Genomic DNA, 144,179 nt, shown 5'->3' with positions numbered 1-144,179 from the left:
TTACCCTGTCTACAATCTTTCATCATGTAACCCCATTCCATTACATTTTTAGGAAAATAATGCAATACGCTGTTCTTCTCAGTCCAGTAATCCTGGCATTCCTCCAAAGACAACTGGATATATGCCTCTCTGGCAGCACTGGTCAGTCATAACTGTACCAATTGGGCTAACTCCTCTTGTGGCCACTGTTTGATGCTGATTACTTTCTCAAAGTACTCAAAGAAGCTCTCGGACTCCTCTAGCACAAACAGTTGAATGTCTTTTTCCCTAACTCTATTATCCAGTGGGTGTGACACGTGTGAGGTGCTCTCTGGCAACCCACGCTCAATACTATGCTCTGCCACAGCTCTATTCGTTTCTATCTCCATTCGTTTTGTTTTCTCTTTTTCTTGCTCCACTTTGATTTTATCTTTTTCTACCTCTAGTTTAGTTTTCTCTTTTACTTTCTCTACCTCAAGTTTACTTTTCTCTTTTTCTCCTTCATTTTTCATCTGCAGTTCTAGTCTCAACATCTCTAGTTGGAACTGCCTCCCTTTGTCCTCACGTTGCATCTGGAGTTCTAGCTGAATCCTTTCAAAGTTCCTTTTCTGGCTACTCCTGCCACTGAAGCCACTCCTACTACTCCTATTTGATTCTTGGGATCCTATTTCATCCTATCCATCATCATCCTTTTCATCTTCAGCTCCTTTCTGAGCTCACTACTCTACGCTTTACTCCTAGCTCTCAACTGTCTAAGGATCTGATACTTCATTCCTGCCACTGTAGATGACATCACCTTAATGCCACATTTCTCTACAATCTGCCTTAACTGCTCTTTGGTGCAACCTTCCAAATCTTCAGGATTGCCTGACTCTACAAATGTTTGCACCTTCTCCATCTTGTCCTGTAGGTTTATCCAAAAGAGAAAGAGATATTCTTTCTGTGGTCACATGGGCTACCTATTGCTGCAAAGGTGTATCAGTTTACTCTCCTGGACTCAAACTATGGGTGCGACAATTTGCTCCCAGACAGGCCCCCAATTCTGTCGATGGGGATGCTGAGGAATTCTACCATAAAGAGCTGGTTGTTGCATCAGACTGTTACTTGCATTCAGGCGAACAGAGACCCCCATCCACTCCCTGATAGAAATAGAGCTGAACTCGGTAACTACACTTACGCTACTGTCATTCAACCAGCAATGGACACTGAAGTGCTTGCAATTACCTAGAAGTTCACTCTGTACACTCCTTGATCCTGGCAAGGGGTTCAGCATTACTTTTATTTTGGGGTTAGGCTCCAAAACTGACCTCGTTGTCTTGAGTTCACACACCATACCCTCTCTCCCTCTCTCTCTCTCTCTCTCACGTTCCGGGAAACCTCTCCAGGACAAGAACAAAGACCAAATGTTAACAAACATTTAATACATAAATACATACACAACAATCTATATAAATAAAAATATAATTGTTCAAAATCGCTAATTTCCAATAGTTCTTCACCGATTGCTTTGAAATTTACACACAACGTTCCGTTCGCATCTGAGCGGGTATTTTATATACATACTATATAGATGTAAGGTCTGTGACGAGAAAAAACATGTTTTTCTAAAAACTATGTTTTTCATGTGAGGGAACTCTTCGAAACCTCTTTACCAATTGCTTTTAAATTTTGACACAACGTTGCATTCGAATAGGCGCGTATTTTCATATATCTATTATGCACATGCCTCACCTGTGACAGGAAAATCATGCTATTTTTGAAAAACAGCGTCATCTGTTGGATTCTTCCATCTTTACCACCACCTTCAACTGCATCTTCACCACCACCTTCAACTGCATCTTCACCACCATCTGCACCACCACCTTCACCACCACCTTTAACTGCATCTTCACCACCATCTGCACAACCACCTTCAACTGCATCTTCACCACCACCTTCACCACCATCTTTAACTGCATCTTCACCACCACCTTCACCACCATCTTCACCTCCACCTTCAACTGCATCTTCACCACCATCTTCACCACCAACTTCACCACCATCTTCACCACCATCTTCACCACCAACTTCACCACCAACTTCACCACCATCTTCACCACCATCTTCACCACCACCTTCACCACCATCTTCCACTGCATCTTCACCACCATCTTCACCACCAACTTCACCACCATCTTCACCACCACCTTCACCACCACCTTCAACTGCATCTTCACCACCATCTTCACCACCATCTGCACCACCACCCATCACCACCATCTTCACCACCATCTTCACCACCATCTGCACCACCATCTTCACCACCATCTTCACCACCATCTGCACCACCATCTTCACCACCACCTTCAACTGCATCTTCACCACCACCTTCACCACCACCTTCACCACCACCTTCACCACCATCTTCACCACCACCCATCACCACCATCTTCACCACCGTCTTCACCACCATCTTCACCACCACCTTCACCACAATCTTCACCACCACCTTCACCACCATCTTCACCACCACCTTCACCACCAACTTCACCACCAACTTCACCACCAATTTCACCACCATCTTCACCACCATCTTCACCACCACCTTCACCACCATCTTCACCACCGCCTTCACCACCACCTTCACTTCCAACTTCACCACCATCTTCACCACCACCTTCACCACCATCTTCACCACCATCTTCACCACCATCTTCACCACCACCTTCACCACCATCTTCACCACCACCTTCACCACCATCTTCACCACCATCTTCACCACCATCTTCACCACCAACTTCACCACATACTTCACCACCAACTTCACCACCATCTTCACCACCATCTTCACCACCACCTTCACCACCACCTTCACCACCACCTTCACCACCACCTTCACCACCACCTTCACCACCACCTTCACCACCATCTTCACCACCACCTTCACCACCACCTTCACCACCATCTTCACCACCATCTTCACCACCATCTTCACCACCATCTTCATAACCACCTTCACCATCATCTTCACCGCCACCTTCACCACCATCTTCACCACCACCTTCACCACCACCTACACCAACACCTTCACCACCATCTTCACCACCACCTTCACCACCACCTTCACCACCATCTTCACCACCATCTTCACCACCACCTTCAACAGCATCTTCACCATCATCTTCACCACCACCTTCACCACCACCTTCACCACCATCTTCACCACCATCTTCACCACCATCTTCACCGCCACCTTCAACAGCATCTTCACCACTATCTTCACCACCACCTTCACCACCACCTTCACCACCACCACCTTCACAACCCTACTTCCAATATTCCTAAATTTTAAAACCATTTCCCTTCCCCCTGTCACTGATGGCTCTTAAGTCTTCTGGACAGAGCTCTCCTCCTCGCACTATATAATATATATATATATATATATATATATATATATATATATATATATATATATATATATATATATATATATATATATAATATATATATATATATAATATATATATATATATATATATATATATATATATATATATATATATATATATATATATATATATATATATATATATATATATGTCGTACCTAGTAGCCAGAACTCACTTCTCAGCCTACTATTCAAGGCCCGATTTGCCTAATAAGCCAAGTTTTCCTGAATTAATATATTTACTATAATTTTTTTCTTATGAAATGATAAAGCAACCCTTTTCTCTATGTATGAGGTCAATTATTTTTTATTGGAGTTAAAATTAACGTAGATATATGACCGAACCTAACCAACCCTACCTAACCTAACCTAACCTATATTTATAGGTAAGGTTAGGTTAGGTAGCCAAAAAAAACTAGGTTAGGTTAGGTTAGGTAGGTTAGGTAGACGAAAAAACATTAATTCATGAAAACTTGGCTTATTAGACAAATCGGGCCTTGAATAGTAGGCTGAGAAGTGCGTTCTGGCTATTAGGTACGACATAAATAAATATATATATATATATATATATATATATATATATATGTCGTACCTAGTAGCCAGAACGCACTTCTCCGCCTACTATGCAAGGCCCGATTTGCCTAATAAGCCAAGTTTTCACGAATAATTTGTTTTTCGACTACCTAACCTACCTAACCTAACCTAACTTTTTCGGCTACCTAACCTAACCTAACCTATAAAGATAGGTTTGGTTAGGTTAGGTAGGGTTGGTTAGGTTCGGTCATATATCTACGTTAATTTTAACTCCAATAAAAGAAAATTGACCTCATACATAATGAAATGGGTAGCTTTATCATTTCATAAGAAAAAAATTAGAGAAAATATATTAATTCAGGAAAACTTGGCTTATTAGGCAAATCGGGCCTTGCATAGTAGGCCGAGAAGTGCGTTCTGGCTACTAGGTACGACATTATATTATATATATATATATGTCGTACCTAGTAGCCAGAACTCACTTCTCAGCCTACTATGCAAGGCCCGATTTGCCTAGTAAGCCAAGTTTTCCTGAAATAATATATTTTCTCTATTTTTTTCTTATGAAATGATAAAGCTACCCATTTTATTATGTATGAGGTCAAATTTTTTTTATTGGAGTTAAAATTAACGTAGATACATGACCAAACCTAACCAACCCTACCTAACCTAACCTAACCTATCTTAATATGTTAGGTTAGGTTAGGTAGCCGAAAAAGTTAGGTTAGGTTAGGTTAGGTAGGTAAGGTAGTCGAAAAACAATTAATTCATGAAAACTTGGCTTATTAGCCAAATCGGGCCTTGCATAGTAGGCTCAGAAGTGCGTTCTGGCTACTAGGTACGACATATATATATATATATATATATATATATATATATATATATATATATATATATATATATATATATATATATATATATATATATATATATGAAACAGGAATTTCCTTAAGTACTCTCGTATATTAATACATCTTCAGAAGGAGTAGAAATTCCTGTTTAGAAATTAAGGAAATTCCTGTTTCATTTTTCCTCCGTGGTCTGACATTGTCACATTTTTAATCACGTGTTTATTTTCGTGATATACACACACACACACACACATATATATATATATATATATATATATATATATATATATATATATATATATATATATATATATATATATATATATATATATATATATATACATACATACATACATACATACATACATACATACATACATACATACATACATACATACATACATATATATATATATATATATATATATATATATATATATATATATATATATATATATATATATATATATATACATACATACATACATACATACATACATACATACATACATACATACATACATATATATATATATATATATATATATATATATATATATATATATATATATATATATATATATATATATATATATATATATATATAAAATGGAAATGTTAATTTGTCCAAAATCGCTAATCTCCGAAAGTTCTTTCACCTAAATTCTGTGAAATTTTCACACATTCCATTTGCATCCGAGCACGTTTTATATACATGCTTTTTTTTTTTTTTTTTTTTTTAGCAGGGATAATCCTGCGCGGGCCCTAAGCCTCTGGCTGGCCCACGAAGTGATGGTTGTTTCTGTTTTACTTGGGCGGAGGATGAGTATTTATGACTCGTATGGTCGCTTCAGTAAGATTTTGCCATATGTGTTTAACAACTTCCTCTGCTCTGTTGAATCTAAGTTGAAATCTTAACGGGTTTGTAACTGTGCACTGTGTCAGACAATGTTCCAGTGGTCTGTCAGCATTTCTCCACAGTGTTGACATTTCCTCTCATCTTCCGGAACCTGTAAGCCTATTTCCCATGCACATGGGTATCCAAGCCTGATGCGATGTAAGTGCACTTCTGTTGTTCTACTGCCCCCTTTCATCAAACTAAGTGGTTCGTAGTTGGTTGAATTCTTGTACCAACCTGCAGATCCTGATGTTGCAACTGCTGTGTTGTGGTCACTGTACATCTTTCGCATTGCTCTATTTCGAATTACTTTCTTCATCTGGGATAGACTCTGTGGTATGTAAATGTCTACATTTCTCCTCTTAGTAGCAAGTTTTGCAGCTTCGTCTGCAATGTCATTTCCTATTAGTCCCACATGACTTGGCACCCAGTTGATAAGTACCCGTCGGCCATGTCGTTTGAGTGTGTGCATGAATGATAAGACATTTGTGATCAGATGGATGTTATCACATATGTGTTCTTGTTGCAAGGTTTCAATGGCGGTTCTCGAATCTGTATGGATGATAACATGTTGTCGGTGTTCAGCAAGAGCATGTTCCAAAGCCTTTTGAATGGCTAGCATCTCTGTTTGTAAAGTCGAACACCCATTTGAGAGCCTCCAACTATATACAGAGTTTCCTGCTTTAACTGCAGCTCCGGTTTCTTGTCCCTGCTGGTCTACTGACCCATCCGTGAAGTAAGTGAAGCTGTCGGATGCCATGTTTGCTTCTATATGCATCTGTGCAAAGTGACGGAGCAGATGAGGATGTGTCTGGTTCTTCTTTCCGTCAAGAGCCATAATCTGAAAGTCTGCTGGCAGAGATTCCCAAGGGGCTTGTATAACAAAGTCTGCATGTATGTCGTCGACACTCCTCTCAGTGACTGTGTTTGCCATATCGAATGTATCGATGGCGTTTATCGCACAATGGGTCCACCTGTTGCCATTGGAGGCTTTTCTGTCCAGAGTTAGTGCTATATATACATGCTATATAGGTATCACGTCTGTGAAGGGAAAACACATGCTTTTTTGGAAAAACTGTATTTTTCATGTGAGGGGAAATCTTCGAAACCTCTTTACCGACGGCTTTGAAATTTTGACTCAACGTTGCATTTGAATAGGCGATTGTTTTTATATACCTACTACGTTGCTCATGCCTCACCTGTGACAGCTAAAAACATGTTTTTTTTAAACAGCGCCATCTGTTGCACGTAGGAGTAACATTCGCAATACTAAATATGTTACAATTCCATTTCAATGTTTCCGATTGCATTGATAAATTTTATTTTTATAGATTTCGATTTATTTTATTTTTTATTGAATTATTTTGTGTGACATTGTGTTGGAATTCAGCTGTGTTGTTTACCATACCGTTTATTTTGTAAGTATAAGTATAGATGCCACACCTGTAACAGGTAAAACTTTGCTTTTCATGAAAAGAATCACCATCTGGTGCATGTAGGAGCAACACACATGCTATACTAAATAAGTTTCAATTTAAGTTCAATGTTTTCGATTGCACTGATAAATTTAATTTTCATAGAAATGAAATGTATGGTAAACAACACAGCTCAATTCCAATGCAATTCACACAAAATTTTGAAATAAAGATGAAAATAAATCAAAATCTATGAAAATTCAATTTATCAATGCAATCAGAAACATTGAAATGGAATTAAAGATATTTAGTATAATCTGTGTGTTGCTCCTACATGCAACAGATGGCGCTGTTTTTCGAGAAAAGCATAGTTTTACCTGTCACAGGTGTGGTATCCATACTTATATTTACGAAATGAACGGTATGATAAACAACACAGCTCAATTCCAAATCAATATCACACAAAATAATTCAATACAAAATATAATAAATCGAAATCTATGAAAATAAAATTTATCAATGCAATCGGAAACATTGAAGTGGAATTCGTGACATATTCAGTATAGCGTGCATGTTGCTATTATGTGCCATAGATGGCGCTGTTTTTCAAAAACGCATGTGTTTACCTGTCACAGAGGTGGCATCTATATAGTAGGTATATAAAACCACGCTCCTATTCGAACGCAACGTTGTGTCAAAATTTCAAAGCAATCGGCGATGAACTTTCAAAGATTACAGCGTGTGTTGCTCCTACATCCAACAGATGGCGCTGTTTAAAATAAAGAACATGTTTTTTCCTGTCACAGGTGAGGCATGTATATAGTAGATATATAAAAAGAAGTGCCTATTCGAATGCAACGTTGTGTAAAAATTTCAAAGCAATCGGTAAAGAGGTTTCGAAGATTTTCCTCATATGAAAAACACAGTTTTAAAAAAAAAAAGCATGTTATTTACCGTCACAGACGTGACATCTATAAAGTATGTATATAATAACCTGCTCGGATGCGAATGGAACGTCGTGTGAAAATTTCAAAGCAATCGGTGAAGAACTTTCGGAGATTAGCGATTTTGAACAAACTAACATTTCCATTTTTATTTATATAGATTACACATATTAGCAGCCAGGGGAGTTGCTCCTGAGCTACCGTGCAGTGAGGACGTGTCGCCTGCTGCTCCGGTGGTTTGAGTCGGTTCTCACTACGTGAAGAGAGCCATGGGGAAGGCTCAGCGCAAGAGGGAATGGAAGCAGCTTTCGGACGAGGAAGGACGGGGGACCGATGTGCCGCAGGCCCCAAAGAAAACTGCTATCGAGGCTTTACCACTTGCTTCTCCCAGCAAGTCAGCGGACGTAATGGACCTAGAGAGGACAGCGTCAGTCACACACCAGCCAGTGTCAGTCAATGCTTCTCTGTCCGCAACGCTGCCGCGGGACGGCAGTATGAGTCAGGAGAGGACACCGCCGGTTTCACGCCAACCAGTGTCAGCCATTGTTCCTCTCTCCACAGCCCAGCCGCAGGACAGCAGTATGGGAAAGGGGAGGACACCACCAGTCTCACACCAGACATCGCCAGCCTCTGCACTTCTTCCAAAATTCAGGATCATGCAGACCGACCACTTTCCTACAGCATATGGAGTAGTAACGGCGATGGAAACAGAACAACCAGAGCTCAAACTTTCCATTACAGTCAACCTGAAGGGAGAAATAATACTGACACCTCAAGACCAACAGACTGCACATTACTTAGAGAAGGTAAGAGTCCTGTAGGGGAAACCTGTGTGCTTGGTAAAGCTGGACCCTTCAGAAAGACGCACACGAGTCGTGCTTTTGGGATACCCAATCGACTTTCCCCTGGATCCAGTGCTAGAACACAAGCAAGTCCTGAATGCGGAACGTTGCCACACAAAAGTAGACAAGGCAGCGACGCGTCAGGTTCTGGTGACCGTCATGGGACATGTGCCAGAAACTTTCGGTCTTGGACATTGGGGGACATACCGACAGAGGCCATACGTCCCGGAACCCCTACGCTGCTTCAGGTGTCAGAAATACGGCCACCATCAGTCACGCTGCACAGGACAGGAGAGGTGCGGAGTGTGCAGCCTGAGACATCCCACCAAAGACTGTATTGCCAAGCACAAGGCAAACCAGACCACTACAGCCAAATGTCCAAATTGTGGAGGCAAACATCATGCCTGGAGCACAACCTGCTCTGCACGGAAACAAAAAGTGCAGACAGCTCAGGCCAGGATCAACACACTGCCCAGCAATACATCCACCAACACCAACGTCTGGAACACTCGTGCACAGCCACAACAGCCACCCGCTCTCACGGAGCAAAATTTCCCGAATCTCTCAATTCCGAATCAGACATTACACGAAAGTGTTGCAGAAGTCCAGCAATTGCAAAAGGGCAGAAAACACTTACTTTCGGAATCTACTCACCAGCTATACAGTTTTACCGAGGTCCAGCTGAAAACCATCGTGAAGATCATGGCAGAGACCATTATCAATTGCCTACAGATGACGCAGAACGCCTCACAATAACAGACTCAAGACGTTACTTGTGTGATAATGGACAAGATCGTGCAGCAGACCACAGTTACACGAGACATAGACAGTCTCCGACAGGATGGAGCACGAGAGGACAAACGACGCAACTTGGACATACTGACTACCAACAACAGTCGGCTAGTCAAGACACCGGAACATCAACATTCACAAACGACACTGCAAGACGCAGTGACCACCCACGATCAACAGAATCTTCCAACACAGGAGACAGACAACAACAGCCAATGCAGTCTGATCTGCAGCAACGCCAACAAAGACGTATTGAACAGCAGGGATGCGCAGGTTCCGCCAATACACGAAACGGCCGCGAGCAATCAATGCAGTCCGACTTGCAGCAATACCAACAACAAAGTGATGGACCACAGTTCTGCACAGATTCCGACAATGCCGGGGTTGACCACGGGCAATCAATGCAGTCCGACCTGCAGCACTTCCAGCAACATAGCGATGGACCACAGTTATGCACAGATTCCAACAACGTCGGGGATGACCACGAACTGTCAATGCAGTCCGATTTGCAGCGACACGACTTGCGAGGCGGAGAATATAGAGGTCGATTCCGAGGAGGAGTTCTAGTAGAACAAGCAACACCAACCGAACCCGTCGTCTGGCCATTACGAATTCTGCAGTGGAACATACAAGGTCTTGGAAATAAAAAACACACACTTCAGGAGGCTGCAATCAGCACGAAAGCAGATATAATCGTTTTGGAAGAAACTCTTTTCCCGGCCACGAAATCCTTCAGATTAGCTGGATATCAGCACTATGTTCTACCGTATGTGCAGGGGAGACTAAGAGGATTAATGACCCTAGTCAGAAACACCATACCCAGCAAGAAAATAGACTCAGTTTCATGTGGGGATGGAGTAGAGGTATTAGCAGTTACAGTGAATATGGCTAATTTTGAGCTCCTCATATACAACGTCTACAAGCCCCCTAGACGTAAACTAGAAGCAGAGGCAGTGCTTGCCTTGGCCACGCAGGAAAATTTAATTATTGCTGGAGATTTTAATGCTCATCATCCAGAGTTAGGTGCAACTGGGCCAGCCAATGCAGATGGGCGACATTTAGCTGCAGCTCTGCGAGAAGTACCTGAAATTACACTTCTCAACACTGGGGAACCCACTCACATTCTAGGAGGTTCCCTTGATCTTACATTCATCTCAACAGCACTCCAGCAACAGGCGAAGTGGGAAGTAGACCCGATGATCACCAGTGACCACTATGCTACTGTCACGACACTCAACCTGGCACGACCTCCTACACCACCTGCGCAGCCTCGGTGGAATTTAGGAAAGGCCAATTGGAATGTATACCAAGAAGAACTTGAAAAATGGTATGCAACGTACACGCCACCTGAGGATTTGAACATTCACGAGACCAATCTGCAGGAAGCCGTTGCAGCTGCTGCGAACAAAGCTATTCCGATCATTATCACAGGTAACACGAAACGAAAGAACTATTGGTTCTATAGTAATGACGTTAAAGAACAGAACCACAGAGTCAATATCTTCAGAAAACATCTAAAGAGAAACCCCACACCAGAAGGTAGAACTCTGCTACGAGCGGTGATATCTGAAGCAAGGCGAGTTTCTAGAGAAGTAAAGGAGGCAAGATGGTTTGAGTGGTGTCAAACTCTAAATGAACATAGTAGTCTTGGCAAGATATGGGGTCAGATTAAAACTATATCAGGTCGACCAGCCTGGCCACAGGCATGTATTCAACCATTGCAGGAGGCTGAGAGACTTGCTCTCCAATTTGCAGAAAGAACAGCTTTATATCAGCTTCCTGCAATGGTCCGAAGGCAGCAAGAACACTTAAAACAAGAGAGGATGACAGTCATTCATGAGGGCATAGCTATAAATGACGATTGTGACTGTCCCTTCACCGAACAGGAACTAAGCAGAGCCAAAAAAGGTGGTAAGGACACTGCACCAGGTGCTGATAACATTACATACTCAATGATCGCACATGCAGGTCCTGCTGGAGACCGAGGGATATTGGACGTCATCTATGCGTCTTGGCAGCAAGGCAAACTACCGCCCTCTTGGAAGAAGGCAGACATCATCCCGATTCCTAAGCCGAATGAACCTGGCAATTACAGACCCATTTCATTAACATCATGCGTTAGTAAAACTGCAGAACGGATGGTCTTAAATAGGCTACTGTGGAAGACTGGAGACTTTCATAAACACATATTTGGCTTCACTAGAGGAGTAGGTACTGCAAACTGCATAGCAACATTACTAGGAACAGTTAACTCAGGTCCAGCTATGGTGGTCTTCCTTGATCTGGAAAAAGCGTTTGAACTTGCAAGCCCGCCAGCAATACTACACACCTTAGTTAAAAAAGGTGTGAGGGGGAAAATGCTAGCATGGATTCAAGATTACCTAAGTCACAGGTATGCCAGAGTAAAGTTGCAAGGACAAGTGTCGGACTACCACTTGCACGAGAATGGGACTCCACAAGGAGGGGTCCTCAGTCCTAGTCTTTTTAACTTCCTTATGGAAAACCTTGTTACCATGTCCTTTACAGAAGGGGTTACATTGCTAAGCTATGCTGATGATCTAGCATTAGTCATTACGGGTCCTTCACTTCTCAATAAAGCTCAAGGTGCTTTAGATCAAGTGGCATCTGAATGCAGTGTTTTAGGGCTAAAAATATCTGCACAGAAGTCTAAGGCGATGAGTCTAGGTGGCAAGGCTCCAGACAGGCACCTACGCATTCAGGACATTAACCTTCAGTGGGTTACACAATATCGATATCTCGGAGTGTGGATTGATTTTAAAATGACATTCCATAAGCAAATTCAATATCTAAAGGAGACAGCAAAGTCACGAATAAATATAATGAGAGCAATCACAGGGCCCCGTCTAGGAGCGGGACACCGAGTGTTGAGAATGTTTTGCATACACGCCGTTCGTTCCCTGGTTGATTATGCAGCGCCTGCCTTACTCACTCTTTCTCCTGGTCAGTGGGCAAACGTTGAGGTTCTTCAAAATGATGCATTGCGGGTCATAACAGGTGCTCCCAGATGGACTAAAATCCTGAACCTCAGACTAGAGACAAAGCTAACGTCGATTGAAATAAGGGTAAAGGGGATTGCTGCGTGCATGCTGACCAAGATATTGACTAGACCTAGAATCAGTTCACTTAAAGATATGATCACTGGAGCACTAACTCTGGACAGAAGAGCCTCCAATGGCAACAGGTGGACCCATTGTGCGATAAACGCCATCGATACATTCGATATGGCAAACACAGTCACTGAGAGGGGTGTCGAGGACATACATGCAGACTTTGTTATGCAAGCCCCTTGGGAATCTCTGCCAGCAGACTTTCAGATTATGGCTCTTGACGGGAAGAAGAACCAGACACATATCTGCTCCGTCACTTTGCACAGATGCATATAGAAGCACACATGGCATCCGACAGCTTCACTTACTTCACGGATGGGTCAGTAGACCAGCAGGGACAAGAAACCGGAGCTGCAGTTAAAGCAGGAAACTCTGTATATAGTTGGAGGCTCTCAAATGGGTGTTCAACTTTACAGACTGAGATGCTAGCCATTCACAAGGCTTTGGAACATGCTCTTGCTGAACACCGTCAACATGTTATCATCCATACAGATTCGAGAACCGCCATTGAAACCTTGCAACAGGAACACATATGTGATAACATCCATCTGATCACCAATGTCTTATCATTCATGCACACACTCAAACGACAAGGCCGACGGGTACTTATCAACTGGGTGCCAAGTCATGTGGGACTATTAGGTAATGACATTGCAGACGAAGCTGCAAAACTTGCTACTAAGAGGAGGAATGTCGACATTTACATACCACAGAGTCTCTCCCAGATGAAGAAAGTGATTCGAAACAGAGCAATGCGAAAGATGTACAGTGACCACAACACAGCAGTTGCAACATCAGGATCTGCGGGTTGGTACAAGAATTCAACCAACTACGAACCACTTAGTTTGATGAACGGGAGCAGTAGAACAACAGAAGTGCACTTACATCGCTTCAGGCTTGGATACCCATGTGCATGGGAAATAGGCTTACGGGTTCCGGAAGGTGAGAGGAAATGTCAACACTGTGGAGAAATGCCCGACAGACCACTGGAACATTATCTAACACAGTGCACAGTTACAAACCCGTTAAGATTTCACCTTCGATTCAACAGAGGAAGTTGTTAAGCACATATGGCAACATCTTACTGAAGCGACCATTCGAGTCATACATACTCATCCTCCGCCCAAGTAAAACAGAACCAAGCATCACTTCGTGGGCCAGCCAGAGGCTTAGGGCCCGCGCAGGATTATCCCTGCTAAAAAGAAAAAAAAAAAAAAGCAGCCAGGGCACCCAATACTACTTCTTAATATAACTTATATTTTAAATTCTTATCTTTAGCAATGAGCAAAATCATATAGAAATGTAAGGGTATTGTTCCAAGAGATATTCACCAAAGTGTTGGGTAACAAAAAGATTGGTAATTTTCATATGGTAATCTGTAAATCATTGATAACATGCATTTTGATTTGCAATTATTTTTAACATATAATATTACATATGATATTATAAATTTTGAAACTTGAATTTTACAATTTTGGTAATATTATTCAGTATGTGTAGTGAGACAGAATTTTCTTGCCAGATAAAACAGCAATTGATCTCCTCCTTCCTGTCAATGGGTCCTCAACAAACACCACATCGCAGCCAAATGACACGACCTCACAGCCAAGTGACGACCCCTTCTGTGAGACACAAGAACCAGTAAAGGAACTGATGTTGCAACTATTTGCCGGTAAGTAGATAGCAAAGAGCAACATTTACAAGTTGCTATATTTGTAAACAATAACGTTAAGGAACACCGGCTGGTCGCTCAGCTAATAGTAACAAGCATCAATTAGTCGGCATGAAATAAAAATGTAAAATATAAAATTGGTTGGTTGCATGTATATTTCTGTAACTTTATGGTTAAATTAGCTTATAATAGACTTGTTTCTAATTTTTTTAGCATCATCTTCATTAAATGAGACATGTTTTGCCAGCGTCAGTCTCACCTCTCTAATGGTAAATGTTACGTTTAGTCCGGAAGAGAAATAAACGTGCTCCCTTCATGCTTTATTGTAATAACAACAAGCAATGACGTCACAGGTATACGTTACATAACTTACTATTTGCAAAGCTTATAAACAAAAGAGTATCATCTCAAAACATGCTATGCCTAACCTCTGTAGTACTTAATCCTACAAAATACATAATCCTAACATTCCTCCCCTTTTAATTATACTCTACCTCTACAGGTTAAGTCTATCAGGCGGTCGTATGACTTTTCCTGATTTTGTCAACTGGGGCTTCAGACCTGTTGCTTCTGGGGAACCTTCTTCTGAATTACTAACTGTAGAGTCCATAGGGTTAACTGTATCCCCATACCCTCTGCTGCCCCTTGATCTGCTTCCCTGTCTCCAACAGGTGCTGCCCCTTCGTTATTAGGATGGGTATCACTAGTTGCCCCACCCTCACCTGAAAAGTTTATAAAATTCCCTGTGAACCTTGGCATGAGTTGATTTGCATGTCTTTTCCAATTAATGTCCCCAAAACTCTGCACTTGTACTGTGAAATTCCTGTGGCCCAAGACTTCCCTAATTTTCCCTTCTACCCAAGGCTTACCAATTCCAAAATTCCTTGCATATACTGCATCCCCCTCGTTAAACAACAATCCTCTCCCTGAGCCAACTGATTGGCCAAGTTATTTACCAATTTCTCTTTATCAGGAAAGTCTTTACTACTTCTATGTGAACTTTAAAGTGTCAATTAAACTGTAATTCAGAAGGAGATTTACCAGTGGCAGAATGAACAGTTTTTCTTTGATTATACAAAAATCTACAAAGCTTTGTATTAATAGTACCTTCTGTAAACCGCTTTAACCCTTCTTTCAAGCATCTCACAGCTCTCCCAACCAGACCATTTCAAAAAGAATTATACTGGGCATGTGTTACATGTTTAATACAATTATTTAAAAAAAAATCTCCATTTCCCCAGAAACAAAATAAAGAGTAGTATCTGACACCACCAAATCTGGCAATCTAAAATTACAAAATGTTTTCCTTAGCAGTTCACAAGTTACAGATGATGTGGTGGAATTACACACATGAACATCTAGAAATTTTGTGTATGAATCCACCACCACCAGGTAATATTTATTATCCATAGTTCCAGCATAATATATATAAAGTCTAGACCAGGGGTTTCCCAGTGCATGGCCAGGAAAGTACTAGGGCTTGGGATTTCTGATATTTCTTAAAGCAAATGTGTAAATAATTAGTTACTTCAGCAATATTCTGGTCCATTTTTAGACACCAAACCCAACTTCTAGCTTCTGCTTTCAAAGCATTCATGCCATTATGGCCTACATGCAGCTGTTCTAAAATCTTACATATTAGTTCCCCAGGAAAAACCACTCTATCCGTATTGGAGTTTAGCTCAGTCAACATACAAGGAGACTGACTAATACCAATCGCATTCTACACATCTTGCCCCACGTTGGGTACTGAGATGGAGGATCGGACAACACAGGAACTGGCTACTCCCCACGGCAATATTGACATGGCCACAGACTCGGAAAGCAGCCAGTCAGTAGAGGAGAGTTATTTTCAGGAAGTGTTGACTAGGTGACAGAGGAAACGGAGAAGACAGGATGTAAGGCGTAGTGTTGACAGTGATAGTGTACCTACCGGAAACGACAAGAGAATGAAAAACAACCCCAGAGACTGATCAAACTGGTGTCAATAAAAGGACTGAACAATGTAAAGAAGGTGACGGTAAGCGGAGGTGGAGGCTTTTCTTCCCTACTTTATGCACGCTTGCCTACCACCAGAAGCTGCTGTGGGCAGTCAACCTGGGAAGAGAGCACCGCAAATTCGAGCCACTGCAGAAGGAAGGTGTGAACAGACCTTACATAACGGTAAGTTTTATGGAGGCAGATATGTTTCTGACTTAGCAAAGATATAGTGGAATTGTCATGAAAATACCAGAGGAGAACGAGAAATGGACGAAAGGGATTATCTACAAATACCCTCATATACTATACTCCGAATTAATCCTCGACGACCAACGATTTGTGTGGGCCAAGCGTCACCTTATTAAGGATGAAGCTAGGAATCAGGTTGTGGCTCTAGTGGGAGGTGAAGTTCCCGAGAGAGTGTTCATCGCCAGAGCTGGCTACAGGCATGTAGCAAAGTATGTGGAACAGCACATAATATGTCTGAAATGCTGCAGATGGGGACATAAATCCTGGAGCTGTTAACATGATCCACGATGTCGTTTCTGCGGAAAGTCTCACCTTTCTAATGTGTGTAGAAACAAACTTAAGCTGGGTGAGAAAATAGTTACCAGATGCTGCAAATGTGGAGGTGTTCACAACGCCAGCTCGGCTGTGTGTAGCAAGAGGTCGAGTATGGATGTTCCCCGGCTGGTGAATGTTACAGAGCAAGCAAGAGCTCTTACCCAGACACCGGGAGCACAGTAGAAAAGCCAGCACCAAACAGCGCCAGTGAGTCGGTCGAATGCGTGGGTAAAGAAGTCACCTTTACTTCGTCAGGCTCAAGCAACAAGCAGTCACACCAACACTCAGGACTCCGGCAGTGACAGTGTAACGGTGAGAGAAGTGGTTACTGTGGCTCAGGAAGATGGCCATAATGGTATGGTCAAGGAGGTGTGGGCTGAAATGAGGAAAGTTTGTGAGTTCCTCCGAAATCTTGGGCAGAAAATCGAGTCTAATGAGGCAAAATTAAACATTCAGGTGAAGGTAAAGGAAAGTCACAAAACAGGGAAGGAAATAGTGGTTGAGGACAATAATGAAACAATGAGTGATAAAATGAAGGAAAGTGAAGTGTGTGTAAATGATGGTAGTCGTAGTGAAAGGAAGAATCTATAATTAAACATACAATGAAGGAATCAGTTGTGCCAATAATGGACATAAGGGACTGAAAAAATCTCTCGAGAAAAGCAATGTTGCTTTTGCGAGTGAAATTGGGAGGAGGTTGGAAATATTATACAAAATATTGCTATCATTTAATGAACTTTTTAATGAACAGGAGACAGGGGATAGGAATGAAGTCTTATTGAAATTAAATTGCTATGAAGGGTTTCACCTTTTCGCCGCAAGTAACATAAGAGGAACATCGATTTATGTTAAGAACACCATACCAACCGAATTAGTAGAACCACCGTCAAAAACGCAAGGTATAGAGAGTGTCTGTGTTAATTAAACTATCATTAAGGGAATGGGAATTTATTGTAATTAATTTGTATGTATCCAGGAACTGCTTCGACGCTCACTATCTACCTGACTGCATATATACTAAGCCTTCAATGGTCGTTGGGGACCTTAATGCTCGGCACACAAGCCTTGGGACAGTGGGTAGTGTTAATGCTAATGGGGTCAATGGATTACAGTTTCCATAAGATCATCCAGATACCTGTCTCTTGGGAAACAATGAACCAACTCACATCAGGAGAGAACGGCTTGACTATGCCTGCATTTTAAACTCAGGGGATTATAATGATACTCGGATTATTCGGGATCTACTTCGTGACCTCTTTGCTTTGAACGTTGAATTGCCACTGGAGAAAAAACAAGTCCACTTTCACAGGAAAAGACTAAATAATAATAAAGAAAAAAAATATTTTACTCAGAATATGGGAGATTGGTATCAACAATACACGCCGCTCTGCGTTGATAGCTTTTACGATGACATGGCCGAGAACATAGAGAAATTAGTACAGAGGTAAAATAACGGGGGCAGGGGAAGCAAGATTCATGACCTAAGAAATTTAAATATTCCAATGATCAGTAAGTTAAGGAATGGGAGAGAATGCTACGGAGTGCACACAAAAAATGGTTACAAAATGGAATGAGGGATGAAGAGAAAAATACACTGTTGGAAATGCCTAGGGAATGCAGTCAGGTGGGGAAGGAGGCGCGGGACAGATACTGGCAAAATCTGGCTCAGTTCATTAGTAATACTAAGAACCCTAAAATCGGGGGTTGTAAGACCAAATTCATAGCTCACTCATATCCAAGAAAGGTTGCTAATGAGTTAGTAGATACATGGGCTAGTGCTGCTGGTATTGTCACCGTTCACCCCTTTCACCAGCAACGCCCCTGACAACACACAACAGCCTGATACAACAGTTAATGGACAGTTGGCAACCTTGCAAGCACAGGTAGCAGAACTGACTGAAATTATACATGCGCTACGTCAGGCTCCTCCACAAGAGATACAGCAGTCTCCATGCTGCTGTGTCACAGCCGTGGCCCGCGCTGGTAAAGGTTCCTGTGGTGGTGGTGACGGCGGCAGCGGCGACAACAGAGATGAGAGCGACAACGGAGGCGGTGGCAGCGACGTCGTCAGTCAATTCAGGGATGACAGCAGTAATAGTGACACAGAAACATCAACTGGAAAAGGAAGTCGACCTGCATCAGCATATTTTAAAATGATTCATGACCTTATCGAACGCGCTCAAGCCAAGTACGAGAATGAAAAAGATAATATTCTGAGTGACAGTAATTATGCCATACGACTTACAGAGAACATTCACTCGCGGACCATCCCGAGTTGCTCAGTGATCAAGAAACTGATGATGTCACCAGATGTTCCTGACGACACCAAACGCCAGGTTGGTGCGGCTCTTTACGTCGTAGAGTCACTTATTGACACATTGTGTAAGTGGGACAAGGACAACAATGGGACCAGCAGTCCCAGGGAGGAACAACACCAAGACGATGGCCGCTGTTGACACAAGAACCATTAGGTTTCTCAGTTGGAACATTCGTAGCATCAACAAAAGACTGAATGACCTAATTGCATATGTTACCAGTAACAACATAGATATAATTGCTTTACAGGAGCCCTACACGTCCAATATGATAAACAAAACCCCACCAAAGATCAGAGGGTATGCATCCTATAATAACAGTAACGCCACAGGCCTATTAATATACGTCAGAAGTGATTTACCGCACATTCTTGTGAGCACGTCACACATTGTACACACACAGTACCATCACTTTCATGTACAAACTACAGCAAGCCACTTTTCATCCCTAAACGTATATGCCAGAAACCAGAAACTCAATGTAACATTGTTCCCAGATCTAGACAATCATGGGACAATATACATGGGAGATTTTAATGCTAGACATATTACGCTGGGAGACAGTACTAACAACGATAATGGATGCAAATTTATCAAATATGTTTATGACAACAGATTAACCGTGTATACTACGGATACCCAAACTCATTTATTGGGAGGCAGACTTGATTATGTAATGGGTAGAAACCTTGTGCAAGATAGGATAGTATGTTCGTTGGTAAATCACTTAGTTAGTGATCACTATGCAGTTTCTGCTTCCTATGAGGTACAGTGTGATGTACCTAATAGACATCAGAGACGGAAAATGAATATTCCATATGGCTTGCATGACCACTTTATTAATTGTATATCAAAATGGTATCAAGATTACACAATAACGAATGTACAAGCCTTCTCCAGAGATCTCGTTGATACGATTACTACCTACTATGACACATGGGTGTGTTGGGGAACAGGTCGTAAGCCTAGCAGAAGTAGGCAACACCTACCACCACCCAAGTGGGTCCTTGACCCCGTATTTGTTAAAGAACATGAACGAGTAAAGCAACTTGGAGATACGTACAAACGAACCAAAGCACAAGGTGACTTGCATGCATTTCTAGTTGCAAATAGAGAGAGGTGAGAGACATGAGCAACGTTATACGTAATAAACATTGGGAAGAGTTCCTACAAAGTATAAATGAGCAAACAACACTTGTTGAAGTTTGGGAAAAGATACGAAAAATCTCTAGAAGCAGTCCAACCAAACCGCTGCACCACAGCCCACTAGAACAAGCAAACATCCTCCCTGATCAATGGGCACTAACATCGAGCTACGACTCACTCCCAATTAACATACAGCACAAACTTGATGACACACGCCCCAACAGAAAACGAACCATCAATCTTGCCTGTACAGCTATCGACGTGTCGGACCTTAATGATGTAACTGAATGGGAATTAAATCATGCACTAAAGATGGGAAAATCAACTGCTCCTGGAGAGGATGGTATTACTTACAGGCTACTGAGATTAGTCTCACACGTACCAGGTAATCCACTATTAGTGTTGTACAGAATGAGTTTACGTGAAGGAGTATTACCTGATGCTTGGACAAAGAGTGTCATTGTTCCTATCCCCAAACAACAATCAGATAATTATAGACCCATATCTCTAACATCGTGTGTTTGTAAAGTGCTTGAACGTATTGTTCTTAACCGACTCATGTATCGTATACAGGGGCACCTGTCACCTCAACTGTTTGGATTTATGCCTGGGCTCAGTACACAACACTGTTTTGCTGAGTACTTCGCACATATTGAAGCTTCCCCTCAAACAGTCTTCATCGACCTAGCAGCAGCTTTTGATACAGCAAACAGAGAAATCATACTGGAACAGCTTACCGAGCTGGGAATACAAGGAAAATTACTGAAATGGATAAAGGGCTATTTGTCTAATCGAACAGCATATGTTTTGTTTAATGGTGCTAAAGGCACAGAGAGCAAACACTTTGAACTGGGAACTCCACAAGGAGGGGTCCTCAGCCCCTTGTTGTTCAACGTTCTGATGCATAAACTTATTAAAGATCTTCCAACTAATAATGAAGACACTGTCATTTGTTATGCTGATGATATATGTTTACAGGCTGCCACCGAGCCTAGAATGCAAGTTCTGCTCGATGCTTTTTGTTACTAGAGCTGAGGAATGTGGCCTCCTTATCTCTGTACAGAAAACCCGTGCTCTCATTCCATGTGGTATTCCACCAGCCAATTATCATATAGATGGGCGAGCACTTGAGAACTGCGAGTCTTACAGATACCTTGGTGTCCCCATTAACGACCCTAGGTACCTTTCTTCTCTCAAGAGGAGACTTTGAGAGAGATTAAAGCCCTTGCGGGTCCTTGTTGGTGTCAATCATGGACTTAACGTGAGACTTCCTAGAATGTTTTATGTATCATTTATACGCTCTGTGATTGCCACATGAAAGACTGATTAAAAAGATAGAGGCTCATGGTATTGGGGGTGCTATATTAAGCTGGATTAGGGCATGACTATACCAAAGGAAACAGAGAGTTAGTATAAATGGAGTCAAGTCAGAGTGGGAAAATGTTGTAAGTGGAGTGCCTCAAGGCTCTGTCCTGGGACCTCTGTTGTTTATAATATATATAAATGATTTAGATTCAGGTTTGAGTAGCAACATTTGCAAATTTGCCGATGATACGAAAATCGGTAGGGAAATTAATTCGGAGGAGGACTCACTATCACTTCAAGTTGATCTAGATAGGGTTTTGAAATGGTCAAAGGATTGGCAGATGCAGTTTAATACTGATAAATGTAAAGTTCTGAGGTTAGGTAATGATGATAGAGTTACAAGATACGAGCTAGATACTTTTTGCTCGATGGTACCCATGTAGAAGTTTGCAAACAGGACACCTAGGGGAGAACCCATGGCGACCCAATCTACTTGCTTATACATGTGTCCATCCAGGCTCAAGAAGGGTGCCTCTTTAGTACAAGCTTGGAGTAGTTTAGTGTGTACATATATATATATATATATATATAACTGAAAACTCACACCCCAGAAGTGACTCGAACCCATACTCCCACAACTGGTATGTACAGGGACGCCTTAATCCGCTTGACCATCACGACCGGACTAAGGAAGTGATAGCCGAGGCTATATGAACCACTTCCCCGCCGGCACTCGGATGGTAATCTTGGGCATAGCATTTTATCAAATCACCTCATTCTTTGGGGCACACGTGAGGAACACAAATGCAAACAAGCCTGAATGGTCCCCAGGACTATATACAACTGAAAACTCACACCCCAGAAGTGACTCGAACCCATACTCCCACAACTGGTATGTACAGGGACGCCTTAATCCGCTTGACCATCACGACCGGACTAAGGAAGTGATAGCCGAGGCTATATGAACCACTTCCCCGCCGGCACTCGGATGGTAATCTTGGGCATAGCATTTTATCAAATCACCTCATTCTTTGGGGCACACGTGAGGAACACAAATGCAAACAAGCCTGAATGGTCCCCAGGACTATATACAACTGAAAACTCACACCCCAGAAGTGACTCGAACCCATACTCCCACAACTGGTATGTACAGGGACGCCTGGTTCATATAGCCTCGGCTATCACTTCCTTAGTCCGGTCGTGATGGTCAAGCGGATTAAGGCGTCCCTGTACATACCAGTTGTGGGAGTATGGGTTCGAGTCACTTCTGGGGTGTGAGTTTTCAGTTGTATATAGTCCTGGGGACCATTCAGGCTTGTTTGCATTTGTGTTCCTCACGTGTGCCCCAAAGAATGAGGTGATTTGATAAAATGCTATGCCCAAGATTACCATCCGAGTGCCGGCGGGGAAGTGGTTCATATAGCCTCGGCTATCACTTCCTTAGTCCGGTCGTGATGGTCAAGCGGATTAAGGCGTCCCTGTACATACCAGTTGTGGGAGTATGGGTTCGAGTCACTTCTGGGGTGTGAGTTTTCAGTTGTATATAGTCCTGGGGACCATTCAGGCTTGTTTGCATATATATATATATATATATATATATATATATATATATATATATATATATATATATATCTTTAGTACACTTGGAGTGTACTAAAGAGGCACCCTTCTTGAGCCCAGATGGACACATGTATAAGCAAGTAGATGGGGTCGCCATGGGTTCTCCCCTAGGTGTCCTGTTTGCAAACTTCTACATGGGTACCATCGAGCAAAAAGTCTTAGTCGACATGAACTTGAAACCGGCCATATACTGCAGGTATGTTGACGACATTTTTACACAGGTACCTGATGTCAGACATCTGCAGGAGCTGAAGGAGGCATTTGAGCAGAATTCTGTGTTGCGTTTCACTTACGAGATGGAGAAGGATGGGAAGCTGCCCTTTCTAGATGTAACAGTCATGGAAAGGAGCGGAGATTTCCACACTGCAGTCTACACTAAGGAAACAAACATAGGAATGTGCCTGAATGCCAACAGTGACTGCCCAGACAGGTACAAGAGGAGTGTTGTTAACGCTTATGTCGACCGTGCTCTCAGCCACAGCTCAGAATGGAAGCAAGTCGACGAAGAACTCTGTAGGGTAAGGCAGGTCCTAGTCAACAACGGCTTCTCCAATGGTTTCGTGGAAGACATCATAAGGAGGAAAGTGAAATGCCATGCAGCCTCTGAAGAGACAACTAACACAACACCTATACCCCCTATTAGACTATTTTACAGGAACTTCTTTTCCACAGCCCATAAAACGGAAGAAAGGGTCCTGAAAGATATTGTTAGTAGAAACGTTATCCCTACAAACAAAAATCAGAAGATACAACTGACAATTTACTATAAAAACAAAAAAAACGGCCAGCCTACTCATGAGAAACTCTCCTGACACAAAGCAGAACGCTTTAAAGGAGACCAACGTCGTCTATGCCTTCAAATGCTCTCTTGGGGACTGTAAGCCTCAAAACACTCAGTATATAGGCAATACAACAACATCTCTTTCCAGGCGTTTAATGATGCATAAGCAACAAAGCTCCATTAAGGAACATATAGTCTCTTCCCACAACCAAACCATCGCCAGAGAAATCTTAGCAAACAACACAGAAATCATCGATAGATACAGCGATAGCAGGCGGCTTGACATCTGCGAGGCACTACACATCAAGAAGTCAACACCAGCAATCAACAGCCAATTAATGCACAACTATATTCTACCCACTTCAAGACTCCGCTGCAATATAGAAGCATCAAGAAATATGGGCCAATAAAAATAGGCCTTCTGCAGTTACCTACCTTTAATACTCATTGTTTCGTGTCCTGTCTTGATGTCACGTCTGTGACGGGAAAACACATGCTTTTTTGGAAAAACTGTGTTTTTCATGTGAGGGAAAATCTTCGAAACCTCTTTACCGACTACTTTGAAATTTTGACATAACGTTGCATTCAAATAGGCGAATGTTTTTATATACCTACTATATACATGTCTCACATTTAACAAGAAAAAATATACTTTTCTTGAAAACAGCATCATCTGTTGTTTGTAAGAGCAACACACACTGTAATCTCCAAAAGTTCTTCACCGATTGCTTTAAAACTTTGACACAATGATCCATTCGAATACACGTGTGTTTTTATACACCTATACATATAGATGCCACACCTGTGACAGGTAAAAACATGTTTTTTTGAACAGCGCCATCTGTTGCATGTAGGAGCAACATTCGCAATACTAAATATCTTACAATTCGATTTCAATGTTTCCAATTCCATTGATAAATTTTATTTTCATAGATTTCGATTTTTTTTTATTAATATTTTGTGTGACATTGTGTTGGAATTCAGCTGTGTTGTTTAACATACCGTTCATTTTGTATGTATAAGTATAGATGCCACACCTGTAATAGGTAAAACTATGTTTTTCTTGAAAAGCAGCACCATCTGTTGCATGTAAGAGCAACAGACATGCTATACTAAATATGTTTCAATTCCATTTCAATGTTTCTGATTTCAGTGATAAATTGAATTTTTATAGGTTTTTATTTATTTTCATTTTGATTAATTTATTTTATTTGAATTGGGTTGGAATTGAGCTGTGTTGTTTACCATACCGTTTATTTTGTGAGTATAGTTAATTTTAGGTTGCTAGCCACTCCACCATCCCCTCTTCCTTCCCACCATGCCCCACACCCCCAGTCCCTTTGTCCTCCCCACCATTCTCCCTTCCCCCCATCCCCTCGTCCCCACCATCCCAAACTCCCCCTTCCCCACCATTACCCCCTCGTCCTCCCCACCATCTCTCACTTCCGTCCCCTCATCATCCCCACCATTCCCCACTCCCTCGTCCGATGCCTTCCTAAATGGTCTGATGTTCCCATCAGAGAATTGGGAACATCAAGTGATCTGATGTTCCCATCACTGAAATATAAGAAAAACAGTTAAAAAAATGAAATGAAAATATGAAAAAAATATAAAAATAAACTATACTCACGAAGTGAACTGTATGGTAAACAACACAGCTCAATTTCAATTCAATTCACACAAAATAATTAAATCAAGATGCAAATAAATCAAAATCTATGAAAATTCAGTTTATCAATGCAATCAGAAACATTGGAAAGGAATTAAAGATATTTAGTATAGTATGTGTGTTTCTCTTACATGCAACAGATGGCGCTGTTTTTCAAGAAAAAGCATAGTTTTACCTGATACAGATGTGGCATCTATACTTATATATACGAAATGAACGGTATGGTAAACAACACAGCTCAGTTCCATATCAATATCACACAAAATAATTCAAGAAAAAATGTAATAAATCGAAATCTATGCAAATAAAATTTATCAGTGCACTCGGAAACATTGAAGTGGAATTCGTGACAGATTCAGTATAGCGTGCATGTTGCTATTATGTGCAACAGATGGCGCTGCTTTTCAAAAACGCATGTTTTTACTTGTCACAGGGGGTGACATCTATATAGTAGGTAAATAAAACCACGCTCCTATTCGAACGCAACGTTATGTCAAAATTTCAAAGCAATCGGTGAAGAACTTTCGGAGATTAACGATTTTGAACAAACGAACATTTCCATTTTTATTTATATAGATTAGTGTTAAGTTTCAGTCTAAGTGTTCCCCCCCCCCCCGTAACCTTGCCCGAAACGTTATACGTACTAATGGCTTTAGGTATTGTATGTACTAGCTCTTTCTTTAAATCAAACATTATTTTTGTAACTCATCTGCAATGTATGTACCTTTACCTAAATAAAGAATCTGAATCTGAATCTTAAACTGGTTGAGAGAGGTACAGCCTTTGACATGATTGGGGAGGTCATTCAACATTCTGGGTCCCTTAATTTGTAGAACATTTCTAGTTTTCAATATTTTCCTAACAGCCACAACTTGGCGCATGGGTTTTTACATTACAAATAGGTACAGCCCCAACTTGGGGCCTATCTTTTTCGTTACCCCCGGCAAGTGATTGCTTCTACTCCTCGAAATTTTCGCTCAAGGGGATTAAAAGGCGCCAACTTGGGGCTGTAGCTATTTGTAATGTAAAAACCCATGCGCCAAGTTGGGGCCATTAGGAAAATATGGTAAAAACCCATGCCCCAAGTTGGGGCCGTAGCCATTTGCAACGTAAAACCAATGCGCCAAATTGGCGCCATCAGGAAAAAATGGAAAAAAACCTGCGACAAGTTGGCTCCGTCGGAAAAAGCAAAACGGCGCAGATTTGGGCCCATTTCCACTACTCACTACCACCCACAGGATAAGTATTGTGTCCACTACCAACTACAAGATGGGTATGGGGTCCCTACCACCCACAAGATGGGTATGGGGTCCACTAACACCAACAAGATGGGTATGGGGTCAACTACAGCTCAAGGATTGATATAAATTCCACTACTTCCCACGGGGAGTTGATGTTGGGAGTGGGTGTGGTGTTGGGAGTGGGGGTGGTGTTGGGAGTGGTTGTGGTGATGGGAATGGTTGGGAGTGACAAGTAGAATGTTGGATTTCAAAATAGAACTAGTATATACTATGCCTAAAGCACTAATATGCACACCGTTTTGGGCAAGATCTGGGGAAACCTTAAAAACTAAGACTTAAGACTAATTGAGATCAACAGCATGAACTGAACTGACATATGTTGACATTTAGGAGATAAGGTAAGATACAAGGAGTTGATTATGTAGTACTTAGTTGCTATTCTCTTAAATTGGATGAAAGAGAGGGAATCTTTAACGGGACTGGGAATACATACTCACATACATACATACATACATACATACATACATACATACATACATACATACATACATACATACATACATACATACATACATACATACATACATACACACATACAAACATACATACATCCATACATACATACATACATACATACATACATACATACATACATACATACATACATGCATACATACATACATACATACATACATACATACATACATACATACATACATACATACATACATAAATACATACATACATACATACATACATACATACATACATACATACATACATACATACATACATACATACATACATACATACATACATACATACATAAATACATACATACATACATACATACATACATACATACATACATACATACATACATACATACATACATACATACATACATACATAAATACATACATACATATGGGGTATATATGGTATGTATGTATATATGTATACATACATACATATGTATGTATACATATATACATACATATGGGACAATACGAAAAGGACATCGCAAGCAAGGCAAAGATTCAGCCTAAATTGCTTCATAGTCACATCAGGAGAAAAACAACAATAAAGGAAAAGGTTATGAAATTAAGGATAGGGGCAGCAGGATTCACTACAAACGACAAGGAAGTGTGTGAGGAATTGAATATGAAATTCCAGGAGGTCTTCACTGTAGAGCAAGGAGAAATTCCAGAGATAAGAGAGGGAATAGCTAGCCAGGAACCACTGGAAGAGTTTGAGATTACCAGCGGGGAAGTAAGGAAGTGTTTACTAGAGTTGGATGTGACAAAGGCTATAGGCCCAGATAGAATCTCCCCTTGGATACTAAACGAAGGAGCAGAAGAACTGTGCCTACCACTCTCCTTAGTGTAAAACAAATCATTGGCAACAGGGGAACTGCAAGAAATTTGGAAAGCAGCTAAAGTAGTCCCGATAAACAAGAAAGGGGATAGACAGGAGGCACTGAATTACAGGCCAGTGTCCCTAACCTGCATACCATGCAAGCTGATGGAGAAGATTGTGCAAAGAAAGCTATTGGAGCACCTGGAGCGAAAGTACTTTGTAACAGCATCAACATGGGTTCAGGGATGGCAGGTTCTGCCTCACAGGGTTACTTGAATTCTACAACCAGGCAACAAAAATAAGGCAAGAAAGAGAAGGATGGGCAGACTGCATATTTTGGGATTGTCAGAAAGCCTTTGATACAGTGCCACACAAGAGGCTAGCGAAAAAGCTGGAGTGAAAGGGAAGGTACTCCATTGGATAAAGGAGTACCTAAGCAACAGGAGACAAAGAGTCAGTGAAAGGGGTGAGGTCTCGGATTGGCGAGACGTTACGAGTGGAGTCCCGCAGGGGGTCAGTCCTTGGACCTATACTGTTTCTGATATATGTAAATGATCTCCCAGAGGGTATAGAATCGTTTGTCTCAATGTTTGCCGATAAATGCAAAAATTATGAGGAGGATTGAAACTGAGGACGATAGTAGGAGGCTACAAGATGACTTAGACAGACTGAGTGAATGGTCCAACAAATGGCTGTTGAAGTTCAACCCGAGTAAATGCAAAGTAATGAAACTAGACAGTGGAAACAGGAGGCCAGACACAGGATACAGAATAGGAGATGAAGTACTTAATGAAACCGACAGAGAGAAAGATCTAGGCGTTGATATTACACCAAACCCTGAGATGCCCTGAGCGCCATTGAGTGTCTGCCTGTGTTAATGGAGCTCGACAGTGAACCGACCCTGGAAGAACTCAGCGATGCCCTAGACTCCCTTGCTTCTGGTAAAGCTCCTGGCAAAGATGGCATTCCTGCTGAGACCTTGAAGTGCTGCAGAGGTAGCCTGCTCATGGAGCTGCATGAAATTCTCTGCCTCTGCTGGGAAGGAGAGGTGCCACAGGACATGAGGGATGCCAACATCGTCATGCTGTATAAGAATAAAGGTGACAGGGGCGACTGCAACAACTACCGTGGAATCTCCCTCCTCAGTATTGTCGGAAAGCTGTTTGCTCGAGTCGCATTGAAGAGGCTCCAAGTACTTGCAGAGAGAGTCTATCCAGAATCACAATGCGGATTCAGAGCTGGCAGGTCCACCATCGACATGGTCTTTTCCCTCAGACAACTGCAGGAGAAATGCAGGGAACAGAAGAAGCCACTCTTCGTAGCCTTCATAGATCTGACGAAGGCCTTTGACCTCGTCAGCAGGGATGGCCTGTTCAAGATCCTCCCCAAGATCGGATGCCCACCCAGGCTCCTCAGCATCATCAGATCTTTCCATGAGAACATGAGGAGCACCGTGGTCTTTGATGGCCTAACATCAAACGCCTTTGACATCCGAAGTGGAGTAAAGCAGGGCTGCGTACAGGCTCCAACCCTATTCGAGATTTTCTTCGCAGTTATGCTGCGGCACGCCTTCGGATCTGTCACGGAAGGAATTTACCTCCGGACCAGGTCGGATGGAAAGCTCTTTAACCTCGCCAGGCTGAGAGCCAAGACGAAGGTTCGGCTGAGGTGTCTGCGCGACTTCCTGTTTGCCGACGACGCAGCAGTCACTGCCCACTCAGCTGAAGACCTCCAACGGCTCATAACCCGCTTCAGCGAGGCCTCTCAGGCTTTTGGACTCACCATCAGTCTGAAGAAAACGCAAGTCATGGGACAAGGAGTGGACTCCCCACCTGATATCGGCATCTCTGATTCCAAACTGGAAGTCGTTCACGACTTCGTGTACCTGGGCTCCACAATCTCTGACTCCCTCTCTCTTGATACGGAGCTAAACAAACGCATCGGTAAGGCATCTACTACCATGTCCAGACTGACAAAGAGAGTGTGGGCTAACAATAGGCTGAGTATACTAAGATTCAGGTTTACAGAGCCTGTGTCCTGAGCACTCTTCTTTATGGCAGTGAGTCTTGGACACTCTGCGCCCGTCAGGAAAGACAGCTGAATGCCTACCACATGCGCTGCCTTAGACACATCTTGGACATCACCTGGCAGGACAAGGTGACAAACAACAACGTTTTGGGGAGAGCAAGAATCACCAGCATGTACACAATGCTGAAACAGAGACGAATGCGCTAGCTCGGGCACGTTGTGCGAATGGGCGATGGCAGGATCCCCAAGGATCTCCTGTACGGAGAGCTGAGGCAGGGAAAGCGTCCAATAGGCAAGCCCCAGCTACGGTACAAAGACGTATGCAAAAGGGACCTGAAAGCCATGGACGTCGATCTTGCTATATGGGAGACACTGGCTGCAGACCGTTCAGCCTGGAGGCAGTCTGTTCAAAGAGGTCTCTCCAAGTTCGAGGAGTCACTTGCCAAGGAATCGGAGGCAAAGAGACAGAGAAGGAAAGCCGGTAGCCGGGAAGACAGACCAGAATCGGACTTCGTTTGTGCTCGGTGTGGGATGGACTGCCACTCTCGGATTGGCCTCATCAGTCACACCAGACGCTGCACCAGGATTGACAACTAGGGCGCAACTATATAGTCTCCCGAGACTGAAGGATGCCTACTACTATGTATATGTATGGGTATAAAGCATATATGGAAGCTGATCAGAATTACATTTCACCTTTGTGAATGTACATTAATGACACTATGTAAAAGACACATCAAACACTTTATGTAGGGCATACGTAAATCTGTGTATCTATGTATTTACGTATGTAGGTTAGCTTAGCTTTTTAAAGCACCGAATCACCTTCTGTGGTTGAGTGTTTAATAAACCCTTGAACTATACCTGGTTGATACCTGATTGATGGGGTTCTGGGAGTTCTTCTACTCCCCAAGCCCGGCCCGAGGCATGGCTTGACTTGTGAGAGTTTGGTCTACTAGGCTGTTGCTTGGAGCAGCCTGCAGGCCCACATACCCACCACAGCCCGGTTGGTCCGGCACTCCTTGGAGGAATAAATCTAGTTTCCTCTTGAAGATGTCCACGGTTGTTCCGGCAATATTTCTTATGCTTGCAGGGAGGACGTTGAACAACCGTGGACCTCTGATGTTTATACAGTGTTCTCTGATTGTGCCTATGGCACCTCTGCTCTTCACTGGTTCTATTCTGCATTTTCTTCCATATCGTTCTCTCCAGTACGTTGTTATTTTACTGTGTAGATTTGGTACTTGGCCCTCCAGTATCTTCCAGGTGTATATTATTTGATATCTCTCTCGTCTTCTTTCTAGTGAGTACATTTGGAGAGCTTTGAGACGATTCCAATATTTTCGGTGCTTTATTGCGTCTATGCGTGCCGTATATGTTCTCTGTATTCCCTCTATTTCAGCAATCTCTCCTGCTCTGAAGGGGGAAGTGAGTACTGAGTAGTACTCAAGACGGGACAACACAAGTGACTTGTAGAGTACAATCATTGTGATTGGATCCCTGGATTTGAAAGTTCTCGTAATCCATCCTATCATTTTTCTGGCTGTCACAATATTTGCTTGGTTGTGCTCCTTAAACGTTAGGTCGTCAGACATTATTATTCCCAAATCCTTTAAATGCTGTTTTCCTACTATGGGTACATTTGATTGTGTTTTGTACTCTGCATTATGTTTAAGGTCCTCATTTTTACCGTACCTGAGTACCTGGAATTTATCACTGTTAAACATCATGTTATTTTCTGATGCCCAGTCGAAAACTTTGTTAATATCAGCTTGAAGTTTTTCAGTGTCTTCAGCCGAGATAATTTTCATATTGATTTTTGTGTCATCTGCAAAGGATGATACGAAGCTGTGACTTGTATTTTTGTCTATATCTGATATGAGAATAAGGAAAAGCAGCGGTGCAAGGACTGTACCCTGAGGCACAGAGCTTTTAACTGCACTTGGACTAGATTTTATATGGTTGGCCGTTACTCGCAGAGTCCTGTTTGACAGAAAACTGAGTATCCAGCGTCCTACTTTACCAGTTATTCCCATTGACTTCATTTTGTGTGCTATCACGCCATGGTCACATTTATCGAAAGCCTTTGCGAAGTCCGTGTATATCACATCAGCATTCTGTTTTTCTTCTAATGCCTCAGTGACTTTGTCGTAGTGCTCAAGTAGCTGTGAGAGGCACGATCTTCACGCTGGAAATCCATGTTGGCCTGGGTTGTGAAGGTCATTTGTCTCCATGAAATTGGTGACCTGACTCCTAATCACTCTCTCAAATACTTTTATGATGTGCGATGTTAGTGCAACTGGTCTATAATTCTTTGCCAATGCTTTGCTCCCTCCCTTGTGTAGAGGGGCTATGTCTGCTACTTTAAGTGCATCTGGTATCTCCCCCGTGTCCAAGCTCTTCCTCCACACTGCCTGTGCCTGTGCTACCGGCACTTTGCATTTGTCTATAAATATTGAATTCCATGAGTCTGGACCTGGGGCCGAGTGCATGGGCATGTTTTCAATTTCTCTTTCAAAATATAGTGCGGTCGTGTTGATATCAGTTATATTTACAGGAGTTTGAATATTCCGCATAAAGAAATTGTCTGGATCTTCCACCTTCATGTTGTTTATTGGAGTGCTAAACATGTCCTCATACTGCTTTTTTAGGATTTCACTAATTTCTTTGTCATCCTCCGTGTATGAACCTTCACTTGTACGAATAGGTCCAATACAGGCAGTGGTTTTTGCTTTTGATTTCGCATATGTGAAGAAATATTTTTTATTTTTCTTTATTTCCTGAATTGCTTTCTGTTCTAACTGCCTTGCTTCAGTTTCATATGAGTGTTTCAATTTCCGCTCGATTTCTTCAATCTCCCTATTTAAATTATTCCTTCTTTCACGGGAAATTCGTGTCTGCATAAGCAGTTCCGTTATTTTTTTCCTGCGTTTATAGTGTCGTCTGCGTTCTCTTCCTTCGTTGGATCTCTTTCTGGCTTTCCTCAAAGGAACATGTTTCAGATTGACTTGATACGCTTCCGAAGTCAGTTTTTCTATTCCTTCTGTAGGACTTGTATTACTTAGAACAGTTTCCCATGGAATGTTTGTAAGTTCGCTGTTCATTATCTCCCAGTCTATCCTTTTATTATTAAAATTGAATTTACTGAATAGCCCCTCTCGCTTTATCAACGTTTTAGGTCTATTCTGAGTATTGATGGTCGTTTGCACTTCAATGAGCTTGTGATCTGAGTATGTGGTATCTGATATCGTAATGTCTCTGATAATTAAATTTAAATTTTTTAAATTTTGCCCCGAGGGGCGAGTTTATTGGGCAGCGTCACTCATCTTGTGAGTGAACATACCGCCACAGCAGAATGTACAACACTCCCCAATAGGAAGAAAACCCGCTGGGTTGTTCATCCTGTCACTTGTACCCAGACACAGCTGGGACTTGCTTAACTGTCTCAAGTGAACAGCTCCTCAAACAAGAAGATTAACATTTATCAACCCTTAAAAGCTTACGTTATCTTGCGGGTGCAAAATGGGGAAATCTTTTAAGAATAGTATCAATATTTGACAAATAGTGTTTTTCTAACTCAAACAATGTGGGGTTTATTATTCTACAGTTATTCCTAATGTCTCTCAGGTGTTCACATTCACGTAGATAGTGGTCAAGGCGGTGTCCATCACTCTCACCACAGATTCTGCAACTTCGCTGATCAACTGTTGTTTCCATTCCAAATCTCCATGGATATTTGTATCCAAGACGGATTCTCGCTATTACAGATTCTCTCCCTCGTCGTCCTCCTCTTCGGCCATACTGATTGGGATTGCCAGCTGCAAACCATGTTGTACCATCGTACAGATTCACTGGTTTGTGCTTCTATCCTCCTTTCCTCAGTTACCTTGTCACGGTGATGTTGCCTGATAATACCTCTAATTTGTAGTTGAGTCTTGGGTATGAAGTATTCAATATGGTCTCCTTCAGCGCCTTCAGCAGCCAGCACATCTGCTCGTTCATTCCCACATATTCCAACATGGGAGGGGATCCACAGAAACTTGATGACTCTTCCCTGATTGGTAAGTACTCTCACAGCTCTCTTGATTTCAGCGACTATTGCAAGATTTTCTGCCTGATTTTTACTTAGGCTTTGCAGTGCTGCTTTTGAATCGGTGCAAATCACTGCACCATTAGTGTTCCGTTCAAGAAACCTTAACGCCATAACAATGGCAGTTAGCTCTGCTTGCGTTGACGAGGCATAGTTCTCAATACGTGCTTTTTCTTCATTTCTGCGTTGGAAGGTATTATCCTTGATTACCGTGTATGCTGCACCAGCCCTGCCATTGATAGGATTAGATGACCCGTCAGTGTAGATTTGATCTAGTTCATCTCCGGCTTCTTTATAAATGTCCTCGAGATACTTGTGCCTCATTTCTTGTGGTATCATGTTGGATTTTTTCATTGCCATTTCATTGATGATGATCTTTCATGAGTCATCCTCCCAGGGAGGTAACCTCTCTACAGGCAGGAGCTCACGGGCTTGCTCAAGCAGGTGAAGCTCTTCAAGGTAGCAGACTGCTCTGTGATGCCATTTTTTGCTTCTCCTGTTTCCCCCTGAAAGTAGCACAGAGCTCAGTTTTTTCTTGGCAATATCATTGTAATGGGGATCTCTGGCTATCCTAATTGCAAGCTTAGCATTCAGCTCCTGAATTCTGCTTTTAATACTGGGAAGGGACAACTCCTCTCGTAGATTAGACGTTTTGGCAGTTCTTGGGACTCCAAGAATGATTGTCATGGCTTTATTTTGAATGCTTTCAAGCCTTTTTCATATCGCTTTGGGAGTAGGTGCACAGTACTGGTGCGGCATAGTCTATGACGGAGCGCACATAGGCTGTGTACATCATTTTGAGCACGGCAATAGAGGCTCCATGTCCATTCCAGGTCATAGCTTTCAGTGCCCTGAGTCGATTTTTGCAAGTTCCTATGAGTTGATTGAGCTCCTCTTTCTTTCCCTTGTTAGAGCCGACAGTGACGCCAAGGTACCGATAGTGGTCAACCCATTCAAGTGTTACACCATTAATTTGCAGTTCTTCATTTGCTCTCCGCTTGTGATGGGAGTATGCCTTCGTCTTGTTTGTGGAGAGAGTGAAACCGAGCTCAATACATTTCCTTCCGAGGAGTTCAATGGACTGTTCAATTTTTCCCAAGGTGGGAGCTTGTATTAGGACATCATCTGCATATCCCACTTGTTGTGTTCCTTCCGGAAAATCAATATTTGCAATGGCGTTCATAAGTACATTGAATAGTGTAGGGCTTAAGACTCCGCCTTGGGGGGTCCCGAGTTCCATATTCATTGTTCTGGAGACTGCTCATTGAAGCAAACCTTGGCTTTCCTTCCTGTGAGGTAGTCTTCAACCCATTTCATGAGTCTCCCCTTGACACCCATGCATGCAAGGCTCGTCCAGGCTCTCAATCCCCCTGTGCTTTGTCGAAGGCTCCTTTGATGTCAACAAATACAGAGTACCTAGCCGTGTCATTAACCAAGTAATTAACTATACAATTTGCTGTGCTCCGTCCTTTAACAAATCCATTGACCCCCTCCCCTAACCTGCCTATTTTGTGCAACAGTCGGTTTAGATGATCCTTTCAAGCATCTTGCAAGTGCATGACACGAAGCTGATAGGTCTGTAATTACCAAGGTTCATTAGGCTTCGGTATGGGAATAATTATTAGTCTCTGATAATGTCTTCATTGTTCGTAAAGACCAGATCTAAGATATTTTCATTTCTCGTTGGCTCCGATATCTGCTGATTGAGTGAAAATTTGTCACAGAATCTAAGTAGTTCTCTAATCTATGGTTGATTAGGTCCCGATAGATTTCCTGGTATAATATTATAGTTTGCTATTTTCCACCTGAGACTAGGCAAGTTGAAGTCACCTAGGAAGATAATATCAGGTATCGGGTTCTCCAAATTATCAAGGCTATTCTCTATTTTGTTTATCCGTTCTGTGAATTCCTCAGCCGTTGCATCTGGCGGTTTGTATATTAGAATAATCACTAAATTTATTTTCTCTATTTTTAATCCCAGTACCTCTACCACCTCATTCGTAACGTTTAGGAACTCCGAGCATACAAGGTCTTCCCTAATATACAGACCCACTCCTCCATGTGACCTAATTTTCCTATCACACCTGTATTGTTATATCCTGGAATCCAGATCTCACTGTCCAACAATTCCCCTGCATGGGTTTCTGTGAAAGCTCCAAATACTGCATTTGACTCCGTGAGGAGGCCATTTATGAACTGTACTTTGTTGTTTGTTCTTGTTTTCAGTCCTTGTATGTTGGCAAAGATGAATGAGGTTACTCTATTAGTGATAGTTTGAATGGGAGACATTTTCGGCAAGCCCATTATGCGTGGACATAATGAGTTTGTTCTGACTAGTACTTGATTGTTGTAGGACAGTTGCCTGTCGTAGTTGTAGTTCCCTTTCGGTGTGTAATTGTATCTGTAATTCTGGAATGCAAGTGGATCTGGCATCCAGTTCCATACACTCTCCATGCTCCTCCTTTTGAAATCTCTTTCGGTCTGGTATAAAAATTTTATAGAGTTTCCTCCAAATTCATTATCCTGCTTGCCACTCTTTATGTAGCGTTCCGTGCCTTTCACGTGAAAATGTGGGCAGCTGTGGTCATAGCATTTTCTGTCCTCCAGTGAGGTTTGGCACATGTCAGGATGGAAAAACCTACATATTGATCGAAATCGACACTCACCTTTCCTAAGCATATTTAAACATTTTTGGAGATGTTGGTAACTGCATTCTAATCCTTTCTTATTACCAGCATATCTATGTCTGCATATGCCCTTTGCATAAAATTTGCATAAGTCAGTCCTTCTGTTCTGAATTGCTCTATCGGGAACCGTCGTAGTGTCTGTACCTATCGAGCTGTCAGTGCTGTCTGTTACACTTTCTAGTTTACTGTCATCTACATCCTGGCCTACTGAGTCAGAGTTTACAACTTCCTGAGTTTCAGCCTCAGTTTCATCCCTGACTATAGCCTCCGCCCCTGGTATATTAGAATTGTTTGTTCCTTTCCCACTCCTTCTGGATGGCTGGTAGGCTTCCAATGAATGATGTTTTCTGATCATGCGTCATGTTATCTAGAAGGTTTTTTAGGATATTCCAAGCTGGCAGGTCATTTTTACACACCCAGAGCAAGTGGCCAGCTCTCAGTGCCGTAGTGTTACTCACATCCTGTGCAAGCCTGAATGAAATCTATTCTTCAGATATAACATTCAATTCCGTTGCCTTCGACTTTAAGGAGTTGTTACAGTGGCCACAAATTTGTTTATTTGCTCCCATTTTGCCTTGTTTTGTTGTATATATCTATATATTTATAATATTATATGTATATGTATATTTGTAACAATATATATGTTTATTTGTTCTACTGTATGGTCAGTACTTATCACACGGTCGAGGGTGAGGGTCCCAGAGGCTGTACAGTTGACACGTTGTTGTCCCAGGCCGCGGCTGGAGGCCTCAGTTGCCAGTTACTTGGGTTATAACACTGATATATTAATTCGCTTGTATTACAATAAGGGATTTTCTGCTTTATTTCCGACTTGTCAATAGTATTCACTTTCTCTATTATTATTTCTCGAATCCACATTCTCCTATTGCACTTGTTGGAAACAATTTGCTAGTAAGCACACACAACACACACACACACACGGTGGGCACACGGGATGTGCGCCAATGGGGTGGGTTCTGGCACCACGAGGTGGACTCCACAAAATTCACTTGTCTATATGATTAACACTTCTCTAACCCTAACCCATAGAGGACAGAAGGAAATGTGTATATGCTGATTAGCATTGTAAATGTGTGGACCACGTCTGTGGTAGAAAATAATAATAATAATAATAATAAAAAAAATCGCTTACCAAGGGTAATCCCCCACCACCCGCCCCCACCCCCAACACACACACACACACACACACACGCACACACACACACACACACACACACACACACACACACACACCACACATCACACCCACACACACACACACACACACACACACACACACACACACACACACACACACACACACACCTACTGTCAACAGTACTTGACGGTTTTGAGGACCCAGTAGGAATGAGAGACCACAGTGTACTGGTGTTTGAGTACTTGATTGAAGAAGGGTTATTGAACTCGAGGAGGGATACCGAAACCAAAAGGTTAGCATACCGAAAGGGAAACTATGAGGGGATAAGAAAATTCCTAACAGATATAGCATGGGAAACAGAGCTCAGGGGAAAGACGGACCCAAGATATGATGGACTACATCACGCAGAAATGTAAGTACGCAGCAAACAAGTTTGTCCCAATCCAAAAGGAAAACAGAGAAATGAAGATGAGAAACCCATGGTTTAATCAGAGATGTAGGCTAGCTAAGCAGCAAAGTAAAAGGGCATGGAGAAACATAGGAATAACAGGACACTGGAGAGCAGAGAAATATACCAGATATGCCAGGAATTAATATGTCAGGATGAGAAGAGAGGCAGAAAGACAATACGAAAATGACATCGCAAGCAAGGCAAAAGACTCAGCCTAAATTGCTGCAATAGCCACATCAGGAGAAAAAACAACAGTAAAGGAACAGGTTATGAAATTAAGGATAGGGGCAGAAGGATTCACTACAAACGACAAGGAAGTGTGTGAGGAACAGAATAAGAAGATTCCAAAAGGTCTTCACCTTAGAGCAAGGAGAAATTCCAGAGATAAGAGAGGGAATAGCTAACCAGGAACCACTGGAAGAGTTTGAGATTACCAGCGTGGATAGTAAGGAAGTGTTTACTAGAGTTGGATGTGACAAAGGCTATAGGCCCAGATGGAATCTCCCCTTGGATACCAAAGGAAGGAGCAGAAGAAACTGTGCCTACCACTCTCCATAGTGTATAACAAATCACTGGCAACAGGGGAAACTGCCAGAAATTTGGAAAGCAGCTAACGTAGTCCCGATATACAAGAAAGGGGATAGACAGGAGGCACTGAATTACAGACCAGTGTCCTAACCTGCATATCATGCAAGCTGATAGGAGAAGATTGTGCGAAGAAAAGCTAGTGGAGCACCCTGGAGCGAAAGAACTTTGGTAACACAGCATCAACATGGATTCAGGGATGGCAGGTCCTTCCTCACAAAGGGTTACTTGAATTCTACGACCAGGCAACAAAAATAAGGCAAGAAAGAGAAGGATAGGCAGACTGCATATTTTTGGTTGTCAGAAAGCCTTTGATACAGTGCCACACAAGAGGCTAGCGAAAAAGCTGGAGATGCAGGCTGGAGTGAAAGGTAGGGTACTCCATTGGATACAGGAGTACCTAAGTAACAGGAGACAACGAGTCAGTGTGAGGGGTGAGGTCTCAGATTGGCAAGACGTTACGAGTGGAGTCCCGCAGGGGGTCAGTCCTTGGACCTATACTGTTTCTGATATATGTAAATGATCTCCCAGAGGGTATAGATCGTTTCTCTCAATGTTTGCCGATGATGCAAAAATTATGAGGAGGATTGAAACTGAGGACGATAGTAGGAGGCTACAAGATGACCTAGGTACAGACTGAGTGAATGGTCCAACAATGGCTGTTGAAGTTCAACCCGAGTAAATGCAAAGTAATGAAACTAGGCAGTGGAAATAGGAGGCCAGACACAGGATACAGAATAGGAAGGTGAAGTACTTAATGAAACGAACAGAGAGAATGAATCTAGGAGTTGATATCACACCAAACCTGTCTCCTGAAAGCCCACATAAAAAGAATAAGTCTGCGGCATATGCGAGGCTGGCTAACATCAGAACAGCGTTCAGGAACCTGTGTAAGGAATCATTCAGAATCTTGTACACCACATATGTAAAACCAATCCTGGAGTATGCGGCCCCAGCATGGAGCCCGTACCTTGTCAAGCACAAGACGAAGCTGGAAAAAGTCCAAAGGTATGCCACTAGACTTAGTCCCAGAACTAAGAGGCATGAGTTACGAGGAAAAGGCTGCGGGAAAATGCACCTTACAACACTGGAAGACAGAAGAGTAAGGGGAGACATGATACAACCTACAAAATCCTCAGAGGAATCGACCGAGGTAAACAAGGATGAACTATTCAACACTGGTGGGACGCGAACAAGGGGACACAGGTGGAAAACGGAGTACCCACATGAGCCACAGAGACGTTAGAAGGAACTTTTTCAGTGTCAGAGTAGTTAACGGATGGAATGTATTAGGCAGTGATGTGGTGGAGGCTGACTCCATACACAGTTTTAAAATGTAGATATGATAGAGCCCAGTAGGCTCATAGAATCTGTACACCAGTTTTATTGACAAGTTGAGAGGCGGGGACCAAAGAGCCAAAGCTCAACCCCCGGAAGCACAATAGGTGACGTACAAATAGGGTGAGTACACACACACACACACACACACACACACACACACAATGAGGTATGAATCAGTTGACCAACACTGGATGAAACTAAAGCGGTTGGACCAGACAAAGTATCACCGTGGATACTAAGAGAGAGCAGCGCAGGCTCTTAGCATGCCTCTGGCAATGATCTTTAATGAATCACTTATGTCGGGAGAATTGCCCAAGTTGCTGGAAGGAGGCAAATGTCGTACCGATTTTCAAGAAAGGTGATAGGGAGGAAGCACTTAACTACAGACCCGTATCACTGACAAGCATCTCCTGCAAAATACTTGAAAGAATATTAGGCTAAGACTTGTTGAGCACCTGGAGAGCATTGGGTTTGTAAACAAGCACCAACATGGATTCTGGACAGGGAAATCATGCCTGAAGCTAGGTCTGCAGTTAAGGAAGTTGCCATGGAAGTGGCTTCCTCTCAGGAAGCAGCTAGATGTACTAGCTGGATGATAGAGAGAAAAAGAGCAATAGTAGTAGCAGGCATTAAAGAGCAAACAGCCCTCTTTTGGGCTGGCCCAAAGGAGCGAAGAGACAAGGACAAAAACGCAGTTACCGAGATCCTTAAAGAAGTAAGGATGGAGGGAACTGACCAAAATGTTGAAAAGGTTTTCAGGCTTGGGAAGTTCAACAAGATAGGGACCGAATGATAAAGGTGGTATTCATGAGCGAAATCACGATAGAGGAACTGTTAGCAAGGAAGAGTGGTCTAGCAAATGTTCCGAAGTTCAAAAAAGTATTCCTGCAGAGGGATATGACAAGGGAAGAGAGAATACAGGCAGCAGACGCGAGGAAGGAGCGCAGGGAGAGAGAAAGGATTACCACAACCCGGAACCCTACAATCCCAGAGGAAGTGGAGAACCCTCCTCAAACAGTGCAACAACCACAGGGATTGGGGCACCACCCCCACATTCTACCCAACAGACACCCAACCTGCCCCATCCCTTGTTAGCCCCCCACTAAGTACCCACCTAGGGCACCCTCCCCCCACCCACCCCCCTCCTCCCATTCACCCCCCTCCTCCCACTCACCCCTCTCCCCAGGACCTTCCTTCTCCTCCATCCCCCAAGCCCTCCCTTCTCCCACATGCCTTCCCGTCTCTCCCACCCCCAAGCCCTACCTTCTCCCCCGCCCCCCACTCTCCCCCACCCCACGTAAATCTTCCCCTCTACCCCACTCCCCTAAACCCTCCCCTCTTCCTCACCCACCTTTTTCCCTCACGCCCCCCAAGCCCTCCACCCTTTTCTCCCCCCCCCTATCTCCCCTATCCCCCAAAGCCTCTCCTCCCCCATGCTCCCCCAACCCTCCCTCTCTCACCCCTCCCCCTCTCACTCTCCCCCCCAACCCTCCCCCTCTCACTCTCCTCCCCTACCCTCCCCCTCTCCCCCACCACCCCCCCTCTCCCCCACTCCCCCAAGCCCTCCCTCCTCCACCAGTCTCCCTGTGCCAGTTCCCCCCAGCTCCCACTCACCCCACATCCCACAGGTCCCCCCCAGAGGAGAAGCAAAAGAGAGTCGGTTTCAGGGCAATGTACTTGAACATAGATGGGATCACAAACAAGACAAGTGAACTAAGGGAAAGAGCACAAGAAGTGAACCCAGATGTAATCGGACTCACTGAAACAAAACTCTCTGGAATCATAATGAGTGCCGTGTTTCCCCAGGAGTACATTGTAATAAGGAAAGAGAGGGAAGGTAGGGGAGGAGGCGGAGTGGCCCTGCTCATGAGAAAGGAATGGAGTTTTAAGGAGATGGCCATCCCGAGCTATGAGGAGTTCAGAGACTACGTAGCAGGCACCATGACAATGGGAGGCCCAAGAATAGTAGTAGCAGTAATATACAACCCTCCACCAAATGACAGAAGACCCAGTCAAGAGTATGAAAACAACAACATGGCAGTTAACACTATAATTGAGAGGGCAGCCTCTGCTGCCTATAGAAATAGATCCCACCTGCTCATCATGAGCGACTTCAATCACAGAAGGATTGACTGGGAGAACAAGGAACCGCATGGAGGCTAGGATACGTGGAGAGCCAAACTATTGGAGGTGGTGACAAGAAACTTTTTAACCCAGCATGTCAGAGAACCCACAAGGATGAGAGGCAATGACGAACCAGTGAGACTCGACCTAGTCTTCACTCTGAACGACTCCGGCAAAAGAGAAATCGGTTTTGAGGACCCAGTAGGAATGAGCGACCACAGTGTACTGGTGTTTGAGTACTTGATTGAAGAAGGGTTACTGAACTCGAGGAGGGATACCGAAACCAAAAGGTTAGCATACCGAAAGGGAAACTATGAAGGGATAAGAAAATTCCTAACCACATATGTAAGACCAATCCTTTAGTATGCGGCCCCAGCATGGAGCCCGCACCTTGTCAAGCACAAGACAAAGCTGGAAAAAGTCCAAAGGTATGCTACTAGACTATTCCCAGAACTAAGAGGCACGAGTTATGAGGAAAGGCTGCGGGAAATGCACCTTACGACACTGGAAGACAGAAGAGTTAGGGGGGACATAATCACTACCTACAAAATCCTCAGGGAATTCGACCGGGTAAACAAAGATGAACTATTCAACACTGGAGGGAAGCAAACAAGGGGACACAGGTGGGAGCTGAATACCCAAATGAGCCACAGAGACATTAGAAAGAACTTTTTCAGTGTCAGAGTAGTTAGTAAATGGACTGCACTAGGAAGTGATGTGGTGGAGGCTGACTCCATACACAGTTTCAAATGTAGATATGACAGAACCCAGTAGGCTCAGGAATCTGTACACCAGTTGATTGACAGTTGAGAGGTGGGACCAAAGAGCCAAAGCTCAACCCCCACAAGCCCAATTAGGTGAGGTGAGTACACACACACGTGCACGCACGCTCGCACACACACACACACACACATACACACACACACACACACATACACACACACAGTATTTGGCCGACGACGGTAGGGGAGACACACGATTAGTGAGGTCCGCGGAAATTCGTCAATTTCTCGGGACATTGAAGGAGTATAGAGGCTAGATCATAGTATTTGGCCTCTCGCAGTGTGTAGCTAGCAGGGTGCAACATACCATAGTCATATCGCTAGCGATAGTGCGAAGAAACCAAAGTGGAGCTAGTGGCATCACCAGTGCATATAAGTGTGGAGGACGGCGTGGTGCGACCTGACCTGAAGGCCAGGTGGGACAACCCGCCGTGGAACTACCTGATTGTGTTTGTTGGGTGGTGACTGTGATCAGTGGTAAAGTAAATTAGTGAATTGTAACACAACGATACAGTGACTGACTCCAGAGCTTTGTGTAGATAGAGAAGAACCGCCATCATCAATCTACTAGCACTTAGTGAATCACCAAGTGGAAGGCGACGACGGAGCATCATCATCAACCATACATCATCATTACTCATCTAGTTGTGTGAGCGGAAAGGAAGACTGGTATGTACCCCTCTCTGGTTAATTAAACAGGTGTACAGTGCGAGGAAAAATATTATCAAATTCTTGTTTAGTATATCAGATACATTTAAAATCAAAGTGGCTCAATTTGGGTAGCGGTTGACATATTACGGGACCCCCCGTAACACACACACGCACGCACATGTACGTTTGCAAGCACACACGCATGCACACGCAAAAACAAACACACGCACACAAGCACACACTCACACGTACTTCCACTCAAGCTAGAAGGGATTAACACCTTTCGTGGAAAGGGAATAAAATCCTCACTCATAATCCACCCCCTCTCTTACACCTTCCCTTACCCCCTCTCTTACCTGTCGTAATCTGCAGACAACACCACACCTCCTTTTAACCCACATCCCACGTGCACACACGTTCTCTCTCTCTCTCTCTCTCTCTCTTGACAAGGGCAAAATGGCAGGAGGACACAACAGGGACACAGGAAACAGCCAGAGTGACCAAACGAAGGAAATGTTAACCCAAGTTCTGGAGGAATTCAGGAGGGAGATGCATGAAATGAGGATTACAATTAACAACCTGCAAAGTGAGCTGACATCAGCAAGGGATGAGATCAAATACCTCACAGAGAATAATAAAGAGACCGAGCATTAGATTATCATCCAAAGGGAAGGTGGGAATGTTACATTGGAAGGAAATGCCTCTGTATCTGAAACATTTGCAGACATACTGAAAAAGAGCTCAGAAGCAATGGCCACAGTGAGGGAGGTAGCCATGCAAGCTGCTACCTTACAGGAAGCAGCATGGTGCACCACTCAGCTGCTGGAGAGAAGAATATCAGTGGTAGTTGTAGGCATCAAAAAACAGGAAGGATCCAACAGGCAAGAATGGAATAGCAAGGATAGAGAGGCAGTACATGGGCTACTGAAGGGGTTTACAGATGGAAGGGGCTGAACAAAACAGTGAGAAGGTTTTCAGGTTGGGCTGGTACAACAAGGACAGAAACCGACTTGTAAAGGTGGTGTTTACAAACGAAACCACGAAGGAGGATATTCTCCAAAGGAAGAGTCGTCTGCAGCATGTGGAGGGATACAAAAAAGTATTCCTGCAAAGGGACAGGACGAAGGAGGAGAGAACCAGGGCAGCAGAGGCAAGCAGGTAGCGCAGGGAGAGAGGAGCAAACCAGGAAATCGCAGCCCCCAACACAACAGTCCCAGAGACAAGAGGGGAACCCAAGACCAGCATCCGAGCAACACCAGAGGGGAGGGCAACACCACCACCCCCCTCTGCATAGAAACCCTCCCTTCCCCTCACTCTATCTGCCCCCACCCAATCCTCCCTCCCCCCCCCCCCCCACCATTCTGACCCCGTCACCCCTTCCGCATTCCCGTAATGTCCCCCCTCCCACCTTTCCCCCCCCCTGTCTCCCCTCCCACCTTTCCCCCCCTGTCCCCCCTCCCCCTTCATCCCATACCTTCCCTATCCTTCCTCCCCCACACCCGTATCCTCCATGTCCCCCCTATCTCCTTAACCCACACCCTACCTGTCCCCCCTATCTCCTTAACCCACACCCTACCTGTCCCCCCTTCCCTTTAAAGCCCCACCCCCCCACCCCAAAATCCTCTGAGACCCTGCAAACCACCTCACAGATCTTCTCACCCATGGAACAGCTTCCCACGCCAGCAGAATGCTCGCCAAGAAAGGGACATGAATATGAACAGAAGAAAGTGAGCTTCAAGGCAATGTACACAAACATAGATGGGATTACAAATAAAACAAGTGAACTTGGAGAATGGGCACTAGAAGAAAACCCAGACATAATAGCACTCACAGAAACAAAGCTAACAAAAACCATAACAAACGCAGTGTTTCCACAGGGCTACTATGTAGTGAGGAAAGAGAGAGAAGGGAGTGGAGGAGGTGGTGTAGCTTTGCTAATAAGAGAAGGTTGGAGTTTCGAAGAGATGGTAATTCAGAACTGTGAAGGTTTCAGTGACTACATATCAGGCACCATAGCAACTGGAGGACAGAAAATTATAGTCGTAGTCATATATAACCCCCCACCGAATGATAGAAGACCCAGATAGGAATATGATAGAAACAACTTGGCCACGATCAATATAATAGAGAGAGCAGCCTCTGTGGCTAGCAGGAACGGATCCAGCCTACTAATCATGAGCGACTTCAAGCATGGGAAGATTGGGGGAACAGAGACCCACATGAAGGCCCGAACACATGGAGAGCTAAGCTGCTGGATGTGGCAACAAGAAACTTTCTAAGTCAACACGTCACGGGACCGACAAGAATGAGAGGAGGGGATGAACCAGCCTTGCTTGATCTGATATTTACCCTAAATAAGTCGGATATAAGGGAAGTTAAGATGGAAGCCCCCTTGGGAATGAGTGATCATAGTGTATTGAGCTTTGAGTACCTGGTTGAGCTAGGAATTATCACCCCCAAAAAAGAACTGGGAAACAAAGGGCTGGCGTACCGAAAGGGAAACTATGAGGAGATGAATAAATTCCTATGGGATATACATTGGGACACAGAACTGGGAACCAAGTCCGTACAAGACATGATGGACTATGTCACCCACAAATGTCAGAAGGCTGTAAACAGGTTTGTCCCAGCCCGACAGTAAAAAAACAGAGAAGCAAAGGAAGAGTCCATGGTTTAATAGGGAATGTATGACAGCAAAGGAGCTGAACAAAAGAGCATGGAGGAACTTCCGTAATAACAGAACACCAGAAAGTAGAGAGAGATACCAGAGAACCAGGAACGAGTATGTTAGTGTGAGAAGAGCAGCTGAGAAAAGGTATGAAAATGATATAGCTAATAAAGCCAAGACCGAACCAAAGCTACTACACAGTCACATCAGGAGGAAGACAACAGTGAAGGAACAGGTGATGAAACTTAGGGTGGGCGAGGACAGGTACACAGAGAATAACAAAGAGGTGTGTGAAGAACTCAACAAAAGGTTCCAGGAGGTTTTACAATAAAACAGGCAGAAGTCACGGCGCTAGGAGAGGTGGCAGCAAACCAGGTGACCTTGGAAACGTTCGAAATTATAAGAGGTGAGGTCAAGAAGCACCTATTGGAGCTGGATGTGAGAAAAGCTGTTGGGCCGGACGGAATCTCACCATGGGTATTGAAAGAGTGTGGAGGAGCACTTTTCTTGCCACTCTCCATAGTGTATAGTAGGTCACTGGAAACGGGAGACCTACCAGAAATATGGAAGACTGCTAATGTAGTCCCAATATACAAAAAGGGTGACAGACAAGAGGCACTGAACGACAGGCCAGTGTCCTTAACTTGTATACCAAGCAAGGTCATTGAGAAGATCGTGAGAAAAAACCTAGTAACACATCTGGAGAGAAGAGATTTCGTGACAACCCATCAACATGGGTTCAGGAAGGATAAATCTTGCCTTACAGGCTTGATTGAATTCTACGATCAGGTGACAAAGATTGAGCAAGAAAGAGAAGGATGGGTGGACTGCATTTTTTTGGACTGTCGGAAAGCCTTTGACACAGTACCCCATAAAAGGTTGATGCATAAGCTGGAAAAACAGGCAGGAGTAACAGGTAGGGCGCTCCAGTGGATAAGGGAGTACCTAAGCAATAGGAAGCAGAGAGTTACAGTGAGGGGAGAGACCTCAGAATGGCGTGAAGTCACCAGTGTAGTCCCACAGGGCTCTGTGCTTGGACTTATCCTGTTTCTGATATACGTAAATGATCTCCCAGAGGGTATAGACTCATTCCTCTCAATGTTTGCTGACGACGCCAAAATTATGAGAAGGATTAAGACAGAGGAGGACAGCTTAAGGCTTCAAGAAGACCTGGACAAGCTGCAAGAATGGTCGAACAAAGGGCTGTTAGAGTTTAACCCAAGCAAATATAATGTAATGAAGATAGAGGTAGGAAGTAGGAAACCATATATAAGGTATCATTTGGGAGATGAGATACTTGAAGAGTCAGAGAGAGAAAGACCTGGGGGTTGATATCAGGCCAGATCTGTCCCCTGAAGCTCATATCAAGAGGATAACATCAGCGGCATATGCCAGGTTGGCTAACATAAGAACGGCCTTTAGAAACTTGTGTAAGGAATCTTTCACAACATTATATACCATATATGTCAGACCAATCCTGGAGTATGCGACTCCAGCATGGAGTCCATATCTAGTCAAGCATAAGACTAAACTGGAAAAAGTTCAAAGGTTTGCCACCAGACTAGTACCCGAGCTGAAAGGTATGAGCTACGAGGAGAGACTACGGGAATTAAACCTCACTTCGTTGGAAGACAGAAGAGTTAGGGGGGCACATGATCACCACATTCAAGATTCTCAAGGGAATCGACAGGGTAGATGAAGACAGGCTATTTAACACAAGGGGCACACGCACTAGGAGACACAGGTGGAAACAGAGTGCCCAAATGAGCCACAGAGATATTAGAAAGAACTTTTTTAGTGTCAGAGTGGTTGACAAATGGAATGCATTAGGAAGTAATGTGGTGGAGGCTGACTCCATACACAGTTTCAAGTGTAGATATGATAGAGCCCAATAGGCTCAGGAACCTGTACACCTGTTGATTGACGGTTGAGAGGTGGGACCAAAGAGCCAGAGCTCAACCCCCCAAGCACAACTAGGTGAGTACAACTAGGTAAGTACACTCGCCTCTTCGAATGCAACGTTGTGTCAAAATTTCAATGCAATCGGTAAAGAGGTTCCAAAGATTTCCTTCACATAAAAATCACATTAAAAACACAATCTTTCAAAAAAGCATGCTTTTTCCTGTTACGGCCCTATTGGGTCGCAACTGGATTCTTCTCTGATGTTATTAGAGTTTGGGTATCCGGCCCCAAGTTAGTAGTGGCTTTCAAGGGGTGTGTTCCGTAATGCAAGTAAATTAAAGGGGAAGGGATACAAATGCTCAAATATATATATATAATCACCACCACCATAAATAAATATATAAACTGTCACACGGGGGGTATAAATACACAATGTACAGAATCGTCTTCCTCCAAAGACACGGGATGCTCCACGGTGCTCAAGATGAGTAGCCCTGGTTCTCTTCTTCGTGGCCCACGATGAATCCTTTGATTCTCTCGGCGAATCTACCCCGGCCACAGGCCAGCCAAATCACAGACCCACTGGGTGCACCGTCGTGGAGGCCTTCAACCACAAATCCAGCCTGTAGCTAGCAGGTTCCGGTCAGCTCCGCTATGTAGGCCACTCCACGATCGATACTAGGGTTGCGAGCCCTAGGCAGGAGCCTCGTGTGATTCCGCAGATCACTCTCCTCTCTCTGCACCTCAGTGGCCAGTCTCTCCCACCAGCCAGCCCCCAGATAAGACGATTCCTGGTACTGCCACGTCACAGGCAGGCTAACACACTCAACAGTGTTCATCCGGGGGTGACTCACAGCTTCTGCAGCAAACACGTGGAGAGACTATGGCTGCCTTGGGTAGACTGCCCCATCATCCGATACAGCAGTCCCAGGTCGACTCTGTAATCAGACACGTCATTAGCACTTGGGACACTCTAGGGCACCTCACTTTCAGTCTTAGACTCAAACGTCCACCTATCCACTCCATAGATGGCGTAGCTGCCTAAGCGCCACCTCACCAGAGGTCAGCAGCGGCTATGTCACGAGCTGATTAAGACGGGAAACCAGCCCCTGTGGCCGGTATATCTCGTCCTCACTAGATGGCGTCGTTCATTTGGAGAGGGTTTCGGGAGCTGACCCACAGATGGCGTTGTCGTCACGGCTAACGTGCTCGGACGCTGGACTCGGGTCCGTAACATTCCCCGTCACAGACGTGACACCTATACAGTTTGTATATAAAAACCTGCTCGGATGTGAATGGAACGGGAAGTAAAAATTTCAAACCAATCAGTGAAGAACTTTCGGAGATGAGCGATTTTGAACAAACGAACATTTCCATTTTTATTTATATAGATTTATTTATTTATTTGTTTATTTATTTATGTTCTAGCAGTACCCAGCCACGCGTTGCTGTGGCTCAGAAACGCATGTGCGTTGCTGACCCACAGCAACCTTCCCAGTCCTCCCCACCATTTCCTCCTCACCCATCTCCTCAGCCACCCAACCATTCCCCACTCCACTGTCCCCTCGTCCTCCCCACCATTCCCATCTCCCCACCATCTGCACGACCCTCTGCACCACCATCTTCACCACCACCTTCATCAGCATCTTCACCACCATCTTCACCACCACCTTCACCACCACCTTCACCATCACCTTCACCACCATCTTCACCACCACCTTCACCACCATCTTCACCACCATCTTCACCACCACCTTCATCAGCATCTTCACCACCACCTTCACCACCACCTTCAACACCATCTTCACTACCACCTTCACCACCATCTTCACCACCATCTTCACCACCACCTTCACCACCATCTTCACCACCATCTTCACCACCATCTTCTCCACCACCTTCACCACCATCTTCACCACCACCTTCACCACCATCTTCACCACCATCTTCACCACCACCTTCACCACCATCGTCACCACCATCTTCACCACCATCTTCACCACCATCTTCACCACCACCTTCACCACCACCTTCACCACCATCTTCACCACCATCTTCACCACCATCTTCACCACCACCTTCACCACCATCTTCACCACCATCTTCACCACCACCTTCACCACCATCTTCACCACCATCTTCACCACCATCTTCACCACCACCTTCACCACCATCTTCACCACCATCTTCACCACCATCTTCACCACCATCTTCACCACCACCTTCACCACCATCTTCACCACCATCTTCACCACCACCTTCACCACCATCTTCACTACCATCTTCACCACCACCTTCACCACCATCTTCACCACCATCTTCACCACCACCTTCACCACCATCTTCACCACCACCTTCACCACCATCTTCACCACCATCTTCACCACCATCTTCACCACCATGTTCACCACCATCTTCACCACCATCTTCACCACCATCTTCACCACCACCTTCACCACCATCTTCACCACCACCTTCACCACCATCTTCACCACCATCTTCACCACCACCTTCACCACCATCTTCACCACCACCTTCACTACCACCTTCACCACCACCTTCACCACCACCACCTTCACCACCATCTTCACCACCACCTTCACCACCACCTTCACAGCCCTACTTCCAGTATTCCTATATTTTAAAACCATTTCCCTTCCCTCTATCTCTGATGGCTCTTAAGTCTTCTGGACAGAGCTCTCCTCCTCGCACTATATTACTGCTCAACAACTATATCTATATAAATAAAAATGTAAATGTTCGTTTGTTCAAAATCGCTTATTTCCGAAAGTTCCTCACCGATTGCTTTGAAATTTTGACACAACGTTGCATTGAAATAGGCGCATGTTTTTATATACCTACTATATACATGACTCACCTTGGACAGGAAAAAACATGCTTTTTGTGAAAAATGCCACCATCTGTTGGACGTCAGAGCAACACACGCTGTAATCTCCGAAAGCTCATCACCAATTGCTTTGAAATTTTGACACAACGTTCCTTTCGAATTCGCGTGTGTTTTGATGTACCTACGATATATATGCCACACCTGTGACAGGTAAAAACATGCTTTGCTTGAAAAACGGCGTCATCTGTTGCACGTAATAGCAATACAAGTTGTATAAAATATGTTTTGATTCCATTTCAATGTTTCCGATTGCATTGATAAATAGAATTTTCATAGATATCGATTTATTTTCATTTTGATTTAATTATTTTGTGTGACATTGCATTGGAATTGAGCTGTGTTGTTTATCATACTTTTCGTTTCGTGAGTATAGTATATTTGTTATTTTTCATTTCGTTTTTTTTAACTGTTCTTATTTTTCATTGCTATTGGCGGAGGAATTGAGCTATGTCAATTGATCTGCATTTTAATTGAAATATTTTTTTAGTATTTTTTTGTTTTGTTTTTAAAAACAAGAAAATGGACAACGCGTATATTTCACTGCTGCAAATGTGCAACAAATAGCTATGAATCCACCGGCTACAATGTTAACTGCTTTCTTAACGTTATGTCAAAATGACCCGTTTGCGAAAACACTGCTGTATTCGGAAGTGCCTCTATATTACATATGGAATGCGAGCAGAAAATCATTTGAACGACGCAGAAGAGGAGAGCAGGTCGATGGACAACCTGGTATATTCAAATAAACTATGATAGGCACACTGTACACCGTGTATCCCAATCATGATAAATGCTTCTTTATTCGCATGCTGTTGGTAAATGTGCTCGGTCCAACGTCTTTCCAGCAACTGAGATTTTTCAATGGCGTTACACATGCCACTTTCCGTTGTGCATGTCAAACTCTGTATTTATTGGAGAACGACAGACACTGGGATGTATGCATTAATAATGCATCAAACACGTCACTTCCAAATTAAATTCATGTATTGTTTGCAATCATATTGACCACCTGTTTTCCTTCATCTCAAACAGAGTTATGGGAGAAATATAAATAGCACTTAGCTTAAAATATTGTCCGTCGAATACGCAAGGAAAATTCAAATATGAACATGGATTTCACAGCAGAAATCTACAGCGAAGCATTGATAATGATTAAGAATTTGTGCTTACAAATTGCGAACAAAGTTCTCAGTCAATTGGGAATGCCGTCACCGAATCGATCTGCTGCTGTTTCGTTCGATGTAGAATTGCGTCGTGAACAAAATTACAGCACGGGTGATCGGTTGTTGTATGTGCAATCAAATATCCCTAATCTAACGTTTGAGCAAAAAGGCATTTACGATCATATAATTCAAATTTTCAATAACGGGCTTGGAGAAATCTTATTCTTCTTAGACGTGCCAGTCTGTGACAGTAAAAAGCATGCTTTTTTCTGAAAAACTGTGTTTTTCATGTGAGGAAAATCTTCAAAACCTCATTACCGATTGCTTTGAAATTTTAACACAACGTTGCATTTGAATAAACACGTCTTTTTATATACCTACTATATTCATGCCTCACCTGTGACAGGGAAAAAAACATGCTTGTTTTGAAAAACCAGGAGATCCAGCCAGAACACGCCAAAAAAAAAAATCTATCAACAATCCAGTGACCCAAGGGGATATGTGCACCAGGTGTCGTACAATCGGACCGTTGAAAAGGGATGCCAAAAGGCAGTAGCAAAACCAAAACGCGAAAACAAGATGTGAACAGGCGGCTCCCAGGCGGAGGAGGTATCCAGACGTCCGCTCGGCCTCAAGGTTGAACCAGGAGTCGTGTGGGGCATGGTGGGAAGGAAGAGGGGATGGTGGAGTGGGTAGCAACCTAAAATAAACTATACTCACAAAATGAACAGTATGGTAAACAACACAGCTGAATTCCAACACAATGTCACACAAAATAATTAAAAAAAAATCGAAATCTATATAAATAAAATTTATCAATGCAATCAGAAACATTGAAATGGAATTGTAAGATATTTAGTATTGCGAATGTTGCTTGTACATGCAACAGATAACGCTGTTTAAAAAAAAAACATGTTTTTACCTGTCACAGGTGTGGCATCTATATAGTAGGTGTATAGAGACACACGTGTATTCAAAGGATCGTTGTGTCAAAATTTCAAAGCAATCGGTGAAGAACTTTCGGAGAATATACGGTGTGTTGCTCTTACATTCAACAGATGGCGCTGTTTTTCAAAAAAGTATGTTTTTTCCTGTTAAATGTGAGACATGTATATACTAGGTATATAAAAACATTCGCTTTTTGAATGCAACGCTGTGTCAAAATTTCAAAGCAATCGATAAAGAGGTTTCGAAGATTTCCCCTCACGTGAAAACACAGTAATCCAAAAAAGCATGTGCTTTCCCGTCACAGACATTACATCTATATAGCATGTATATAAAAACGTGCTCGGATGCGAATGGAACGTTGTGCGAAAATTTCAAAGAATTTCGGTGGAAAAACTTTCGGAGATTAGCGATTTTGAACAAACGAACATTTCCATTTTTATTTATATAGATATAGTTGTGGAGCAGTAATATAGTGCGAGGAGGAGAGCTCTGTCCAGAAGACTTAAGAGCCATCAGTGATAGAGGGAAGGGAAATGGTTTTAAAATTTAGGAATACTGGAAGTTGGGCTGTGAAGGTGGTGGTGAAGGTGGTGATGAAGATGGTGGTGAAGATGGTGGTGAAGATGGTGGTGAAGGTGGTGGTGAAGATGGTGGTGAAGATGGTGGTGAAGAGGGTAGTGCAGATGGTGGGGAGATGGGTGAGAGGGAAATGGTGGGGAGGAGTTGGAAGGTTACTGTGGCTCAGCAACGCACATGCGTTTCTGAGCCACAGCAACGCGTGGCCGGGTACTGCTAGTAAATCTATACAAATAAAAATGGAAATGTTCGTTTGTTCAAAATCGCTAATCTCCGAAAGTTCTTTCACCGAAATTCTTTTAAATTTTCACACAACGTTCCATTCGCATCCGAGCACGTTTTTATGTACATGCTATATAGTTGTCATGTCTGTGATGGGGAAGCACATGCTTTTTTGGAATACTGTGTTTTTCATGAGGGGAAATCTTCGAAACTTCTTTACCGACTGCTTTTAAATTTTGACACAACGTTGCATTCGAATAGGCGAATCTTTTTTTATATCTACTATATTCATGTCTCACATTTGACAGGAAAAAACATTTTTTTTTATATAAACCTGGCCGGATGCGAATGGAATGTTGTGTGAAAATTTCAAAGCAATCGGTGAAGAGCTTTCGGAGATTAGCGATTTTGAACAAACGAACATTTCCATTTTTATTAATATAGATATATATACAGGAAGATACATTGGGATTGTAAGGATACATAGCATAGTGATTACATTCTTGTAAAGGCACTAGTAAGTGCAGCATTTCGGGCAGGTCCTTAATCTTACAGAAAATTTTAAGTAGGTAAACACAGCAAAATTTGTAAATTGATAACAGGTACATTGCAAGACAAAAATGAGATGATAGAGATTTGAATGTATATTAAAGTACATAGGTAGCTCAGATGGATTGCATTGACAGTTTGAATAATAATTTAACAAAGAATAATAGGCACAATACAGCATATTGCTAGCACATATAAGAAGACAGCAATGATCACAATGGTAATGTTGATTGGATTAATTATAAAGATTGGGAGATTGGGGTAACACTAGATACAGAACAATTTTAAATCACAAAGTAGGAAATTATGAAGATGAAATTAGGTACTTAATTATAATAATTAAGTAGTAATAATTTACCTAATAAATTATAATAAACTAATAGTGCTTATTATAATTATAAATCCCATATACCCATCCTATGGGCAGTAGTGGACCCAAAATACTCATCCTGATGGTGGTAGAAGACCCCTTGCTCATTACCCCATTACCTGTGGGCGGTAATGGACCCCACACCCATTCTGTGGGTGATATTGGACCCAATGCCCATCCTGTGGGCGGTATTGGATCCCATATCAATCCTGTGGGTGGTAGTGACCCCATACCCATCCTGGGGGGTAGTAGTGCCACCACCCCATACCCATCCTGTGAGTGGTTGTTGACCCAATATCCATCTTGTGGGCGGTAGTGGACCTCATACTCATCTTGTAGGCGGTAGCGGACCCCATACTCATTTTGTGGGCGGTAGTGGCGCATATACCCATCCTGTGGATGGCCATGACCCCCATACCTACCCTGTGGGCGGAAGTCAACCCCCCTTACCCATCCCGTTGAAGATAGTGGTCCCCAAAGCCATCCTGTCGGCGGTAGTGAACCTTCCTGAGGATGATAGTTGTCCCCAAACACATCCTGTGGGCGGTAGTGGACCCCATACTTATCCTATGGGCGGTACTTGAACCCATTAGCATATTGTGGGGTGTAATGAACCCATGCCCAACCTGTGGGCGGTACTGGACCCTATACTCATCCTGTATGTGACAGTGGAGGCCATACCCATCCTTTGGGCGTTAGTGGACACCATACTTATCGTGTGGGTGGCAGTGGGAACCATACCCATCCTGTGGGCGGTAATGGACCCAATACCCACCCTAAGGGCGGTAATTTACCCCATATGCGTCCTATGGGTGGTAGTTAACCCCATACCCATCCTGTGGGCGGTAGTAGACGATATACTCATAATGTCGGCAGTAGTTAAGCATATACCCATTCCGTGGACAGTACTGGACCCTATTTTCACGCTGCGGGCGGCAATGGAGGCCATACCCATCCTGTGGGTGGTAGTAGACAAAATTTTCATCCTGTGGGTAATTGTGGACCCCATACCCATCCTGTGGGCGGTATAGTAGATGCCACACACATCCTTTGGGTGGAAGTGGAACATATACCCATCCAGTGGGCAGTAGTGCACCCCATGGATATCCTGTGGATGATAGTGGTCCCTATACCCATCTTATGGGCAGTTGATGGGCCCAGACCCATCCTACAAGTGGTATGGACCCCTTACCCACCTAACAGGTGGAAGTGGACCCTATACCCATCCTACAGTTGGTAGTTGACACTATACCATCCTGTTTGCAGCAGTTTACTCCATAGACATTTCAACGTAATATCGTTTTCTGTTGACGTACCAACAATACAATCTTTATAGCACAAACTACTGTATATAATTTTTTTTTTTGTGAAGCACTTTTATTTTATGTAATAAATTATAGTGCTTATTATAATTTACTAAGAACAACTAATATTTCTCAAAACAAAACTACGAACCTTCAATAGGAGGTAGCTGCTCTGTATTATGCTGTCTACGGCGATGGACGGGTACTGTGAGAAGTAAACTGGTACGTGAGGAAGAGTTTGGGCCTTGAAAAAAAATTAACTGGGAATATACCACATATATACTATTTCATAAGCAAAATATTGACTATAAGCAATAAGTCATATATGTGAGTCTTGTGCGAGAGCAGTTGTATGATCCCACGAAAAACGAGTCTACCCCCTGTGAGAGGTATTCAGCAAACCAGACCCAACTGAGAGGTCATGGGAAATATAGACATGTGAATAAATATTAGATGCTTGGCTAATATTGATGAATAGTTTAGAAGCATGGGCAGAGAATAAATATGTAAATAAATGACGTGACATGAGATGTCGAGACTCTGCAGACAAGATGTGAGGATAGAGAGGCACACACACATCGGTCACTCCACAGTGGTGCGACACCACCTTCAAATGTTAAAACCTGTCACTCACACCGAGATGACAGTTTGACTCTTCACAATCTCAATAGATCCCAGCACAGAGGAAGCACGTCGCAAGATATACTCTGGTTGATCCATCAGAGATTGGCTGATTACTTATCCCTAAAGTATTACAAAAAGAGATATGGGCCCGTTTTTACATTCGATTACTCCTTAATACACTGACATTCATTCTCCCCGACGATGATATAGGTGGCCTCAGACGACAAGCAGGCTGTTGCTACTCTGGTGGTGAGTTATGCAGATAAGAATATCTCCCTCGTCAGCGTGGGAGCCCGACCTTGAATCCGCACAAAGTCGTTGAGGACCACCTCAAGCTGCATCAGATGAATTTCTACACTTCCGGATGCCCATTTTTCCTTCCAGGTCACAGGAATAACTTGATTTCACCACACGAGCTGGCCAATCAGCAGACACCGACCATAATGAGCTCCAGCATAGTCCTGAAACTTCCACACTAATTATTGTCCGTCATGACTCCTGGGTCACTTTGGACCCACTCTCCTACACCCACCCACTCTCTCCTACACACACACACACACACACACACACACACACACACATCGCATGACGGGTTTGACTTGGCATGTGCGAGCACGCTCTGTCCTGGGCAAGAAGCTACACTCTCCCCTCGACTTGACCCTGAGCTCTGGTGTGGCAGCGTCCACTCTTCTTGAAATCTGGAGTCTGAATGACGCCCTGAGGCATGACGCCCACATGCTCCCCTGGATACCGTGATAGCGTCCCCTGTTGACCAATGGCAGAAGCTAGGCATTCTCGCCTTTTCTGTAAACGTATCTGATTGGCACCCGCACCTATTCCTCAGCCAGAGTCGTGGTTTGGTTTCCACGTCATCCAGCGAAAAGCGAAATTGTCTCAGAAAGGGGGAAAAGAGGGATTGTGGTTAGAACCTAATGGTTTTGAGGAGAAAGGGCCCATCTCTGCCCCTCCCACCACAGTATTCACCAAAACTCACTTCTCCTGTGTAAAGGTACACCAGGCCTGATACTGTTCATCTGTTTACTCAGTTGCAACAGGACTATATGACCCAGGTCAAACCTGATGACCTCTTTAGACCCTTCAGACCAAACTTGACACACAGTGGATGACAAATAACGAAGTTGTGCCATGCAAGCACACATACAAGCAACCATAAACAATAAGAGCAGGCATAAATCTGTACCATTAGGAAGCATATCCTCACAAGGTAACTCAAAATAAAATTTGTTATTTTAAAATTAAAAATAAGATTATAATTGCTTAGTATATATAAAAAATCTGAATTTTAAAAGACGTTCACTGACAATTTTGAGTAAAATGGTGTCAATGATTTGTGTCAATGATTGTTCCACAAGTAGATAGGGCAGATACTGCTCGATTTTCTTGCAACTGCTAATGATTATTGGCTGGGCCATATCCTAAACAAAGGGAAGTTTCTGTGAAATCAAACAGTTGAGACAAATATTACAGAACCCTTCATAAAAAAACATTATTACAGGTCCATTGCTATTTGCATAAAATTATTCACAAACAAAATATTAACACTTGTTACTAAGTGTATTTCATATATAGTGACAAATAACAATGCTAAAAACCCTTTGTAATATAACGAACGAAAAGATTTAAATATCTATTCCAGTTTCTGGTTATGACAAAACCTGGTGCAAAACCTTTTCTATAATCAGTTGAGAAACTTTAGAAAAGTAAATTATTGTGAGTCATTGAATGCTTCTTTTTTAAGTGAAAGGGAAAGTTAGCGCAATGTTTACTAATTATCTAATACTATGTAGTGTATAATATGTAGACTAATATACACGTCTTTAGTTCCTACCTAGAATATGAATCATTGTTTGCATTTTTCCTATTCAACGCATATAAGTGTTTTACAATACATCTCCCATACTTTTGTATAGGAGATGAAGGAATGCAAAGGTTATAACCCTGGAAACAAAAACCGAAACTGTCTCTATTTTCCGCTTGTTACAACTTGTAATAAAGTTGTTACATCTTGGCTTAGCGTGTTTATGACGTATTAGAACGTTTTTACAACTGGCTATATTGGCTGTTATAATTGGTTAGGAGGTGTTAAAACTTGTTCGAACTTTGTAATAACGTCGTAGTTTCGGTGTGTGTTTGGCGGGAAGGGAATTACCATGGGGTGCACCTGGGAATAATTACTCACACTCTTACCTCCATCATCTCTCTCTGCTTCCCTATGCAAACGATGAGTCACAATAACGTGGCTGAAGATATAATGACCAAACGAAACACCAGTTAATGAAGAAACGACGACGTTTCGTTTCGTCCTGAAGTGTAGTTTGGTCATCATATCTTCCTCCGTCTCTTCTCCTTTCTTTATCTGCCTCTTCCTGTCTTTGTCTCTCTTCCTCGAGCTGCCCTGCTGGAGACAGTGCTTATGAGATTTATTCCCTGTACACACACACCGCCCAGAGGAATGTTTGTAAATGCGATTTTAATTGTTAATAATTATTCTTTCCCCTGCCTACAATCTGATCCAGATGTTAGGTCAGGTTAGGTTAGGAAACCTTTAGTTGAATACCTTTCCAGACATCTAACGGGTGAATTGCAGCGTGGAAACTGAACAATAACAAACAATGATAAGAGAAACTAGAGGAATCAGCTTAACACTAGTGCTTTGCTTGCAATGGCGGGAGGGGCAGTGGTGGTGCTCGGGTGGATGGCAGGTGTAAGGTGATGGATGACAGACTGCTCTATTGCAAAGTCACTGAGACGTCCGCTGTTAGTAAACTAATTGTAAACCCGGAGACGAATATCTTGGATAGGAAACTTTGGAACTCTGTGGGGACTTCTTTTTAAGCCTATGGCCTAGGAAAATTGTGGAGATTAAATTTTAAGTCTACTGGAAGAGTTTGCAATAAAGTCTATGAGCTAGGAAATTTACATTCAAATTTATGAGCTAGGAAATTTACATTCAAATTTATGAGCTAGGAAATTTACATTCAAATTTATGACCTAGGTAGTTTACATTCGATGGCCTAGGAAATTAATTTAAGTCTAGAGAGTATGACCAAAAAACTCTATTTAAGTCTTGACCCTAAGATCTCCATTTAAGGCTACGGGCTGGGAAGTTTACCTTTAACACTATGGGAATTTTACATGTAAGTCTACAGGAACTTCATACCACATCTCTCTTCCCAAAAAAATAAACGGGTCCTCTAAGTCACACCATTTAAATTTTGCAGGAAAAGTCTTCTGGAACAAAAATTACATTGAAATCAACAGGTAGTTTACACTTAAGACTGATAATTTCAAACTTCATCTTACACCAAAATTTGAAAATGCCAAGTCTATGTAATACCATTTAAAAAACATAGGAAACGTCTGCTGGAAAAATTACATTTAAGTCTATGGGAATTTTTCGTGAAAATGAATGGGAATTTCACGCCCTATCTCGCCCACAAATTTTTAAAATGCACCACCATAGTCATACTGTCTTGCCTATGTACAGAGATTGTTGGAGCATGGAAAGACATAGATGACATTCGTCTCGTTCAAAACATTTTCTTTGGATTTGGAAGAGTTCTTCATGAACAAGTTTGCTGAATTCAGTAACATCTACACGAAACACTGTCACTATATAAAAATTCATGGAATTGTTAAAAAGAAATAATAATAATAATTAAATTAGCAATAATTCCAATTTAAATAATGATAGTAATTAAATTAATAGTAATAATAATTAAAAATATTGAAAATAATTAAAATTAAATAGAAATCATGATATGTAAAACACAATTAATACATATGTAAGCAAATAACAAAAAACATTACCCAAGATATTTATAAAATATTGGTTTTGTTTGTTGCCACAGATCGCTACTGCTCCACCCAGCTTGGTACACTTACCATCAATGGTTACTTGATTGACTGCAATTGTACCCACGGTGAAGGGTCGAAGCTGCGCATAACCAAACAGGATACAGGTAAGTCTCTGTCGGCCGTGATGAACGGTCCAAGCTGCACTTACAAACAATACATTAAAAAAATATTGTAAATGAATGTATGTTTAGTACATTTATATAGTTGGTTAGTTTACATAGGTTTACAGTGAACTATTTATCTTAAAGAAAGTGTTAAAAAACATAACATGAATGTCTGACATTGAGAATACAGTTTAAAGGATTAATTTAAACTAATCATTCAATGGCTTTATACAAAAAAAAAATACACCTTAGGCAGTCTCCATGTATATGATTCTGGGGCAAACCCAGATCAAAATCATTCCCAACACAGTTCATGCAACATAGATCTGACTTCCATAGAACTCAACATTCCTAACAGTAAGGCGTCTCTTTGTCACAGCAGTTCCTTCAAAATTACAATTATCCAGCTGGGGGTCTCACTGCTTTTACTGCTGACAAGTTGTTTTATTGTATGCTGTATACCTGCTGCACCATGATATATATGTATCACTCATTCTTAAGTTGTATTACCTGACAACTAAGTTTGTTCTTCTGGGATAGTTGGAGTGGCAGTGACTATAATAAATAAAAAGGAATTGATTGAGTTTGCTGGATGTGCGATTCCCTTCAAACAAAAGGATACCATTCGTTTGTAAACAATTTCTTGAAGTGTAGATGTGGACATAAGGCCCGTTATGAGATTGCAATGAGTGCATGGATAAACACCCAAGATTCGTCTTGAACATTTTCTCAATTCACAATTAAGGTTACCAAAATCAACACTTTGAAGGTGGCATAGTTCTCAGTCATGCAGGCATAGTTCACAGTCATGCAGGCATAGGTCATAGTCATGCAGGCATAGATCACAGTCATGCGGGCATAGTTCACAGTCATGCAGGCATAGGTCATAGTCATGCAGGCATAGATCACAGTCATGCGGGCATAGTTCACAGTCATGCGGGCATAGATCATAGTCATGCGGGCATAGATCACAGTCATGCGGGCATAGATCACAATCATGTGGGCATGGATCACAGTCATGCGGGCATAAATCACAGTCTTGCGGGCATAGTTCAAAGTCATGCAGGCATGGATTACAGTCATGCGGGCATAGTTCACAGTCATGCGGGCATAGTTCACAGTCATGCGGGCATAGATCATAGTCATGCGGGCATAAATCACAGTCATGCAGGCATAGATCACAATCATGTGGGCATGGATCACAGTCATGCGGGCATAGATCACAGTCATGCGGGCATAGATCACAGTCATGCGGGCATAGATCACAGTCATGCGGGCATAGATCCCAGTCATGCAGGCATAGATCACAGTCATGCGGGCATAGATCACAGTCATGCGGGCATAGATCACAGTCATGCGGGCATAGATCACAGTCATGCGGGCATAGATCACAGTCATGTGGGCATAGATCACAGTGATGCGGGCATAGTTCAAAGTCATGTGGGCATAGATCACAGTCATGCGGGCATAGATCACAGTCATGCGGGCATAGATCACAGTCATGCGGGCATAGATCACAGTCATGCGGGCATAGATCCCAGTCATGCAGGCATAGATCACAGTCATGCGGGCATAGATCACAGTCATGCGGGCATAGATCACAGTCATGCGGGCATAGATCACAGTCATGTGGGCATAGATCACAGTGATGCGGGCATAGTTCAAAGTCATGTGGGCATAGATCACAGTCATGCGGGCATAGATCACAGTCATGCGGGCATAGATCACAGTCATGCGGGCATAGATCACAGTCATGTGGGCATAGATCACAGTCATGTGGGCATAGATCACAGTCATGCGGGCATAGATCCCAGTCATGCGGGCATAGATCACAGTCATGTGGGCATAGATCACAGTCATGCGGGCATAGATCACAGTCATGCGGGCATAGATCACAGTCATGCGGGCATAGATCACAGTCATGCGGGCATAGATCACAGTCATGCGGGCATAGATCACAGTCATGCGGGCATAGTTCACTGTCATGCGGGCATAGGTCACAGTCATGCGGGCACAGATCATAGTCATGCAGGCATAGATCACAGTCATGTGGGCATATATCACAGTCATGCGGGCATAGATCACAGTCATGCGGGCATAGATCACAGTCATGCGGGCATAGATCCCAGTCATGCGGGCATAGATCACAGTCATGCGGGCATAGATCACAGTCATGCGGGCATAGATCACAGTCATGCGGGCATAGATCACAGTCATGCGGGCATAGATCACAGTCATGCGGGCATAGATCACAGTCATGCGGGCATAGATCACAGTCATGCGGGCTCAGACATTGCCTGTTAATTTCGACCGTGTTTCAAGTTGATCGAATTCACTCATAATGACATAATGACATTCTTAATTTTAGGTCTATAATAGCATCAGAAAAATTAACGTGGACCCTTTGAGGAGAGGATATGACCCAGATGCTTCTCAAAAAAACTTTCAGTAATCTCTCCGCACAGTAACTTTAGTTTCGGATCAATATAAAACGGATCGTGTGAGATAATGGGAACTATAGCACATTTGGCTAGATTGAAAGTAAGGTTGTATTCTGCATTATAGCTCTCACATATTCCTCTCAAGGTCTTCAAAGAATCTTATGTCGGTGAGAGCAGAACTAGATCATCAGCGTAACAGAGAACATTGACCTTAGTTGTGCCTCTGCGTCAGCCAGCTCGACGGGATTTTAACTCCTTCAACAATGGATGAAGATAGAGAGCAAATAGTATAAGACTGAAAACTGTACCTTGTTCGACTCCATTTTAGTGAGAAATCTTCAGAGTGGACATTACTCCTTTTCACACCGACATTGCATGAATAAGAAAAGTATAGAAATCTAGCAATGACAGGACATGCTTTTCTGTTAAGCAGTTCTTTGAAAAAGTGTAATGTGTTCAGGTTTGTCAAAAGCTTTGGAAGCATCATGGAACAAAGAGAGAACAGAGCTACTGAGTTAGTTGTAGTACTGAATAGTTTCGTTCCAGAACACAATTCACTATTGTACCTGGTTAAGGGTCCAAGCTGCACTATACCGCTCACTATATGTCATCTGTCCTCCAAGGGCAATATTCAATACTGTCCTGTAAGCCCCGACGCCATACCCAAGTCTATATTACCATTTGTGATGTGTCCAAGATGCACTACACTACCCAGTGTTGAATTAAGTCTAGTTTGTCACCTGTGGAGAATGGTACAAACTGTACAATTAGACAGGTAAGTTTCATCTGTCACCAGAGCAGAAGTACACGTCTCTGTCACCCGTTGTGACAAGTCTTAGCAGTAATGAATCGCTTAGTTTGCAAGTCTCTTCTGTGACCCGTATATATGACTTCCAGCTGCACTATACCACCCAGAACTAAATCAAATATATAAGCAACAAGGTTTCTGTCACCAGTGTAAACTCCGTTCAAACTGCACTATACCGTCCAGTAAACAAATACATGTATATAACTCATATTTAAGTCCAAGCTGAACTATAACAAACAGTTTTCAATTCTCTGTCATCCATGGAGAAGGGAACAGGTCACACTATACTCACTAGTTCCCCATTAAGACTGGAAGCTAGAGGCTCATGAAGCACGGCACCTCCCAGTGCTCAGCATGTCTCAACCACTTGTGTCGGAGGGCGCCAAACACTGTTATATATCTGCCTCTATTATCTGATTGTAGAAAGGTAGTAGGTTGTAGAAAGGTCTCACTGTAATTTATGATATAAAAAAATCAAAGGTTCTTAAAATGTTGATTTTCTAAACCAAATTTTAGCCCTTTTAGCTATACACAGATAACAGTTTTTATAGTCTTTTATGTGTGTGTGTGTGTGTGTGTGTGTACTCACCTAGTTGTGTTTGCGGGGGTTGAGCTCTGGCTCTTTGGTCCCGCCTCTCAGCCGTCAATCAACTGATGTACAGATTCCTAAGCCTACTGGGCTCTATCATATCTACATTTGAAACTGTGTATGGCGTCAGCCTCCACCACATCACTCCCTAGTGCATTCCTCTTGTTAACTACTCTGACACTAAAAAAGTTCTTTCTCAAGTCCCTGAAGCTCATTTGGGTACTCAGTCTCCACCTATGTCCCCTTGTTCGCGTACCACCCGTGTTAACAAGTTTATCCTTATCTACTCTGTCAATTCTTCTGAGAATTTGGTAGGTAGAGTTCATGTCTCCCCCTTACTCTTCTGTCTTCAAGTGTCGTGAGGTGCATCTCACGCAGCCTTTCCTCGTAACTCATGTCTCTTAGTTCTGGGATGTTACGGACTCATCACTACCGTCCGAATGTGCCCTGGTAGTTCCTGCCCCATCTAGGAGTCTGCACTCGAACTCCCCTGGAATTGGACGCTACTTAGACAACACCATCTAATGGGGGATGGTGTGATAGTGACAAATGGCTCCAGTTTCTTGCCCTGGCTGGCGAGTGTGGTCAACGTGAATGACTTCTAGTGAGGAGGCGGCTTTAAGGTACTGATCGGTGTGGAAACACTGGGATTGACGGATTCTGCATTGTGTGTGCGTTTTGAGTGTCCCGTGTCCTGTTCGAAAGGGACACTTGTACATAAGTATAGTAATATTCCCCTTTTATATATCTATTTACTAGCAGTACCCGGCCACGCACTGCTGTGGCTCACCAATGCATGTGCGTTACTGAGCCACAGCAACCTTCCCTGTTCCCTCTTCCTCCCCACCATGCCCCACACCCCTGTCTCTTTGTCCTCTCCATCATTCTCCATTCCCCCCATCCCCTCGTCCTCACCATCCCAAACTCACCTGTCCCCTCGTCATTCCCCACCATTACCTCCTCCCTTGTCCCCTCGTCCTCCTCACCATCTCTCACTTCCGTCCCCTCGTCATCCCCACCATTCCCCACTCCCTCGTCCGATGCCTTCCCAAATGGTCTGATGTTCCCATCAGAAAATTTTGAACATCAAGTGATCTGATGTTCCCATCACTGAAATATAAGAAAAACAGTTAAAAAATGAAATGAAATTATGAAAAACAATCTATACTCACAAAATGAACAGTATAGTAAACAACACAGCTCAATACCAATGCAATTAACTCAAAATAATTAAATCAAAATGAAAATATATCAAAATTTAGGAAAATTCATTTTATCACTGCAATCAGAAACATTGAAATGTAATTGTAACTTATTTAGTATAGCATGTGTGTTGCTCTTACATGCAACAGGTGGCGCTGTTTTTCAAGAAAAAACATAGATTTACCTGTCACAGGTGTGGTATCTATACTTATACTTACGAAATAAACGGTATGGTGAACAACACAGCTCAGTTCCAACACAATGTCACACAAAAGAACTAAATAAAAACTAAAATAAATCAAAACCTATGAAAATCAAATTTATCAATACAATCGGAAACATTGAAATGGAATTCATGACATATTTAGTATTGTGTATATGTTGATATTATGTGCAACAGATGGCGCTGTTTTTCAACAACGCATGTTTTTACCTATCACAAGTGTGACATCTACATAGTAGGCCTATAAAAAGACGCGCCTATTCGAATGCAACTTTGTGTCAAAATTTCAAAGCAATCGGTACTCACCTGGTTGTGTTTGTGGGGGGTTAAGCTCTGGCTCTTTGGTCCCGCCTCTCAACTGTCAATCAACTGGTATACAGATTCCTGAGCCTATTGGGCTATATCATATCTACATTTGAAACTGTGTATGGAGTCAGCCTCCACCACAACACTACTTAATGCGTTCCATTTATTAACTACTCTGACACTGAAAAAATTCTTTCTAACGTGTCTGTGGCTCATTTGGGTACTAAGTTTCCACTGTGTTCCCTTGTTTGTGTTACACCCACGCTAAAGAGTTTGTCTTTGTCCACCCTGTCAATTCCCCTGAAAATTTTGTAGGTGGTTATCATGTCTCCCCTTACTCTTCTGTTTTCCAGGGTTGTAAGGTTCAGCTCCCTTAGCCTTTCCTCGTAACTCATTCCACTCAGTTCTAGGACGAGTCTGGTGGCATACCGCTGAATCTTCTCTAACTTCGTCTTGTGTTTAACTAGGTATGGACTCCAGGCTGGAGCTGCATACTCCAGGATTGGTCTTACATAAGTGGTATACACGGTCCTGAACGATTCCTTACACAAGTTTCTAAAGGCAGTTCTTACGTGGGCCAGTCTTGCATATCCAGCTGATGATATCCTTTTGATGTGGCCCTCTGGAGACAAGTTCGGTGTGATATCGTCCCCCAGATCTTTCTCTCTATTTGACTCTTGTAGGATTTCACCTCCCAGATGGTACCTTGTGTTCAGCCTTCTGCTCCCTTCGCCTAATTTCATTACTTTACACTTTCCTGAGTTGAACTTTAGCAGCCATTTCCTAAACCATTCCTCCAGTTTCCTGGAGGAATGGTTTAGCAATTCCTACAGGTCGTCCTGTAGTCTCTGTCTATCTTCATCTATTTTGATACTTCTCATAATTTTTGCATCGTCAGCAAACATTCAAAGGAATGAGTATTGTGACGGTGTTCCCCCCCACCCCTTATATTTCTCCCACGCCTGCTGTAAGAGTCATGTCCACTGAACCCGAGCGTTCTCTACGTCCCAGGCATCAGTTTGATATATGTGGGAGAGTGTTGTGTTCTCGAGGTGGCGAGAAATTCGTGAAAGAAAAGTATTTTGGCCTGTGGTATAGGCCCTTTAGGAAGCCAATATGGCGCGGGCTCCTCCGTTTTGCCGCCAAAACTGTGTGACGTCAGTGGCACCAGATTGGTCACCGACAGCGATGTGGCACAGGGAGCCAATGAAAACCTCCTTTCGTAAGTATGACGTCACGAAGGCAGGGGGGTCCGGTCATAGCGCCACGGCGGCGCCTCGACACGTCAAGGTGGACGGATGTGTGAAGGTTGATCCTGTCAATCTGACAGTAATACGCCACTCCCGTGGATCTTATGCGTCACCCGTAGTCTGCAAGTACGCCGGGAGGTCTTCTTTCATTCCATGTGTGGACCGAAGAGGGAATTGACGGAATATTGAGCGTCAAGTGCTCCAGGGTCGGGTGCTGTGCAGGTGAAGTCAAGGCAGTATCGTCTGGGACGTCTAATAACTTCACAGTGACGACGTAGCGGCTGGGCCAATCCACTGGGAAGCAGTGAAAGAAGATACTAATTGGGAATCCCTACGACTGCAGCCGAGACGTAGGTTGGCAGCCGTAGTTGGGAGGAGAAGTTGACGGCCGGGAGACCGACTCCAACCCTACAAGACGTGGAGGAGGGGCACGGACCCGTGGAGGACAGAACAGGGAGACGACGCGTTTATGTTGGGACGTTGATTGGGTTCCTGGAGGACACAACAGGGTGTGTGTGGGGGCGTTTCCTACACAAAGCGGGAGCCTGGACCAGGAGCTACAACTCAACTCTCACCGGAGGATAGGTGGAAGTAGGTGATTCTAGTTTCCCTCCCAATTCCCCTTTAGTCAGCTATATTATTTAGCCAGAGTATTTTGTACGTCGTGAGCAAGGCTCACCTATGTCACAGTAAGGCACGAGTGTGCAGAGTGGGGCTACATAGAGCACTCACGGTATCTATTATTATTATTGGTGTGTGCAGGCACCCGGAGTAATTGATGAATTTACTGTGTTGATACTGTCTTTTATGAGACTTTAATATGATCATTTAGTGAGAGAATATATATATATATATATAAATGTACCAGTATTTGGTGTTAGGCTATGTGTCCAGTAACCATTTTATTACTATTATTGATGTCTATGATTTATCTATATATATATATTGTGACGGTGTTCCCCCCCCCCCCCTTATATTTCTCCCACGCCTGCAGTAAGAGTCATGTCCACTTTACCCGTGTGTTCTCTACGTAGCAGGCATCAGTTTGGTATATGTGGGAGAGTGGAGTGTTCTCGGAGTGCCGAGAAATTTATAAAACAAGAGTATTTTGGCCTGTGGTTTAGGCCCTTTAGGAAGCCAAGATGGCGCAGGCTCTCCTGTTTCCCCGCCAAAACTGTGTGACGTCAGTGACACCGGATTGGTCACCGACAGCAATGTGGCACGGGGAGCCAATGAAAACCTCCCGTGGCAAATGTGACGTCACGAAGGAAAGGGGGTCCGGTCAGCGCGCCGCGCTGGCGCCATCAGTCTAAGACAGCACGTCAAGGAGGTCGGACGTGCGCTGGGGGGTCCTGTCAGTTGGACAGTTTACCCCGACTCCGGAGGACTTACGCATCACCCGTGGTCTGCCAACACCTGTGGGGTCTTCCTTCGTTCATGTGTTGAACCGAAGAAGGAATTGATGGGATATTGAGCAACAAGTGCTCCAGGAACAGGTGTTGTGCAAGAGTGGAGTCTAGGCAGCGACGTATGCGACGGCTGATAGCTCCACAGTGATGACGTAGTTGCTGAACCAATCCTCCGTGAGGGAAGCAGTCTGACACGACACGTCAAGGTGGTTGGACGTGCGAAGATTGGTCCTGTCAGTTTGACAGTTGTTTCCCGCTCCTGTGGATTTTACGCGTCACCCGAAGTCTGCCAGTACTCTGTGAGGTCTTCCTTCGTTCATGTGTTGGACCAGAGAGGGAATCGACGAGATATTGAGCAACAAGTGCTCCAGGACAGGTACTGTGCAAGAAGAAGTGAAGTCTGTGCAGTGACGTATGTGACGTCTGAGGCAGTTCACCCGTTTGTGACGGCGTAGTGGCTGAACCGAGCCACTGGGAAGCAGAGGAAGAAAGAAACTACTCGAGAATCCGAACGACTGCAGCCGAGACGTAGGCGGGCAGCCGTAGCTGGGAGAAGACGACGGCCGGGAGACCGACTCCAACCCTACAAGAAGTCGAGGAGGAGCACGGACCTGCTGGGAAAAGGCACGGAGACGACGCGCTTACGGTGGGACATTGATTGAGTTCCTGGAGGACACGACAGCGTGTGTGTGGGGGCGTTCCCGACACGAGGCAGGAGCCAGGACCAGGAGCTGCAACTCAACTCTCATCGGAGGATAGATGGAAATAGGTGATTCTAGTTTCCCTCCCAATTCCCCTTTAGTCAGCTATAGTATTTAGCCTGAGGATTTTGTATGTCGTGAGCAGGGCTCACCTATGTCACAGTAAGGCACCAGTGTGCAGAGTGGTACTATAAAGGGTACTCACGATACATATATATATGATTATTATTGGTGTGTACAGGCACCCGGAAAAATTGATGAATTTACTGTGTTGAGAATGTCTTTCATGAGACTTTAATGTAATCATATAGTGAGGAAATATATATAATATTATGCCAGTATTTGGAAGTTAGGCTATGTGCCCAGTAACTATGTTATTACCATTATTGATGTCTGATTCATCTATATATATATATATATATATATATATATATATATATATATATATATATATATATATATATATATATATATATATATATATATATATATATATATATGTCTATGCTCGTGCATTGAATAATCATTAATGTGTGTAGTGATTAATTGTGTTATCGCCCACGAAAGGAAATACTGAGAACTCCAGTGTTAAATACTTCATAAGTTATCATTAAATGAAGGGCAGTGTGTAATACCATGGCAGTGAATTATTGTCACATTTAATATAGAAATGTTTGTTTGAGCCCAAGATCAGTGTAGCGAAGTAATACATGCTATTATCGCAAATATTGTGTGTTCGAACTTCTAGTGATCTTTGAGAACTTAAAGAAACAGAGCGCATGACGCCAGAGAAACAAGCAATAAACATTCGCGCGGGGGGAGTCGCCCAGCTGATTTTGACATTGACGAGAGGGGGAGTGTTGCCAGCTTAGTGAGTGCATATTTTACGTGGGAACGAACGACTCCCGCCTGAAATAGCTGATCTCTTATTGATATGACCTTGTGATGTCTTTGAATGAGTTTTAAGTAAAATACAAAATACATTTGTGTTTATATCATCCCCTCCATATTTCTTGTGACTATATAATACCTGAAAGCAAAGAGTGATAGAAGTAAATACCTGCCTGATATCCAATCTATTGAGAGTGTCCTTGCCACTGTTACCACAATTCAACAAATCCACTGATGTGTTACTGGACACCGAAAACACCAGTTGGCGACCTTGTGGTTAGTAGTAGAGCCCTATTGTTGGGGCGGGCACATAACAGTTAAGTGAACAAGTTGTGTTCCCACTCCTTCTCGATCAGAGGCCGGTTGGGATTGACTGGGATACTCTCCTGGCGTACAGTGGCGCCGCGAGGATAGAGTGAAGACCCGCAGGGCTACGGTGAGTGACCTTGAGTATATCTGTTACTCACCCGAGAGTGAACCCCGACAATATATATATATATATATATATATATATATATATATATATATATATATATATATATATATATATATATATATATGTCTATGCTTGTGTATTGAATAACCATTCATGTGTGCAGTGATCAATTGAATATTCGCCCACAAAAGGAATTACTGAGAACTCCAGTAATATGTACTTGCATGTGTTATCATTAAATGAGGTGCAGTGTGTTATACCATGATAGTGAATTATTGTGTTCATTAATATAGAAATGTTTGATTGAGCTCAAAATCAGTGCAGTGAAGCATTGACGTCCTATTGCTATTGTCGCAGATATTGTGTTGTTTGAACATTTAGTGATCCTTGAGAATTTAAAGAAACAGGCGCCTCGCGCCAGACAAACAGATAAATGAACATTCGCGCGGTGAGAGTCGCCCAGCTGATTTGACATTGATGTGAGGGGGAGCATTTCCAGCTTGGCGAGTTCATGATTATATGTGGGAACGAGCGACTTATGCATGAAATAGCTGTTTACTTGTTGATATACAGATGTGATGTCTTGAGTTTTAAGTAAAACATAAAATACCTTGGCGTTTATATCATCCCCTCCATGTTTCTTGTGGCTATATAATACATGAAAGGAAATAGAGTGATAGAAATAAATACCTGCCTGATATCAGACCTATTGAGTGTGTTCTTGCCACTGTTGTCACAATTCAACAAAACCACTGACGTGTTACTGGACACGGGAAACACCAGTTGGCGACCTTGTGGTTAGTAGTAGAGCCTTGTGTCGGGGCGGGCACACAGCAGTTAAGAGAACAAGCTGTGTTCTCACTCATTCTCGATGAGAGGCCGGTTGGGATTGACTGGGATACTCTCCTGGCGTACAGTGGCGCCGCGAGGATAGAGTAAAGACCCGCAGGGCTACGGTGAGTGACCTTGGGTATACTGTTACTCGCCCCTCTTGTGGTGAACCCTGACATTGGCGACCTTGCCAGGATAACGATCAAGATAAAGGTTGCAGTTGTGGTACTTTGCAGTGGTATTAGGTATCAGGTACAGGTTATCACTCGTAGCACAAGATGGAGGATGATAAGGTAACAAGGTTCATTGATACTAGAGACGAGCAGGTGTTGGAGGAGTGCACCAAGGCACAGTTACAATCGATAGCAGACCACTTTGGGATAAAGCTGAGATCTTCCAAAGTAGGAGAGAGAAGACTGGAGATCATGGCACAGCTCAGGGCACGAGATGAAGCTTTGGGGGTGGAATGGCCACAATCACCTGCCAGTATGGGAGAACATCTGAGCATTGGTGGCAGCAGCAGAGGATCCAGCGGCAGCAGGCGCAGCGTTAAGCTGGAGATAATGAAGCTGCAGCTGGAAGCACAACTGAAGCGGGAAGAACAGGAACGAGAGGCACAGATGAGAAGGGAAGAGCGAGAAGCAGAGGCAAAGCTGCACAGAGAAGAGCGAGAGGCACAGCTGCGCAAGGAGGAGCGTGAGCAAGAAGCTCAGCTGAAACGAGAAGAGCGAGAGGCACAGCAGCGCAAAGAAGAGCGAGAGGCACAGCAGCGCAAAGAAGAGCGAGAAGCAGAGGCACAGCTGCGCAGGGAAGAACAAGAGCGAGAAGCACAGCTAAGGCGAGAGAGGAGCGCGAGCTAGAAGCTAGGCTGAAACAGCAGGAGATAGAAGCTAACAAGGATGTGGAGCTGAAGCGAGCTGAGCTAGGGCTAGCTCCACCTGTTGCGCCACAGCAGGAAGACCGCCGAGTGAGGGAGCGAGATTTGCCGGTCTTTGTACCAAACGAAGCTGAAGGCTTCTTCGACCACTTCGAGAGGGTCGCTACCTTGAAGAAGTGGCCGAGGGCGGAGTGGGCGAAGCTGGTTCAGAGTAGGCTCACCGGGGAAGCTCATGAAGCCTACAACATGCTCGACCTCAGGGAGTGCACCAACTACGATGCTGTAAAGAGAGCTGTGCTCCATTCTTTCAAGCTAACGCCGGAATGTTACAGGAAGAGATTCAGGGAATGTACCCTTTCGCCAGGAAAATCTTATGCAGAGACGGCGAGGGATATGGAGAGGAAGTTCCTAAAGTGGCTGGAGTCTGAAGGAGCGAAGTCGGCTGAGGATGTCAAGAAGCTTATGGTCATGGAGCAGTTTATGTCCGTGCTCTCTCCTGAGATCAGGGTTAGAGTAAAGGAGGCGGACATAAAGGCCCTAAGGGCCGCAGCCGACAGAGCTGATATGCTGGAAGAAGCCTTGTGCCCACGCCGAGAGGGACAGCACTGACCGCCTGTATACTCCGGATATGGTAGAAATTATAGAAGGACGGACGGATGGAGGACAGGAGCGAGTTCTCCCAAGTCCCACCTTTCGAGTGGGGACAACAGAGGATCGAAGAGTGCTGTGGAGCCGGTAAAGATGTCCCAAGCTGAGAGCTCAGGAGCTGTTGCTGCGACGAAGGAGTCGACGGATGGTGCGAGGAAGACACACGGAGCGACGGCCTCTGGAGGCGGTGCCAGCGCTAGCGGTGGTGGATGGTCTCCGACGGGGAAGCTTCGCTGCTTCAATTGTGGGGGATTCGGACACTTCTCGCGGGACTGCAGACGCCCTAAGCAGTGGGGGAACGTTGCCTTCGTGAGGGTCGAGGACCAGATGGCCGAGAGGGTGCGGGATGAACCCGTACTGAGGGGGGAGAAAAGAGTTCACCCATTTGTGTGTAAGGGAACCGTAAGGATGGGGGACGCAGACCCCATCCCGGTGAAGATATTGAGAGACACTGGGGCAGATTTTTCCCTGGTGAGCAAAACCCTGTTCCCCGAGGGTTACGAGAGTACCAGTGTGGGGGTGGCAAGTGTGACCACTGTGGGAGGCCCAGTGAGGATGCCCCTACACCAGGTGACTCTGAATTCTGATTATGGCTGCCAGACCCTAGTGGTGGGGGTCTGTGCATCAATGCCCAAGATGGAGGCACAAGTCATCTTGGGAAATGACACATGTGGAGGATGTGTCCTCCCGAACCTCGTGAAGGGCGAGGAGTTCTTAGAGCACTATAAGGAGACAGGCAGAGTGTTAGACGCCTGTGGGGACGAGAAAGGAATCACCACGGTGGCGTTCCCGGTTTGTGCTGTGATGCCGAGGCAGTGCGACGGACACGGAGGGTGTGGATCTGATAGGGCTGACGAGGAGACATCCGACAGCCTTGGAATCGATCGCCTGTTCATGGGACCCGGAGAACGAGTGGAGGGCGAAGGCAGCCCAGATGATGAGTTACAGGTGACCCTCACCAGTTCTCTAGGGGTAGACCGCACTCGTCTAGGAGAGTTGCAGCAGATAGAGTTCCCCGAATTAATTCATGAGGCCAAAGGAGGACGTGTTGGTCCTGAGAGGTCCACTCATTTTTACATACGGAACGGCATGCTGATGAGACAGTGGAGGCCTGTGAGGATGGAGGCCGGAGAAGAGTCTCTAGGTACAAGACACCAGGTTGTGTTGCCGGGCCAGTGCAAAGCGGCTGTGTTGGATCTGTCGCACTCTGTGGACTCTGCAGGTCACCTGGGGGTGACCAAGACGCTGCGAAAGATCAGAGATCATTTCTACTGGCCAAGTATGGACGCCGATGTGAGGCGATATTGTAAGACGTGCTTACCTTGCCAGAGGGCAGGGAAGAGCCAACCCGCGATACTGAAGGCCCCGTTGGTCCCTGTTCCTGCGTTTGGGCCTGCATTCGAGCGTCTGTTGGTCGACTGGGTGGGACCGTTGCCACGGACGAAACGAGGGAATACCTACCTGATGACGATCATGTGTGCGTCCACCAGATTTCCAGAAGCCATCCCGATGCGACGTTTGACGTCGAGAGGAGTAGCCGGGCAGCTACAGCGATTTTTCTCTTGGGTGGGGATGCCCAGAGAAATTCAGACGGACTGTGGAAGTATATTCCAGTCTAAGTGGTTCAGACAGACAGTGACAGGTTGGGGAGTGACTCAGATTCGGTCGTCGCCCTACCGACCGCAGTCGCAAGGGGCGATCGAAAGGTTTCACTCCACATTGAAGACCGTTCTGAGAGTGTTCTGCGCAGAACAGGGGGCTGAGTGGGATGAGGCAGTATACCCCGCGTTGTTTGCCATACGTAACGTGGTGGTAGAATCGTTAGGTTTCTCACCTTTCCAGCTGGTGTATGGACACGAGGTGCGAAGTCCTCTGTCCATGCTGAAGGAACAATGGACACCAGGAGTGACCGTGGGAACGGTCAATGAATACGTTCAAAAGTTCAAGGAGCGTCTCACTCTAGCAAAGGAACTAGCTGGGAAACATCTGATGGAGGCGCAGCGTAAGATGTCGGAATGGTACAACAAGAGAGCTTCGCCGAGGGAGTTCCAGGATGGGTCCCAGGTGATGGTATTGCTGCCGGGTAAGAGTAGAGTGACCGAGTCGTGGTTCGAGGGACCATACCAGGTGCTACGGCGGTTGGGTCCTGTAACGTATGAAATCGGTAAGCCGGATAGACCCCGCAAAAAACAGGTGTGTCATGTAGACCACCTGAAGCCTTTCTTCCCTGAGGTTGGAGGATCCGCCGAGCAGGACGGAACGATGTCTCAAGACCCCCAGCAGAAGATGATTTTGTGCATGCAAGTGGACCAGGAACTTCCAGAGGAGGAAAGAAAGTGGTCCAGGGCGGACAGCACGCGTCTCACCAATACGGAGAGTTTGGCGAAGATCGAGGACAAGCTACAACACCTGGAAGGGCAACAGAGCGCGGACCTGACGAACCTACTAAGGGAGAATGCCTCTCTCTTTACCGACGTGCCCCGACGACACAAGAGTGTAACGCACGAGGTGGAGGTGAGGGACGCCAGGCCTGTCAAGCAAAGCGCGTATAGAGTAAGCCCGGAGAAGCGAGAGCTGATGAGGAAGGAGGTGGAGTATCTCCTTGAGAACGACCTTGCAGAGCCTAGCAACAGTGAGTGGAGTTCCCCATGCTTGTTAGTGAAGAAAAGCGATGGTACCTTCCGCTTTTGTACAGACTACAGAAAGGTGAACTCCATCACTGTGGCAGATTCTCACCCCATGCCAAGGGTGAGCGATTGCATCGACCAGGTGGGCAGTGCGAGGTACGTATCCAAGGTCGATCTGCTCAAGGGGTACTACCAGATCTCATTGACACCCGCGGCCAGGAAAATATCAGCTTTCGCAACACCGGACGGGCTGTACCAATACAAGGTGTTACCCTTCGGAATGAAAAACAGCGGTAGCGGTTTCCAGCGCATGATGAATGAGTTGCTTAGGGGGCCGAAGGCTGCACAGTGTACATCGATGACATCGTTGTGTACGCCGACGATTGGAAGACACACCTGGAAAGACTCAAAGAATTGTTCAGGAGGCTAGAGGAGGCTAATTTAACTGTAAACTTAGCCGAGAGCGAGTTTGGGAAGGCCCACTTAGAGTACCTTGGCTTTATCATCGGCCAAGGAGAAGTAACCCCTGTAGATCACAAAGTGTCAGCCATTAAGGAATACCCCATGCCCAGAACGCGTAAAGAGTTGTTAAGGTATCTCGGGATGATAGGATACTACCGTGGGTTCTGCAGGAATTTTTCCACGGTAGCGCATCCCTTGACCAAGCTACTCTCCAAGAATGTGCGATGGAGATGGGGAGAGGCCTGCCAAGAGTCTTTTGAGAAGACCAAGAAACTGTTGACGGAGGCCCCGGTATTAATATCCCCAGATTTCTCAGCCAGATTCATCCTGTACGTGGACGCCAGCGACGTTGGGATAGGGGCCATGTTGGCTCAAGAGAGGAGTGAGATACATAGGCCAGTAGCTTTCTACTCTAAGAAGTTTGTGAAATACCAGCAGGCCTATAGTACCGTTGAGAAAGAGGCATTGGCGCTAGTTATGGCCCTGAAGCACTTCGATGTGTACGTGGGAGGAGGGGCGAGACCTGTTCTTGTGTTCACAGATCATAACCCTCTAACCTTTTTGTACAAAATGAGGAACTCCACCCAGACGAAGTAAAAATCCAGAGTCACCAGCATTTGACACTCGCTAAATACCCGCTTTAAGTCCACAGAGGTTCACTATGTGGGTGTTTACTAACACGGATGCCTATTGCTGTAGAGATAGGATGGTCTAAGGATGGGATAGTCAATGGATGGGATAGTCAATGGACGGGATAGTCAATGGACGGGATAGTCAATGGATGGGATAGTCAATGGATAGGATAGTCAATGGATGGGATGGTGAAAGGATATGATGATGAATGAAAGGGATTTTGAATAGATGGGATAGTGAATAACTAGTGCAGTTATGGTAATGAGATAGTGCATGGATTGGAATGTGAATGGAGGGGATTGTGAATGGATGGGATGGTGAATGGACAGAATTGTTAATGCATGGAATGGAGAATGGATGGGATGGTGAATGGATGGTGAATGGAAAGAATTGTTAATGCATGGAATAGAGAATCGATAGAATGGTGAATAGACAGAATTTTAAATGGATGGGATGGTAAATGGTGGGAATTGTGAATGGACGAGATGGTGGATATATGATGTGATGGATTGATGGAATGGTGAATGGATGGAATGCTGAATTTATGGGATAGTGAATGCATAGAATTGTAAATGAATCGGATGGTGAATGGAGGAGATGATGAATGGATGGGGTAGTGAACGGACGGCATGGTGGATGGATGAGATGGTTAATGGATGGGATTGTGAATGGGTGGGATGGTGAATGGATTGCATGGTAAATGGATTGCATGGTGACTGGATGAGATTGTTAATGGATGGGAGGTTAATGAATGTACTTGTGAATGGCATGACCAATGGCATAATGTTAATGAATGTATTGGTGAGTGGCATGACTATTCTCGACGGGAGGAGGAGGAGGAGGACGCCGTGGTCGTGCGTCAGACTCACCTGAACCATAGCACATGACGCCCGGAGCGTGCAGATGCACTAGTCCATCTAAGCATAGACGCCATACTTGTGATCCAAACAACTCCCAATTGCACCAAACATCATCAGAGCGATAAAATAAGAGGACTTCAGATCAAGGATCAGCGATGGAAGGAAATCATTGAACATCTGGAAGGTGGGAAATACCTTCCGAGAAAATAAAGTTCCTCTTTAAATGAATTTACACTCAAAGAAGTGGTCTTTTTTTGTAGGAATGCGAGTCTTATTTTCCTTGGCGTCACCCCTTTTATATAGGAACCATCGTGTTGTACCATGCAAATCCTCAGAAAGACAGGGCGTTTTTTCAGCTAGTTATCCCCAACGCATTAAGCCTTCAGTATTAAAACTTGCGCATGCGTCAAAGATTGCAGGTCTCCCGGGAGTATACAAAACATACACAAAGGCTAAGCCATTGTTATATTTCCCAGGGTAATTATCACATATAATTAGGTATGTGACGTCATGCGGGAACTGTCAAAGACGCAAAGGTACTCCTAAAGTACAAGCCCCACTCCAGGAGTTCTCAGAGACAGCCGAACCCTTGGATTGGGTGGGGGCTGCTTTAATTGATTTACACAGCAACAACTCAGGCAACAGATATGAGCTAGTTTTAGTGGGCTACCAGAGTGGTCCAGGTATACCACTCTGGTAGCCCCTTCTAGGAAAGACCCCCAAACAGTGGCAGATGAATTTCTAGATAGGCTTGATACGGTGTTCGGACCACCTAAAGTTCTAGTATCTGTCAGGGGACAGGATTTTGTTGGTACGTTATTTCAGGAGGTATGTAAACTCTTAGAAACAACAACAGCGCTAACAGCAGTATACCATCCCCAAACGAACGGCATGGTGGAACGAACCAATAGAACGGTGAAGGATATGCTTGCCATTTTAGAAGAGAATGATCCGGCCACTTGGGATGAACAGTTGCCTTTTATTCAATTTGCAACAAACACCGCAGTGCACCAGTCAATAAATACTCAACCACTCTTGCTGTTCACTGGACATTCGTGTAATTTTGCGTCTGGTCTGCTTAACAGTCATATTATTATTTATGGAGAGGATTACCCTTCAGAAATCCTCACCAAGATGAAGAATGCATGGAGGATAGCAGCTGAAGCATCAACGAAAGCAAGGACACGGTACGCCCATTATTGTGGTAGGCAGGTATAACCATTAACAGTGAAGGAGGGGAGCCTCATGATGCGATTGAATGAGCCAGCGCCCGCCAATGAGAGTAGGAAGTTAGCAGTTAGATGGCGAGGCCCTTATAGAGTGATTAAGAAACTAGGGCTGTAACGTACGTTTATGTTACGTTGATGGGTAGATTAGATACACATTGTTTAGTGAGTTTTCATATTTATTTAGTAGTCTTGATTACAGTAGTCGGTTGGTGGCATTGTCGTAAATGTTCAGACGGAGCTTGGAGCAGAGCAGAGAGCTGAGTGAGGCCGGAGTCGCGGAGCTTTATGTGGGAAAGCGTGGCTGCTCGATTGGGAATTGTGAGTGTCTGAATTCAGGGAGCGAGAGCATGGCAGCTCGATTGGGAATTGCGAGTGTCTGAACTCGGGGAACGAGAGCATGGCGGCTCGATTGGGAATTGCAAGTGTCTGAACTTAGGGAGCTAGAACATGGCGGCTCGATTGGGAATTGCGAGTGTCTGAACTTAGGGAGCTAGAACATGGCGGCTCGATTGGGAATTGCGAGTGTCTGAACTCGGGGAACGAGAGCGTTGTAGCTCGATGCGGTCGTAGTCTGCTGTCTGCTCTGTGTCGAAGCTGTATCGTCTTGGGTCGATTAGAACTGTACACGCCGAGTGCTACATTGTTGACTGTGGAAATTATACTCTCCGCTATTGCTCATATCGCTTGCTGATATGGTGACTACACCTCAGCTCCCTCCAACAAGATGAGCAGAGTATTACCTGTACTTGGGGAAAGGATTGTAGCTTCTGTAATTAGTGCTAATTAGTTATGCTATTAAGATAAAGATAAAGAGATAATGGAGCGAGTATAAGATTACCTCGCTACAGGCCCAGTAAATTTCCTAATCAAGGGTATATTTGAATACCAGACTGAAAGAAGCATCCATCAATAAATTGAAACTTTATGTGGCAAGAGAAGAACTGGAATTACCTTAGTAATCCCAGCACCCGAGAGAGTTGAGAGAATGGTTATTCCTGATGCTCAATCAAAGGAGGAGGATGACCTTTTGTCATCCTTATATAGTAGCCAAGTTAGGCCTGGTCACCCTATGGTCACCAGATCTCGCGCGCACGTGAGCGCACAATAACTGCACTAAACTGTCATCTGAGTTAATAGGTAGAGGCAAAGAATTATAATGTATGTGCTTGGTCAAGAGTGACGTACCTTTACCTACCCTGGGGGGAGTTATCCTTCTTAAAACCTCCAGGGCAGATCCAGGTCTCCACCAGACATGAGTTATGAATGTTTCTTTTCCCAGGTCTGCTCACATTACCACACTGTCTGCCATAGTCCCTCTCGACTGAGGCCAGAGTAGCATGTCAGTGCTATTGTCTGGCGGGAACCAGGTTTAGTTCCCGAGGGACAAGGGGGGGGGGGGTAACATTTCACTCCCCCCCCCATCGTCCCCCCAAATCCCATCCCCACCATGGTGGGGAGCGAAAAGCATCGTTATTTTTAAGAGGACGAGTTGAGAACCTGTTTACTGGCTCGTAATGCTGCTGTCACCAGCAAGGGACACTAGGCATCATGTCTTAACATGGACTCAATATCTCTTCCTCTTCCCTGTTCTCTCTTCTTTCTTCTCTCTTCTGTAGACAAGTGACCTAGGGTCCACTAGTGTCCGTCCGTCATGGGGTCCATCGTGGGCAACCCAATGTTGGTGGGACAGACTGGAGTCGTTGTTCCATCTTTACTGTGTCGTCTGGGGTCACCTGCAAGACGACCTGGGGTCCAGTGGGGTCCGTCCGTCCTGGGGTCCATCCTGGGTAGACCAATGAGTATGGTTGGGTTTGATGATTGGATAATATGATTGGACCATCGATTGGATGACGAATGAATAGGTTGGTGAATGGATAGTTTCATGAATACATGGGTTAGTTGATAGATGGATTGGTGGATAGTGCGGTTGGTGAATAGTTGGGTTTGGTAATTGACGGATTGGTGGATGGATGAATAAGTTGGTATATGTAAGAGATTGAATATGGATGGGGCTGGTACATGGATGGGATGATGAATGGATGAGTTGGTGAATGGATGAGATGTTGAATAGAAGGGGTGATGGATGAGGTGTTGAATGGAAGGGGTGATGGATGAGGTGTTGAATGGAAGGGGTGATGGATGAGGTGTTGAATGGAAGGGGTGATGGATGAGGTGTTGAATGGAAGGGGTGATGGATGAGGTGTTGAATGGAAGGGGTGATGGATGAGGTGTTGAATGGAAGGGAGTGATGGATGAAGTGTTGAATGGAAGGGGTGATGGATGAGGTGTTAAATGGAAGGGGTGATGGATGAGGTGTTGAATGGAAGGGGTGATGGATGAGGTGTTGAATGGAAGGGGTGATGGATGAGGTGTTGAATGGAAGGGGTGATGGATGAGGTGTTGAATGGAAGGGGTGATGGTTGAGGTGTTGAATGGAAGGGGTGATGGATGAGGTGTTGAATGGAAGGGGTGATGGATGAGGTGTTGAATGGAAGGGTTGATGTATGGATAAATTTGTTGATAAATGGGTTGATGAATGAATGGGTCGGTAAATGGATAAGGTGGTGAGTAGTTGAATGGGTTGCTGATTGAATAGAATGTTGAATGGATAAATTGGTGAATAAATCTAGTTGTGAATGGAGGGTTGATGGATGGATTGGTTGATAAGTGGGTGGATTGATGAATGAATTGGTTGATAAATGGATGGGATTGATGAATGGATGGGTTTGTGGATGAATAGGTTGTTGTGAAAGAATATGAATGATCTGGTGAAGGAAGATGATGGTGGATGAATGCGTTGGTGAGTGGTTGGATTGTTTACTTGATGGGTTTGCAAATTGACGGATGTCATTACAGCTGGTGATACAATAAGGACATTGGTTGTCACCAGTGTTCTTGATGTGTCACCAGCTCTAGTGGACTGTCACCAGTGTTCTTGGTGTGTCACCAGCTCTAGTGGACTGTCACCAGTGTTCTTAGTGTGTCACCAGCTCTAGTGGGCTGTCACCAGTGTTCTTGGTGTGTCACCAGCTCTAGTGGGCTGTCACCAGTGTAGCTGGTGTGTCACCAGCTCTAGTGGACTGTCACCAGTGTTCTTAGTGTGTCACCAGCTCTAGTGGACTCTCACCAGTGTTCTTGGTGTGTCACCAGCTCAAGTGGGCTGTCACCAGTGTTCTTGGTGTGTCACCAGCTCTAGTGGGCTGTCACCAGTGTTCTGGCTGTGTCACCAGCTCTAGTGTGCTGTCCCCAGCTCTAGTAGACTGTCACCAGTGTTCTTGGTGTGTCACCAGCTCTAGTGGGCTGTCACCAGTGTTCTTTGTGTGTCACCAGCTCTAGTGGGCTGTCCCCAGCTCCAGTAGACTGTCACCAGTGTTCTTGGTGTGTCACCAGCTCTAGTAGACTGTCACCAGTGTTCTTGGTGTGTCACCAGCTCTAGTAGACTGTCACCAGTGTTCTTGGTGTCACCAGCTCTAGTGGGCTGTCACCAGTGTTCTTGGTGTGTCACCAGCTCTAGTGGGCTGTCACCAATTTTCTTGGTGGGTCACCAGCTCTAGTAGACTGTCACCAGTGTTCTTGGTGTGTCACCAGCTCTAGTAGACTGTCACCAGTGTTCTTGGTGTGTCACCAGCTCTAGTGGGCTGTCACCAGTGTTCGTGGTGTGTCACCAGCTCTTGTGGACTGTCACCAGTGTTCTTGGTGTGTCACCAGCTCTAGTAGACTGTCACCAGTGTTCTTGGTGTGTCACCAGCTCTAGTGGACTGTCACCAGTGTTCTTGGTGTGTCACCAGCTCTAGTAGACTGTCACCAGTGTTCTTGGTGTGTCACCAGCTCTAGTGGGCTGTCACCAGTGTTCTTGGTGTGTCACCAGCTCTAGTGGACTGTCACCAGCTCTAGTGGGCTGTCACCAGTGTTCTTGGTGTGTCACCAGCTCTAGTAGACTGTCACCAGGGTTCCTGGTGTGTCACCAGCTCTAGTCGGCTGTCACCAGTGTTCTTGGTGTGTCACCAGCTCTAGTAGACTGTCACCAGTGTTCTTGGTGTGTCACCAGCTCAAGTGGGCTGTCACCAGTGTTCTTGGTGTGTCACCAGCTCTAGTGGGCTGTCACCAGTGTTCTGGCTGTGTCACCAGCTCTAGTGTGCTGTCCCCAGCTCTAGTAGACTGTCACCAGTGTTCTTGGTGTGTCACCAGCTCTAGTGGGCTGTCACCAGTGTTCTTTGTGTGTCACCAGCTCTAGTGGGCTGTCCCCAGCTCCAGTAGACTGTCACCAGTGTTCTTGGTGTGTCACCAGCTCTAGTAGACTGTCACCAGTGTTCTTGGTGTGTCACCAGCTCTAGTAGACTGTCACCAGTGTTCTTGGTGTCACCAGCTCTAGTGGGCTGTCACCAGTGTTCTTGGTGTGTCACCAGCTCTAGTGGGCTGTCACCAGTGTTCTTGGTGGGTCACCAGCTCTAGTAGACTGTCACCAGTGTTCTTGGTGTGTCACCAGCTCTAGTAGACTGTCACCAGTGTTCTTGGTGTGTCACCAGCTCTAGTGGGCTGTCACCAGTGTTCTTGGTGGGTCACCAGCTCTAGTAGACTGTCACCAGTGTTCTTGGTGTGTCACCAGCTCTAGTAGACTGTCACCAGTGTTCTTGGTGTGTCACCAGCTCTAGTGGGCTGTCACCAGTGTTCGTGGTGTGTCACCAGCTCTAGTGGACTGTCACCAGTGTTCTTGGTGTGTCACCAGCTCTAGTAGACTGTCACCAGTGTTCTTGGTGTGTCACCAGCTCTAGTGGGCTGTCACCAGTGTTCTTGGTGTGTCACCAGCTCTAGTGGACTGTCACCAGCTCTAGTGGGCTGTCACCAGTGTTCTTGGTGTGTCACCAGCTCTAGTAGACTGTCACCAGGGTTCCTGGTGTGTCACCAGCTCTAGTCGGCTGTCACCAGTGTTCTTGGAGTGTCACCAGCTCTATTGGTCTGTCACCAGTGTTCTTGGTGTGTCACCAGCTCTAGTGGACTGTCACCAGTGTTCTTGGTGTGTCACCAGCTCTAGTGGACTGTCACCAGTGTTCTTGGTGTGTCACTAGCTCTAGTGGACTGTCACCAGTGTTCTTGGTGTGTCACCAGCTCTAGTGGACTGTCACCAGTGTTCTTGGTGTGTCACTAGCTCTAGTGGACTGTCACCAGTGTTCTTGGTGTGTCACCAGCTCTAGTGGACTGTCACCAGTGTTCTTGGTGTGTCACCAGCTCTAGTGGACTGTCACCAGTGTTCTTGGTGTGTCACTAGCTCTAGTGGACTGTCACCAGTGTTCTTGGAGTGTCACCAGCTCTATTGGTCTGTCACCAGTGTTCTTGGTGTGTCACCAGCTCTAGTGGGCTGTCACCAGTGTTCTTGGTGTGTCACCAGCTCTAGTGGACTGTCACCAGTGTTCTTGGTGTGTCACTAGCTCTAGTGGACTGTCACCAGTGTTCTTGGTGTGTCACCAGCTCTAGTTGACTGTCACCAGTGTTCTTGGTGTGTCACCAGCTCTAGTAGACTGTCACCAGTGTTCTTGGTGTGTTACTAGCTCTAGTGGGCTGTCACCAGTGTTCCTGGTGCGTCACCAGCTCTAGTGGGCTGTCACCAGTTTATTACCTGTTCCAACTTGGCTTCTCTGAGCCCAGCTGATCATTATCAGCAAGGGGGAGCCAAGCTCCTGGGAACTCATTACAGTAAAACATAGAAACAAAAATAAAGAGATTTTCAGAAGGTCTGTTGGTCTGTGAGGCGGCTCCTCTTTATACCTAACTAAAGTCATTTATATATAAATGTTTATTCTTCCTTTGAAACATTTTGTTTCATAAATCAATAATCCAGTTCACAAACCAATTGTTACCTAAGTCTAGAGCAAATTTATAGTTATCCAATTAATATTTTGGTGTTCTTTAATGAGGACAGTTGAATGTGAGGAAAAGCTCCCGGGGTATTGATGGTGCTCGGAGGATATTCACGAGAGGTCGGCGGAGCATTATGTCCAGCATCAGGAGCGGTCGGCGGAGCATTATGTCCAGCATCAAGAGTGGTCGGCGGAGCATTATGTCCAGCATCAAGAGTGGTCGGCGGAGCATTATGTCCAGCATCAAGAGTGGTCGGCGGAGCATTATGTCCAGCATCAAGAGTGGTCGGCGGAGCATTATGTCCAGCATCAAGAGTGGTCGGTGGAGCATTATGTCCAGCATCAAGAGTGGTCGGTGGAGCATTATGTCCAGCATCAAGAGTGGTCGGTGGAGCATTATGTCCAGCATCAGAAGTGGTCGGCGGAGCATTATGTCCAGCATCAAGAGTGCTCGGCGGAGCATTATGTCCAGCATCAGAAGTGGTCGGCGGAGCATTATGTCCAGCATCAAGAGTGGTCGGCGGAGCATTATGTTCAGCATCAGAAGTGGTCGGCGGAGCATTATGTCCAGCATCAAGAGTGGTCGGCGGAGCATTATGTCCAGCATCAAGAGTGGTCGGCGGAGCATTATGTCCAGCATCAGAAGTGGTCGGCGGAGCATTATGTCCAGCATCAAGAGTGGTCGGCGGAGCATTATGTCCAGCATCAGGAGTGGTCGGCGGAGCATTATGTCCAGCGTCAGTAGCGGTCGGCGGAGCATTATGTCCAGCGTCAGTAGCGGTCGGCGGAGCATTATGTCCAGCATCAGAAGTGGTCGGCGGAGCATTATGTCCAGCATCAAGAGTGGTCGGCGGAGCATTATGTCCAGCGTCAGTAGCGGTCGGCGGAGCATTATGTCCAGCATCAAGAGTGGTCGGCGGAGCATTATGTCCAGCGTCAGTAGCGGTCGGCGGAGCATTATGTCCAGCATCAGAAGTGGTCGGCGGAGCATTATGTCCAGCATCAAGAGTGGTCGGCGGAGCATTATGTCCAGCATCAAGAGTGGTCGGCGGAGCATTATGTCCAGCATCAAGAGTGGTCGGCGGAGCATTATGTCCAGCATCAAGAGTGGTCGGCGGAGCATTATGTCCAGCATCAGAAGTGGTCGGCGGAGCATTATGTCCAGCATCAAGAGTGGTCGGCGGAGCATTATGTCCAGCATCAGGAGTGGTCGGCGGAGCATTATGTCCAGCATCAAGAGTGGTCGGCGGAGCATTATGTCCAGCGTCAGTAGCGGTCGGCGGAGCATTATGTCCAGCGTCAGTAGCGGTCGGCGGAGCATTATGTCCAGCATCAGAAGTGGTCGGCGGAGCATTATGTCCAGCATCAAGAGTGGTCGGCGGAGCATTATGTCCAGCATCAGGAGTGGTCGGCGGAGCATTATGTCCAGCATCAAGAGTGGTCGGCGGAGCATTATGTCCAGCGTCAGTAGCGGTCGGCGGAGCATTATGTCCAGCATCAAGAGTGGTCGGCGGAGCATTATGTCCAGCATCAAGAGTGGTCGGCGGAGCATTATGTCCAGCATCAAGAGTGGTCGGCGGAGCATTATGTCCAGCATCAGAAGTGGTCGGCGGAGCATTATGTCCAGCATCAAGAGTGGTCGGCGGAGCATTATGTCCAGCATCAGGAGTGGTCGGCGGAGCATTATGTCCAGCATCAAGAGTGGTCGGCGGAGCATTATGTCCAGCATCAGAAGTGGTCGGCGGAGCATTATGTCCAGCATCAAGAGTGGTCGGCGGAGCATTATGTCCAGCATCAGGAGTGGTCGGCGGAGCATTATGTCCAGCATCAGGAGTGGTCGGCGGAGCATTATGTCCAGCATCAGGAGTGGTCGGCGGAGCATTATGTCCAGCATCAGGAGTGGTCGGCGGAGCATTATGTCCAGCATCAGGAGTGGTCGGCGGAGCATTATGTCCAGCATCAGGAGTGGTCGGCGGAGCATTATGTCCAGCATCAGGAGCAGTCGGCGGAGCATTATGTCTAGCATCAATAGCGGTCGGCGGAGCATTATTTCCAGCATTAAGAGCGGTCGGTGGAGCATTATGCTTGACTTATGTGACCAGAGACATGACTCACCTTAACAGTTACCAGAGACATGACTCACCTTAACAGTGACCAGAGACACGACTCACCCTAAGAGTGACCAGAGACATGACTATAATTAAAGTAGGAAAACCCTTGCTTCTGTCCTATAGAGACTCGGCAAGGTATCCCTACATTCTTGGACTACCTTTCACTTTTGAAACAATTAAAAGTTTCATTTGTCTTTTCGAAACTATCGGTTTCATTTATTTAGTAGGATTTTCTTGCCTTTATTCTCTTACATTGAGTACCGGGTACAAGATTTCCTTCGATTTTGATTGACTAATCATTTATTATACTAATATTAACGTTAATTGTTAATGATTAAAATTCCACAGATAGTTACCAGTTGCCACGTCATCCTGTTACTGACACTTACAATATCACAAGTATATTCGTTGTACACTTATTTGCTATTTCAAAATGTTTCGTCTCTCAGCATTTCGTAATGATCCAGCAAGTGAAGTAGGGAACTTAAGTCATGCCAAGAGGACCGAATTACAAACTCTTGCACACGAGTATCAACTAGATGTTCCCCATGGAGCCAACAAAAATGACTTGCACAATATTATCTTGGATCACCTCTTAGATGAAGGAATTATAGACTCTGAAGCTCACAAAAACTATTTTGTTCATGTATTCATGGGTAGGAATCAATACATATGCTGCTGTTTTGTCGGCTTTTCTTATTGTTACGTCTTTCAGATTTTTTTTTTTTTTTACAATAAGATACGTAACAATAAGAAAAGCCGACAAAACAGCAGCATATGTATTGATTCCTACCCATGAATACATGAACAAAATTAGCGATATCCTAAGTGACGACTCCAAATTTCAACGAATCACGAGGAACCCCGTAGAAGACCTTAAGCGGAAAGTAAACAAAACAATTACAGCAATCAACGCAAAGAAAGGTAGTGTGCATTTCAATAAACTTCAAGGCGACTATGGCTTAGGATATGCCTACGGCAATGTTAAGACGCATAAACCAGGTAACCCACTACGCCCTATAATCAGCCAAATACCAACCCCAACTTATCACCTGGCAAAGAAACTCAATGAACTCCTAACTCCATACACTCCAAGTAAGTTTAGTCTACAATCATCAGCAGATTTCCTAGAATTGATCAAATCTACCCAGCCCGATGGAATCATCGCTTCCCTGGACGTTGAATCCCTATTTACCAACGTCCCAGTCGACACAACCATAGGAATGATACTGGACAGAGTATACAGAGACGAGAGCACCCCCAAATTAGACATACCTGAGCCACACTTGAAAAGTCTTCTCGAAGCATGTACAAAGGAAGCCCCTTTCATCAGTCCACAAGGAGACATGTATTTACAAATAGACGGAGTAGCAATGGGCTCCCCCTTAGGAGTTTTATTTGCTAATTTTTATATGGGAACCATCGAAGATAGGGTCTTCAGTAGCAGACAAAAACCAACTGTATACTGCCGTTATGTAGATGACATATTCGTAATAGTAAAAGACTCAGATGAACTAATTGACCTAAAAAGACACCTAGAGAGAGAGTCAGTACTCCGATTTACACATGAAAATAGTGAAAATAACAGTCTGCCATTCTTGGATGTACTAATAACAAAAACAGGAACCTCTTTAAGCACCAACGTATATACCAAGCCCACCAACATAGGATTATGCCTGAACGGTAGAAGTGAGTGCCCCCAAAGATACAAAGTCAGTGTTCTCAATGCTTATATTCGTCGAGCGCTTACCCACTGCTCTGAATGGAGCAACGTGAGTAGAGAGTTTGAAAGAGTAACTCAGATATTGGTGAACAACGGATATAGCAACGCGGAAATAAACGCTGCTATAAGAAGACACTTGGACCGTTGGTATAATTCAGAACCTAGAACAGAAACCACAACACCCCCAATAAAATTATATTACAAATCAACCATGCACAGTGAACATATAAAAGAGGAAAGAATAATGAAAGAAATAATCCGTAAAGGAGTAAAAAGCACTACTCCTAACCAAAACATAAACCTGATAATATTCTACAAAACCAAGAAGACTTCCGAACTCCTTATCAAAAACAGCCCGAAGCCGACGGAGAACCCTCTGCAGCAGTCAAGCGTTGTATACATGTACACTTGCCCCCACGAAGGATGTAACCTTCAATGTAAGTACATAGGTATGACGTCGACCAAGCTGACGAGGCGTTTGACATGCCATCTTCAATCTGGTGCCCCTAGGAATCACATGAGACAAGCCCATGACATTACTCTAACAAGAGAAATGTTGAACAAGAATACTTGCATAATAGACAAAACCCAAGATTCAAGAAGATTACAAATTCTTGAGGCAATTCACATAAGAATAGAGCGACCTACCATGAACACCCAAATCACGGAACTATTTACTCTACCCACCATGAGAGTAAGGACAAGACAAGAACATATCGATGCCAACACAGAAGACAATGTCCAACATAACAGGCCAATTACACTGGATTAATCTTTGTTTAGATAGGAGATGCCTCGTATGGGTCAATAAGCCTTCTGCAGCCTCTATGTTTCACCTCACATTTATCCCTTATGTATCCCCCCATGTTTTTCACCTTCATTATATTATCACCTGACCTAATGCGGGTATAAAATCAACTAGTATTGTAAAGATCTGTTCACTTGAGAATGAACCATGGAGGTTCGAAACGTCGTGCAAATTATACAAATAAGTGTAATACACTCTATAGTAAATCACTTCTTTTCTTCACCTTAAAAGTACGAAAATGAGTTTTGGAGAACTCCTATTTCAATTAAGCCCTGATGCTAAGAAAATAGTTAGAGGGATAGAAGCCCTAAACCAGAAAATAATAAATACAGAATATGCGGTCATATTCAATGAAACATGTTTGAAAGAAAACCTGCTGCCAGTATACACCAATATATATATATATATATATATATATATATATATATATATATATATATATATATATATATATATATATATATATATATATATATATATATATATATATATAAAATTTGTGAGGGTACCACCTCTGGTGCCAATGTGGGGGACCCATAGCCTCGGAGAAGAAAATAAAAAGTATTCAGAGGAGACCTTGTGGTCTCTCACTGAACACTAATATTATCTTCTACCACCCCCATTCTTTTGTATGTACACATATATCTTTGCTTTATTTGAACCTTGTTACAAAAAAGGAGTTACATATAGGTTACAAAGATGGTTATCATAGGTTGTCTAGTTTCTCCAGCTCCTCAGATGGCGGGCAGGAACCCTAAATGCAGTGCGCATTTCTCCTCTGTATCGCCACGCTGAGGCACTCGAAAAGAAAGCTGGCAGCTCTAGGGTACCTTGTTGTTTCAATGAGCCTAGAACCCAGTTCCTTCAAAAAACTGGTAGCACTTTTACCCCAGGCGCCGAGTGTCTCAGAAGCAATGGGGACAAAATTGTAGTGGTGATCCAGTTCTCTATACTTACAGGATTTGGCAGCTTCCCTGTGGGTGGCAGCGCCACCTGGTTGTGCAACACTGAGGTTAATGTAGGTGTTAGCCAGGGTTGATACGCACGTGTAGTCCCATACCAACTGCTTGCCATTCTTCCAGGGGTTCACTGTGATACCATCCGGGCGACCAATAAGAGCATCAGAGTTACGGGGCGTTAGGTAACGGGGCTCTCTTTCAGCTGGGCATCCAGCTGTGGTGAGGCTCCTCTTGATGATGTCGTTAACTTCACTGTGCCTCGAGTGCCATCCCCCTGTGCTTTGGCAGAGTAGGCCATGGTGGCCGTACCTGTCAGCCACCACCTCGCCGCAAATACACCTATATCTGGTGTGGATTGGGGCAGCAAGGCGAAGGGCCACAGCAATTCGGGGGGTGTGTGGTGTGAGACGCGTGCCAGTAGCCGACATTGGGGTTGCTAACAGGAAATCCCCTGCATGTGGGGCTGCTACTGCTGTGAGGCGAGCAATGTCGTGTTGTGTTGTTGCAGCACCCAGGCACTCTGCAACAACTTGGTCTACAATGGGGCCATCCCAGCTGGATTGCTTGTGGGCTTATGGGGATAGTGGTTGAGGTGATGGGCCTGCACGAGAGGCCCACTCCGTGGCACAGCGTGTAAAATTGGGATCATGTACACCTGCCAGCTGATGTAAGTGGGCAGGTAGAATTTCCTTCACAAGGTCCTCGGATGCTGATAAGGAGGACAGGAAGGCTGGAACAGCGATTTGCGTTGCTGTTCGAACTCCGAGGCCCCCAAGTCTTACGGGAAGAGAGGCTTGTTTCCACTGTAGGTCATCAAGAGAGAAGTTAAGGGCTTTTTCTAGCATTGATTTCAGTAACCGGTCATACTCACTTAGTTTTTGGCTGCTGTAAGATGGTGAACACCTCAGAAAGTAGGTTAACCTGGGGACGGACAGACATCTGGTGATGAGGTAGAGTGCATCATGAGCATCAATATCCTCAATCCTCCCATCTATCCTCTTAAGGTCGGCGATTTTCTTATCAAGGACCTCATCGATGGCTTTCAACCCCAGGGGAGCTCCTAGGAGTGTGCTGTCTTCAGGTTTAGTTTTATGGATATTTGGCAGAAGACCCTCTATTCTCTCTACGATGCCCTGGTTGGAACATATTATTTCACATTTAGAAGGGTTCAGGGTGAGGCCTAAAACTGCACCTTGCTCCTGGATTTTTCTGATGTCCTCCAGGAGGGAGTCTTGGGAACCAGCTAGGGTACCATCATCCAAGAACCAGATCTTAAGCTCGCTGGACAGGACCTCTGTGACTTGTTTGATGACTAAGCAGAAAAGGAGAGGAACAAGGGGGTCACCCTGTTGGACGCCTTCTCGTGAGTCAATTTCATGTTCGCCAAAAAGTAGCTTAAGGTCCATACTGTAGCATGAATGTACAAAAGGGTAGAGGGAAGGGAAATGACTATGAACCGCACGGAGTACAGCATCCCTCCGCACCAAATTGAAGGCATTTTTGAAATCTAGCTTGATAAGGGCCTTTTCGTCTGTGATGTTGGCGATGAAGGCTCGAGCTGCATGGGCTGCCGCCTCACACCCTTGTGGAATGCCGAACCCGAGCTGTTTTGGCTTCAGCATGTTGGCCGCTGCATCACTAACTGTTCTTGCAGCTGCCTTTGCGACGAGACGCCGGAGAGAATTGCCCACAGCTATTGGCCTGATCCCTCCATCCTTTTTCTTTAGAGCACAGAGAGATGTTCCAAAAAAGATAGGTCTTATGGTCGCTGGTATGTTGCCAGCTAGACATGTATTGGTGAATCTGGTTAGTTCCACCAAGAGGTTCTTTGCAATGTCACCCAGTGCAGGGTTGAGCATTTGCTTGAGGTGGTTGGGTTTTAGTCCTGTGAACCCACCTGCTGATCCTGTTGGGAAGGACATGGCTGCTTTATGGACCACAGATTCAGCCACCCAGAGAGGTTCTGCTCCGGTAGCCCTCACTTGTACAATGTCGTCCTCACGCGGAGCCCTGGGTGGGTGTTTCTCCCTTAGGGCTTGAGCTGTTGCGGCATCTCTGTCGGCAATTGAGTCCTCACTGGTGATGACTCTTATTGCGCCAATAGTGTTTCCTTCTTCTATTTTCTTGGTGACTGATGTTCTGATTTTTGATGTCTCGGATATGGCACTGTTGCTCTTCCTGCCGTGGGTGTTTCTCGCACGAGTGGGAAGGCGCACCTGGTTGTCCTCCCTGGGAAAATCATTTATAGCTTTGATGACCGAGGCAGGTAAGGTCTTGTCGCTCCTTGCAGGGGTGGCTAGACATATGTTGCCAAACAGTAGGAGGTTGTGCCATGCTTGGGTCGTTCCAGGAGAGTCGTTGACCTTTCTCAGGAGGGCAGATAATTTGGCTGCTGCATGGGGACGGGCTGCGTTAGGGATGTGTTGCAAGGTTCTGGCTGATGTTGCTTTGATAGCTTCTAATAAGATTTCTGTGGGAATGAAGGTCTGGGAGGTGTTTTGCCTTACGGGCGGTGTGGGCTGTTGATTGGTGTTCTCCCTGGGAGGGCGCTCAGAACCCAAACACCTGGCTCTGTTGTGGTAATGAAGGCGCACATTATCGTCACTCAACCGGATATAGCATACCCTGTCACACGTCTGACAGCTGCCTTGTGTACCCCTGCTTGATGGCTCATCTTGGCTTGGAGAAGCCTGGCTGTCTGTTGAGAGCTGCGACATGGGCGGGCGCTGGGCGGGAGGGTGGACGGCGGGTGGAGACTGGAGGGTGGGCGGCGGTTGGAGGCTGGGGGGATAGTCAGCTGGCCGTGGCACTTACTACTCAGATGAGTGGTAATACATATACCACCTCTATACAAAGTGTGGGTATACACCCACTACACAATATGTGGGTATACATTGGGTGAGTGGGTGGCGTAGACACACATGGGAGCCTCCCGGACCCTATGGGCGGGTGGCAAGGTGGCCTCGTGGGTGGGGAGGCGACGTGGTGGGGTGGGGAAGGAGGGGGAGAGCTGCAGGTACTTCCCGGCCTGGGCGCTGGGTGGGGGCGGGGGTCAGGGCGACACTAACACTGGTATAATTCCCCCGTATATCACTGCACAATAATGAATGAATCACACACTTGTAATCTGACTCACTGCACATGTGATGTACTCACAATATGATAGATATGTTGCGCCAATTATCGCTGACAACGTAACTTGTTCAACAAAACTTTCAAAAAAGAAAAACACAAAACACTATTTGGCACACGGGTAACCCCCACTTCTCTCTCCTGACCACACAATACCCCTCACTCACCCCCCACCTCCCCTCACTATGGGAGGCCTGCAGGGTCCATCCTGGCCCCTCACTCCAGCCTCCATCACTCCACACTGCCAACCCACCTGTTTTGATAAGTCTTCACATAGATGGTATACCGTAGGCATTTCCGGTCACTCCCACGTCTGCTTGGTGTATTCACGGTGTATATATATATATATATATATTGGTGTATACTGGCAGCAGGTTTTCTTTCAAACATGTTTCATTGAATATGACCGCATATTCTGTATTTATTATTTTCTGGTTTAGGGCTTCTATCCCTCTAACTATTTTCTTAGCATCAGGGCTTAATTGGAATAGGAGTTCTCCAAAACTCATTTTCGTACTTTTAAGGTGAAGAAAAGAAGTGATTTACTATAGAGTGTATTACACTTATTTGTATAATTTGCACGACGTTTCGAACCTCCATGGTTCATTCTCAAGTGAACAATCTTACAATACTAGTTGATTTTATACCCGCATTAGGTCAGGTGATAATACAATGAAGGTGAAAAACATGGGGGGATACATAAGGGATAAACATAGGGGCTGCAGAAGGCTTATTGGCCCGTACGAGGCATCTCCTATCTAAACACAAAGATTAATCCAGTGTAATTGGCCTGTTATGTTGGACATTGTCTTCTGTGTTGGCATCGATATGTTCTTGTCTTGTCCTTACTAGACAAGACAAGAACATATCTTGTCTTACTAGACATATCTTACTAGAACATATCTTACTAGACATAGACAAGAACATTAGTAAGGACAAGACAAGAACATAAGAACTGAAAAATCACACCCCAGAAGTGACTCGAACACAGCGTGATGGTCAAGTGGAATAAGGCGTCTTGTACATAGCAATTGCGTTGCTCCTGGGAGTATGGGTTCGAGTCACTTCTGGGGTGTGAGTTTTCAGTTGCATATTGTCCTGGGGACCATTCAGGCTTGTTCGCATTTGTGTTCCTCACGTGTGCCCCAAAGAATGAGGTGATTTGGTAAAATGCTATGCCCAAGATTACTATCCGAGTGCCGGCGGTGGGGTGGTTCAAATAGCCTCGGCTATCACCTCATTTTGTCCGGTCGTGATGGTCAAGTGGATTAAGGCGTCTTGTACATACCAGTTGCGTTGCTCCTGGGAGTATGGGTTCGAGTCACTTCTGGGGTGTGAGTTTTCAGTTATATATATATATATATATATATATATATATATATATATATATATATATATATATATATATATATATATATATATATATATATATATATATATAACTGAAAACTCACACCCCAGAAGTGACTCGAACCCATACTCCCAGGAGCAACGCAACTGGTATGTACAAGACGCCTTAATCCACTTGACCATCACGACCGGACATAATGAGGTGATAGCCGAGGCTTTTTGAACCACCCCACCGCCGGCACTCGGATAGTAATCTTGGGCATAGCATTTTACCAAATCACCTCATTCTTTGGGGCACACGTGAGGAACACAAATGCGAACAAGCCTGAATGGTCCCCAGGACAATATGCAACTGAAAACTCACACCCCAGAAGTGACTCGAACCCATCGTGATGGTCAAGTGGATTAAGGCGTCTTGTACATACCAGTTGCGTTGCTCCTGGGAGTATGGGTTCGAGTCACTTCTGGGGTGTGAGTTTTCAGTTGCATATTGTCCTGGGGACCATTCAGGCTTGTTCGCATTTGTGTTCCTCACGTGTGCCCCAAAGAATGAGGTGATTTGGTAAAATGCTATGCCCAAGATTACTATCCGAGTGCCGGCGGTGGGGTGGTTCAAATAGCCTCAGCTATCACCTCATTATGTCCGGTCGTGATGGTCAAGTGGATTAAGGCGTCTTGTACATACCAGTTGCGTTGCTCCTGGGAGTATGGGTTCGAGTCACTTCTGGAATGTGAGTTTTCAGTTGCATATTGTCCTGGGGACCATTCAGGCTTGTTCGCATATATATATATATATATATATATATATATATATATATATATATATATATATATATATATATATATATATATATATATATATATATAAAATGTAATGAATGTTTATGTGTTTAAAAATAATGTTTTTATATACATAAAATGTATATGTAAAAGTGCTACCATTTTTTTTCCGGAACTGGGTCTAAGCTCATTGATACAACAAGGGACCTTAGATCTGCCAGCTTTCTTTTCCAGCGCCTCAGCGTGGCGATACAGAGCGGATATGCACACTGCATTCAGGGTTCCTGCCCGCCATCTGAGGAGCTGGAGGAACTCGACAGCTTATGATAAACATATTTGTACCTTATATGTAACCTCTTTTTTGAAACAAAGTTCAAATAAAACAATTATATATGTGTACACACAAAAGAATGGGGGTGGTAGGAGAAGATAATATTAGTGTTCAGTGAGAAACCACAAGATCTTCTCTGAATAGTTTTTATTTTCTTCTCCGAAAACCTGCAAACACTAAACAGAGTTCTACAGCTTTTCATTTTATATACCTGCATTTGGATGACGTGATATGCTACAACAGTTTTGGATGAGGTGAAAACAAACTTTCAACACAATATAGAACACGAAATATTGGGTAATATTGGGTAAATTTAAAGGGAAGAATGGAAGTAAATGCAAAGGGCCTATTGGCCCATATTTCTTGATGCTTCTATATTAGTGCGGAGTCTTGAAGTGGGTAGAATATAGTTGTGCATTAATTGGCTGTTGATTGCTGGTGTTGACTTCTTAATGTGTAGTGCCTCACAGGTATCAAGCCGCCTGCTATCGCTGTATCTATCGATGATTTCCGTGTTTTTTGTTAAGACTTCTCTGGTGATTGTCTGGTTGTGGGAAGAGATTATATGTTCCTTAATGGAGCCCTGTTGCTTATGCATCGTTAATCGCCTGGAAAGAGATGTTGTTGTCTTGCCTATATACTGAGTTCTTTGAGGCCTACAGTCCCCAAGTAGGCATTTGAAGGCATAGACGACATTGGTCTCTTTTAAAGCGTTCTGCTTTGTGTCTGGAGAGTTTCTCATGAGTAGGTTGGCCGTTTTTTTGGCTTTATAGTAAATCGTCAATTGTATCTTCTGATCTTTGTCTGTAGGGATTACATTCCTATTAACAATATCTTTTAGGACCCATTCCTTCGTTTTATGGGCTGTGGAAAAGAAGTTCCTGTAAAATAGTCTAATAAGGGGTACAGGTGTTGTGTTAGTTGTCTCTTCAGAGGTTGCATGGCGTTTCACCTTCCTTCTTATGATGTCTTCCACGAAACCATTGGAGAAGCCGTTGTTGACTAGGACCTGCCTTACCCTTCAGAGTTCTTCATCGACTTGCTGCCATCCTGAGCTGTGGCTGAGAGCCGAGTGATTTTCATTATTTTCAATAAATTGTTTCCTATTAGTATATTTGAATTATTATTATTATATTAAATTAAGAACATAAATTATTTACTTAGTTGTGATAGTTTAAGTTAGGTTAGGTAGGTTTGGTTAAGTTCGGTCATATATCTTTGTTAGTTTTAACTTCAATTAAAAAAAAAAACTCATACATAATGAAATGGATACCTTTATCATTTCATAAGAAAAAACATTCAAAAATATATAAATTCAGGAAAACTTGGCTTAGTATGCAAATCGGGCCTTGCATAGTAGGCCAAGTACTGCATTCTGGCTACTAGGTATAACATATATATATATATATATATATATATATATATATATATATATATATATATATATATATATATATATATATATATATATATATATATATAAATATATATATATATATATAAATATATATATATATATATATATATATATATATATATATATATATATATATAATATATATGTGTGTGTGTGTGTGTTTAGTCATTTATTTACTCAAATGATTTGATAATTTTCTTTTAACTAACTAATGTTGTATTGGTACAGGGCGCACCCAACGTTACCCGATTGGCTTAATGAGGATGTTCTTAGTGTCGTCTCTGGTGGCTGTCGCATTTTTCATCACAAGGTACATAGAAAAAGAGGTAAGTAGCTAAAAACTGACACATGTAGCTTCCTCTGTTTTAATGTATTATATGATTTTATTAGTTATATTTCTATCCAAATGAGGTTTTATTTTAAATTGTTGCTTAAGTCGCAAAGAATTGTTACTTGCGTCCGAGTGATCACCCACTATTTCAGTTAGTTCATGTTGACGACACGCAAGCGGTCTGAACTGGAGTTCGACTATACTGGTTGAATTTATAGTGTTGCATTGTGCCACTACGGATGTTAACGTAACGTTAAACTATTGTAGCCTTGTACTGTTATTATTATGTTTTGTGAATAAATGTTATTGTTATGAAACGACAAGTGCCTTTCAGCAAACACCTTTTCTTTATCACCAGTAGTAGACTCTGCCACATACTTGAAGATGATTATATGCTGTTCTGAATACTTCTGAACTTGAACCAATTTCGTAGCCAAACACACCAATATAAATTTGGTGTGGGACCCCAGTGAGCTACCCTTATAGCTGGCATCAGTGGTTCAAGGAGCTCCACGACCCTGTTGATATACAGTACCAAGGATTTGGACTCTGGCGGCGACTCTACGCCATCTACTTCAGTTTTAAAGTAATAAGTTCCATGCAGAGCACCTCCTATTGCTGTGGTTGCAGTCCTTTCTGACTGAGGTCACATGTATTAGTGCCAGTCCAAATAGACAATATTCTCATATCTTGTGCTTATCGTAGGGTGATAAATTTGGTTCCAGCCCTTGACCGTAGACTCAATATAAAAGCAACATTTCACCTAGAGTAAAGTAAATATTGTTGCAGAGTTTGAAACAGGAACAAAAGTGGTGGTGGTTGTGTTGGTTCACTGTTGTCATCAGTAGGCACACACACATACACACACACACACACACACACACACACACACACACACACACACACACACACACACACACACACACACACACACACACACACACACACACACACACACACACACACACACACACACACACACATACACACACACACACACACACACACACACACACACACACACACACACACACACACACACACACACACACATACACACACACACACACACACACACACACACACACACACACACACACACACACACACACACACACAAACACACACACACACACACACACACACACACACACACACACACACACACACACACACACACACACAAACACACACACACACACACACACACACACACACACACACACACACACACACACACACACACACACACACACACACACACACACACACACACACACACACAAACACACACACACACACACACACACACACACAAACACACAAAGTGTGTGTGTGTGACAAAGACAAAGACCAGTGACAAATATTAAGCAAAAAAGAGGGCTGGGCGGACTGCATTTTCTTGGATTGTCAGAAAGCCTTTGACACAGTACCGCATAAGAGGCTGGTACATAAGCTGGTGAGACAGGCAGGTGTAGCTGGTAAGGTACTCCAGTGGATAAGGGAGTATCTAAGCAATAGGAAGCAGAGAGTTACGGTGAGGGGTGAGACCTCCGATTGGCGTGAAGTCACCAGTGGAGTCCCACAGGGCTCTATACTCGGTCCTATCTTGTTTCTGATAAATGTAAATGATCTCCCGGAGGGTATCGATTCATTTCTCTCAATGTTTGCGGACAATGCTAAAATTATGAGAAGGATTAAAACAGAAGAGGACTGTTTGAGGCTTCAAGAAGACCTAGACAAGCTGAAGGAATGGTCGAACAAATGGTTGTTAGAGTTTAACCCAACCAAATGTAATGTAATGAAGATAGGTGTAGGGAGCAGGAGGCCAGATACAAGGTATCATCTGGGAGAGAAAATTCTTCAGGAGTCAGAGAAGGAAAAAGACTTGGGGGTTGATATCACGCCAGACCTGTCTCCTGCAGCACATATCAAGCGGATAACATCAGCGGCATATGCCAGGCTGGCCAACATACGAACGGCATTCAGAAACTTGTGTAAAGAATCATTCAGAACTTTGTATACCACATATGTCAGACCAATCCTGGAGTATGCAGCCCCAGCATGGAGTCCATATCTAGTCAAGGATAAGACTAAACTGGAAAAGGTTCAAAGGTTTGCCACCAGACTAGTACCCGAGCTGAGAGGTATGAGCTACGAGAAGAGACTACGGGAATTAAACCTCACTTCGCTGGAAGACAGAAGAGTTAGGGGGGACATGATCCCCACATTCAAGATTCTGAAAGGAATTGATAGGGTAGATAAAGACAGGCTATTTAACACAAGGGACACACGCACAAGGGAACACAGGTGGAAACTGAGTGCCCAAATGAGCCACAGATATATTAGAAAGAACTTTTTTAGTGTCAGAGTGGTTGACAAATAGAATGCATTAGAAAGTGATGTGGTGGAGGCTGACTCCATACACAGTTTCAAGTGTAGATATGATAGAGCCCAATAGGCTCAGGAATCTGTACACCTGTTGATTGACGGTTGAGAGGCGGGACCAAAGAACCAGATCTCAACCACCGCAAACACAACTAGGTAAGTACACAGACACACACACACACACACACACAGATGGTTGGACAGACTGCATATTTCTGGACTGCCAAAAAGCCTTTGATACAGTACCGCACATGAGACTGCTGTTGAAGCTCGAGAGGCAGGCGGGGGTGGGGGGGAAAGGTCCTAGCATGGATAAGGAACTACCTAACAGGAAGGAGGCAAAGAGTTATGGTAAGGGGTGAGAAGTCGGACTGGCGAACAGTACCAAGTGGAGTACCACAAGGATCGGTGCTGGGACCAATTCTATTTCTTGAATATGTTAACGACATGTTTACAGGCGTAGAGTCCTACATGTCGATGTTTGCGGATGACGCAAAGTTGATGAGAAGAGTTGTGACAGATGAGGATTGCAGGATCCTCCAAGAGGACCTGAACAGGTTGCAGAGATGGTCAGAGAAATGGCTACTGGAATTCAACACGAGCAAATGTAAAGTCATGGAAATGGGACTAGGAGATAGGAGACCAAAGGGACAGTACACAATGAAGGGAAACAGCCTACCTGTGACGATGCGCGAAAGAGACCTGGGTGTGGAGGTAACACCCAATTTATCTCACATATAAATTTTATTTCACATATAAATAGGATAACGACAGCAGCGTACTCTACACTGGCAAAAGTTAGAACATCATTCAGAAACCTAAGTAAGGAGGCATTTAGGGTGCTTTACACTGCCTACGTGAGGCCTGTCTTAGAGTATGCCGCCTCATCTTGGAGTCCCCATCTAAAGAAGCATATAATGAAACTGGAACAGGTTCAGAGGTTTGCAACGAGACTCGTCCCAGAGCTACGAGGGATGGAGTATGTAGAGCGCCTGAGGGAACTGTGCCTTACGACACTAGAAAGAAGAAGGGAGAGGAGGGACATGATAGGAACGTATAAAATACTCAGAGGGATTGACAGAGTGGACATAGACGAAATGTTCACACGGAATAGTAACAGAACGAGGGGACATGGGTGGAAGCTTGAAACTCAGATGAGTCACAGAGATGTTAGGAAGTTTTCTTTTAGCGTGAGAGTAGTGGGAAAATGGAATGCACTTCAGGAACAGGTTGTGGAAGCAAATACTATTCATAATTTTAAAACCAGGTATGATAGGGAAATGGGACAGGAGTCATTGCTGTAAACAACCGATGCTCGAAAGGCGGGATCCAAGAGTCAATGCTCGATCCTGCAGACACAACTAGGTGAGTACAACTAGGTGAGTACACACACACACACAAATATTAAAGTGGCTCATTTTGGGTAGAGGTTGAAATTTTACGGGACCCCCATAACACACGCACGCATACACGCACGCATGTACGCACATGTACGTTTGCCAGCACACATGCACGCACACGCAAAAACAAACACCAACACACACATACGTCCAGTCAGTCTAAAAGGGATTAACACCTTTCGTGGAAAGGGGATAAAACCTCACTCATAATCCACCCTGTCTCTTACCTGCCATAATCTGAAGACAACACCTCACCCAGCTCCTCTTCACCCCATCACACGCACACACAAGCACACACACACACGTTCTCTCTGCTCTCTCTCTCTCTCTCTCTCTCTCTCTCTCTCTCTCTCTCTCTCTCTCTCTCTCTCTCTCTCTCTCTCTCTCTCTCTCTCTCTCTCTCTCTCTCTCTCTCTCTCTCTCTCTCTCTCTCACTCTCTCTCTCTCTCTCTCTCTCTCTCTCTTTCTCTCTCTCTCTCTCTTGCTCTCCCTCTATCTTTCTCTCTTGACAAGGGACAAAATGGCAGGAGGATGCAACAGGGACAAAGGGAATAGGCAAAGTGACCAAACGATGGAAATGTTAACCCAAGTTCTGGAGGAATTCAGGAGGGAGATGCATGAAATGAGGATTACAATTAACAACCTGCAAAGTGAGCTGACATCAGCAAGGGAGGAGATCAAATCCCTCACAGAGAAAAATAAAGAGACTGAACATCAGATTATCATCCAAAGGGAAGGTGGGAATGTTACATTGGAAGGAAATGCCTCTGTACCTGAAACATTTGCAGAAAGACTGAGAAAAAGCTCAGAAACAATGGACACAGTGAGGGAGGTAGCCAAGCAAGCAGCTACCACACAGGAAGCAGCAAGGTGCACCACTCAACTGCTGGAGAAAAAAAGATAAGTGGTAGGTGTAGGCATCAAAGAACAGGAAGGATTCAACAGGCAAGAATGGAGCAGCAAGGATTGTGAGGCAGTACATGGGCTACTGAAGGGGTTACAGATGGAAGGGGCTGAACAAAACATTGAGAAGATTTTCAGGTTGGGCTGGTACAACAAGGACAGAAACCGACTTGTAAAGGTGGTGTTTACAAATGAAGCCACGAAGGAGGATATTCTTGAAAGGAAGAGTTGCTTGCAGTATGTGGAGGGATACAAAAAAATATTTCTGCAGAAGGACAGGACGAAGGAGGAGAGAGCCAGGGCAGCAGAGGCAAGGAGGAAGTGCAGGGAGAAAGGAGTAAACCAGGAAATCGCAGCCCCCCACACAACAGTCCCAGAGACAAGAGGGGAACCCAAAACCAGCATCCCAGCAACACCAGAGGGGAGGGCAACACCACCACCCCCCCTCTGCACAGAAACCATTCCGTCCCCTCACCCTACCTGCCCCCACCCAACCCTCCCTACCCCCACCCCATTCTGACCCTGTCACCCCTTCCTCATTCCCATCATGTCCCCCCTCCCGCCTTTCCACCTCTGTCCCCCCTCCCCCTTCATCCCATACCCCTCCCTATCCCTCCTCCTCCCTCACCCTGCATCCTCCATGTCCCCAATATCTCCTTAACCCACACCCTACCTGTCCCCTCTTCCCTTAAACCCCCACCCCCACCCCAAAATCCTCTGAGACCCTGCAAACCATCTCACAGATCTTCTCACCCACGGAACAGCTTCCCACACCAGCAGAATGCTCGCCAAGAAAGGGACAAGAAAATGAACAGAAGAAAGTGAGCTTCAAGGCAATGTACACTAACATAGATGGGATTACAAATAAAACAAGTGAACTTGGAGAATGGGCACTAGAAGAAAACCCAGACATAATAACACTCACAGAAACAAAGCTAACGAAAACCATAACAAATGCAGTGTTTCCACAGGGCTACTATGTAGTGAGGAAATAAAGAGAAGGGAGAGGAGGAGGTGGTGAAGCTTTGCTAATAAGAAAAGGTTGTACTTTCGAAGAGATGGTAATTCAGAACTGTGAAGGTTTCAGTGACTACATATCAGGATACATAGCAACTGGAGGACAGAAAATTTTAGTAGTAGTCATATATAACCCCCCCCACCGAACCACAGAAGACCCAGACAGGAATATGATAGAAACAACTTGGCCACCATCAATATAATAGAGAGAGCAGCTTCTGTGGCTAGCAGGAACGGATCCAGACTACTAATCATGAGAGACTTCAACCATTGGAAGATAGATTGGGGGAACTGAGACCCACATGGTGGACCTGACACATGGAGAACTAAGCTGCTGGATGTGGCAACAAGAAACTTCCTAAGTCAACACGTCAAGGGACCGACAAGAATGAGAGAAGGGGATGAACCAGCCTTGCTTGATCTGATATTTACCCTAAATGAGTCGGATATAAGGGAAGTTAAGTTGGAAGCCCCCTTGGGAATGAGTGATCATAGTGTCCTGAGCTTCGAGTACCTGGTTGAGCTAGAAATTATCACCCCCCAAAAAAGAACGGGGAAACAAGGGCTGGCGTACCAAAAGAGAAACTATGAGGAGATGAATAAATTCTTAAGGGATATACATTGGGACACAGAACTCAGAACCAAGTCCGTACAAGACATGATGGACTGTCACCCAAAAGTGTCAGGAGGCTGTAAGCAGGTTTGTCCCAGCCCGACAGGAAAAAACAGAGAAGCAAAAGAAGAATCCGTGGTTTAATAGGGAATGTATGCAAGCAAAGGAGCTGAACAAAAGGGCATACCTTACCTTGAGGTTACCTTGAGGTGCTTCCGGGGCTTAGCGTCCCCGCGGCCCGGTCGTTGACCAGGCCTCCTGGTTGCCGGACTAATCAACCAGGCTGTTGGACGCGGCTGCTCGCAGCCTGACGTATGAGTCACAGCCTGGTTGATCAGGTATCCTTTGGAGGTGCTTATCCAGTTCTCTCTTGAACACTGTGAGGGGTCGGCCAGTTATGCCCCTTATGTGTAGTGGAAGCGTGTTGAACAGTCTCATGCCTCTGATGTTGATAGAGTTCTCTCTCAGAGTACCTGTTGCACCTCTGCTTTTCAACGGGGGTATTCTGCACATCCTGCCATGTCTTCTGGTCTCATGTGATGCTATTTTTGTGTGCAGGTTTGGGACCAGCCCCTCTAATATTTTCCACGTGTAAATTATTATGTACCTCTCCCGCCTGCGCTCAAAGGAGTACAGTTTTAGGCTCTTTAGTCGGTCCCAATAGTTTAGATGTTTTACTGAGTGGATTCTAGCAGTAAAGGATCTCTGCACGCTCTCCAAGTCAGCAATTTCTCCAGCTTTGAAAGGGGCTGTCATTGTGCAGCAGTACTCTACTCTAGAGAGCACAAGCGTTTTGAAAAGTATCATCATCGGTATAGCATCTCTAGTGTGAAAAGTTCTTGTTATCCAACCTGCCATTTTTCCTGCAGTTGTGACGGCTACTTTATTGTGTTCTTTAAAGGTAAGGTCTTCTGACATGAGTACACCCAGATCCTTTACATTGCCTTTTCGTTTTATGTTATGATTTGCCTGAGTTTTGTACGTGGTTTCCGTTTTTATATTTTCATTTTTTCCATAGCGCATGAACTGGGACTTATCTTCGTTAAACACCATATTATTTTCTGTAGCCCATAGAAAGACCTCATCTACATCTGACTGGAGGTTTGCCGTGTCCTCTATGTTGCCTGCTCTCTTGAAGATCCTAGTGTCATCTGCAAAGGATGATACAGTGTTATAGGTTGTGTTCTTGTCTATGTCCGATATGAGGATGAGAAAAAGTACTGGAGCAAGCACAGTACCCTGGGGGACTGAGCTCTTCACGGTTGATGGGCTGGATTTTATTTTGTTGACTATTACACATTGGGTTCTGTTGGTCAGGAAATTGTAGATCCATCTGCCTATTTTTCCGGTAATTCCTTTTGAACGCATTTTATGTGCAATAACACCATGGTCACATTTATCAAAAGCTTTTGCGAAATCTGTGTAAATTACATCAGCGTTTTGTTTGTCTTCCATAGCATCTAATGCCATATCATAGTGGTCCAGCAACTGCGACAGGCAAGAGCCCTCTGTTCTGAAACCATGTTGTCCGGGGTTATGGAGATGCTTTGATTCCATGTATTTTGTGATCTTACTTCTTAGCACTCTCTCAAAAATTTTTATGATATGCGATGTTAGTGCTATCGGTCTGTATTTTTTGCCTCTGCCTTATTTCCTCCTTTATGAAGTGGTGCTATCTCTGCTGTTTTTAGTATATCAGGAATAACGCCAGTATCTAGGCTTTGTCTCCAAAGAATGTGGAGGGCCTGCGATAGTGGTTTTTTAGAGTTCTTTATGAATATGGAGTTCCAAGAATCTGGGCCTGGTGCAGAGTGCATAGGCATACTGTTTATGGCTTCTTCAAAATCCAGTGGGGATAGGGTGACGTCTGATATATGATTTGATGTTGGTATCATATCCATGAAAAATTCATTTGGGTTAGCAATCTTTAGTGTGTTTAATGGCTCGCTGAAAACAGAGTCGTACTGCTTCCTCAGTAGCTCGCTCATTTTTTTGTTGTCATCGGTGAAAGTTCTATCTCCCTTTCGCAGGGGCCCGATACTAGATGTGGTTTTTGATCTTCATTTTGCATAGGAGAAAAAATATTTCGGATTTCTCTCTATTTCACTGATGGCCTTTTGCTCTCTTTGCCTCTCCTGGGTTTTGTATGATTCTTGTAGCTTCCGTTCAATTGTTTCTATTTCTCTACCTAACCTTCTTCGCCGTTCTTGAGATAGGGTGCGACTTTCAAGTTGTTCCGCGATTCGTTTTCTTCGCCTATATAGGGAACGACGTTCCCGTTCCAATCTGCATCTCTTCCTCTTTTTGCTTAGGGGTATGCAGTTTGAACATATTTCTAGTGCTACTGAGCTTATTTTTTCCAGGCACTGGTTCAGGTTTGCATTTTCTAGCTGTTCTTACCAGTTTATTTCAGTGAAGTCCTGGTTTATTTGCTCTCAGTTTATCTGTTTATTATTGAAGTTGAATTTGCTGAAATCTCCTCTACTGGGAATCTGGACTGGTTTTGAAGGTCTACTCCCCATGGTTGTCATAACTTCAATTAAGTTGTGATCTGAGTAACAGGTATTTGTAATCATTATGTTCCTGATCAATTCATCATTATTAGTGAAAATGAGGTCCAGCGTGTTCTCCTTCCTAGTTGGTTCTACTATTTGCTGGTTTAAGGCAAACCTGTCGCACATCCGTAGCAGGTCATTTGCATGTGCCTGTTCATTTAGGCTACTTCCTGGTATTCTTTCTGATATTACTGTATTAGCCAGGTTCTTCCATTTCAGGTGCCGTAGGTTGAAGTCCCCAAGCAGGATGATGTTCGGAGCTGGATTTGTGAGGTTTTCCAAGCAGTGTTCTATTTTCATTAGTTGGTCTTTAAACTGTTGAGGGTTGCCTCCGGTGACTTATATACAAGGACAATAACTACATTTAGAATCTCTATTTTGATTATCAGCACTTCCACCATATCATTTGAGGTGTTTAGCAGCTCAGTACAGATGAGTGTGTCTTTGATGAAGAGGCTGACCCCACCCTGAAGCCGGTGTTTCCTATCACATCTGAAAAGATTGTACTCTCAGATCCATATTTCACCATCATGGTAGTCCTTTGTGTGGGTTTCTGTTAGGGCTGCAAACACTGCATTTGCCTCATGAAGGAGACCATCTATAAAGTGAACTTTGTTGGATTTGCGTGTTTTTATACCCTGGATGTTGGCAAATATAAATGATGTTATCGTGTTAGTGCTGGAAGCCTTACTTGGTGTTAATATCTGAGGCTCTGGTAAGGAGGCCACTGTGTTTGCGTCCAGGGTGTGTTGTTTTGGAAGTGATTCGTTCAGTTTTGGTAGTAGGACGGGTGTTGTGTGGTGTAGTACCTGTGTGATTGTTGATAATTTGCATTCCAGTCTTGTGGGTATCTTCGTTCTTCTCTGTAATCCTGTAGTGGTTCCATCTGACTGTTCCTCTCTCTTATATTTACTACTCTGTTTCTGCCTTCCTCTAAAAAAATTCCAGTAGTGTCATATTGATCTTCCCGTCTATAACGCTCTGTACCTCTCACGTGGAATTCCGGACACTGAAGATTGTAGCATTTTTGTCCCCAATTGAAAATTGACATAATTTAGGGTGGAAGTATCTACACCCTGTTCCACAACGGCATGTACCCCTCTCCAACATGTTCCTGCATTTTCGAGGATGCAGAAAATGGAATTTTGCTCCTAATTTTCCATATTTGCATATTCCTTTAGCCTAGAATTTGCAAATGTGTTCCGGTTTTTCGTTTTTCAAGGTATTTATATCTGTGACTGTCTTGTCTACCTCTTTATTGGAGCCATCTCCGTCTTTCGTCCCAATTTCTTCATTTATGCACTCTGTCTCATTGTTGCTCTCATTGTTTATATTACCTGGCTCTGCAATATTGCTGTTATTTTGTACCACAATACCCTCTTCCTCCACACTACTGCTGCGGTTCTCTAAACTATCTGTTCTTGAGTTTTGGTCGTTATCCAATGTTGTCTTTTCCCAGTCCGCATATATCACTGGTAGCTTGTCTGTGAATGATAATCTCTGTCACTCGGGAATGTTTTTCATCAGTTTAGTTATGTTCTCTAACGTTAATCTGTCATCTTTGCAAACCCAGTAAATTCCTTGCCTTTTTGTGCATACTGGAGATAATTCTGTACAGCCCAGGTGAAATCTTAAGTTACAGATACAGCACTGGACGCCTGCATTACGTTTTCCCAGTACTCCCGAACACTCGCCACACCTCTCCATTGTCTGATGTATTGTATTGTATTTGAGGTTCACTGTATGGATCACTTGTTGATGTCAGTCCTTTTAACTCTTTATAAAATTATATGTATATATTTATATGTTTAATATTTATAATATTATATGTATACCGTATATTTGTAATATTATGTATGTTATTTTGTTCAAACTTTATGGCAGGTACTTAGCATAGGGTAGCGAAGCTGGTCCCCCGGTCGGTACAGGTGACCTCTTGTTGTCCCAGGTTGATGTCACCAGTTTCCAGTTACTCGATTTATAACCACTGATGCCGCCTCTTGCCAGTATTCTATATTTCTAGTATTCTATATTTATAATATTCTATGCACGATTTTCCTTCACTTCCAACTTATATGTTGTTTTGATACCCGTTCCACATCACTGTTCCACGAATCACCATTCACTATTTTTTCCTCATACACGCATGTACACAAAGCCTCGTTCACTGGCTCACACGTGGTCTCCCGTTTATTCTCAATTTAACACAAAGTTCTATTGTTAATGACTATTTTCAATTTTCCAGCGGTCACTATGCACTTTGTTATGTCTGTATTCAGTAATCCATGGCAGTAGTCCTAAGAAATCCCGGTTAATGTTACGATTTTAACGGAGCGCGCACAGTACGTCTTCCCCCTCCCTCGACCTCGACTCGACTACCCTACTCGACTACTGGCATGGAGGAACTTCCGTAATAACAGAACACCAGAAAGTGGAGAGAGATACCAGAGAACCAGGAACGAGTATGTTAGTGTGAGAAGAGCAGCTGAGAAAAGGTATGAAAATGATATACCTAATAAAGCCAAGACCGAACCAAAGCTACTACACAGTCACATCAGGAGGAAGACAAGAGCGAAGGAACAGGTGATGAAACTTAGGGTGGGCGAGGACAGGTACACAGAGAATGACAAAGTGGTGTGTGAAGAACTCAACAAAAGGTTCCAGGAGGTCTTTACAATAGAACAGGGAGAAGTTACGGCGCTAGGAGAGATGGCAGCAAACCAGGTGACCTTGGAAAGTTTCGAAATTTAAGAGATGAGGTCAAGAAGCACCTATTGGAGCTGGATGTGAGAAAAGTTGTTGGGCCGGATGGAATCTCACCATGGGTATTGAAAGAGTGTGCAGGAGCACTTTGCTTGCCACTCTCCATAGTGTATAGTAAGTCACTGGAAACGGGAAACCTACCAGAAGTATGGAAGACTGCTAATGTAGTACCAATATACAAAAAGGGTGACAGACAAGAGCCACTGAACTACAGCTCATTGATACAGCCTTGTTGTATCAATGAGCTTAGACCCAGTTCCTGAAAAAAAATGGTAGCACTTTTACATATACATTTTATGTATATAAAAACATTATTTTTAAACACATAAACATTCATTACATTTTATATATATATATATATATGTCGTACCTAATAGCCAGAACTCACTTCTTGGCCTACTATGCAAGGCCCGATTTGCCTAATAAGCCAAGTTTTCATGAATTAATGTTTTTTCGACTACCTAACCTACCTAACCTAACCTAACCTAACTTTTTCCGCTTCCTAACCCAACCTAACCTATAAAGATAGGTTAGGTTAGGTTAGGTGGGGCTGGTTAGGTTTGGTCATATATCTACGTTAATTTTAACTCTAATAAAAAAAAATTGACCTCATACATAATGAAATGGTTAGCTTTATCATTTCATAAGAAAAAAAAAATAGAGAAAATATATTAATTCAGGAAAACTTGGCTTATTAGGCAAATCAGGGCTTGCATAGTAGGCTGAGAATTGCGTTCTGGCTACTAGGTACGACATATATATATATATATATATATATATATATATATATATATATATATATATATATATATATATATATATATATGCGAACAAGCCTGAATGGTCCCCAGGACAATATGCAACTGAAAACTCACACCCCAGAAGTGACTCGAACCCATACTCCCAGGAGCAACGCAACTGGTATGTACAAGACGCCTTAATCCACTTGACCATCACGACCGGACATAATGAGGTGATAGCCGAGGCTATTTGAACCACCCCACCGCCGGCACTCGGATAGTAATCTTGGGCATAGCATTTTACCAAATCACCTCATTCTTTGGGGCACACGTGAGGAACACAAATGCGAACAAGCCTGAATGGTCCCCAGGACAATATGCAACTGAAAACTCACACCCCAGAAGTGACTCGAACCCATACTCCCAGGAGCAACGCAACTGGTATGTACAAGACGCCTTAATCCACTTGACCATCACGATGGGTTCGAGTCACTTCTGGGGTGTGAGTTTTCAGTTGCATATTGTCCTGGGGACCATTCAGGCTTGTTCGCATTTGTGTTCCTCACGTGTGCCCCAAAGAATGAGGTGATTTGGTAAAATGCTATGCCCAAGATTACTATCCGAGTGCCGGCGGTGGGGTGGTTCAAATAGCCTCGGCTATCACCTCATTATGTCCGGTCGTGATGGTCAAGTGGATTAAGGCGTCTTGTACATACCAGTTGCGTTGCTCCTGGGAGTATGGGTTCGAGTCACTTCTGGGGTGTGAGTTTTCAGTTATATATATATATATATATATATATATATATATATATATATATATATATATATATATATATATATATATATATATATATATATATATATATATATATATATATATATATATATATATATATATATATATATATATATATTGTGTACAGGGGTTAGTTGACAGCCCTGGGCTGAGCATTAGACCTCTGCATTCCTGAGGAGGTACTGCCCGTTTTCTATGAGGGGCGGGTCAATTTAATTAGCCACTCCGGGAGTATTCCCGAGTAGCAACCCATGCACGGTTCGTTCGCTCTGAACGGTTCTTATTTTACCCTGAACATATGGTGAGTCCACCATGAGGAACACCTCCTCCATTACCTTACTGGTTCCGTTAGGATATCTTACCAGAATAATGTTTACAGTCTTACTCCCTAGAGTCACCAAGTTCTTTCAAACCATGTTCGTTGTGACCCCTATATCTCTGAATACTTGGATCCATTTACCATTTATCAGACCATTAGCTGTTTCCAGTGTGTGCCATAAATGATCGCGTTCTCTTAGAGAGTTCATACCAGCGATCTGGGCATTCGTTTTCTTCCTGGAATCAGTGGTGCGTCTCCTGCAATCCGCTGCATTGTTACCTGGTAAATTGCAATTATAACATCTGTGCCAATGCCCCAGGTTTACTGATGGCTCCTCCTTAGACTTATTATCTCTGGACCTTGCCTCAGAACTAGGGGCAGGAGCAGAACGTTCGACAGTTGTTAAAACATCCTTCATGGATCTGCGAGCTTCTGCCAGGTCAGCTTGTTCTGGTATAGTCCCATTAGAGACTGTGATGCTGTCATTCAATCAACCTAACTTGGAGAGCTTTTTCGCACGCAACCAGAAACTGTTCTGTAATCATTAAATTGAAGAATATTCCCTCCTCTGTGACAGTCTTCATCATTCACAGTACCTGTAGAGACTGGACTCCAGTATCTACAACATCAATACGTACGTCTCTTAAGGTTATCTTGATATGATTCCGGGGCTTTTTAGTGTCCCCTCGACCAGGCCTCCACCCCCAGAAAGCAGCCCGCAACAGCTGACTAACACCCAGGTACCTATTTTACTGCTAGGTAACAGGGGCATAGGGTGAAAGAAACTCTGCCCATTGTTTCTCTCCGGCACCCGGGACCACAGGATCACAAGTCCAGCGTGCTGTCCGCTCGGCCGACCGGCTCCCTGGATGTAGCCTAATGCGACGGAATGTATCCATTATTCCATCTGCTGATATTCCAAAACATTTCATTAATGATAATTTCAAGGCATCGAAGTCACCAAGTTGCTGGAATTCCAGACCAAGATAAATTTCCAATGCACGGCCCTTCAACAATGTGGCCAGTGCTCCAGCCCATAATATTTTCTTTCATTCAGCATCGGAAGCCATTCATTCAAAACGTCGGATGAATGCATCCATCGAGTCTACTTCGTCATCGAACGGTTCCATGAGTGGCAATTTAATCTTCATCCCTGGTTCAGCTGGGTAAGGTGGCATGGGGTGGGTTTGAACTACCTGCCCTGCCTGGGATTGTAATGCAACAATCCGTTCCTTGCTCAATCTACCCTGCTGAGCATTCCACATGTCGGTTACATAGTTAACCATCTTATCTCCTTGGAGATCCAAAGCCTCAGCCTGGTCTCTCAGATCTTCGATTGTGAATTCACCCAGGGGTTGTCCAGTCCCCAAATCCTCACAGGAAATTCTGGTATCTGTCCACCAGCAGATAAAATTCTCTCCCCACTGGGAGATTCAACATGGATCCTGGGATGAGGTCACGACTCCTTGTCTAGGTCCCGAGATTTACTTGCTGCTACACACCCTGACACCCTGAGAACTGTGTTGTCAACCGCTGGGGACTCCTCCTTGTGCTCACTCACAGATATCGTCAACGGTAAAAAAAAAAGTGGCGTCTCTCACTGCACGCAACTACTGAGTTCTAGTTTACAACAGATGTTGCAAACTTGCCTGGTACAACTGTACTTGCCTTTAACGTTTCTCCTCAGTGAGGTTGTAATAATTCACTGGCAAGCAGTCATGGAATGCAACATAAATTTTCAAATACTACTCTTAAACGTTCCAGCCATACAGTGTGTGTGTGTGTGTGTACTCACCTAATTGTGTCTGCAGGATAGAGCATTGACTCTTGGATCCCGCCTTTCGAGCATCGGTTGTTTACAGCAATGACTCCTGTCCCATTTCCCTATCATACCTAGTTTTAAAATTATGAATAGTATTTGCTTCCACAACCTGTTCCTTAAGTGCATTCCATTTTCCCACTACTCTCACGCTAAAAGAGAACTTCCTAACATCCCTGTGACTCATCTGAGTTTCCCGCTTCCACCCATGTTCCCTCGGTCTATTACTATTCCGTGTGAACATTTCGTCTATGTCCTCTCTGTCAATCCCCCTGAGTATTTTATACGTTTCTATCATGTCCCCCTCTCCCTTCTTTCTAGTGTCGTAAGACACAGTTCCCTCAGGCGCTCCTCAAACCCCATCCCTCTTAGCTCTGGTACGAGTCTCGTTGCAAACCTCTGAACCTTTTCCAGTTTCTTTATATGCTTCTTCAGATGGGGACTCCATGATGAGGCGGCATACTCTAAAACTGGCCTCACGTAGGCAGTGTAAAGCACCCTAAATGCCTCCTTACTTAGGTTTCTGAATGATGTTCTAACTTTTGCCAGTGTAGAGTACGCTGCTGTCGTTATCCTATTTATATGTGCCTCAGGAGATTAGGTGTTACGTCCACCCCCAGGTCTCTTTCTCGCGTCGTCACAGGTAGGCTGTCCCCCTTCATTGTGTACTGTCCCTTTGGTCTCCTATCTCCTAGTCCCATTTCCATAACTTTACGTTTGCTCGTGTTGAATTCCAGTAGCCATTTCTCTGACCATCTCTGCAACCTGTTCAGGTCCTCTTGGAGGATCCTGCAATCCTCATCTGTCACAACTCTTCTCATCAACTTTGCGTCATCCGCAAACATCGACATGTAGGACTCTACGCCTGTAAACATGTCGTTAACATATACTAGAAATAGAATTGGTCCCAGCACTGATCCTTGTGGTACTCCACTTGTTACTGTTCGCCAGTTCGACTTCTCGCCCCCTACCGTAACTCTTTGGCTCCTTCCTGTTAGGTAGTTCCTTATCCATGCTAGGACCTATCCCCCCACCCCTGCCTGCCTCTCGAGTTTGAACAGCAGTCTCATATGCGGTACTGTATCAAAGGCTTTTTGGCAGTCCAGAAATATGCAGTCTGCCCAACCATCTCTGTCCTGTCTTATCCTCGTTATTTTATCATATTGTGTGTGTACCTATTGATGACAGCAGTGAGCCAACACAACCACCACCACTTTTGTTCCTGTTTTAAACTCTGCAACAATATTTACTTTACGTGAAAACCTGTTTTTACTTTCAGTCTTAGCTGCACCATAAAGGTGTTAAGGTAATATTTTACATAGTACATGAGTCAGCTAGACAGGATATTGGAAGGCGCCGGATTGTCTGGTCTTAGCAATTAAAAAGCCACACCTATAGAAGTTAATGACCACAAGTAAACCAGGGGTCAGGTCATGTGAATTGACCTTACTTTCTGCTAAGCTGATAATTGCAGACGGTTGGTGGTGTCTTTCCATCAAACAAGCTGCTGTTCAGGCGGCATCAACAGGTACAGAGCATGAGGCTATCTACTTAGTAGGCAGAGCTTAACTCCCGGATTCCCCATAAATTCCCATGAAACTGTACATTCGAGAGCATATCATACAGAGTGGATTGAAGAGTGAGGTGCAGCGAGAGATAGTCCGCTGGTCGCGAGGCCGCAGCCAGACCAGGCAGTTGGCCAGGTGGGGATTATCTGTTGTCTGTCAACCCTCATCCCCTCTCTCTATCTAACTTAGATTCAGAGACTTTGGTGAGTTGAAATTTTTAGGTGACAAATTTCGTGCGTTTCCAACTTTCAGGTGTTGTGTGAATTTCAGGGTCAGTCAGCTGTAGTGTTCTCAATGCCTTGTATGGTGACTCACATTGTAATTATTGGTGTCATTTAACATCCATAGATATGAATGAATTATGATATCCATAAGAATGAGGATCTCATGTTAAATATTTATTATATTAACTTATACTTATTAAAGTGACTTTAATTGTGTTTCCTAGATCTTGGGGTTTCTGATATATTGCAAGCTGGAGTGTAGAGCACTCGGTGCTTAATAGCTTAAACAGCATGAGTACATGCTTACAGCATATACAGTTGATGCATGATAACACCTTTGATAATTTTGTGGAACGGACAAGTTCCATTCCCTGTCTTGTATGTACTGAGTTAGAATGGATGGTGGCAGCAATCCTTCATCATTAACCCATTCTACTTCTACTCTTCAACTTTCTACCCTTCTACCTTTTTTAATACTCTACTATCTTCTAATCTCCTCCTTGATCTCATTCTTTCTCTTCCTCATCACAACTTTCCCTTTCCCAACCCTAAATCCTCACACCTCCCTTCCACCTCTCTACCTCCCCACACCTTATGAGATTCTTCAATTTTCATCTCTTATCATTCGTTTTCCAATACGTTACAGGATCGAACCTAATTTATCGCCCCACGATAGATGCCAGATATGAGAATATTGTCTATTTGGACTGGCACTAATACATGTGACCTCAGTCAGAAAGGACTGCAACCACAGCAATAGGAGGTGCTCTGCATGGAACTTATTACTTTAAAACTGAAGTAGATGGCGTAGAGTCGCCGCCAGAGTCCAAATCCTTGGTACTGTATATCAACAGGGTCGTGGAGCTCCTTGAACCACTGATGCCAGCTATAAGGGTAGCTCACTGGGGTCCCACACCAAATTTATATTGGTGTGTTTGGCTACGAAATTGGTTCAAGTTCAGAAGTATTCAGAACAGCATATAATCATCTTCAAGTATGTGGCAGAGTCTACTACTGGTGATAAAGAAAAGGTGTTTGCTGAAAGGCACTTGTCGTTTCATAACAATAACATTTATTCACAAAACATAATAATAACAGTACAAGGCTACAATAGTTTAACGTTACGTTAACATCCGTAGTGGCACAATGCAACACTATAAATTCAACCAGTATAGTCTAACTCCAGTTCAGACCGCTTGCTGAACCGTTCAGTTCTCCTCAATATAACCTAATTGAAACAGTGGGTGACCACTCGGACACAAGTATAGTTCATAAAAATAACAAAAATACAGACACAACAGACAGACCTCTCACAGAGACAGTCTTTTATGTTAAAGCTCGTCTCTCCGGACGGCAGTCAACGAGTTGACGCCCTTGCTAAGGCTGCAGTAAATAAAGACAGTATTGAACGGAATCTTGAGTTATCAAATAGGTCCCTTAAAAGTGGCATTAGACGAGAACTCCTGGATGAATTTGAAGAAAGTAGAACTGTGCAAACTGGAACTAGCAGGTCCATTCTTCATCACAATGAAATGTGTGAAGTAAAACATGTGTATGGGGCAAGCAACAAAGTCAGTAGACTAACAGATGTTGTCACAGCTCGTATAAGACTTGGCTACAAGTATTCCTGGCAGTTCGGCTTGTATAGGGATCTAGATGAAGAAAAGTGTAAAGTGTGTGGACAAAGACAAACACACTCGAACACTATATCTTGGATTGTAGTAAAATTGAGCCTTTTAGAGATTAATCTAAGCTCACTCTGTATGATATGGCAACCTATCTTATTACCATGGATAAATTACCTGAAATCCTTGCACTGTACCCACATTTCGCTTCCAGTAGATGAACGACATACGAGATTCAGAAACAAGTAGTGTATTGTGAGGACTAATAATAAACAGAAGCTCCCCTATGACTCTGTAATATCCCCATTGGTCAAACTATTATGTATTAGCGATAAGACCTACCATTAATGTATGATGACTTACTGTAAATATGTAGCTCTTGTAATAGCACTTTCTCTGTAACTAGCTGACATTGTAACTATAAGGTGTGAAGGATAGATGAAATTGTTTATATAATAATCTAAGATGGGGTCTGATAAAGACCTTTTGTGCCTTTGTGCCAACTCTTGTTCAGACGGGATATTCCGTAACTTTGGCCGAAGTTACGGGAACATGTCCTCATAGATGAAAAGCCTCCCTCAGAATAATGGAGATGGCGGGAACCAGCCCTGGCGGCTTCCCCTCTACACTCTCCCTTTTTCATCAAGGCGACCTATCAGGCGACAACGTCATGTAGGGCTAGGAGTGCCACTCCAAATAAGAACTTGACCCTCGGTCACGTGACTCGTGATGCCACAGCGTACCAGCGAATGTTTTCAACAGCCAGGGAAACCGTTAGGCACTCAGCTTCTCGCTCTGTCTGTAGGCATCTTAAGCTTAAAGCTATGCTAATGCTGTAATTTCTTAAATAGCAAGGCTACGATGAGCCCCGTAGTTTTACGGAACAGCTGACGACGACGTCTGTTCTCCATACACACCAAACAAGAAACGTCTAGCTCTCATATTAAGAAAACTAGTGTACGTGCACTCTTGTGCACCCACTGAAAGCAAACTGGCGGGGTGCCTTCTTCTATCAACCATATGTAAGCTAGCTGGAATTTCCATTCCCTCATACAAGGTAAAGTTACCAAGACTAAGCAGTTATAAGTCTTAGCAGTAATAGATATCCAAAAGGGAAGGGAGTTAAACATGACTAGACAAACCGGCACCAAATGTACTTAAATTATGTACCTCACCATAGATAGCACTACATGTCACTTGCACTCAGGACACTTCTAAAGCCTCTGTGATTCTTCCAGCATGGCGAGTCATCCCTCTTGCACAACTTTACAGGCCTCCTTCTATGAGCACCTTTCTTCTGAGGTTCTCCAGCCGACGAGCCCACTTTTCCTGGTATTCACTGGTCAGTCCTCCACAGTATTACCACTGTGGCTAAACACTCACACTAGCAGACTTCCTCTGAAGGCATAACCACAACCAAGCCTTGATCTAGTGGACTGATTGACGTTCACACCATCTTCGAACACAACATGGCGCCCCTAGGATACGTCGTTCCAACACCAGTAGCTCTCTGACTTTCATCAACTAGTCCACTGCCTTCAACGACAAGGCCCTAATTGTTTCAACAGTAAGAAGCCTTGTGTTCCTGAGGACTACCCCTAGTGGACTCTCCAGTTGGACTGCTTTCACCGTCCAGCTTACCTCTCGCATCACCTCTGAGAAAAGAACTTATATAGTACGAGGAAAACTACACCTTTGTTAGTGAGACCACTGCCTTCCATGAGAGATCGTAGAAAACGGGTCATGTGCGGTCGACAGATGACATTAACCTCGTCACAGTGTCGAAGGGTGTTTGTTAGATAATTAGACTCAGCAGTAACACAGGTCATCAATAATAATGACAGAGAGGAGACACAAATATAGTTTAATATATATATATATATATATATATATATATATATATATATATATATATATATATATATACCACCAAGAATCACCAGCATGTACACAATGCTGAAACAGAGACGAATGCGCTGGCTCGGGCACGTTGTGCGAATGGGCGACGGCAGGATCCCCAAGGATCTCCTGTACGGAGAGCTGAGGCAGGGAAAGCGTCCAACAGGCAAGCCCCAGCTACGGTACAAAGACGTATGCAAAAGGGACCTGAAAGCCATGGACGTCGATCTTGCTATATGGGAGACACTGGCTGCAGACCGTTCAGCCTGGAGGCAGTCTGTTCAACGAGGTCTCTCCAAGTTCGAGGAGTCACTTGCCAAGGAATCGGAGGCAAAGAGACAGAGAAGGAAAGCCGGTAACCAGGAAGACAGACCAGAATCGGACTTCGTTTGTGCTCGGTGTGGGATGGACTGCCACTCTCGGATTGGCCTCATCAGTCACACCAGACGCTGCACCAGGATTGACAACTAGGGCGTAACTCCATAGTCTCCCGAGACTGAAGGATGCCTACTACTACTACTACTACTACTGCCTAATATATATATATATATATATATATATATATATATATATATATATATATATATATATATATATATATATATATATATATTAACATATAACATATATGTCATATGTTATATATTTTAACATATGACATATATGTTATCCGAAACGCTATGCGTGCTAGTGGCTTTACAAGAATGTAATTTGAACTTAAACTCTATGTTCTCTGTTAACCCCCAATGTACCTTCTTGTATATATTTAAATAAATAAATAAAAAACATTGAATGGAATAAATGAAATAGTACAAAATGGCCACACTAGTCTCACTGAAAAGTTGAAAGTGAACCACCTAATGGGTCTCAGTACTGCTAGGCTGCTAATGTCCCGTTTGTACTCAAAAGTATACTTTACTGCACTTTACTTTTTCTATACTTTACTGCATGCACTCAACAGAGTATCACAAAACTAATGAATCGAAAATTAATTAGGAAACAAAAAGTTACTGAGGCTGTTGTCATTAACTTTACCATTACTGTAACAGTGAATTCATGATTTCAGAGAAATGGGAAATGCACAAGTTACAAATCTATGGCCCTCACAAGGATGCGGCAAACATTTAGAGTTCCACCATAAATATCAGTAATGTCACAAAATGTAACAGCAAATAAACCTTGGAAATATTATCACAACCATTAAAACCTAAAATAGATCTGCTGAGGGAATACTAACTGAAGGGGTAGGGAAGAGAGAGTTACTTCACTATAACAAGTGATGCTGAGGACCATCAGTTGGCTCCCATAGCCTTGCCCACTTGTAAGCGTCCTTGCTAGTGAGTGAGACTCTTAAACTGGCGACTCCCTAACTTTCGTTAAAAACTGGTGTCGCGATGTTCACTGCTTCTTACATTGGTCGACGCTGAAGACTTCGCTCTTCATTCCTTTGCTCACACTCAGGCTCAAATAAACGTTACAATGATCCTTTTTCTGGCAACTGAGTACATAGGGAGACGGAGCTCTGGCACTGTCTCACAATACAAGTTACACTCCAGTTTTTGAGCTGTCTACCTGCCGAAGACAGCAGGTAACTAGTGAGTGAACGACGACCCCGGGCCCTCTCTGCAACACGGTGTAGGGTTTCCACTTGGCTACTACCTCGCACGTTAATAGTATCAAGTTGCTCTAAACTCAGACTGTCACTTCACATAAATGCTACTGCAACTGTCCCTGTTGCTACGTACTGGCCTATAACTGGGCCACTGCATTGCCGAAACTTCACTGCACAAGAATGTCACAGGTCTCTCACATGCTGACTGCTTCACTGCATTGTTCTAACCTTAGATTTCACAACTGATCCTTGCCGATCAGGACTGTCCATAGCTCTGTAGCAATCCTTGAGAAAACTTAGGTGTAGTTAAGCCTAGACCCCCACCCACACGTTGGTCCTGCACAGGTCGTTGGATGACCGTTGCTCCATCTACCACACGTTAGTAGTGTAAAGTGCGACTAGAACCGTCCCAAACCCGAGGAGAACCTCCGGGATTGAACTCGGCCATAGTCAAAAGTGGTGTGGGAGTCCGTAGAATGGGACGGGTTGCATCAGGGGGACGTTGTGGGTCACAGGGGTAAAATGTAAGGGATGTTGTGGGTCATGTAGGTAAGAGGGGAGGATAAGTATGTGGGCATGTGTACATCATCTCAAAGGTTTCCTCGGATGTTATGATGCGAGGCATCCGGCCAGGCGTCACTTGAGAGAGTGTCATGTTGGGTAGGGGCTGGAAGCTAAGTGGTTGGTATGCAGTCATAGAGTGAGGGGAAAATGGACGGGATGCAAAATGGGCGAACGTGATCCCAAAATGGGCGGACGTGATTCCAAAACGCGCGGACGTGATCCCAAAATGCGCGGACGGGATCCCAAAACGTGCGGACGTGATCCCAAAACGCGCGGACGGGATGTAAAAGGGGCGGACGTGATCCCAAAATGCGTGGACGGGATGCAAAATGCGCGGGCGGGATACAAAACACCGGGTAGCTTCCAGAGCTGTACATACTCAGCAGCATCACACGTCCACATAGAAATGAGGTTCTCACCACATACCGCCACATAGACTTGAGAATGACATGTAAGGAGGAGGAGGAGTATGTAGGTTATGTTGTGAAGGGAGGGGGGGAGCCTCCATACCTGAGAGGATATCAATGACGTCCATTAGTTCTCCCCCTACATGGGCAGGAAGTGTTGAGGGGAGCGTGAGAGTCCAGGGTCTTAAGATTGGAGGGGGAGAAGGAGGGGAAAGGGAGGTAACAGCTGGCAGTGGGTTTGTGTGTGAAAGTAGTCATTATTTTTTCTTAAAGAATGACTGTTTTATGTATGCTCCCTGCTTCCAGAGCGCTAAGGATATGTGGGTCATACCTACCACATAGCTATGACGAGTGACACCACATGACCACTTGGGTTACCTCTTTAAAGGCTGAGGCCTAACTGTTGCGAATGTCATCATCAACCTCTACCATAGTCAGTCATGCCCACCCCTCCCCCCCCTCCATCCACATAGCAGGACATACCACATACCAACACCACCACCACCACACTGCTGGGAGTGACAGCAAATGGCATACCATACTCTCTCCTGACACAGCTCACACCGGCACATAGCATTGAGTGTGACAATGTTCTTTCTCAAAGATGAGCCATGAGCGCAACATACAAATTCCAAAATGCAGTCCTGGGAATTTGTCACACATTGATTAACAAGCTATCTGATTATTTATACATCTCTCTCTCTCTCTCTACATTATATGCGGGGTTACATAGTGTGTCAAGAACTACCTACGTGACGCTAAACAATCCAATCACACAAGCCGTCATATGGGCAGTAAAGGCTTGCAAAGACGCATAAAAAAGTCTAGGACTGAACCCCACAATTCATTTTTAGCTAAGCAAGTTACAATCATGACGAGTTAGTTACAAAATTCAATATAAGTCAACACATCGTCACGGAGACGCGATCTCTACCTACAAATTCTTCTTGTTAACTGTGATCATTGAAATGTATGCATGTTTACTCAATCTCCATCACCTCTTCTTCCTTCAGCCATTACTGCTGTGCAGACCTTGTAACACACAACGGCATTATCATAGCAAGACAATGTCACAGAATGTTCAAGACTCCTGAATGAGTGAAACATCAATCCGTCTCGTTAGGGTCTAACCTTCGTGGTGGTTTGAGGCGTAGTGAGATGGACGAGGTACTGGGATGGCCTTACCCTCTCTCCATCCACCCCCACCAAACCCCTACCCCCCTCCCACCCCCCTTCCAAGCCCAAGCCATCCAGCATCACTTCACCCTTCCCAGACCGGATGTTCTGTGCAAAGCCTTTAGTATTATTTCTGATCATATGTGTAACCTTGTATCGTAACGTGACCAACATGGTATCATCATTCTTTGCTCAAATAGCATTTTTTTAAGAATATCGAGAGTCATAAGGTGGTCTTCAATCTTATTATTATAACAAATCATAATATGTTGTAAACACAACTGCATGGGATACACATAGCAGTCAGTCAGTGGTTACTCTCTCTCTCTCTCCCTCTCTTTCTCTCTTTCTTTGTTTCTTTCTTTGTTTCTTTCTTTGTTTCTTTGTTTCTTTCTTTCTTTCTCTCTCTCTCTCCAGATCATTTAATAGTTGGGGGAAAAGTAACATCAATTCCTTTCTCCTGCTGCCGCTGTTCACGTATCTTTTTTTCATTTCACTTAGACTGACAGCGCACCAGAGGATGGACGACTAATGTCAATTTTCGAGCCCCCATCACTCTCACCCTTATAACCTTGTAAGGTAACACGACCAATATGATGACATCGTTCTTTGCCCAAATATCATTAATGTAACGTGACCAATATGATGACATCGTTCTTTGCCCAAATATCATTAATGTAACGTGACCAATATGGTAACTTCGTTCTTTGCCCAATATCATTTTAAAAGTAACGAGCAACTTTCTGTCCAATGTCTGAAAAATGAAATGCAAACCATGTTTAGCCATTACATCCAAACACAATAAAAGATTACCACAACCTTGTTTAGTTCTTGTATCACATAACGTAACGTAACGTATATTCAACAACTGGTAGACATAACATAATGCAGCTTCATATTCACTGTGGTAAAACAAACAAACATACACATCACGGTCAGTCCTCGCTATACCTCAAACGCGCCGTTCATTTTCTCTCCCTTAGATGAGCAATGTTCCCCACATACAAATTCCAAGCAAAGTAAACATATATAAGACAATGTGGAAAAACATAGTCTTGATACTATTATTAAATTGACTTGTTCATTATCCCCTAGTTAAAGGCTGTCTCTTAAGACCTACATCATCCAAATGTAAACACCAATCGATGAGAATAAGACCGGATGAGTCGATAGTGAAATAGCTCTGGGCTATGTCTATTTTCAGTTCTTGTAACACAGTCAATGTAGCGTAATGGGGAAAACAGACTTTCTACTGCCTACATAAATAGCATTTGAAAATGTATGCACGTCTAGACAATCTCCTATAGCCCTTACATTCTAAACACAAATAAAATATTAGCACACAAATAAAATATTAGCACACGCTTGTATCGCATTATATCATCATTAAGTAACGTGGAAAACTTCTTTCTGTATGATCAAATAGCATTTTTTAATAAATAACCTCAGCTTGGTCTTATGCCATTAGGACTGTATTACACTGTGTGCAACAGTAGACTTGTAATATCATAGCAAGACAATGTCGCAGAATGTTTAACGTTCAATACTGAAGATGTGAGCGAGACACTTAGTAACGTAACGTGGAAATCAACTTTCTGGCTGTTGTCCGAATATCATTATTGAAATGTGAACCCCATTTAGCCAAACATAATATCTCCATTACATCTCATATCATATAAATATTACGGTCTGCAAGTTTTAGCTCTCTGTAACACAATGTAACGTAACGTAACGCAAATCAACTTTTTGCAGTCCAAAATGTCATTTTAAAAGGAAAAGTGAGGCTTAGTTCATCTCCATTACATCTCTTACCATATAAATATTGGTGTCTACCAGTTTTAGCCCCTGTACCACATTGTAACATAACGTGGAAATCATCAAATTTCTACAGACCAAATAACATTTTTAAATGAAAGTATGACTTAGCCCATCTCCTTTACATCTCATACCATATGAATAGCCCATCTCCATTACATCTCCTACCATATAAATATTACGGTCTACCAGTTTTAGCCTCTGTAACACATTGTAACGTAACGCGGAAATCAATTTTCTACAGACCAAAATAACATTTTTAAATGAAAGTATGACTTACTCCATCTCCATTACATCTCCTACCATATAAATATTACGGTCTACCAGTTTTAGCCCTCTGTAACACTTGTAACGTAATATGAAAATCAACTTTCTATCTGATGACCAAATAACATTATTGAAAATGTAAACCATGTTTAGCCATTATATCCAAACACAAATAAAATATTACCGCAAGCCTGTTTAGTTCTTGTAACACATTATATCGTTACGTAACGCAACGTGGCAAATTTTTTTGTAAATGTGAAGCTTTCTAGTTTTAATTTTAAACAAAGGTGGGTTGCTAGTCCACAAACTAAGAGTGGTGAGTCAGGAAGAATGACTTTGTGACATATGCACAGAAGAGTTTGGGGAGACGTGATCACTGCCTGCAAATTCTAATATTTTTTGTTAACTGTATGATCACGACATATACCTCTTGGTCTCTTGTTCTGCCTCTCACTAGTCAATAAACACAATTTTGTATCATTTCTCGACTAAAATAGCACTCTGAAACATCTTTGCACTTTATTTCTTCATTGACACGTGCACAGTCATCAAAGGGAATCTCACTACTGTATGGATGTCTTGTGTGTTAAATATACTAACCTTACCTAGCTTATCATTTTCTTTGAGAAACTTATATGTGGTGATCATATCTCCCGAGTCCACACAAAAAACCAACTCCAACCCACATCCATATTGAGAAAGAGAGAGAAGGCAAACTTAGCTTGGTTACTGCATCTAGTTTTTTAAAAAAAGAGGTAAGAATAAGAAGAGTCATGTTCCATAAAAATACTTTACAGCAACCATCATTTATGTGCAGTAAGAGGGCAACGGGATCCACACATACAATTTCCAAGCATTACAACGCTATCGAGGTAAACATAACATAAAAAGACAATAATGTAGTAGTAGTAGTATGCTATTAATCAGCTAGTCAAAATTTAACATAACAGATATGATTTCACAGTTTTAACCTTTGCAAGTTTTTCAATGTTTTCTTTTCACTTGTGCTAAGTGAGTCAGACAAAATGTGTCATTTCATTATTAGCCAGGCAATACGCTATTAGCTAGATAGTCAAAACATACAACACGCATTATTTCACATAATTTTTTTTCTAGCAAATGTGCTTCCTTTAAGCAGTTCATCACATCAAACACCAGCAGTCCGCGAAATTCTCTTTAGTCAATAATCATCCTTTACAGTATTTCTTGACTAAAATAGCACTCCAAAACATAAGTGGACATTTTTATTCTCACTGTCGCACTTATAGTCAATAATTTGTTTTGCAGAGTGACAAGTTATGCTTAGTGACGAGATTTCACGGTGAGCATAGTTTAAGAGAGTTCACACTGTATTAATTATGGTCATGGATATGTTATGTTATGTTTATGAAGATCATTACTTCTTATTTTTAACATTTTTCTTGCCCACAGCTTTTCAGTCTTCTCATATTCTTTTCAAATAAAGTTTGCTTACTGTTTTCCAGTAGATTGGCTTCACATTACATATATTAATAAATTTTCAAATTCAGTTCAATTTCTTTTCAATATCACAGCTTTGTTGTTCCCCTGTCAGTATCTAGTTCAAGACCTCGTATTATCAATGTCATTAATACTACTATCAACCATGTATTGGATGTCTCAGACATTCAGTTAACAACTTAGTAAGTGTTTAATGAACGTGGGAATCACTTCATATGTGCTCATTTTAGTTTAGTTTAAAGTTTTCCATCTTAAATTAATTTTACTATCACCAACTATGTATTGGATAGTTCAGGCATTCAGTTAACAACTCAGTAAGTGAAAATCACTTCATGTGAGCTCATTTTTAGTTTAGGATAAGGTTTTTCCATCGTAAAATACTATTATCATTAACCAGGTATTAGGTGGCTCAACCATTCAGTTTACAACTCAGTAACTGTTTACTGAACATAGTTATCCCTCTATGTGACCTCATTTTTTTAGTTTAAAGTTTCTCCATCGTAAAAAAATAAAATATTACTATCACAAACCTTGTATTAACCGGCTCCGGCATTCAGTTTACAACTCAGTAAGTGTTTACTGAACGCGAAATCGCTACATGTGTGGTCATTTAGTTTAAAGTTTCCCAATCTTAAAATATTACTATCATCAATCAGGTATTGGGTGGCTCAACCATTCAGTTTACAACTCAATAACTGTTTACTGAACATAGATATCCCTCCATGTGACCTCATTTTTTAGTTTAAAGTTTCTCCATCGTAAAAAAATAAAATATTACTATCACAAACCTTGTATTGGCCGGCTCCGGCATTCAGTTTACAACTCAGTAAGTGTTTACTGAATGCACAATCGCTACATGTGTGGCCATTTAAAGTTTCTCAATTTTAAAATATTACTATCATCATCAACCATGCATTGGCTGGCTTAGTCTTTCAGTTTACAACTCGGTGAATGTTTACTAAACGTGGAAATTGTCACATGTGTGAGCATTTAGTTTAGTTTTAAGTTTCACAATCTTAAATTAAATACTATCATCAACCCCGTATTGGGCTCTCGGGCATTCATTTAACCACTCGGTAAGTGTTTACTGAACCTCGAAATCATTTCCTGTGTGCCCATTTTTTACTTGAACCCGTCTCCACTCCAAACCAGTCAGGACCTAGGGTCCCGACTCGGACCGCAGGTCCGGTTTGGAGTGGAGACGGGTTCAAGTAAAATATGGGCACACAGGAAATGATTTCGAGGTTCAGTAAACACTTACCGAGTGGTTAAATGAATGCCCGAGAGCCCAATACGGGGTTGATGATAGTATTTAATTTAAGATTGTGAAACTTAAAACTAAACTAAATGCTCACACATGTGACAATTTCCACGTTCAGTAAACATTCACTGAGTTGTAAACTGAAAGACTAAGCCAGCCAATGCATGGTTGATGATGATAGTAATATTTTAAAATTGAGAAACTTTAAATGGCCACACATGTAGCGATTTTGCATTCAGTAAACACTTACTGAGTTGTAAACTGAATGCCGGAGCCGGCCAATACAAGGTTTGTGATAGTAATATTTTATTTTTTTACGATGGAGAAACTTTAAACTAAAAAATGAGGTCACATAGAGGGATAACTATGTTCAGTAAACAGTTACTGAGTTGTAAACTGAATGGTTGAGCCACCTAATACCTGGTTAATGATAATAGTATTTTACGATGGAAAAACCTTATCCTAAACTAAAAATGAGCTCACATGAAGTGATTTTCACTTACTGAGTTGTTAACTGAATGCCTGAGCTATCCAATACATAGTTGGTGATAGTAAAATTAATTTAAGATGGAAAACTTTAAACTAAACTAAAATGAGCACATATGAAGTGATTCCCACGTTCATTAAACACTTACTAAGTTGTTAACTGAATGTCTGAGACATCCAATACATGGTTGATAGTAGTATTAATGTCATTGATAATACGAGGTCTTGAACTAGATACTGACAGGGGAACAACAAAGCTGTGATATTGAAAAGAAATTGAACTGAATTTGAAAATTTATTAATATATGTAATGTGAAGCCAATCTACTGGAAAACAGTAAGCAAACTTTATTTGAAAAGAATATGAGAAGACTGAAAAGCTGTGGGCAAGAAAAATGTTAAAAATAAGAAGTAATGATCTTCATAAACATAACATAACATATCCATGACCATAATTAATACAGTGTGAACTCTCTTAAACTATGCTCACCGTGAAATCTCGTCACTAAGCATAACTTGACACTCTGCAAAACAAATTATTGACTATAAGTGCGACAGTGAGAATGAAAATGTCCACTTATGTTTTAGAGTGCTATTTTAGTCAAGAAATACTGTAAAGGATGATTATTGACTAAAGAGAATTTCGCGGACTGCTGGTGTTTGATGTGATGAACTGCTTAAAGGAAGCACATTTGCTAGAAAAAAAATTATGTGAAATAATGCGTGTTATATGTTTTGACTATCTAGCTAATAGCGTATTGCCTGGCTAATAATGAAATGACACATTTTGTCTGACTCACTTAGCACAAGTGAAAAGAAAACATTGAAAAACTTGCAAAGGTTAAAACTGTGAAATCATATCTGTTATGTTAAATTTTGACTAGCTGATTAATAGCATACTACTACTACTACATTATTGTCTTTTTATGTTATGTTTACCTCGATAGCGTTGTAATGCTTGGAAATTGTATGTGTGGATCCCGTTGCCCTCTTACTGCACATAAATGATGGTTGCTGTAAAGTATTTTTATGGAACATGACTCTTCTTATTCTTACCTCTTTTTTTAAAAAACTAGATGCAGTAACCAAGCTAAGTTTGCCTTCTCTCTCTTTCTCAATATGGATGTGGGTTGGAGTTGGTTTTTTGTGTGGACTCGGGAGATATGATCACCACATATAAGTTTCTCAAAGAAAATGATAAGCTAGGTAAGGTTAGTATATTTAACACACAAGACATCCATACAGTAGTGAGATTCCCTTTGATGACTGTGCACGTGTCAATGAAGAAATAAAGTGCAAAGATGTTTCAGAGTGCTATTTTAGTCGAGAAATGATACAAAATTGTGTTTATTGACTAGTGAGAGGCAGAACAAGAGACCAAGAGGTATATGTCGTGATCATACAGTTAACAAAAAAATATTAGAATTTGTAAGTAGTGATCACGTCTCCCCAAACTCTTCTGTGCATATTTCACAAAGTCATTCTTCCTGACTCACCACTCTTAGTTTGTGAACTAGCAACCCACCTTTGTTTAAAATTAAATCTACAAAGCTTCACATTTACAAAAAAATGATATTTGGTCATCAGACAGAAAGACGATTTCCACGTTGCGTTACGTAACGATATAATGTGTTACAAGAACTAAACAGGCTTGCGGTAATATTTTATTTGTGTTTGGATATAATGGCTAAACATGGTTTACATTTTCAATAATGTTATTTGGTCATCAGATAGAAAGTTGATTTTCATGTTACGTTACAAGTGTTACAGAGGGCTAAAACTGGTAGACCGTAATATTTATATGATAGGAGATGTAATGGAGATGGAGTAAGTCATACTTTCATTTAAAAATGTTATTTTGGTCTGTAGAAAATTGATTTCCGCGTTACGTTACAATGTGTTACAGAGGCTAAAACTGGTAGACCGTAATATTTATATGGTAGGAGATGTAATGGAGATGGGCTATTCATATGGTATGAGATGTAAAGGAGATGGGCTAAGTCATACTTTCATTTAAAAATGGTATTTGGTCTGTAGAAATTTGATGATTTCCACGTTATGTTACAATGTGGTACAGGGGCTAAAACTGGTAGACACCAATATTTATATGGTAAGAGATGTAATGGAGATGAACTAAGCCTCACTTTTCCTTTTAAAATGACATTTTGGACTGCAAAAAGTTGATTTGCGTTACGTTACGTTACATTGTGTTACAGAGAGCTAAAACTTGCAGACCGTAATATTTATATGATATGAGATGTAATGGAGATATTATGTTTGGCTAAATGGGGTTCACATTTCAATAATGATATTCGGACAACAGCCAGAAAGTTGATTTCCACGTTACGTTACTAAGTGTCTCGCTCACATCTTCAGTATTGAACGTTAAACATTCTGCGACATTGTCTTGCTATGATATTACAAGTCTACTGTTGCACACAGTGTAATACAGTCCTAATGGCATAAGACCAAGCTGAGGTTATTTATTAAAAAATGCTATTTGATCATACAGAAAGAAGTTTTCCACGTTACTTAATGATGATATAATGCGATACAAGCGTGTGCTAATATTTTATTTGTGTGCTAATATTTTATTTGTGTTTAGAATGTAAGGGCTATAGGAGATTGTCTAGACGTGCATACATTTTCAAATGCTATTTATGTAGGCAGTAGAAAGTCTGTTTTCCCCATTACGCTACATTGACTGTGTTACAAGAACTGAAAATAGACATAGCCCAGAGCTATTTCACTATCGACTCATCCGGTCTTATTCTCATCGATTGGTGTTTACATTTGGATGATGTAGGTCTTAAGAGACAGCCTTTAACTAGGGGATAATGAACAAGTCAATTTAATAATAGTATCAAGACTATGTTTTTCCACATTGTCTTATATATGTTTACTTTGCTTGGAATTTGTATGTGGGGAACATTGCTCATCTAAGGGAGAGAAAATGAACGGCGCGTTTGAGGTATAGCGAGGACTGACCGTGATGTGTATGTTTGTTTGTTTTACCACAGTGAATATGAAGCTGCATTATGTTATGTCTACCAGTTGTTGAATATACGTTACGTTACGTTATGTGATACAAGAACTAAACAAGGTTGTGGTAATCTTTTATTGTGTTTGGATGTAATGGCTAAACATGGTTTGCATTTCATTTTTCAGACATTGGACAGAAAGTTGCTCGTTACTTTTAAAATGATATTGGGCAAAGAACGAAGTTACCATATTGGTCACGTTACATTAATGATATTTGGGCAAAGAACGATGTCATCATATTGGTCACGTTACATTAATGATATTTGGGCAAAGAACGATGTCATCATATTGGTCGTGTTACCTTACAAGGTTATAAGGGTGAGAGTGATGGGGGCTCGAAAATTGACATTAGTCGTCCATCCTCTGGTGCGCTGTCAGTCTAAGTGAAATGAAAAAAGATACGTGAACAGCGGCAGCAGGAGAAAGGAATTGATGTTACTTTTCCCCCAACTATTAAATGATCTGGAGAGAGAGAGAGAAAGAAAGAAAGAAACAAAGAAACAAAGAAAGAAACAAAGAAAGAAACAAAGAAAGAGAGAAAGAGAGGGAGAGAGAGAGAGAGTAACCACTGACTGACTGCTATGTGTATCCCATGCAGTTGTGTTTACAACATATTATGATTTGTTATAATAATAAGATTGAAGACCACCTTATGACTCTCGATATTCTTAAAAAAATGCTATTTGAGCAAAGAATGATGATACCATGTTGGTCACGTTACGATACAAGGTTACACATATGATCAGAAATAATACTAAAGGCTTTGCACAGAACATCCGGTCTGGGAAGGGTGAAGTGATGCTGGATGGCTTGGGCTTGGAAGGGGGGTGGGAGGGGGGTAGGGGTTTGGTGGGGGTGGATGGAGAGAGGGTAAGGCCATCCCAGTACCTCGTCCATCTCACTACGCCTCAAACCACCACGAAGGTTAGACCCTAACGAGACGGATTGATGTTTCACTCATTCAGGAGTCTTGAACATTCTGTGACATTGTCTTGCTATGATAATGCCGTTGTGTGTTACAAGGTCTGCACAGCAGTAATGGCTGTAGGAAGAAGAGGTGATGGAGATTGAGTAAACATGCATACATTTCAATGATCACAGTTAACAAGAAGAATTTGTAGGTAGAGATCGCGTCTCCGTGACGATGTGTTGACTTATATTGAATTTTGTAACTAACTCGTCATGATTGTAACTTGCTTAGCTAAAAATGAATTGTGGGGTTCAGTCCTAGACTTTTTTATGCGTCTTTGCAAGCCTTTACTGCCCATATGACGGCTTGTGTGATTGGATTGTTTAGCGTCACGTAGGTAGTTCTTGACACACTATGTAACCCCGCATATAATGTAGAGAGAGAGAGAGAGATGTATAAATAATCAGATAGCTTGTTAATCAATGTGTGACAAATTCCCAGGACTGCATTTTGGAATTTGTATGTTGCGCTCATGGCTCATCTTTGAGAAAGAACATTGTCACACTCAATGCTATGTGCCGGTGTGAGCTGTGTCAGGAGAGAGTATGGTATGCCATATTGCTGTCACTCCCAGCAGTGTGGTGGTGGTGTTGGTATGTGGTATGTCCTGCTATGTGGATGGAGGGGGGGGCATGACTGACTATGGTAGAGGTTGATGATGACATTCGCAACAGTTAGGCTTCAGCCTTTGAAGAGGTAACCCAAGTGGTCATGTGGTGTCACTCCTCATAGCTATGTGGTAGGTATGACCCACATATCCTTAGCGCTCTGGAAGCAAGGAGCATACATAAAACTGTCATTCTTTAAGAAAAAATAATGACTACTTTCACACACAAACCTACTGCCAGCTGTTACCTCCCTTTCCCCTCCTTCTCCCCCTCCAATCTTAAGACCCTGGACTCTCACGCTCCTCTCAACACTTCCTGCCCATGTAGGGGGAGAACTAATGGACGTCATTGATATCCTCTCAGGTATGGAGGCTCCCCCCCTCCCTTCACAACATAACCTAAATACTCCTTCTCCTCCCTACATGTCATTCTCAAGTCTATGTGGCGGTATGTGGTGAGAACCTCATTTCTATGTGGACGTGTGATGCTGCTGAGTATGTACAGCTCTGGAAGCTACCCGGTGTTTTGTATCCCGTCCGCGCATTTTGCATCCCGTCCACGCATTTTTGGATCACGTCTGCGCATTTTGCATCCCGTCCGCACGTTTTGGGATCCCGTCCGCGCATTTTGGGATCACGTCCGCGCGTTTTGGGATCACGTCCGCCCATTTTGCATCCCGTCCATTTTCCCCTCACACTTTTACTGCATACCAACCACTTAGCTTCCAGCCCCTACCCAACATGACACTCTCTCAAGTGACGCCTGGCCGGATGCCTCGCATCATAACATCCGAGGAAACCTTTGAGATGATGTACACATGCCCACATACTTATCCTCCCCTCTTACCTACATGACCCACAACATCCCTTACATTTTACCCCTGTGACCCACAACGTCCCCCTGATGCAACCCGTCCCATTCTACGGACTCCCACACCACTTTTGACTATGGCCGAGTTCAATCCCGGAGGTTCTCCTCGGGTTTGGGACGGTTCTAGTCGCACTTTACACTACTCACGTTAGCCATCTCCCATTGCATTAACTCTGCAACTGTACCTGCAAATAGGTACAATCATCAACTGATGATTGTACCTATTTGAGAATAATTAGGCTTCTCCTCGTGACTTCAGAATGTCCCAGTAATCAACAAATTATGGACATGTAGCTTACCAAATTTCTTCAAAAACTCTGGACAGATGCCAGTGAAGGCCTGGCACACCTTCCCTCGACTAAAATTAGGCCAACAGCCAACCAATGAGACGTATCTTAGCTCCCTCTTGCTGGTCACGTGACCATGGGTCCCGTGTTGATTGGCGCAAAAAAGTCCTCTGGTGCAGAGTCGTTTGCAAACTGTCATATTATAAAATGTCAGAAAATGATCACCTAAAAAAAATTTAAAGTAAAATTTCTAATAAACTGTGCAACTAGCACACTTCCGTGCAACTTGCACAACTTGCACACACTTGTACACTTGAACTAAAATTATCACTGGCCCATCAAGTATGTTCAAGTAGGTTGGAAAATTTATACTAAATCCGGAAAAGGCATGATCGAGATTGGAATGCGATATTAGTCATAACAATATCCATTGCGTGCTCCCAACCCTCAAACCCCACTCAATCCTATTGTCAATTACTCCAATAACCACAACTACTACCTCAGTGACCTCCTCTCCCAGGATATCTCTTCCAACCAATCATCCAAACCTTTTCATACCTTCTACACACGAACCTACCAAGTAACCCCCCCCCCCTTTACCCAGGGAGATACCCATAATGAGAACAGAATATCAATAATGAGCCTAAAGATCTTAAAAAAGGACATTTGAAAATAACATCAATATAATATCCATAGTAATAACTATTGTACCTTAAAAAATCCCTAAGGCAATATTCCACTGACATTACCAGGTATCAAGTAGATAAAGGTTAGAAAATAACATTTTTTAAGGGGATACCAACAATGAAGAATATGTTGCACAAATGATTTCAGTGAAAGGAAAACAAGTTGTTGTGGTGTAGATTTATAGTTTCCCAGAGTAACATAGATGACCCAGACAAGAATATAGGAAAGCAAACATAGCTTGGATAAATATCATACATTTAACGCATTGATTGAGAGCAAAGCTTCTAGTTTTGTGAGGCGTCAATAATAGGCCAATTAACTGGGAATCAATGGATCAGAAAGAGCGTGAAGAAACAGAGCAAAACTGATAGAAATTGCTTAGAGAAACTTCCTAACAGAACATGTTAGAGAGGAAACACGGAGATGAATGGGAGACCAATCAACAGAAGTGGCTTGTTACGGCCCTCTCGGGACGCAACGGGGTTCTCACTCTGATGTTGTTAGAGGAAGATATATGTATCCGTTCCCAAGCCAGTAGTGGCTATCAAGGGATGAGATCCGTGACGCAAGTAACTTAAAAGGGAGTAGGGAAAGAAAGTTAAGAACTTATTATAATGTTCACCATCACCGATTAAATATATAGAATAAAAGAGTACACAAGGGGGAGGGGTATTAACTCTTGACAAGGGGATTCTTCACAATGTAGTCTTCCACTGAAGACTCTGGATCAAGAAGCTAGGTGCTGAGTCCGCGGTGCTTTCTTCGTGGCCTCAGGACGTGTCCTCTGAGAATGCCGAGCCTACCCTGGCCACAGGTCAGCCAAAACACAGGTCCACTGGGGGCACCGTCGTGGAGGCCGTCAACCACACGTCCAGCTGGTCTGCTGGCAGGTACTGAGCCACCAAGGCTGGTACGGCCACTCCACGAACGATATAAGGGGTATGCCCTAGACAGGAGTCTCGTGTGATATCACAAATCACCCTCCTGTCCTCAGTACCCCAGTGGATTATCGTCTCCAACAGTCGGTCCCGGGTAAATCCTTTCACTGCCACTCCTCTGGCAGGCTAACACACCACAGTGTTCTTCCGGGGGGACGACGTCACAACAGCTGCAGCAAACTTCACAGTATGGAGACTGGCTGCCTCGGGTAGACTGACTCAACCCTCAACACAGCGGTCCCAGGTCGACTCTGTAAACAGACACGTCATCAATAACCGGGACACTAATACATCTCACTTACGGGTTCGGGCGCAAACACCTGACGTATCCAGTCCATAGATGGCGCTGTCGTCGGAGCACCACCTCACCAGAGGTCAGGAGCGGCTGTGTTGTGAGCTGCACAGGACTGGAAACTGGCCCTTGTGGCCGATATTCGCCGTCCTCATCCGGTGTCGTCGTTCGTTTGGCGGGGGTTTCGGGAGCTAACCCACAGATGGCGTAGTTGTTACTGCTCCTTGCTCGGACGCTGGATCCGGGTTCGTAACATGGCTCTAGTCCTTACATAGAGCAAAATGGTCATTGAGAACATGGAGCAAGTGACCAATTTGAACAGGTCTTTAAACATTGTGACTGCAGTTTTTAGGAAGGCTGTAGGAAAATGAAGAGAAGACGTAAATGGAAAGCTAGTTTTCCTTAAAGGCGAGTCTAAGATGGTTAGAAAATTCTTCGTAACAATACCTTGGGATATGTAACTAGGAGAAAAATTTGTATACAAAATTATGACCTTAATAATAATCAAATGAAAAGTAACTGCAAGAAGATTTATACTGCCCATATGGGATAAATGAGCAAAGATAAAACAAAATTCCTATAATTTAACAGACACTACTTTGAGGCAAAAAGTTAAAGTAAAAGAGCATGCAAGAAGTTCATGGTCCACAGGACAGAGGAGAACCTTAACATATATTCAAGAGGCAGGAACGAATACACAACAAAGAAGCAATATGATAAGGATATATCATCCAAGGCTAAGGTCATCCTAGATTACTATATCGCCAATTGAGGTAAGATGTCGGTAAATAACAAGGGATCAGTCAACACAAAAAAGGCAATACAACGAGTAATAAGAAAGTTTACGAAAAACTCATTAAAAGTTTCTAGGAAGATTTCATGACAGAACAAGAGTTGCCCCCAGATCTAAGACTTCTAATGGAGCAGGCACTACCAGAAGAAACACTGATCCAATAGAAGTGATATCAGAGGAAGAATGAAACACTAAGAGGAGTTGAATGTTATGGAAGCCACGGGTCCCGTGAAGATCTCACCATGGATCCTGAAAGGGGCAGCTTCAGCATTGTGTTTATCATTGCTATAGTCTTCCCACTTGAAATGGCCGAACTTCCAGATATTTTGTAAATGACAACGGTGGTACCTACGTACAAGAAAGGGGGAAGATAAGAGCCACTGAATTAGAGACCGATATTGCTAACAGGTTTTCTCTTTAAGATATTAGAGAGACTGTTTAAAAGATGGTTCATAAAACATTTCCAACATATAAACTTTGTTCCTAAGCATCAGCAGGGATTCCTGTTTGACCAACTGTCAGAGAATGGGATTTCACACCTGTCTTAACCCCCTTGGCTGCCCTCCTGTCTACCTTGTAGTGAGCAAAAAAAAATATGATTTTTTTTCTCTCCTGACGTTGTTAATAAGCATTCAGGAAGAACAAAAAACCCAAGTAAATAATTTTTACCTCTTGTGTTTTAGCTGTTGGTGTACTCATCCAGTTGTGCTGGCGGGGTTTGAGCTTTGGCTCTTTAGTCCCGCCTCTCAACTGTCAATCAACTGGTGTACAGATTCAAAAGACTATTGGGCTCTATCAAATCTACATTTTAAACGGTGTATGGAGTCTGCCTACAACACATCACCTCCTAGTGCATTCCAGTTGTTAACTTCCTGACACTGAAAAAATTATTTCTAATGTCTCTGTGGCTCATTTTGGGTATTAGGTTGCCACCTGTATCCCCTTTTTCATGTTTCACTCATGCTAAATAGTTTGTCTTTGTCTTGCCTGAAAATTCCCCTGATAATTTTTTTTTATAAATTTTGTTTGTTAGATGGTGATCATGTCTCCCCATACTCTTCTGTCTTCCAGGATCGTGAGGTTTTGCGCCCGTAGCCTTTTCTCGTAACTCATACCTCTCAGTTCTGGAACTAGTCTGGTGGTATACCGCTGAATCTTCTCTGACTTTGTCTTGTGATTATCTAGGTGTGGACTCCAGGCTGGAGATGAATACTACAGGATTAGTCTGATACAAGTGGTATACAAGGTTCTGAATAATTCCTTACACAAGTTTCTAAAGGTAGTTCTTATGCTGACCAATCTATCATATGCCGTTGATGATATCCTTTTGATGTGCACTTCTAGGGACAGGTTCGGTGTGATATCAACCCCCAGATCTTTCTCTGTATATGAGTCTTGTAGGATTTCGCCTCAAAGATGGCCCCTCGGGTTCGGCCTCCTGCTCCCTTCACCTAATTTCATTACTTTACACTTTCCTGAGTCAATCTTTAATAGCCATTGCCCTGTAGTGACCCGGAGAAATGGAGTTTTTTACTATAGAAGTGAGATGAGGTGCCACACTGGTATAACTTTGTCAATCAGGTTGTATTGATGTGTTAAAAGTGGTGTTCCTAATGTATAGCTTGGAAAATATCGTAAATACAGATGTATGTTCCTAAATGTACAAACAACATGTATTTGTTCATACTAATATATACATATATGCCTAAATCTTATTATAGGACATAGCACACAATTTGCCTGTAAATATATACATGCTAATCACTTTTTTGATATTGTTAAATATTCGATTGTTCCTAGGCTGCCCAGCACTATCAGAAACAGAATGGTTATGTGTAAGATATGGTCTTCAACTTTTTTACTGACGCCCTCGAAGGAGAGTGGCAGGTTTTATGATATTTTATAAGATGTGAGATGGTTTCTGGAGGTCTGATGAAACAAATATGAACCCCCATATATGAGCAAGGCTTTCAAATCATATATATGAAATAAATATATATTCACCACCACCAATAAATAAATATATAAACAGACACACTTATTATTACTACACTTATTTACAATCACTTGTCTTCCTTCGAAGACTCAAGACGTTCACGGTGCTCAAGACGAGTGGTCCTGGTTCTCTTGTGGCCTCACGATGAATCCTTTGATTCCCTCGGCGAGTCTACCCCGGCCACAGGCCAGCCAAATCACAGTCCCACTGGGTGCACCGTCGTGGAGGCCTTCAACCACAAATCCAGCCTGTAGCTGGCAGGTTCCAATCAGCAACGCTGCGTAGGCCACTCCACGACCGATACTAGGGTTGCGAGCCCTAGGCAGGAGCCTCATGTGATTCCACAGATCACTCTCCTCACCACAACACCCCAGTGGTTAGTCTTCTCCACCAGTCAGTCCCGGGTACGACAAATCCTCAACTGCCACATCACAGGCAGGCTAACACAACAGTGTTCATCCGGGGGGTGACTCACAACTTCTACAGCAAATGCGTGGAGGTTCTACGGCTGCCTTGGGTAGACTTATCCAACTTCCATTACAGCAGTCCCAGGTCGACTCTGTAATCAGACACGTCATCAGTACTGGTTACACTCTAGGGCACCTCACTTACAGGCTTAGACACGAACGCCCACCTATACACTCCATAGATGGCGTTGCTGTCTAAGCGTCACCTCACCAGAGGTCAGCAGCGGCTATGTTATGAGCTGATCAGGACGGGAAACCAGCCCCGTGGCTGGTATATCCTGTCCTCACTAGATGGCGTCGTCCATTAGGAGGGGGTTTCGGGAGCTGACCCACAGATGGCCCGGTCGTCACTGCTCCGAGCTCGGACGCTGGACTCGGGTCCGTAACACTTCCCCACCAAAAAGAATTTGGTTTGGGTTTCTATAAAGAAAAACACAAACCAAATTAGTACGTGGATACAACTCCACACGGACTCAGGTACACTAGGAACTGGAGTGGCGAGGCTGTCTTGTCCACAGAACTGTCCTAAGGAGAAACACAAAGGAAACTTGTCGATGGAAGGCAATGATCTGCCTGATGTAATCTTCCACACCTCCACTGCGATGTCAAGCAGGGGCATATTCTCACGTGCCTCGAGTAAGGATTGATATCGACGTGATCTGGGGCGACTCGACACTTCCCTGTGTCGTGACACCGATGATGGCTGGTCACAGACGGCATTTCTAGTACCGGTCCGGTAGTCACACAGCTCATCAACATCACCTCCCTACGCGGGTCGCTACCTCTTCTGCCTCGGCACATAGCAGCTACATGCCCTTTCTGCCCACAAGTCCAGCACACCATATTCCTCCTCGGACTCCGGTGTTTCGGACTGTTAGGACTGGTCCTTCGAGGGCTACTTGGGGGCGTCTTCTTAGCGCTTTGTGGGACGGGGGTCTCCTCTTCGTCATGATGAGGTTTGTCAAACCGGTGTGGGTAATTCTTCGGGACATGCTTAGCGAAAGGCCTATGCGTTAGGATGTATTCCTCAGCCATGGTTCTGCCGCACGTAAGGTCTCTACCTGCTGCTCTTCTAAGTATGTCTTCAGGTCACCAGACAGACAGTCTTTGAAGTCCTCTAACAGTATGAGCTGCTCGAGGTCTTCTTTGGTCTCCACCTTCCGAGAGGTACACCATTCCTGGAAAAGTCGCTCCTTGATTGTGGCGAATTCGGTGAAAGTGTGCTCCGAGGTCTTTTTCAGGTTTCTGAACTTCTGCCTGTACGCCTCAGGTACCAATTGGTACGCCATGAGCACTACCTTCTTCACCTTGTCATAATCGCCGGAGTCGTCAAGGGACAACGTGGAGTAGGCAATTTGGGCCTTCCCAGTCAAGACTGACTGCATCATGATGGCCCAATTCTCCTTTGGCCACTCCAAAGAGGCTGCGACTTTCTCGAAGGCCGCGAAGAACTTCGAAACTTCCTTCTCGTTGAACTTCGGGACCATTTTGATATTCCTTACCGGATCGAAACTACTTATTCCCGTTGATTGTCTCCTACCGCCTAATCGCAATACTTCTAGCTCATGTTGTCTCTCTCTCTCTCTTTTTCTTCTCTCGCTCGCTCTTCTCTTCTTTCTTCTCTTTCTAGTTCTAAACGCCTCATCTCTAATTCTTTTCCTAATCTCTCTCTTTCCATTTCTTGTCTCTCTCTTTCCATTTCTAATTTCTTATCTTCTCTCTCTCTAGCTTTCTCTTCTCTCTCTTTAGCGATCTCTAGCTTTTTCCATTCTATTTCACGGTGGATCTCTAGTTCACACATTTTCACAGTAAGTAAATTTATATTTAGTTCACTCTCATCACTTTCGACATCACTGCTCTTACCTTCCTTTTCAGTGGAAGTTATCTCCTCACTTTCTTTTGTACCTTGTGCCTCACTTTCTTGTTTCTCCTCGGCCTTCAAATGCCGGTGAACCTTAGACAAGATCTCCACACGGAAATCACTGACACGTATCTTAATCTCCAGGTAGGCACTTACTAACACAAGTTCTTGTTTCCCCAGATATTTTAATCTGGCAAGACAGTCCTCCCTGTTCAGAAAAGCCTGAACATCGTCCAGATCATCGATGGTCGCTTTTTCTGCCATTGTCACTTGGTACACTAGCACTTAACACACCGCTTCACTTTAGCACTTAATGCACCGATCACTGTTCTACGTGAATATTGCACCAAACACTGCACTTGCCAATATTGCACGTAATTACTCCGGGCACCGCACTACACAATATTGCACTTAATCACAGCGAGCACTTCGCTCTACAATATTGCACTGAATCACACCGAGCACCGCACAGGACGTATAATGTCCTAATAGTCACACAAAGGGGGAATTATTTACAGGGATTGCGCCACTTCACCACCCCTGTCAAACATACTTGACAAGGGGTCGGATCCCGCTGGGGATGCCAATTATGTTACGGCCCTCTTGGGTCGCAACTGGGTTCTTTCTCTGATGTTAGTAGAGCTTGGGTATCCGGCCCCAAGCTAGTAGTGGCTTTCAAGGGGTGTGCTCCGTAACGCAAGTAAATTAAAGGGGAAGGGATAAAACTGCTCAGAAATAAATATATATTCACCACCACCAATAAATAAATATATAAACAGACACACTTATTATTACTACACTTATTTACAATCACTTGTCTTCCTCCGAAGACTCAAGACGTTCACGGTGCTCAAGACGAGTAGTCCTGGTTCTCTTGTGGCGTCTCGATGAATCCTTTGATTCCCTCGGCGAGTCTAACCCGGCCACAGGCCAGCCAAATCACAGTCCCACTGGGTGCACCGTCGTGGAGGCCTTCAACCACAAATCCAGCCTGTAGCTGGCAGGTTCCAATCAGCAACGCTGCGTAGGCCACTCCACGACCGATACTAGGATTGCGAGCCCTAGGCAGGAGCCTCATGTGATTCCACAGATCACTCTCCTCACCACAACACCCCAGTGGTTAGTCTTCTCCACCAGTCAGTCCCGGGTACGACAAATCCTCAACTGCCACGTCACAGGCAGGCTAACACAACAGTGTTCATCCGGGGGGTGACTCACAACTTCTACAGCAAATGCGTGGAGGTTCTACGGCTGCCTTGGGTAGACTGATCCAACTTCCATTACAGCAGTCCCAGGTCGACTCTGTAATCAGACACGTCATCAGTACTGGTTACACTCTAGGGCACCTCACTTACAGGCTTAGACACGAACGCCCACCTATCCACTCCATAGATGGTGTTGCTGTCTAAGCGTCACCTCACCAGAGGTCAGCAGCGGCTGTGTTATGAGCTGATCAGGACGGGAAACGAGCCCCCGTGGCTGGTATATCCTGTCTTTACTAGATGGCGTCGTCCATTTGGAGGAGGTTTCGGGAGCTGACCCACAGATGGCGCGGTCGTCACTGCTCCGTGCTTGGATGCTGGACTCGGGTCCGTAACAGTATCCTTTCATAAAGTCACCACCAAGCCCCGCCCAGCACCAGCATCTGCACCATCCCTGGCAGCGGAAGCCACCACACCCCACTGCGGAGAGCCCCCAAGCGAGGAAGACACAGGAGACACACCCGAAGCACGGGCATCAGCACCAGCAGGCACATGAACCTCCGCCACCACCAACCGCGGAGACAACGACTCAGCCGGATCCACGCCGTCAACACCTGAAGACCCACAGTCACTAAAGTCCCCAACATCAGCCCAGGCCGTAGACGAACGCCTGGAACGTTTGGGCTCCGGCCGGATATCGTCAGAGCCGGAAGCAGATCCAGAGGCACAGGCACCACTAGCCGGACGAACCGACGCCCGACGCAGAACGGCAGCAGCCTCTACCACAGGGGGAACCGGACCACACACAGCAGGAGGCTCCGCAGCCACCCCATCACCCAGCACAGACGGCGAGGGTGAAGGGACCAGGACAGACGCAGCAGAGGAAGAACCGGAAGACGAGGGGCCTGAGCAGACGGTAGACGGAAGAGGGTCAGGAACACCAGCTGGAACAGGCGGAGCACCAGGTGAGGACACAACCACCGGAGGAGAGGCGACATCAACAGGGGGCACAACAGGCGGAGCAACAGCTGAAACAGAGGTCACCTCCTCAGCCGAAGAGACGTCCACATCCACCACAGGAAGTGGCGGAAAATCCTCCTCACTGAAGAGATTCACTGGTGCAACAGCAGGCGCAGAACAGGCAGCAGCCTGATGGCCCAAAAGACCACAACGTTAACACGTCCGCGGCTGGCGGGCGTAAAACACCCGAACGTTGTACCCCATAAGGCGCACAGAGGACGGAATATCCGCCCGGAGTCTCATGCCCAGGGTGCGAATGTTAGACCTCACACCCTTAAGAGGACTAGAAGACAACACGCTCACCTGTTCCCCGCCCCCCCCCCCACGATGGAGCCTAGTAGCCTGGTGGATAGCACGCAGGTCTCGTAATTCTGTGGCGCGGGTTCGATTCCCGCACGAGGCAGAAACAAATGGGCAAAGTTTCTTTCACCCTGAATGCCCCTGTTACCTAGCAGTAAATAGGTACCTGGGAGTTAGTCAGCTGTCACGGGCTGCTTCCTGGGGGTGGAGGCCTGGTCGAGGACCGGGCTGCGGGGACACTAAAAAGCCCCGAAATCATCTCAAGATAACCTCAAAATAACCCTCACACTAACTACCGCGCCAAACCGGCCGAAATACCGCTGTAACAGACCCTCTGGAAACTCCAAAGGAGC

At 43.8% G+C, this 144,179-nt stretch overlaps 1 protein-coding gene across 1 annotated transcript; it reads right to left on the bottom strand.

The window, feature by feature from the left end:
* Window positions 1-62,306: 62,306 nt before the first annotated feature.
* On the bottom strand, window positions 62,307-62,849 carry LOC138361376 (uncharacterized). The gene has a single exon (XM_069320733.1). It carries the CDS (start codon window positions 62,847-62,849, stop codon window positions 62,307-62,309), a length of 543 nt encoding a protein of 180 aa, XP_069176834.1.
* Between the last annotated feature and the right edge of the window lie 81,330 nt (window positions 62,850-144,179).

This window comes from Procambarus clarkii, unplaced genomic scaffold (assembly GCF_040958095.1).
Source record: "Procambarus clarkii isolate CNS0578487 unplaced genomic scaffold, FALCON_Pclarkii_2.0 HiC_scaffold_334, whole genome shotgun sequence".
Lineage (NCBI taxonomy): Eukaryota > Metazoa > Arthropoda > Malacostraca > Decapoda > Cambaridae > Procambarus > Procambarus clarkii.
Note: the sequence above shows the minus strand (reverse complement) of the source record. Positions and strands in the feature narration are given on the sequence as shown.

What these genes read in the sequence shown, in the direction of transcription:
- LOC138361376 (XM_069320733.1), bottom strand. Translation starts at nt 62,849, where the DNA reads ATGACTGTGATCTATGCCCGCATGACTGTGATCTATGCCCGCATGACT.